This window comes from Melanostigma gelatinosum (genome assembly GCF_949748355.1).
Source record: "Melanostigma gelatinosum genome assembly, chromosome: 16".
In the NCBI taxonomy this organism is placed as follows: Eukaryota; Metazoa; Chordata; class Actinopteri; order Perciformes; family Zoarcidae; genus Melanostigma; species Melanostigma gelatinosum.
The window spans coordinates 21,131,228-21,275,406 of NC_136649.1; the positions used below are offsets into that span (position 1 = coordinate 21,131,228).

At 41.9% G+C, this 144,179-nt stretch overlaps 1 protein-coding gene across 2 annotated transcripts; it reads right to left on the reverse strand.

Annotated features, from left to right (window-relative positions):
• Nucleotides 1-47,581: 47,581 nt before the first annotated feature.
• Nucleotides 47,582-95,542, reverse strand: prkd1 (protein kinase D1; the record flags this gene model as incomplete). 2 transcript variants are annotated; one of them, XM_079286902.1, is made up of 21 exons in its annotated part: nucleotides 47,582-47,812; nucleotides 50,434-50,519; nucleotides 54,252-54,358; nucleotides 54,619-54,779; nucleotides 57,227-57,325; nucleotides 57,860-58,021; nucleotides 58,549-58,655; nucleotides 59,047-59,119; nucleotides 68,643-68,695; nucleotides 70,826-70,937; nucleotides 71,697-71,864; nucleotides 72,609-72,686; nucleotides 74,092-74,215; nucleotides 74,297-74,486; nucleotides 74,684-74,761; nucleotides 75,790-76,000; nucleotides 76,394-76,417; nucleotides 77,222-77,391; nucleotides 77,513-77,644; nucleotides 83,380-83,518; nucleotides 95,294-95,542. In XM_079286902.1, the coding sequence occupies 21 exons, from the start codon at nucleotides 95,540-95,542 to the stop codon at nucleotides 47,582-47,584; spliced, it is 2,754 nt and encodes a 917-aa protein (XP_079143028.1). The 2 variants fall into 2 exon arrangements, with proteins under 2 accessions (XP_079143028.1, XP_079143029.1); XM_079286903.1 differs by lacking the exon at nucleotides 76,394-76,417 and having other exon boundaries at nucleotides 95,294-95,398.
• Nucleotides 95,543-144,179: the final 48,637 nt, after the last annotated feature.

Genomic DNA, 144,179 nt, shown 5'->3' on the forward strand with positions numbered 1-144,179 from the left:
AAAGTTACTTCTCATTTTTCTATGCATTTTCCTACAAAAGTCCAGCAAAATGTGTCAGTTTCAGCTCGCTGCATGAATTTGAATCTTTTCACAATTGAATCTTCTTAGGTTTAGACAACAAAAGTACTTCGTTAGGTTTAGACAACAAAAGTACTGAGTTAGGTTTAGACAACAAAAGTACTTCGTTAGGTTGAGACAACAAAAGTACTGAGTTAGGTTTAGACAACTAAAGTACTTAATTAGGTTTAGACAACAAAAGTACTTAGGTTGAGACAACAAAACTACTTAATTAGGTTTTGACAACAAAAGTACTTAGTTAGGTTGAGACAACAACACGACTTAATTAGGTTTAGACTGCAAACGTACTTAGTTAGGTTCAGACAACAAAAGTACTTAGTTAGGTTTAGACAACAATACTACTCAGTTACATTTATGAAAAGATTGTTGTTTTGGTTAAAATAACTACGTAAGTTATGTGACGAACAAATAAACGTTGACTTTTTGTTCCACACGGGGAAAGAACAGCAGTTTGGCGGCTAGATAACATTCGTTTTTGTAATTATAGCTACGAATGCTGGATGAGACCAGCCTGCCCAAAGTGTAGTTGTTTTGTTGCGTAAACCTAAATGTGCCCAACCAAGATGGACCCTGAACCTAAGTAAGATCGTTACATTCTTCCTAAGCCTGACGATCGTTTTGCTGCTTTAAACTTAACTCTGCATAGCTATTTTATGATAGTTTTGCGGAACATAACTTAGAAGTTGTTGTTGCACAAACATAACTTTTCTTTCGTGACGTAATGTCGTCCTGAAAAAGAAGTGACACGAAAAAACAACCCCACACACAACCCATAGATTGCATTTCATGATTATTATGAGACTGAGTTGGCCATTTGGTCGATGCTCCTCTGAGGTCTGATACTGGGAGTCTGTATGAGACGCATGTGTTGAAGTACAAGTACCTTGAATTAGTTTAAGTAAATGTACTTAGTTACATTCCAGCACTGCTGGTAAAAAAAGAGCTGCAGAAATAAAACCCACTTCGTAACAAACTGTTGTTTTTCTTTCAGCTTACATGCAAAAGACACACGACAGTCAAATCAAACGGGAGGAAATACACCTCCACCTTTGCTGTTGCCTAGCAACAGAGATGGCGACGTGCACGTGTACCTGACCCGCAGGTGTTGAAGAGGACGAGACTCGTGCGGCGGCGTCGCCACAGTTTATCTCCCGCTGAATATGTAACTTTGTTTGTTTTTTCTTTGTTTTCATTTTCTCTGTTGTGTGTTTACCGACGATGTCGTCGACGGCGACGCTGCTCATTTCGTCCGACCTGCTCATCCCTTTGTTTTTATGCTTCAGCTAAAGAGGTACTCCACTGTCTCTCACACACACACACACACACACACGCGCGTATGAAGCCCTGCTGTGATGTATATATGAGGCCTCAGTCAGGGCCGGGGGTTAATAGCCGAGCTGTCAGTTTGACGTGCATACCTGTGTGTGTGTGTGTGTGTGTGTGTGTGTGTGTGTGTGTGTGTGTTAATAATAGCTTGCTAGCTGTCATTGCAGATGAAGGGTGTGTGTAAGGAAAGCTTTAAATGCTCCTCATCAACCGGTCGACACACAAAATGACAGATCGCGTGTGTTAGCATTCGTTAGCCTTTCCTATGAAGAGCTTACATGAACATATATGTGTTTGTGTGTGTGTGTGTGTGTCGTGCTGAGCAGAAAAGCAGACCTTGTCAAACTACTTATCATGCAGCATGAATGGCCCGACTCTCTCTCTCTCCCTCTCTCTCTCGGCGCTATTATAAAAGCAAGAGCTGAAATATTATTATTATGCTGTTATTAAGCTGCACCTACATGTCAAGTTTGAATCATTAGCTTCTCCCTCAGAAAAAACACAGAAGAGTCGATTCACACAAAACACCTGAAATTACGCTTTTCATCACAAACACATAATTTGTCTCTGAACAAATGTTCCCCTTCTTTTAATTCTTAAACTGAACCTGACAGTTTTAACACATGAAGGTTGCTTCCTCCTCCCAGCCTTTATTCCTTCCTTTACTACCTTCTTTCTCTTTTTACTGATGTGAACACAGAGCAGGCTGAAAAACACATTTTAAAAGGTGAAAGATGGACTCTTCAGGGTGTTTTATTTTGTATGTGTAATTGAGACCATTCATGATAAATGACGGTAAAAGTTTAATTCAAAGGGTTTTAAAAACGTTCAAAATTACCAAACTCGACGTCCGGATGACAAAAGCCGGGCAAATCTGTTGATCACTGGGAACAGAGTCATATATACATATATATATATACATATATACATATATATATATATATATACATATATACATATATATATATATATATGTATATATATATATATATATATATATATATATATAGCAGAAACAGCGTCATGTGACTTAAATATTCCCTAAGTCAGAATTCATTCCATGATCTATTCAGCTCATCAACTCTTTATTAAGACAAAACACCTCAAGCTAACGTAAACAAACTTGTTCGTTGAGGAAGTTTTCTAGAATTCTTTCTGTTTCTAAACCGGTTCTAAACATGGCTAATGATGGGTTTACATGCACACTCGTGTCCTGGTTTTGAGTCTCATCTTGTTCTTGCTATCGGACAAAAGTGGTACAATCAAATACTTGAAGGTGCACATTCTTGGTTGATGACTTTGTAACGTGAGTTTACCTCAAGATCGCTGAAAGATTAAATAGTTACTGCTGTGGTCTCATCCAGCATTCATAGCAATACCTACGAAAGCTCATGCGCTGTAACAGGAAGGATAAAATGAGAAGCCAATGTTCATTTATTTGTTACGTAACTTGCGTACTTTAGAAAAGACAAACGATGATCTTGTTCCTGTCCTGTTCTGTATTCATGTAACGAGACACGTGTGGCCGGACTTTCGTTCAAACTTTCGTACAAAACGCACGAAAAACGAGGAGTAACTTTTCTATAGATATCATACGAGCCGTTGTATGAGGAAACGTTGATTATTTAGCCGCTTGATCAAAATGTCAAGCTCATGGATCGGTACCTGAAGTTGGGCCACCATCACCGAACACTTTGGGTCAGAACTCGCCGTGGACGTTCAAGCCACCTTCAGACCAAAATTGGCGCAAAAAAAGATCAACATTTCTTGGGCAGACATTGAGAGAACATTGCTGCTCTCCAGGAGGATTAAGACCGCTCCATGAACACAAGTCATGACTCAAGTGTCCTTCCGCTGAGGGTCCAGGCATGCAGGTCTGAAAGGGATTCAGCATTTTTGCATTCCTCCGTGGATAAACCACAAACTCGTGACCCTCCACCAGGACTAGCTACTGTTTCCCTGTCAGAACATTTGAGCAGCAGCTCGTCTAAAAACCCTCCGACTCCTCCCGCGGAGCCCCGTGGAGCCCCGGAGCAGCCGGTGTCAAAGTAAGCCGTCAGCCGGATGAATGGCCTGCAGCCTTTTGTTCTCCGCAGCTATTAAGAAAGACCACGCTGAAATATTATTATTCTGCTGCTCCGAAATATGTCAGATTAAATCGTTACCTTCGCTGAGCCGCACACAAAAGGCACAAACACTGAAGCACTTTACGGGCCCCAGTCCAGGATGTTTTTTGGAGTTTTCTGAAATATTATTATAAAACCATTGTTAAACTGCTCGGCAACATGACAGCTTAAATCATCACCTTCAGTGGCGGAAAAATGAAAGGCGCACATGTGCTGCCGAGATTTAAGTGAAACAGCGGAGTAATTTGGGCTTTTTTATTTTATTTTTTTTTGAATCGCCACCAACAGCAGGTTGCGCGACTGCATAACCCGAGCGAACCCGCCGTCGCCACACACCAGCCTGTCTGCCCATGAATAATAACAGTTCAGGCTTTTAATGTGTCAGAGAAGGAACAGGACAAGGCCTCCGTCTCTTCAGTCACAATGAAAACGCATTTGAAAGCATCCAGCACGTGGAACTATTGAAACAGGATGTTGGCGATGAAAAAAGGGAATTCTTTGACAATTGAAGAGAGAGAGAGAGAGAAACACAGTCTGGTTACTGGCTTTGTTCAAATTAGATAACAAAAAAGTGGATTAAACAATCATCTGAAGTTGGTTAAACCTACAGCAGCTAACTTAACCGGGTACCTCAAACTAACTAGTTCATACGAAGCATCGCCTGAATGTCCAGACTGTGGGAACACTTTCTCTCCTTTCAGATGGTCTCATCAAGCTTTCGTAGCTATACGACGAAAAGTAATGCGCCGCAAGTCTTAGATATCCTACAACATTTGTTTTCATATGTTATCCACGTAATCTGAACGAAGACGTATAAAGACCTGTAAATCACACACAGGGTGGAGGGGAGACCGATTCCCTGAGTTAAAGAAGAAGAGTGGGTTCTAGATGAAACCCTAGGAATATAAAAGGGCTCTCGTTGGATCCCCGTGGTTGGGTTCTAGATGAAACCCTAGGAATATAAAAGGGTTCTCGGTGGATCCCCCTGGGCGGGTTTTAGATGAAACCCTAGGAATATAAAAGGGTTCTCGTGGATCCCCCTGGGCGGGTTCTAGATGAAACCCTAGGAATATAAAAGGGTTCTCGTGGATCCCCCTGGGCGGGTTCTAGATGAAACCCTAGGAATATAAAAGGGTTCTCGGTGGATCCCCCTGGGCGGGTTTTAGATGAAACCCTAGGAATATAAAAGGGTTCTCGTGGATCCCCCTGGGCGGGTTCTAGATGAAACCATAGGAATATAAAAGGGTTCTCGGAGGATCCCCGTGGGTGGGTTCTAGATGAAACCCTAGGAATATAAAAGGGTTCTCGGTGGATCCCCCTGGGCGGGTTCTAGATGAAACCCTAGGAATATAAAAGGGTTCTCGGTGAATCCCCCTGGGCGGGTTCTAGATGAAACCCTAGGAATATAAAAGGGTTCTCGGAGGATCTCCCTGGGTGGGATCTGGACTAAACCCTTGGAATATAAAATGGTTCTTGGTCAAAACACCTGAGTGGGATCTAGATGAAACCCATGGGATATAAAATAGATATTGCTTGAAGCACGTGTGGGTTCTAGATGAAACCATTGGAATATAAATGGATTCTCAGCAGAACCTTATCTGGTTCTAGTCAGAACCTTTATTTGGTGATACAATGGATGCAAACACTTGGACACACAGGAGATTTCAGAACGTTGTTGGGATGTTTTACAACCTTTTTTGCTCTTTAGTTGGACGCTCAGCTCTCCTTCATGTTTCTGGGCCCATAAGTGAGTCGTAGGTAAACTTCATATTACCTTTGGCTGAACTATTCCTTTGAAGCTTGTATTTTGCACTCTCAGTGTTCTTGGTTGTGTTTCCAGCAGCACGTTTCTTTTGACATGAATAAATCTGGAACAAAAGAAAACGGTTCATGTGATTACTCGCTCAGTGTGCCGACTCAGCAAGACGCTCGGGAATGAGTTTGAATGCAGTTCGGAGCAGAACGGCTCAGAGTTTCCTGCAGACACGTCCGCAGTGACACTCGCACAGAGAACACGGGACATTACCACAGTTGGCACATGCTGCATTTTCCAATACAGCTGTCTCTGTGTGAGCCAAGTTCTCTAGTGGGAGCCGTGTGTCCAACTGGCCGCTCAACAATAAACTCATCGCCCGTCAATCAGCCAATCACTAACAAATGTCACCTTGTTTTCTGCTGCACACGCTCAGTACCTCTCTTCTTCTGGGGGCTTCTCACTGTCACTTTGCGCTTTTCAAACTGCCAGAAAGCAGCAATAGCAAGCTTTGTTCTTGAAATGAACTATACTGGTGTTTATTTGTGGACCGTCATCCAAAGATGACTGAAGCTTCTTAGATTGACAAACTCATTTTCTTTCTCCGTTACCTTCCAGCGGTTTGGTTCGGTACAGTGTGACAATCGACGGGCAGACACTGAGAAGTTAGAACAGCGCTGGAGGTGTGATGTGAAAGAGAGAAAACATTTTCCTTTCCATTAAGAAGATAATTATCTATTGCCAAATAGCCTTACAACCTCAGCAACTGTCAAAACAGGAGGACACAATAGCACATAAATGTGAAGTAAATACGTAACTCATGAGTAAATATAAATAAATAATAAAATAATGTATTGATTCAAATCAGTACTGGAGGAAGTATTTAGACCCTTTACTTAAATATAAGTACTAATATCACACTGTAAACGTACTTAAAGTACAGTCAAAGTAGTAGACAAATGGTATGATGTCACAATAACCCAGAGCAACACCTTTACGATGTTTGTTATTATTACTTTATTACTAAGACAATAACACTATTAACATTATTACTCACAGATTAACATATCACATCTGAAGCCAGCTGATTGTATTGTTTTTACACGAAAAACGATTCTCAAATTATTTTCTTAAAATCAATTAATGACTTGTACATTTTATGTTTAGTCTGCGAAAATTACATTTGTAAAGTAACTGAAACTGTGAGACAAATGTAGTCGTTTGAAATGTGAAATATGATTGTACAATTTGAATACAGTACTTGAGTAAATCTCCGTCGTTGCTTTCCCCGACTCATACCGATAGATGTGTACGGGTCCCGTCAGATTACACGAACAATTGAATATTGCAGCTGTTTTACTCATGAAACTGGACTGGGATGCATCAGTAAAACTCAAGAGATGTCGTAAACAGCAAAGACTTCAGTAAAACATCTGTAGCGCTGTCCAACATATCAACGTATGTCTTTGATGCGTAATTAATGTTATCTCTCATTTAATGTCAAACAACAGTTACACAACTAAAACTTTGGAAAACACAATCGAACTAATCTCCTGACATTTACCTCGTCTCTCCTCACTGATGCTGCCTCAGAATTATCTGATGTGTTAAACCGTAAAAACTTTCCCCCTCCAACTCCTCCGGCGGTGAAAACGTGAGAAACGGTGAACATCATAGCAGCGAAGCTGTCAGCAGACTTAATTAATCACACTGATTTGGTGCAGCAGAAGTACAGCGATTTGAAAGATTGCGGTGCGTTCGAGGAGTCTTCAAGAGGAAGTTTCAGATGGTGAAAGTGCAGATCTATTTAATTCTTTCTCTCTTTCAAATGCGGGAGAGAGCCGTGCTCACATTCGTGATCACATTTACATTTTACACTTCAATCATTTCAACTGATGGAGTTATAAAAAGGGGGTCAACAGCAGGAGGAATTCTCAGACCAACATTAGCGGTAAAGAAAGGTTTGTTCGTCGATCAGAAAGAGGAGGGAGATACTAAACAAGTCCAGATTAAGAGAAGATCAGCTTGGGGTCAAAAGTCAAAGAAGCTAGGCGAAGAGGAGGAAGACCATGGATGGATGACTGAAAGAACCTACCGGTCCAGAGCCCCAAAATGTCAGGGGCCCTCATGGCTTTCAGCTATACAAACCTAATAGGAACATGTACCAACGAGGAAGAGACACGAAATGACCACGAAGAAACACAGAATGATGACAACGAGACACGAAACAACCAACTGGAAAGAGACACTAGGAGACTCGGCTATGAAAAGGGGAAAAACAACCACAAAGAGACACAAAGCAAACACAAATAGATAAAAGAAATGACTACATAAAAGACCAAAATGACAAAGAGTTAAAAGAGACGGGTTACGATGACAAAGAGAAACAAAACAACACAAAAAGAGGTCAAACTACTACAAAGGTTTTGTCTCTTGATCCTGTTTTGAAGCCACGTTTCCTCTAAGAACAGCTCCCGTGATTTCTTATTGTTCGTGAATTTTCCTCCGAAATCACGTGTCAATTTCCTCTCGTTAGATTAATACAGTCTATTTCAAAATGATCGGACGTGGTGCTACTTATGTGTGGAAATTATAGGTGACAAAATAAATCAACGTTGACAAGAACAGCAGAGTCCTGGGAGTCCCGATTGGTCTACGGAAGTATGTGACATCATGTTAAAGACAGCGTTGGTCATCCTGTGAACACAGAGAGATCACGTGGACTTTTCAAATCATCCGGCCTGAGAACCGAACCCAGCGTTGAGCTCTGTTACAGTAACAGCTAGCAGCACTCGCTAGAAGACACTACGTCTAAAGAAAGTCTCAGAGTCCTCAGCACTGACAGCAGCTTGTTTACTTTCTTTAAGCCATCAATAATTCAAATAAAATGAGATACAATATATGAATATGCTGCCGCACTTCAGTTTCATTTTGAATATTTGTAACACAGTATTTATACACTGTGGTAGTACTACTTCTGCTGAAGATAAAAAAACAACATATTTGAGTACTTCTTCTCGGACAGCTTGTGAAACAGTCTCCCAGTCTGACCATGAGCTGAACCAGCAGCCTCACTGGTGCCCTGAAGATGTGTGTGTGTGTGTGTGTGTGTGTGTGTGTGTGTGTGTGTGTGTGTGTGTGTGTGTGTGTGTGTGTGTGTGTGTGTGTGTGTGTGTGTGCGTGTGTGTGTGTGTGTGTTTAAGGCCCACACACACACACTGTGGTCCTGAACACCTGCTGCCCTCTAGAGGCCGATGACTGACGGGTCACAAACCTCCGTTTAACACCTGAGGACTCAAACCGACGGCCTGGCCGTCGTTTGTTTACACACAATCATTTCATGAAGTAAAGTCGATTGTTTTCATTTTGTTTTATTTGTGTTTTTTCATCAGCTGACTGAAGCTCTGACATCAGCTGGAACAACGATTTCATTTGTCGGCTCCAAAAGAAATCTGAGCAGAAAATGTTTGTCATGAAGTTTTATTGTTGACATGTTTACACCGCAGAGCAAAATCATACACGAGTATTATTTATTCATGTTTTTAAGAGCTTCTATTCACCTTTTAGACTCTTATGGAGTATTTATAGAGTATTATATAACATTTGTATGCTAACTAATGATAATTAAAGTGAAGAAACACTAAGACAACAACTATAAAGTTGAAATAAATCTGTTTAAAATTCCTTTTTAAACTAAAAAACTAAAACAAATGAGATGAAGAGGAGCAAAGTGGAGGAGGAGAGCATGAAAAGGACGATGTGAGGAAGATGGAGAGGAGAGATAGGAAGGATGGGAGAGGAGAAGGTGGCAAAGGCAGCATGATGGAGAGATGAAAGAAGGAGGTGACAGAGAAGGAATAGAGAGAGGTGAAGATAAAGTGGGCGGAGGAGAAGCAAGAGGGAGAAGAAGAAGAAGTGAGGATTCACGGAGGATTGGGAGTAAGAGGAGGGCAAAGTAGGAAATAAGGTGGAGAGGGGTTAAGGGGTGAGTAGATGAGGAGGTAGAGGAGGAAATATTACAATGATGGGGAGTGATTTCAAAGGAGGAGAGGATGAGGTGCAAATTGAGGAGGAGTAAGGAAGAAAGGAAAGGAGCAACATGAAGGAAAGGAAGAAGTGAGGAATCAGTTCTTCTCCTCTCTCTATCTCCATTCTTCCTCTACCTTGCCCCCTCTCTCTCCTCCTCCCTTCTCCCTCTCTTCCCCTCACTTCCATGCATCCACTCTCTCTCTCTCTATCACTTTCCCCTCCCTTGTTTCCTCCCCCTCTTTTCATGCCGGTCTCTCTTTTTGTCTCCCCCTCTCTCCTCCTCTCCCCTCTCTCCTGTTTCCCTCCATCTCTACCTCTCTCTCCCCATCCATCTCCTCCCTTGTTTCCTCTATCTCTCCCCCTGTCTGTCTGTCTCTCCCCCCCTCTGTCCCCCCCGTGTCCCCCTCTCAGTCGGGGTCCTGTATTGTCCCGGTCCCGGCTCTCTGTGGGAACAGCTCCTCTGTTTGTTGGCCAATAGGTCCAATTCAGCCGGGGCCTTTTTAGAAAGACCAGCACCACAAAAGCCAACGGGAAGTGAGCCCCCCACCCCTCATCCCCCCTGCTGCCGATCAACGTCTCCCCCCCCCCCACACCACCACCTCCCCCACTGAGGCCCTCTAAGTTTGTTTAAGAGATTGAGGGTCCAAAGAAAGAGACAGAAAGAGAGAAGGACGAGAGAAAGCGTCCGCCCATTAAGGTAATTATATAGAGCCAGTGTTCCCGTGAGGGCCCTTAATTGATGTTAATGTTTGTCTAATTGGGGGGGGGGGGGGATTGGGGGGAGGAGGAGGGGGGTGAGGCAGAAAGAAGGAGGTGAAGGTCCTCCTCAAAAGGTCCTTCTTCCTCACAGGACAAGGAGCACTTTTCAGTCCTCCCTCCTCCTCTCTTCTTCTCTTCTCTCTGTCGTTCACACCTTCCCACAATGGCTGTCACCTCCAGCTTTCTCACATTACCTTTTTCTTAACCCCCCCCCACCTCTCCTCCCCCGTCCTCACCCCCTCTGGGCAACAGAGCGAGCTCTCACAGATCACCGAGGCCTCAAACCGCCGGATTAAAGTGCATCAACACGACTAAACAAGAAGAAACTTAAGCAAACAAGTAAAGGCTCAGTCCACCCAAAGTACAGGAAACATGGGGGGAAGTACTGTACTGTAGTACAAGTAATACCACACTGTACAATACTCTGTTACAGTAAAAGTACTCATACCACACAGTAAAACTCCTTTGTTCCAGTAAAATGTTCCTTCAGTAACAGTATGTGACTACAACCAGTAAAATGTAGTTAAAGTATTCAAACTGTGAGTACTATTCTATCATTAGAGGGTTTTTACACGTGTTTCAATGTAAAGCAGGATTTTACTGTTTGTTCTGTATCAAGTTCTTTGGTTGCGTTTCTTAATTTTATAAGAACACGACATGAAGTAGAGAAAAGTCTGAGTAACTAAGAATAACTTCATAACTTCATATCTCTGTTGAGCCCTGAAAACTGAACTGAAGAAAAACTCATCTTCCTAAAATCATTTCACCTTTTTACTCACAATAATCCACAAGAACACAGTTCATGTTGGGACTACTTTCTATCAAAACCAGAATAAACCGGACCAGAATGAACAGGACCAGAATGAACAGGACCAGAATGAACCGAACCAGAATGAACCGGACCAGAATGAACCGGACCAGAATAAACAGGACCAGATTGAACCGAACCAGAATGAACCAGACCAGAATGAACCGGACCATAATAAACAGGACCAGAGTAAACAGGACCAGAATGAACCAGACCAGATTGAACTGAACCAGAATGAACCGGACCAGAATAAACAGGACCAGAATGAACCAGACCAGATTGAACCGAACCAGAATGAACCGGACCAGAATAAACAGGACCAGAATGAACAGGACCAGAATTAACCGGACCAGATTGAACCGAACCAGATTGAACCGGACCAGATTGAACCGGACCAGAATAAACAGGACCAGAATGAACCAGACCAGATTGAACCGAACCAGAATGAACCGGACCAGAATGAACCGGACCAGAATAAACCGAACCAGAATGAACCGAACCAGAATGAACCGAACCAGAATGAACCAAACCAGAATGAACCGGACAAGATTGAACCGGACAAGAATGAACCAAACCAGAATGAACCGGACAAGATTGAACCGGACCAGAATGAACCAAACCAGAATGAACCGGACAAGATTGAACCAAACCAGAATAAACAGGACCAGAATAAACAGGACCAGAATGAACAGGACCAGAATGAACCAGACCAGAATGAACCAGACCAGAATGAACAGGACCAGAATGAACCGGACCAGAATAAACAGGACCAGAATGAACAGGACCAGAATAAACCGCGCTAATTATACAAATTTACAATTCTTATGAAGGCGCTAAAGTTCGGAGTCTTTGCTGAATCTAACGTGGGACACTCGTACAAGAAAAAGTAAGAGAAAATTAAGCTGAGAACATCAAACTGTTCCTGCATGAGGTCCAACGTCTGGCGAATCAATGGCGAGCAGGTAGAGCTGTTGATGACGTTTCTATCATCCGATACGAAGAGTCATTTACACAAAGAGGCCCAAGAAGATGTCTAAATGGAGAGAGAACAAGATTTGGGAACTTCTGAATCTTTTATTGGATGTTTCTGGCCATGATTCTCTGGACGTTTGATTAATCCAGAAACAAACCAGTTGTAATTTTGTTGCCAGATGGATTTAAAGATACATATTCGAGGAAAATAAACGGCAGCAGAAAATAACTGAAGGAGGTGAAATCTGAACACGGATGTTTTTGTGACAGAAACAGAAGCTTTGTGTTCAACGTCTTCTATCGAGTGAGCTGGAGCCAAAGAACAGACTTTAAGCAGAACCACGAAGCTCAGTTTCCTCTTTGAATAATCCTCCAACCAACTTGCTGTCACCAGAAGGTCAGAGGTCATGCAATATGTATGTTTCTAATCAAATGAAATGAACCACATTCATGTTAAATTCTATATTTACAGAACCAGTTCATAGATTAGTTGTTCTGGGATGAAAATGAGACAAATGATGATATTATTTTCGTATGACTCTCTGTGTCATCATGTGTCTGTGAGTCAGATTCTATTTCCTCTCGACCTTTCTAATCTTTCATGATCTTCTTTCTGCAGGTCAACGATAAACACGGTCGCCGGAGCCAAATATTAATCCGAACAAATTTAGGAACAATCACGACAACAAACAAACAAACAAAGGAAAAGTGAGTTGATCCAGATGAACCGGAGCTAACTGACAGCAGCCATTGTGCCGCTCTGACACAGACTGACAGCGATTGTTGGTTTGAGTAGGCCTCTGATGACGATGACGATGATGACGATGAAGGTGATGGCGGAGGGTGAAAGCCACTGTCAGCCTCCACCGTTCTCCGCTGTCACCGCCGCCGCTAACCGCAACCGCCGCCGGCCTCGTGCTAATTACCGCTACATCTGTCTTTCTGTTCTTCTTCTTCTTCCCTTCGTTCGCTCCGTTGTCTGCGAACAAATAGTTCACGCCACCTCCCCTCCTCCGTCTCTCCTCTTTCTACTCCTCCTGACACCTCCCTATAGCGTCTCCTCGCAGCTGGAGGCAAGTGACAGCGCCGCTCTATTATGGATTTGTATTTGCATGTAGCGAGGGGTGTGCGTTTTTGGTATTAAACACTGGTGCAGTTCTTAATCTCTCCTTCCCACATCCTCTCTCTGTATATATTTGTGTATGCTAATGAGGGATTTTTCTGTGCTGCCATCCATAATGGAGCTGCTGGATAATAACCCTGCAAAAACAAGCTCAGCCGCAAAACCAACAAACCAATTATCTCCGCTCTTGTTTTTCCAAGCCCACTGTAATTACTGGAAAAAAATAGAAGAGAAGAAGAAGAAGTTCAGCGTGTTTTCACCGTGAAAGAGAGTGAGACAAAAGCTGGGATGACCCAACACAAATCATGCTAAATAATCAGGTTTGATTTCACTTTTTCAATCTAAACTCTACTCTTCTTCTTCTGCTCAAATGTACCCATCATTCCCATGGAGGGGGCTCGACAGACAGACAGACAGGCAAAGAGAGAGACAGACAGACAGACAGACAGACAGACAGACAGACAGACAGACAGACAGACAGAGAGATAGATAGACAGAGGGACAGAGACAGAGAGACAGAGAGACAGAGAGACAGACAGACAGAGAGACAGACAGACAGAGAGACAGACAGACAGACAGGTAGAGAGAGAGACAGACAGACGGACATACAGACGGAGAGACAGACAGACAGACAGACAGACAGACGGAGAGACAGACAGACAGACAGACAGACAGACAGAGAGAGAGACAGACAGACAGACAGACAGACAGACAGACGGAGAGACAGACAGAGCGATAGATAGACAGAGAGACAGACAGACAGACAGACAGACAGACAGACAGACAGAGAGACAGACAGACAGACAGACAGACAGACAGACAGACGGAGAGACAGACAGAGAGATAGATAGACAGAGGGACAGAGACAGACAGACAGACAGACAGACAGACAGACAGACAGACAGAGAGAGAGACAGACAGACAGACAGACAGACAGACAGACAGACGAGACGGCCATTAAAAAGAGAAAAAGAAAAGATGACAGCTCGACAAATAACCTTCCTCGCTTTCTGCCCACAAAGTCGACCAAAGACATTAAAAAAAAAAAAAAAAAAGCCTCGAAACTATGTCCCGCGGCCAAATGAGACACCTGTCCAAACCTCTAAAGACCTTTTGTGTCTTTCACAGATTCTTTGCGCTGCTTTCTAATTGGCTGGCCGGCCTGTGTGTTAGCGTGCATGGCATGCCCGGCTGCCGGGGAAGGTAAAACAGGCGAGGCGGGGGAGCTGAATAGAGATGTGATTGTGTTGCTGTCAAGCGCTCCCACATGAACTCCCCCCTTTTTCTTTCTCCACCCGGACAGAGAGGAGAAGTGTGAAGGGAGAGGAGGAGGAGGAGGAGGAGGAGGAGGGATGAAGAAGAAGAGGGGTGAGAGAGAGAGAGAGAGAGAGAGAGAGAGAGAGAGAGAGAGAGAGAGAGAGAGTGAAAGAGACACACTTCATTTGTCATCCAGCGGCCTGATTGGAGTGGCAAAGCCAATTCACATCTCGAGTGGAGTTCCCATCACACAAACCCCCTATACCAAACCTCCACTCCTCCTCCATCACCCCCCCCCTCTCTCCTCCCGCGCCTCACCCCCTGTATCCTGCCAATCAAGCGCAGCCTGTACAAGCTGCCGGTGTTTCGAGCTGAGAGCTTCATCATCATGGATTATGGGAGTGGTAATGACTCTCTCTCAGGGGCTGTAATAGCTGCAGCTAATGGACAAAGGTTGGGGGGGGGGTCATGGGGAAGGATGGATGGATGGGTGGATGGGGGGGGCTGCTGCGTCACGGCCAGGAGCTGTTAACTTTTTTTCTTCGGGTGATTTTTTTCGTTCAGCTCAAAATGTCTCAGATTGTCCAGAAATACATAAATACATTATTTTTTTTTTTGTTGAAGTCTGACAACCAGCAGACGTGTTTCTGGAGCGTCTTAGAATCACTACGCAGAAGGTGAAGGTGCAGAGAGACTATTTATATCACTCGCTGCTGCAGAAGAACAAATTATTAGGTTTTGTAGTTTTCTGAAGTTTAGACATTTTGAAATGCAGGAAAAAAAGCTTTTACTTCCTCACATGCAAGATTTATTTTAAATATAAGTAACTGGGGACGTGTTTATGAAAGTATTTTATGAGCTTTCTTACCTGGTGCGACATAAACCATGAGATTTTCAGAAATACACAGATTGGCTGGAGGAGGAATCTCTCTTCAGTTAGTTTACTTTGTAAATAAAATGTCTTCAGTGGAGAAGCAACACATTGATTTTAATATTTACGAAGAGGCAACTAAAGAGAACATTGTGAACGGCTGATGTAGTCCATTCAATTCTCTCTGTTTTATATTTGAATGTAAAATATTCTGTGTCGTAGTGTAGTGTAAGTGTAAAATAGCACCAGATGGAAATACTCCAGTCGAAGTAGCTCAAAACAGAATCATGTTGTTAATTTTGCAGGAATATCTTATTAAATATGCATACTTATACACAATTTACAAAAAAAACAGGAATATATATTTATTTATAGTCAAAGACAAAAATATATATCAGCAAAACAATTGTACAATGTGTGCAAGTGCAACATCAGTTTAATATGCATGTTATATCATAGTTAAATGATATTGTGATTATGTATAACAATGCACAAGTCAACATAATTAATTAGCATAATCATGAGTAATAAAAACACGAGATAAAAACTAAAAAACATAAATAAATGAGGCAGTTCAATGACTTTGAAGAGCCTTTATTTTTAAGATTGAAATGAAAGAAGTCGGTCCGTCTCTCACTACTGTCTGACTTCCTGTCTGCGGCTCATTGGTTCCTAATGAAGACGTCAGTCTTGAACATTTATTCGAATGAAAAGTTTCATCAGTAATTCTCTGTAGTTTTTACCAAACAAACAGCAGGAAACAGAGACTTTGTTGAGGACTACTTTCAGCGGCGGATGAATCCACATTTGGTGCTCTGGTGAGTATTTGAATGTGTGATGATGATGATGATGATGATGGTGAAGGAACAACGGTGGGTTTGGAGGTTTGAGGTTCTCAGAGAAGTTTAACCTCCGGAGCAGATTATTATTTTAACACCACAAATTAAATTCTCTGACTTTCGCCATCTGACTTTCGACCCTCTTTCAGATTCTTTTCCTCCGTCCGGCTCGGCCTCCGGAGGGGATTTACTTCCACTGTCTTTTGGGGCTTTTCTGTCTCCCTCTTCTGTCTCTCTCTCTTCTTTTTTAATATTCTCCGTCACCTTCTCTGCTCTCTGTTTTCACTCTGAAATGATGCTGTCAGTCCCGTGAATGCAGGTTGTGTGGATGTACGATGAGTCATCCGTGCAGGTTTGTTTTTCTGCAGGGCCGTCTTGGCTGCTGGCTCTGCACATAATCTGCTAAATAGTTCTTGCTGTTGTTGTTGTTGTTGTGTCTGCTGTGTTGTTTGTGTGGGTGGAGGTGTGAGTCTCTGCAGAGGTTACAAACTGTTTCAGATTTTTTGTCTTTTGTTGGTCGTGAAATATACTAAAAGACCGGCTTCTTTTCTCCAAAACATGAAAGAAAACGCGTTTGGAGCGTTTGTTCCTCATATTTTAGACTTCAAAGAGATTTCCTGAAGAAATAATTCCTCCTAAACTTCTTCACGGTGGTGGAGGAAGTATTCAGATCTTTAACTGAAGTAAAAATGCCAATAAAGCAACGTAAACAATGCAGAAGTACAGAGGTAGTATTTGCTAAATAAACTTAAAGTATCAAAAGTAAAAGAGTAAAATATTATTATATATTTTGTTGTAAACTGAAGCATTGTGATACTGCTGTAGCTGCTCCAGGTGGAGATACTTTTAACTACTTTATCTACAATTCGATAGTTTAATCCAGTGGTTCCCAAACTAGGGGTCGGGCCCCTCCAGAGGGTCAGAGATGAAATAAAGTGATTTGATTAAAGGGAGAGAAGAACAACAAAATAAGTTTTGACACATATTTCAACTTTGCTTCTTCTTTTTAAATAACTTCAATTGTTCTTTAAATTAAACCATTTGAAGAGTTTAGAGGGGAAATACTATTTTGGTGAAACTGTTCGAATCAAAAAGGTTATGAACCACTGTGTTAATGTAAAATAATGCTTTTTATATATAATCATCAAAGCTTTTGTGCTAAATCTTAGTCTAAAAAAGGTGTCAAAGAATTGTAGCAAAATAGATAGAAAAATATTGTAGAGTAAAAAGTACAATATTTACCTCTGAGATGTAGTACAGTAAAAAGTACAATATTTAGGACTTAGTTACATTCCACTACTGGCTGCTTAAAACCGTCTACTTTCTTTATTGTCGTCCAAATAAAATAAAATTTAACGAATGATGTTTCATGACAACATAGAACGTATGACTTATTGCTGTTTTTCTGACAGAATTACATGATTCAAAACACAATATGTTTCGGTTTTATATGCGTACTGAAGGTAAATATGATTAAATTATAAAGCAAAAATTATACAGTGTGAATACATTCCACTACTACTGCTACTCTGTTAAGATTAATAAATAAAATACAGTAATAAAATAAACCACTTTAAATATGACAGTTCTGTCAGAAAGTGTTCCCTCTCTTTTATAGTAAAAGCATCGGTTCTGTGTCAGTTTGGTGTGTTTAGTTGATGCCTCTGCCCTTGAGCAAGACACTGAATCCTCTGCAGCTCCTGGATGCCGTTCTCTAGCTGACCCCTGACCTTTGACAGAGGACAATCTTCACCAGTGAATTAAGGTTCCAGTGGTACTTTAGGAGGTTGTGATAGTGACATAAGGTTCTAGTGGTACTTTATGAGGTTGTGATGGTGACATAAGGTTCTAGTGGTACTTTATGAGGTTGTGATAGTGACATAAGGTTCTAGTGGTGCTTTAGGGGGTTGTGATGGTGACATTAGGTTCTAGTGGTACTTTATGAGGTTGTGATGGTGACATAAGGTTCTAGTGGTACTTTATGAGGTTGTGATGTGAGATAAGGTTCTAGTGGTACTTTAGGAGGTTGTGATAGTGACATAAGGTTCTAGTGGTGCTTTAGGGGGTTGTGATGGTGACATTAGGTTCTAGTGGTACTTTATGAGGTTGTGATGGTGACATAAGGTTCTAGTGGTGCTTTAGGGGGTTGTGATGGTGAATTAAGGTTCTAGTGGTACTTTAGGGGGTTGTGATAGTGACACAGGTTCTAGTGGTACTTTATGAGGTTGTGATGGTGACATAAGGTGCTCGTGGTGCTTTAGGGGGTTGTGATGGTGAATTAAGGTTCTAGTGGTACTTTAGGGGGTTGTGATAGTGACGTAGGTTCTAGTGGTACTTTAGGAGGTTGTGACAGTGACATTAGGTTCTAGTGGTACTTTATGAGGTTGTGATGGTGACATAAGGTTCCAGTGGTACTTTAGGGGGTTGTGATAGTGACATAGGTTCTAGTGGTACTTTATGAGGTTGTGATGGTGACATAAGGTGCTCGTGGTGCTTTAGGGGGTTGTGATGGTGAATTAAGGTTCTAGTGGTACTTTAGGAGGTTGTGATAGTGACATTAGGTTCTAGTGGTACTTTATGAGGTTGTGATGGTGACATAAGGTTCTAGTGGTACTTTAGGGGGTTGTGATGGTAAATTAAGGTTCTAGTGGTACTTTATGAGGTTGTGATGGTGACATAAGGTGCTCGTGGTGCTTTAGGGGGTTGTGATGGTGAATTAAGGTTCTAGTGGTACTTTAGGGGGTTGTGATAGTGACGTAGGTTCTAGTGGTACTTTAGGAGGTTGTGACAGTGACATTAGGTTCTAGTGATACTTTATGAGGTTGTGATGGTGACATAAGGTTCCAGTGGTACTTTAGGGGGTTGTGATAGTGACATAAGGTTCTAGTGGTGCTTTAGGGGGTTGTGATGGTGAATTAAGGTTCTAGTGGTACTTTAGGGGGTTGTGATAGTGACGTAGGTTCTAGTGGTACTTTAGGAGGTTGTGACAGTGACATTAGGTTCTAGTGGTACTTTATGAGGTTGTGATGGTGACATAAGGTTCCAGTGGTACTTTAGGGGGTTGTGATAGTGACATAAGGTTCTAGTGGTGCTTTAGGGGGTTGTGATAGTGACATAAGGTTCTAGTGGTGCTTTAGGGGGTTGTGATGGTGAATTAAGGTTCTAGTGGTACTTTAGGGGGTTGTGATAGTGACATAGGTTCTAGTGGTACTTTATGAGGTTGTGATGGTGACATAAGGTGCTCGTGGTGCTTTAGGGGGTTGTGATGGTGAATTAAGGTTCTAGTGAATATGTGTCACTGGGAAGATACAAGTCCAGACTGCTCCCTGTCTCCTGTGGTGTTCCGCAAGGGTCGGTCCTCGGCCCCATCCTCTTCATTATTTACATGCTCCCCCTCGGTCGTGTCATCAGCAGACATAGGATGTCTTTCCACTGTTATGCTGATGATACACAGCTCTACATCAAAACTGCCCCAAGCCCCTCTGCAGCCATGTCATGTCTCACCTCCTGTCTTGGGGAGATAAAGGCGTGGATGAGCAACAACTTTCTCCAGTTAAACAGCAGCAAAACCGAAGCCCTCCTTGTTGGCACTCCACACCAGGTTCAGTCATCCTCCATAACTCATCTCACCTTCGACGGTCAGGTCATCCCCCTCGCCTCCACAGTCACAAATCTGGGAGTTAGGTTTGACCCACACCTGTCCTTTAATGACCATATAAAACACCTGTGCAAAACCTCGTTTTATCATCTCAAAAACATCTCCAAACTCCGCCACACTTTAACCCTGTCAGATGCAGAGAAGCTCGTCCACGCCTTTATATCCTCAAGACTGGACTACTGCAACGCACTATTCACTGGGATCACTGCCAAGAACATCCAGAAGCTGCAATACATCCAAAACAGCGCTGCCAGGATCCTGATGAGCGGGAGTTGAACCTGTGACCCTGCGGTGTCGCTGCCTTGCTCGGCCCACACAACAGGAAGTCTCAGTGCTGGTGTTAAAGCCTTCAGAGGTGCACAATATATTTAAAATGTTTCTATCAAAGCGTGTGATCCTCCTTAACAGGCCTGCTGGCAGTCTGGACCCGGCTGAAGGTCTGTGGACCTGCAGACACCGGCTTGTGTTCCTCTTCAAATACCTGAGACCAAACAGGGGTCTCGACCTCACGACCCCCCCCCCCTCCTCCTCACTGTTATTCTTACTCTCCGTCGGACTCATCTGTTCAAAAGGGAGATATTTGTATCTGAAAGTTGGAGTTCATGGTTTAAATCTACATTTTTTATGAGATAAAAAAGGAAAAAGTCAAATTAAACTATAAACTTTTATCTTTGGAGGTTCAGTTTTCCTTCAGTATGTAAAAGTTTCCTTCTTCCTTTCTTTTCCTATTTGTAGTATTCCTTTATTCCTTACTTCCTTCATTTGAATCTCTGCTTCCTTTCTATTTCTTGTGCATCTTTCCTCCCTCGCTCCTATTTCTTTTTGATTTTCTTTCCTTTGCTCCTTCCCATTTCTTGTCCATATTTCCTTCGTTGCATCCTTTTTTCTTTCTCGCCTTCCTTCCTTCCTATTTCTTGTTTATGTATCCTTCCTTCCTATTTATTGTCCATGTATCCTTCCTTCCTATTTATTGTCCATGTATCCTTCCTTCCTATTTCTTGTCCATCTTTCCCTCCTTCCTTCTTTCATTTACAACTTTTCAAATTTTTCCAGAACTTCAATTCTTTTCCTTCCTTTCTTGCCTTTTCTTTTCATCACTAAGCTTCCTTCCGTCTTTTCTGACTTTGCTTCCTATCTTCTTTCTTGTTCATTTGTTGTCCTTTTCCTTATATATTTTCCTTCCCTTCTTCTTTAACTGACCCAAAGAGAGGAATGATGAATGAAGTCTCTGATCACTGATTCTCACTTTAACCTTTAACTTCTTCTTTGTTTTTGTGAAGCTGAACAAGGCAATAAAAAAAAGGAAACCAACATTTCCCTTGTTCCCTCCTCCTCCTCTTCATCCCTCCTTCCTTCCTTCCTCACTGTTTCCCTCCCATTCGGAGAACTCAACTCCTCGGCGTCTGTAATCACTTTACTACTGTTTTTGTTCGCGGTAAGTGGACTAAATATTTGGATGCTCAAAAGCAAAGCAGAATAATTCAACGTGTGATTTGTGGCAGCTGGCTCGGAGTCTCTGGGCTTCGTCTCCTCAGAATGAAAACAGCCAGCGAGCCGCCGTAAACAAAAGCAACTTGTTATGTTGCAAACCCCTCGCTGTGCTTTGCTGTGTGTGGGAAACAACTAATTTTCTTGATGGCGTACTGTAATCATGGCGAAGCTTTACCACGCGCTGTGCTGAGTACTGCAGCGCTTATTAATACACAGAGAGAGAGAGAGAGAGCGAGAGAGAGAGAGAGAGAGAGAGAGTCCAGAGCTGTTATTATTGTAAACACTTTAAAGTGTGAAGAGGGAGAGAACAATACAGGAAACTGGATTATTGTAATTATTAGTTGAGTCTGGGCCGGCTGGAGCACCTGAACCTGTTTTCTGACGCCCACCAAGGAGATTCACATCTGGATTTAAGAATAACAACAACAATGAAAATAACCACAGTACTGTGAGGAAGGACGGAGGGAAGGAAGCAAATATGGACAATAATTCAGAAGGAAAAAAGGAAAGAAGATGGGAGGGAGGGAAGGAAAGAAAGAAAGGCAAAAGAGAAAGAGGGACAAGAAATAGACAAGAATATAACTTTTGTTGACATGACTTTGACTGAAGTGATTGTTTGTTTGAAGCTCGAACTTCTTTTCTTTCACTTTTCCATCCTCCCCCTCGCCTTCCTGTCTCTCTCTCTTTCTCTCTCTAACTGTGTCATCCTCCCGCCCCCCCCCCCCTTCCTCCTCGTCCGTCTTCTCTGGACAGATTCCTCCTCCAGAGGAACAAAAGCTGCTCTCCACATCACTTAGTCCTGACCTGCACCTGTGTGACGGCCGAGAGACCTTCACACAGAGAGAGAGAGGGGGGGGGGGGGGTCAGGAGTCAGGGTCGGGGGTCGGAGGTCAAGAGGAAGTCCTTTTCTGCTGACGGAGAGCCACTTATCATTCTCATCTAATGGAGCAGCCATCTGTCAATCAGGAAGAGAGGGGAGGGGCCAACAGGTATCGCCGCTGTCCCCCGGGGGCCCGGCTCTCTAGAAATATAGCTCAGGGGTCCGAGGCGGGTCGTGGGATTGTTTACGGTGTCCCTCTGCACTGTTTGTCGTCTTCTTTTATCGAGTTGTGACGACGTCCTGCTGCCAATCATTAAGGTCTGAGACGATTCTGGTCAAATAGTGGAACGAACAAACCGTCACAAGAGTTCGATTTTTCTCATCAACACTAAAAAACTAAAAGATCTTCAGTATTATATCAAAATCAAAAAAACTGAAAAATATTCACAGTTGAGAAGCTTGAACTGCTCAATTTTGCAAATGATTTATTGTCGTTTTTATTTTCACGTTCCGTCCATTTTCATTTTAAAAACATTTTACATATTTTTCATGTAAAATGAAAAAAGTAAGATGAGAAGATGTGTATTACCAGTTCACATCTCCTCATTACACAAATACATAACATTGTATTCGATACATGCTATCTTTTATCCCAATATTGAAACTTCTACACCATTTCATATCTTAGATTCAAATTTCAGCCTTGTGTGATCTTTTCATACATATTTAACGAGTGTTGTTGGAAGGAACTGCATCTCTCTCATTGTGCACATTCATTTCTGCAAGTCAAACTATACGTGTCAATGTCTGCTCGTTACATGAATACAGTCTTTCAAAATAAACGTCTGCCTTCACAGGAAACTACTTAGTCAGGTTCAGACGACAAAACTACTTAGTTAGGTTCAGACGACAAAACTACTTAGTTAGGTTCAGACAACAAAACTACGTAGTTAGGTTCAGACAACAAAACTACGTAGTTAGGTTCAGACAACAAAACTACTTAGTTAGGTTCAGACAACAAAACTACGTAGTTAGGTTCAGACAACAAAACTACTTAGTTCGGGTCAAGAAAAGATCGTTAGGGTCAAGAAAAGATCGTTGTTTGGGTTAAAATAACTACAGAAGTTCCGTAACAAATGAATCAATGTTGACTTCACGTTTCACACGGGGAACGAACAGCCGTCTCCTGAAAGGGAGACCTTTTTTAAATTAGTTTACCCCTCCACCTCCCCTTGTGGTGGGTTTCATGTTGTTTATACTTCATACTTAGATATGAATTGATTTTGTGAGATATCTACGAATTACAGCGCATTATTTTATTTTATTAACTGTGTATGAGAACAGACTGGATAGTTTACAGCGGGAAGAAGAAGCTTTTTGCTTGTGACACTTCAGGGACTCTGTAGGAATCACCTCCCCTTTGCTTCACTGTCACATGATCTCCTCCATGTTTCCATTAACTGAAACTTCTGTTGTGTAAAATGACCAACGGTTCAAACACCTGAGAAGTCTCCGAACATCCTGGGCTATCTGTTGATCCACCAGCCACACATTTTAAATCCAGCGATCCTTCAATTATCTAGAAACACGATCTGTTTGTCACCTGGGCTCACTCCGCCTCGGCTGCCTGATACCAAACATTCCCACTGTGGGACAGACCTGCACGGGACTCCCTGTGGACCTCCTCCTCATCCACCTCAGTACTCCTCTGTATCATTCTCCTGGTGGTTTAGAAGCAGATTTTTGGTTTATTTCACGTCTGCTTGCTCGTCATCCAGATGCTTCTCTGCAGCAAGAGTCCTTCTAGTAAGAATAAATGATGAAGAACATGCAGCTCTGGTAGAAAGCAGACAGAGTCTCTCTGGAGGCATCTAATGATCAAATTGGTGATTTAATGACAGGCTGGTTGGTTCTGGGAGAACCCTCTCTCCGTGTTTCTCAGACCTTCGTGTCGTCTGCAGGGATTAGGAGAGCCAGAAGGGGGGGTATGACTGCGGTAGCATGGCCCGCCAAACCACAGCTGGTCCCTGGGGAGAGTGGTGAGGCAGTCACCCGGAGGAACAGGTGGAGCATGGGAAGACTGACATACAGGTAATGAATAAACTGTAACCTTCCCTTGTTGAACATGTTCCTTCATCACCATCATCATCATCAATACACTTTGTAGTTTATTCTGAAAAATCCACCAAATATGGATTAATCCGCTGCTGCAAATAGTCCCCAATAAAATGCACTATTTCTTCCTGTTTGTTTGATAAAAACAGATTAGAGAGAAACTGTCTCCAGTGTGAGAACACAAAACTAATTGTCAAACAGAAACAGGCTCATTTCAAACATACGTTACATCATTCAGTTATTTTAGGTGATAATTAAGAAATGAAATTGTTTTAAAGACGAACGTTAGGTCTCCTGGGATCAGAAGTGTGATTAAATCTTCTTCTGTGGTGTTCGGGGGGCAGTCTGCTGTATTTACACCACAGTGGAAATGAAATTATCTCTGCTGGAGCCGAGCTTTGATTGAGAGAAGAAGAAGAAATAAAAATAAAACTGAATGATGAGTATTTTGAGGACGAGCTGATCTAAATACTCTCGTCTTCAGGTTTGTGATGTGCGAAAAGATAACAACACAGTTCTTTCATTTCCCGCACGTCAATCATCGTCCTTTTTATTTGACGATTAGTTAAGAGAAGAAAAACACTGTGATTCTGCGGCGGGGATCTCCAAGTGAGCGAGCGAGATCTGATTGCGGCGCCGCTCGGCCTCCTCGCCGTCGACGGCCCTCGTCGGCTGAATGCCAGTAATGATTTTCCTGATTTGATACGAGCAGGAATGAAGCGAGCCATCTTGATTAATGCTGATTTGAGCGGATGGATGGAGCCCCCCCCCCCCCCCCCTCAAAACCACCATCACCACCAGCAATCCCCTCCCAAGGAGACGACAGCCTGCAGGAATATTCTTACACATCGACGGCCTCCACTCAGCTAATGGCTGCTTGAAAGATGAGGATTGTGGGATATCTGACCTCCTCGGCAAGACAGAAGTCTGGAACCTGAATGCACCTCCAGCCTGTTTAGATCCAAACATCAGGAAACAAGAAGGAAGGGATGGAACCTGAATGCACCGCCGGCCTGTTCAGATACAAACATCAGGAAACAAGAAGGAAGTCCTCTGAGTCGATTAATCGCTTCAATCAATAATCTCTTTTTGCTCCAGAAGCTCTGATTCTGATAATTTCTCACTTCTTGTACATTTTTACCACAAGAACGTATTTTCATTATTACATCCAGTTAAAGGCAACTCTCACAGAATTAAACAACAAACTGTTTTATTTTGCATTTACTTCACCATTTAGTGTACTCTGTATATTGAATGTCTTTATTTTGTTCATATCTTGCATCTTAATATTAAAAGAGAAGAAAGCTGTCAACCGTTTATTTATATATTGATTGAAGTAAATAATAATTTGTTGCAGGCGTGAAAGATGAATTACGAAAGACAGAATAAAAAGCAGTTGTTGGGAGATACTTTATCTCTTCCATCAATGTATCCGGTCTATCTATAAATCTGTGATATTTATTGAAAGGAATATGATGAAGCGTAGCGATGGATCTGTCCTCCATCTGTAATCTGCAGAATATGCTGCAATAAAATAAAGTTTATTTGATGAGTGCATGCACAAGGACTTCACTTTGCATCCTGTTTGTGTTTCCTGGACTGAAACTAGAGATTTAGTCATTCAGGGCAGAAATAAATAAAAAAAGTATTGTATAAGTGTCGTACTACAAACTGTAACTCTCTTCCTCTTTATAAGATACAGATTCCCGTGAACGTCTCGGTCACATTGCATCAAATCAACAGCAGTGTTGTTGGTGTTCGTCACGTCGTTCGGCATCCGACGCTCAGCCTGAACCTCCGTCAGCTGTCGGGCGGCGCCAAACAAAGGCCTTCATTTCTGATGAAGTCTGCTTCACCCAGCGGTGCTTGAATCAAAGTGCAAATCAGGAGAACCCCCGAGAGGCTGCAGGGCCGACAGGAAAAGACATGTGATCAGGAGAAGAAATCAGAGGGAGAACGAGTTCATCCTCCTGATGAGCAGCAGCTCAAAATACCTTTTCAACACCTCCGTCGGTGTTACGAGACAAACGCAACAATACATGTGAAATACCTCGTATTAGAAAAGCTGCTGCTGGCAGATCAGACGGTGAAGGCGTCTCGCTTCCTCCCAAAAAGTCTGAATCCATCAGACGCTGATTCATGATACTGTTGAAGACAGAAAGTATGTTTAATAAAAAGCATTTCATCCTCTGTGCACAGCATGTGGTCTGTTTGGCCTTTAACTAAATAATTAGAATCGTGGCCTGAAGATCAGCATTATTAACCCTGAATGTTAACTTTAGTTTCATTTACAGAAGAACTGAGAGGCATTTTAATCTCTGACCACATGATGGTCCTTTTGCTGCAGCATGCACCATAGTCACAATAAAAATGTACCGGAACGTTGTACTGGAGTAAATGTACTTAAGTTACTTTCCAGCATTGATCAAACAAGAACTTTATGAACAGACAGCAAACCATCCAAATAAATACATATATTAACAGGCACAAACTATTAAGCCAAGATATACTTATGATACTAATAATGTCAAATGAAGCTTTACAGCTCAACAAACAGAACATGAACTTTTAACACTGAACTAACAACACGTCTGCTTTTCATGCTTCTTTGTTAATTAGGGAACACGAATATCTTTCACACATTAAAACTGAATTATTGATGCATTGAACTCATTGATAATCAGTTTAATACCAAAATGTTTGTGTCAAGTGCTCCCAGTGTTGTTACCTACAGGTGAAGGTGAAGACTGTCAAACAGCAGACGGGAGAAACCAACCGAGAATATAAGCGGGGGAGCCGGACCGTACTAAGTGGGGGTGAAGTTTAGAGGTTTGTTGTTGTCAAGATCGGTGGCCACTATATTAAAGGGACTGAACCAGTCTCCTCTCTATGAAGCAGTCTCAGTGTAGTCCTGATCCTCTATCAGACCTCCATCACTAAAGAGACCATCAGAGAGAAGATGGTCTGTTTATTCTTAATGCTCGTCATCGGAGCCACCGGTCGGATTCTGGTGAAACCACATGAATTCATGCAGGTTCACCAGAAACTCCTTCAGCTCAGACTCCAGCAGAGACCGGTCCACCATGGACAGACCCAGATCCTCCAGCAGAGACCGGTCCACCGTGGACAGACCCGGATCCTCCAGCAGAGACCGGTCCACCGTGGACAGACCCGGATCCTCCAGCAGAGACCGGTCCACCGTGGACAGACCCAGATCCTCCAGCAGAGACCGGTCCACGTTTTCCAGCTGATCCAAGAGTTTAGCTGAAGAAGTAGGACTCTTGCAGACCTTCGTCGAGGATGTTTCCCAGAGTGTATAAAATATTAAATGTATGCGTTCCGTTATGCAGATCTGCTCCAAAATTGTATGTGTTCTTCCGTTGCCCATGTTTCATGAAAATCTGGCATGTAGGTCAGTCGTCCTGCTAACGATCAAACAAACTGACCTGAAAACCAGAGCAGGATGAGACTAACATGATCTATAACTGGTAGTTTGTTGTCTTATAGGAAAATATGTTAATTTTGTTGTTAAACTAGCAGACAAAAAAGAAACTCAGTATACCGTGAATCTATAAGTTAACGTCAATATGATTAAAAAAAAGATTTTAATTCAGTTGTCATTGATCCCTGACCTCCTCTGTATATCGGCAGAGACTGAATCAAAGCTGTAAAGTGAATATTGTGTAGAAATACATCTTCACCACTTATCGTCACATAGAAAATGTATTAAATTCATATGTGATGATGTTTACATGCTTTAAAGATAATGAAAGCAGCAGTCAGCGTAATTACTGTTTCATTTCCAACAACTATTTTCTTAATTGAGTTGAAACGGAGACTGGTAGAGTGTTGTTTTTCTGCAGACACTTATCATATCTACATTAGCTTTTTTGAAATTACTTCAACAGCATTTTCAATTAAAGCCGAGAAACACTGAAACATTCTGACTTCAGCTGACATCCAGTTTACCCACAGAAATCATCAACTCATCATCTCGTCCTCGGAAAGCATCTTAACGAACTTCAACAAAGAAAATAAATATGCTAAAAGCAGCAATATTGACACACAATATAATGCTGAATTTTTAGTTTTTGTTGTTTTGTTCAAATGTGTTTGTTTGTTTTCTCATGATGACTTCTTTCATATATTGTGAAACTGCTGTATAATATACATTTTACTTGTAATATTGAACATAAATTTATCAGAAGTTACCAAAAACGTAAAAATATAATGATGAAATCCAGGTCCTAAAATTGTTGCAGTAAATATGGTCTGAAAGCTTTAAACTTAAACTTAAAACATCTGTTAGCTACGAGCTAACAGCTCTGAAAGCTTGAGGCTAATAATTCTGTTAGCTCAGAGCTAACAGCTATGAAAACTTGACTAGTGGTTTTGTTAGCTGAGGGCTAATGGCTCCATTACCTCAGGGCTAATGGCTCTATTAGCTTATTGCTAACAGCTCTGAAAGCTAAGGGCTAATGGTTTATACATAATTATAGAGATGTAAACAGTAGGTGAAAGCAAGAAGATAAAGTGACGATATGAATAACGTTTGTGTTTAAGCTGCTGAAATGTGCTTCACATTCAGTGTAGCAGCTGTTAGCTCAGTTTAGTGTTCTCATAGCTACTCCGTTAGCTCAAGGCTAACATTATAAAAAATGTGATGGCTTCACCTTCATGGTGAGAAAGAAGTCCTGACAACTCGGTATAAAACACACGTCTGGTGAAAGCTTCATGTTCTACCTCCTCAGGTTCACCCGGTGTGATGCTGTCACTGCCGTCACGCACACTCCCACACACATGCACTAACACTGAGCGTCTATAGTGGTCCACGTCCACCAAGAGTAAGGAGTGTCGTGGACGTGACAGCTCTGGTGTACAGATGAGTGCTGTGAGAAGATTTGTGTGGAGCCATCGATTTTCACTTCTTCAGCGAAAAACTTCAGTGAAACTATGGAAGTAAAGAAAGGCCGTGATATGTTCAACTGATGAAGTAATACTACTAAATTCACAGTATTGAAATAATTAACGTTTTCTCCACTGGGAAGGAGGACGGTATCATGTCTTCTCCATGCTAAAGGTACCTAGTAGTGTACTACATTGTGTTTTGTCCACTGGAAGGGAACACTACAGAACATGACATCATGTTTTCTCCAATAGAAGGGAATGCTAGTGGGTACTGCATCACATTTGTCAACTGAAAAGGCACCCGAGATGGCAGTTTATTGCGTTTTATCCACTCGAAGAGAACACTGGAGGAAACTAGAGGAACTGAATATTGTTTTCTTGATCATAAACAGACTCATTTGTGTACTACATTGTGTTTTCACTGGAAGGACACGATAGAATGCACTGCATCACGTTTTCTCCAATAGACAGGAATGAAAGAGGATATTGCGTCATGTTTTCCCCATTTTAAAGGGATCCTTTAGTGCACTGCATCACATTTTCCACTGACAAGGCAGCCTAGAAGGCACTGCATCATGTTTTCGCCACTAGAAGGGAATGCGTCTTCTCAATTTCAAAAGGACTCCTTAGTTCACTGTATTCTGTTTTCTCCACTGGAAGGGCACCATAGAATCAAGGTTGTCATTGTGCAACACATGGATGCACAATGTGTTAACCCATTTGTAACACATGACAAACAAGACAAAACGAAAGTAGTACATTCCTGGAGGGCTTTTTTTTAAATTTGCATCACAAGGAACGTAAACAGCAGCAAGGAAAACAATTCTCTGGGTAGAATGCATCAGGTTTTTTGTACATTGGGGGCACCGTAGAGGACAACATGTTTTATCTACCATTAGGACATCCAAAAGAGTCCACAAGTTCCTTTATTCATTACAAAGAAATGCACAGAACTTGTGGTTAGTGTAGTGTGTCAGGACTGTTGATATTTGTACCTGCAGGTTAATATCTATCTTGAGTTCTGTTTAAAGTGATGAACACGAGTGTATTCAATGTATTTTTTGTAGCCATGTTCAAAACCTAATCCCCAAAAAAAGATCCTTCACCCAATGAAACCAAGTTGGATATGAAAGTAATTCACGGGGAAAAAGGTTATATTAGCTTTCTAATTTAGCAGCTAGCATCTGTGATTGGTTGGGGACTGGAGTCACCATGAGAGACGGAGAGACAAAGAGTGGTTTAATTCCCTCAGTGACGGCCCGAGCTGCATGCGAAACCAATCTGAGAGCCATTATCTTCTTCCTCCCTCATCAAATTGGAAGCAGGTCTGATTTGGCCTTAATCGAGCTAATCTCCCCCGCTGCTTCTGCACAAAAACTGGCTGCAGCTCAAATCATTTCCCTGCCTGAGGAAGAATATTGGTCATTTTCTTTTAGCACCAGGACTCTTATTAAGAGCCATCTCTAATTGTCTCTCTGTCTCACTGAGGGGTTCATGGGAGGAGGAGGAGGAAGGACCGGGCGTCGGCACGTGATTGCAGTTACCTAGGCGACGGTCGGTCCGGCGGTGCCCCCGGATCACGGCCGGGTGGGGCGATGGAGAGCAGAGGGAGAAGCTGAAATTGCATTCCATTAGTGCTAATACAGAGACGTTAAGAGTCTTGTCTGGAGCGCGGGGCCGCTAACGATCACGGTCACTAATTCATCCAATCAGCTCGCGAGCAGGCTCTTCATGAAGTCATGACGACCTCGCCGCCTCTCCTCGCCGGCTATTACCGAGTGATTGACAAGCAGCCGGGTCTTTGTTTTAAACGGAGCGAGAGAGGAGAGAAAAATAGGCCAAGAGTAGAAACATCAGCGTCGCTCGGAGAGAACGAACCAACCCGACAGCTCTTTGTGTTAAAGGACCACACCGCCGACGTCTCACAACCTTTTTGTTACAAATCACTTGTATTCCTGTTGCTCATGTTCACAAGTTATACTGTCATCAGTGTTCAGATTGGTTCAACTTGCAGAGAGTGAACCTCTATTTATCCAGAGCGAAATCGTTGTGCAGCAGTTGCACTACAAAGTCAGATCAAGTTGATGGATTATAGATTGCAAATAAAACAAAATGCAGATCAGTTATCCATAAACAGCATAACCAGGAATGTAAACATGTTAACAGTACGTGTCATGAATGTTCCAGAGGAAAGTTCAATATGTCATGCTTTTGTCCAAAGTGTTTGATTTATTCATTCTGCAGATGAGCATCCTCTGTGTTGTAATTTACCTGTGAACATGTTTATCTCCATATATATATTTATATGAATTACACACCTACAAATTGACAATTAGGAATAAGAAGATAATGAGCCACATTTAAAATAAATACAAATTGTTATTCATTCTGTAATAAATAGCCTAAAAACATCATCACATGTCTCGGACCAACAATGTAACAAGGATGAGGATGAGGATGTTTATTGTCATTGTATAAAAACATACAATGTAATATTGACTGTTTTATTCTTTTCTTTTATCAATATTCAATGTTTTCTTCATTTAAACATAACATAACTGTTAACTCATCAGACTGTAGTCATGAATGGATTTAGTGGAAATAATTAATGATAATTAAAGAAAAAAGGGAGTTTGAATGACAAATATCTGTCTGTTTACATTTCTGGCATTGTGAACATTTTTTGCACCTTCTTGCAGGTCTTTATCTTTAAATATATGTTGTATTATTATTATAATTTCCAACATATATTTGGAGTCTTTCCTACTTTCTACTGCGACTGCTGCACAACAATTACCATCAGAATAAATAAAGTTGCATATTATCTCAAGTATCAGTCGTGAAACATAACAGGGCATCTTAGCTACACATTATTCTCTAGTCACATCAGAGACAAACTCCTTCAGCTACTCATCTACAGCTACAAAACAGGATGTAAGTGATGAAGACAGGATGTAAGAGATGAAGACAGGACGTAGGTGATGAAAGTAGGATGTAAGAGATGAAGACAGGATGTAAGAGATGAAGACAGGACATAAGAGATGAAGACAGGACATAAGTGATGAAGACAGGACGTAAGAGATGAAGACAGGACGTAAGAGATGAAGACAGGACAAAAGAGATGAAGACAGGACATAAGAGATGAAGACAGGATGTAAGAGATGAAGACAGGACGTAAGAGATGAAGAGATGACCTAAGAGATGAAGACAGGACCTAAGAGATGAAGACAGGACATAAGAGATGAAGACAGGATGTAAGAGATGAAGACAGGATGTAAGAGATGAAGACAGGACATAAGAGATGAAGACAGGACATAAGAGATGAAGACAGGATGTAAGATATGAAGACAGGATGTAAGAGATGAAGACAGGATGTAAGAGAAGAAGACAGGATGTAAGAGAAGAAGACAGGTCGTAAGAGATGAAGACACGATGTAGGTGATGAAGACAGGACGTAAGAGATGAAGACAGGATGTAAGAGATGAAGACAGGATGTAAGAGATGAAGACAGGATGTAAGAGATGAAGACAGGACGTAGGTGATGAAGACAGGACGTAGGTGATGAAAGTAGGATGTAAGAGATGAAGACAGGATGCAAGAGATGAAGACAGGATGTAAGAGATGAAGACAGGATGTAAGAGATGAAGACAGGATGTAAGAGATGAAGACAGGATGTAAGAGATGAAGACAGGACGTAGGTGATGAAGACAGGACGTAGGTGATGAAAGTAGGATGTAAGAGATGAAGACAGGATATAAGAGATGAAGACAGGATGCAAGAGATGAAGACAGGATGTAAGAGATGAAGACAGGATGTAGAAGATGAAGACAGGACGTAGGTGATGAAGACAGGACGTAGGTGATGAAAGTAGGATGTAAGAGATGAAGACAGGATGCAAGAGATGAAGACAGGATGTAAGAGATGAAGACAGGATGTAAGAGATGAAGACAGGATGGAGGAGATGAGTACAGGACGTAGGAGATGAAGACAGGATGTAAGAGATGAAGACACACGTCTGTGAAGAATTGATCAGAAACTTATTGTGGTTGAACACAATAAATACAGTAAAAGCAATAAACACAATGAATATGTTTTTGTGTTCTGGAAACAGAAAAGTGAGACACCACTCGACTTCAACGTGTTACATCTTGTCTTGTTCTCAGTTATCATCTCTCTCCTGTGTTCACATCATCATCATTGTCTTCTTCGTCTTCCTGCAGCGGTCGCTAACATTTCATCTCATCTTCGATCTGACAACAAACACAAGCTCTGTGATGAAGGACAACAAACGAGTGGACGGGCGATGATTGTGAGTCTGGATTCATTTGTTTCTACTCGTCTGTGTCATCAACATGTGAGTAAGGGGGGGGGGCATGTTGTCTCGTCTCATTATTGTTTCCTAACAGACAACTAAATCATCTCGACGTGGGAAAACTGTGTGTGTGTGTGTGTGTGTGTCGTCATCGGGTGATGCTGATGCTGCCAACAGGCTGAGTGAAGGAGTTACTACGGCAACAAACCCATCATCCCTCTCTGTCTGCCAGAGAGAGAGAGAGAGTGAGAGAGAGAGAGAGAGAGAGAGAAAGAGGGAGAGAGACAGTGAGACAAAGAGAGAGAGAGACGTGGAAGACGACGGGAGGATGAAGAGGAGGGAGGGATGAAGACAAAGAGACGGAGGAAGAAAGATATATTGTGTGAGACGGCGTCAGGAAATTAAAAAGAGACGAAGAGAGGGAACAATACTGTGTTGTTTTTCTTCCCTTTTCTTGCAAAGAAAAGATAAGAATACATATTTAAAAGCAGTTTTCTTTCATTCCTTGTATGAGTTAATATGAAAAATATATACATGAACATATATATATATATATATATATATATATATAATTGTATGTATTTGTTGTTGAAGAATTCAACCGTGTTGCAGATCATAGTGTGTCTTATATGTAGAGAGTGAAGGTGTGGAACTAAGTTTGCATCTTAAAATTTTACAAACTTTACTGTTGTTTTTTATGTTATTAAAATATTCTCACCTCAGAAAACCTGTTGTTTTGCAGAATGTTTACGTTTTAAAGCTACCAGGAACTTTTATCTTGTGTTGGTTGTGTCGCCCCCTGTGGACTAAAGTGGTAGTGTCTCTAAGCACCAGTCTTCCTTTAGAAAACCTCTCATTTTACTGCAGCAGGGTCTGACAGTCTGCCCCTCTCAGTCCTGGTTCTGGTTCTCCTGTGCCTCCCTTCCCTCTAGCGGGTCCAGCAATACGTCCTGGGTCTCCTGCAGAGAGGAGAAGCTCTGCTCTTACAGGAGGAGGAGGAGGAGGAGGAGGAGGAGGAGACGCTGCTGCTGCTGCTGCCGGGAGCTGAGCTCTCCTCCTCCCTCCGGAGCTCCGGATCTGGGTCTGTCCATAGTGGACCGGTCTCTGCTGGAGGATCTGGGTCTGTCCGGTGGATCGGTCTCTGCTAGAGGATCTGGGTCTGTCCGGTGGATCGGTCTCTGCTGGAGGATCTGGGTCTGTCCGGTGGATCGGTCTCTGCTGGAGGATCTGGGTCTGTCCGGTGGATCGGTCTCTGCTGGAGGATCTGGGTCTGTCCACAGTGGACCGGTCTCTGTTAGAGGATCTGGGTCTGTCCACAGTGAATCCGACCCGGTGGCTCCGATGACGAGCAATAAGAATAACTTTGTAGAAATAGACCATCTTCTCTCTTATGGTCTCTTTACTGATGGAGGTCTGATAGAGGATCAGGACTAAACTGAGACTGGTTCATATAGAGGATCAGGACAACACTGACTACACTGTTCATAACCAGGAAAAAGTTCCTCACTGTCAATTTAAAGTATTTTTTCTTTTCGTATTCAAACCCACACGTTACCCATGATACCGTAGTCTGCGCGGACATGTAGAGACATTTACATCTTTTGAAATTTAAAACCCGGACGAATTTGATCACTTTTTCATTTCTCTGGTTTCGGTGACGAGATGAAACAGGAAACAAGTGCTCAAATTCACATTTTTTTTAAAATATGATATTACACCAGCAGACTAAACACTGCACACCTCAGAGAGTTTTGTTGATTTGATTAATTGCAAATTTGTTTGTAAGTACAATATGGCCAAATGGGACGTTGGTCCTGGATTATTCAATAACAACGTGTTGTTTAATCAATTTAACAAACTGTAATTAATAATAAATAGTGCTGGGCAAGTTAAGGCGTTATTATCTCGTTAACGCATGAATTAATTAATGCCGACAATTATTTTATAACGCAGTTTTTTTTAAATGATTAAGTGGACATTTTTAACACAAGAACCAGCCGGCAAATCGGCCGGCAGCGAGCGGTGAACAGCTGTTTGTGTGTCTCTTCCGTCTCTTCCGTCTCTTCCTGTTTCCTTCACCTACATTCCCCTGGGTCCTAAGTCCCTCCATGTACAGCTTCTTATCACCCTCTATGTACCAACATACATTTATAACAAATACCACACATCAGCGTTGCATATGTGTCTGACCAAAATACCCAAAAAAGAAAAAAATAAATGATTAATTTAAATAATTTTTTTAGAGTTTTTAAAGTGTTTTGTTTGTAATATGTATAATAAGCATATCATTTAGTTATCGCTACTGACAATTTAACAAACATAAAAACTTGCTGTAGATATGTTTGCAGTTTTCAAGGTGTATATTTCAAATTGCATCTCTTACACACATGAAGATAAAGTTGTGAACACCGGCTGAATATCTATTATCAGAATCATTATAAATGTATTATAACTGCTACTGTGTGAAGGGAATACTGCTGTTAAAAAGAACCTGATTCGTTTAAAGTGTTTGCAAACCAAATGTTATTGCACTTGTGTTCACATAGCAGTACTTTTAAAATAAAAGTGCGCAATACACTACTTTTGAATTCATTGTTGAATTTTGCGCATAACAATGAGATTAATCGCGATTAAAAATTGTGATCGTTGCCCAGCACTAATAATAAAGTATTATTTCAGAACAGGGACTATTTGCGGCGGTGGATGAATCCATATTTGGTGCTCTAGTGAGTATTTGTATGAAGGATTAAGTCAAAATAAACTACAGTGTGATGATGATGATGATGATGATGAAGGAACAACAGTGAGGCTCATTGATGAGTTTTAATGGATACTTGTTAGTAGAAACATTCACCGCAGGTTTAAGTCTCCACTTAAAGAAAAATAAATATTATCATCACTAGATGTACTTTAATATTCTGTATATTTATATTCACTGTATCTAAATGTCCAATCAAAACCTTTCTGATTTCTTTTAAATCTGTGAGTGAAAGGCGGAAGAAGAGAGATTAAACGATAAAAGAGTGATGAATAAATCAATACAGCAACAAGGATGAAGAAACAGAGAAGGGGATTGAAAAGAGAGAGAGAGTGAGAGAGAGAGAGAGTGAGCGAGAGAGTGAGCGAGAGAGATAGAGAGAGAAAAAAAACGGGGGAGAGCGAGAGACATATGGCGGCTGGTGGTTTGCAGACTTTTGTGCCTCGCGGCGTCGAGCTGACAGCTAAGACGAGAACACATCATGTAAAAATAGAAATAAAAGGTAGAGACAATAGAAGCTGAAACATACATCTGTGTGAAATCTATACTCCGCTCTGTCACGTCACATATGAACAATCAAATATATTAAATACAAGGAAAAACAGAAATGAAATAGAAAATAGAATGAAAAATGAACGTAAAAGTGTGCAGCAGCAGAAGAGAGATGAATGCATGATTAATGAATGTGATGTCATGTTTATGTGTATAAATACAGAGTGAAACGTGATCTCTGAATAAATCACAGATTAAACAGGATTAACTAAATATCACAGCAGGAACAGATAAATAAAGCAAAGCTCACAGAAAGCATCGCATCTTTCATCTTCTTTTGATTTTATATCCAATAATATTTCAAAAGCAAAATGTCTTAAATGTAAATTTAAAAAGAATAGGAGCCAAAACTGAGAAAATAGTAAAAGAAAATGTTTAAATCGAAGAAAAACTTTTTTATTTAAAAATTGAAGGATCATCTTTTTTGTGTTGTTAGAGTGACAGAGATACAGACAATAAATAAAGATACAAATAAAGTAATGAAATATAAATAACACAAGAGTGCAGACATTTAAAATAATAATAATAATCTGCAAACTAGTTTAGCTTTAAATGTTGTGGTGTGACATTCATTTTTGTTGTGTCCTTTATTAATAATGAACATTAAAGAAATAAATTACACAAAGAAATAGAACTGAACAAACAAACACACAACTAAATAAAGAAATAACCAGAATCAATTGTATTCTGTTGTGATTAAATGTGTATTTAACTGAACAGGATCATGTTTCTGCTCTTGTTCTTTCTTTCTTTTGTATTTGTATATCTGCTTGTTCACTATTTGCATGAAATGAAATAAAGCCCTTTACTCCTGACGATGATATTCAAACATTAAAGCAATAATAAAGTATGAAAGGACACCTTTGCTGGACGAGCAGATGAAGCAGCAGAGACGCGTCTAACCTGAAGGTTCTCATGCGAGCAGCTTGAATTCCCCGTAGAGCGTCTTTGTAGCTGCTACACAAGAACTGATGAGGTGTTATATGGAGGCTGCTTTATGGTTTGGTTGTTGCCTCAGCAGGCGGACGCTTAACGAGAGTCTCAACACAAAGAATGTGTGTTTTATTCTTCCTCTTCCTCCAATTCCTCCTCCTCTGCCTCAGCGGAACAGACCGAAGCTTCTTTCTGCAGAACGTGAAGAAACGAGACAGAGAAGACTCGAAAAGTCAAAATAAAGAACGTGAACTATAGAAAAATTTACGAAAAACAGAATAAGTCTGCTGAAATAAAATACAAAAATCATCAAAATGAAACGTCAAATGTAGTAATACGTGACAATGATTTACGTATATACAGTATATATATATATTTACATTGATTATATTTGTTTTAAATTGTTTTCAACCACAGTAATATCTCAGTAAATGTTATTCTAACACCGTTAAAATAACATTATTTTACTTTTTTAATATATTATACTATTTTATTGGGCCGAGACTCATCAAATGTAAACATTTAAAATCTAAATGTATATAAATTATCTCATAAAACACAGAATGTTTTAATGTTTAAATGTAGAATTTTAACATTTAAACATTAAAATGGAACATAATTAAATGAGAAATTGTTCATTTTAACATTATTATAACACATATATTATTATTATTGTTATTATCATGATTTTATAAGAACATGATCACAATTGTTTGTTTTATCATTTTTGCTGCTTGTTTTTATGACATAACAGTTTATTTGTTACTTTTTCTCATTGTTTTTGTTGTCATTATTTGTTTTCATTATAAATCATAAATAAGCACTGTAAGCTTTTGCAGTATTATTGTCAAAAGTAGTTGTAATAAATTTGATAGATTGTCGAATGCAAATTAGAAATGTATTAGTTTGTTCAATACATGTATTTCATAAAAAATGTAAAGCATAAACAAAAATATATTGTACTATATAATGTACCGATCCAATTCATGTGTCAAATGTTGTGTAAGAATTAACATTTTGTATTTATTCAACACAAATGTTTCTCTAATATATCTTGTGCTTTATCATTCCGGCCTATTTATAGTTGACACAATAAATATTATTAATGTCAAACACAAGTATTAATGCAAAGACATTTACTCCAAAACCAGCAAACACTTTTTTATTCACATTGAGCAAAGAGTCAAATAAACGAACTGAAACATACACAATGCATTTATACGGGTTATACTATTCATGTATTTATTTCAGATAACTAATAAAGTGAATATTAATCAAAGTGTGTTTTTATTGAACAGTATTTAGAGATGTTACACTGAACGACAACGACTCGGTTCAGTTTCTGCAGCTGCTCATTTACACACATGTGACAGCTTTCACAGTGTGTGTGTGTGTGTGTGCGTGAGTGTGTGTGTGTGTGTGTGTGTGTGTGTGTGTTTGTACTGCAGCGGTGTGAGGACATGGAGCTTTGGGGGGGTGCGACATGTGTTTTGCTGCAGAGAAACAAACTCCACAAACTGTTTGTGTGTCTTTTGCACTTTACTTAAAATTCTAGACGATTCTTCTTCTGTGGTGGTTTGTCGTATTTCGTATTCGCGATACGGAAATAAAAAATCAGGAAGATTTCAGCCTCCAAGCTGCAGAACGAAGACGCTCCTTTTTTCTTCAATGGCTCACACTGAGTCTCTAAAATAATTCAGATTTTTGTCTTAAACCCGCCTCTCTCTCTCTCGCTCTCTCTCTGTCTCTCTCTCTCCCTCTCTCTCTCTCTCTCTCTCTGTCTCTCTCCCTCTCTCTCTCTCTCTCTCTCTCTGTCTCTCTCCCTCTCTCTCTCTCTCTCTCTGTCTCTCTCCCTCTGTCTCTCTCCCTCTGTCTCTCTCCCTCTCTCTCTCCCTCTCTCTCTCTCCCTCTCTCTCTCTCTCCCTCTGTCTCTCTCCCTCTCTCTCTCCCTCTGTCTCTCTCCCTCTGTCTCTGTGTTTTTTTAATTGGCATATAGGGAGGCTTGTTTGTTTTTGTTGTCTGCTGTTTCTTAAATGTGTGTGTTCGTGTTCATGTGGCCCCCGGTGTCCCAACAAGCACTGCGGTAGGTGTTGGGAGGCGCTTTCGGCGGCAAAAACACACACACACACGAGGAAATACAGCAGACGAAAATGGATGACAAAGACGGAGATACACACAGGGACAGAAACGCACAAAGACAACAAATCCACAAAGACTCATACCATGGGAAATCACACACAAGTACACACACACACACACACACGACCCGTTAAAACACACCAAACCTTAAAAGCACAGATCCTCATAGAGAAGCACACACACACACACACACACACACACACACACACACACTCAGATGGTTGCTTCTCATTGGGCGCCATCTTGTGGTGACATCGACTTCAGAGCCGACAGAAACCTCCTGATGTTTATTCTCTTTAAAATGATCAAGTTAGTGAGTTCATTCTTTTAAATTAAAGTGCAGTTTATCAAATTATGAACAAAACATGTTCAAACTGTTGCAGTATTATATATAATTTGTATGATAACAGTAATAGAGTGATATGAGCACATGTTATTGTTGTCTCACTGTCAAAATAAAAGAATAAAACACAAGTTACAACTGATAATTAATAATTAATGTTGGAATATTGTTATTGTAAATAGTTTGTTACGAATTATGTTATATAATTATTTAATGATATAGTATATCATATATATTATTTATTATTACAGAAACATTATATATACTATTAGATATTATAATAGAATGTTTAACTATGATAACAAAATCAAATCCTTTCTTATTATTATTATTAATTTCTTGATTGTTTGTTTTTATTTTTCTCTTTTCTGTGCGATAAATATATATTTTTAAAGTTTATTTACAAAAAAGACGATAAAAATTATCAGTTTGAACATTAATGAAATAATTGTGAAAAGAAATGTCAACTTTAAAGATGTGATAATACCAACAGTAGTACTACCTGTAGTTCTACTCGTACCTTTGCTGTAATCTACCTCATCGTGTAAAAATGAAAGTGGACATTTAAACTCGATTTTCCTGTCAGGAGCCATTCTCACTCGCTGTTGTTGAGTCTTTACACACCCCCCCCCCCTCCCCTCCACTTCCCCTCCCCTCCTGAACCAGAGGCCTTTTCTTCGTCACCCCTCATCATCATCATCGTCATCAACATCACCATCAACCAGCAACATGAAGGGAAACGAGGAGCGCTAAACGCTCCACTTACATGGAGCTCCTCCGGGGATTCTTCAGGGTAGAGGGTTAGCGTAGCTTAGCATAAAGAGTACATCTATCACACTACTACAAGAGTATGAATTCAACGTGCTTTACTTGCTATTGTATGTGTTTTTATGTATCATTGGTGATAATAGTACTTCTCAAAACTTCCACATTTTTCTAACTGTATTTATTTTTTCTACATTTTTTATGATTTAAATACCTTGAACTTGTTTACTCTTCTTGTGTACCCTGTTTTTAAATACCTGTGTGTTTTTAAACACTAATATTGATTTGCTTCTCTTATGACGTTCTTTGAGCTGCATTTTTATGTGATGAAAGATGCTTTATAATTTAAGCTCATTATTATCTTATTATCTGATTTACCTGTTCCCCTGGTCCTTTTTTATCAAATGCATGTTGATTGCTGATCTGTACACTTTGGAAACAAATGGAGGCGAGTAAGAACACCACAACTCTCCAAAGAGTACGGTGACTGTGTTGTAATCGAATTTATCGAAAAGCTGCGACAGAAAATCTTATGCTATTTAAAATATCAGTAAGTCAGTCAGTGTTGACTTTTTATAATATTTAATCAAGAACACCATTTTCCAAGAGCTTTGAGTGCCTAAAGAAAAGCATATGAATGTGAGACTTTAGCTCTCGACTCATTCAAATTAAACTTTTAAATCTTCACTGTTGAACGTAAATACTTCTGTCTTACCTCTGTAGATGTTTATTGTGGCGTCAGGAGAAAAAGTACTATTTGATCTTCGATGATGTGTTCTAGTTTAATATTCACAGTGTTTAAGTGCAGCAGATGTGTCTTGCACTCCTTGGAGGTGGTTCATTAAATAAACTGTCACTCACACGAGGCTTGTTGTTCTCTAGATGAGAAATTGGAAAAAACCAGAGCGCCGCGCCTAAAGGTTCAACATTTGAGAATGAATCAAAAAAATGTCGACAGCAGGCCGACGGCTAGCAGCTAACAGTGCTAACAGTGAAACAACGGACAAAAGTGCTGACGGAGCTCACAGTGTTGACCTGAGGGGCAACCGGAGCGCCACTCAGCGAGGCATCGATTCAACATTATGATTCAATTTGACCAACGTAGTCATCTTTATATTTACCCGTTGGTTTGTAGACTCCCATTTCGAAGCCTCCAGTTCAGTGTTTTGCCATCGCCATCTTGTGAAGTGACCATATTTGGACTGAGGAGTTTAGTAGAGACACCGTATACGTCTCTGGTAAGAGACCTGTCAATCACTGTGTAGCCCCGCCCTAAAGCATTCCCTGCTTTATGGTCTGTTTGATTGTAAATGGTAACAAATGGGAACAAATCAAGAGAGAAGTAGAGTCATTTTCTCATAGACTTCTATACAACCAGAGGAGGCGCCCCCTGATGGACACTAGAGAGAATGCAGCTTTAAGACGCATTCTAAACCGAAGGTTGAAGTTTGTGTGGTACAAACTGATTATACTGTACAGAAATTAAAATAATCCACATTAATTAATTATCACAGTATCATGTTATTAAAGTAGTACTTTGTAAATCAAACAAAAAAGCCACTGAACAACATCTCCAAGTTGATTTTAAAATATCTTTATTTAAACATGATTCAGAAAAAAATACATCTTCAAAGTTCCTGCAGGTAGCAAACACTTGCGTGAGCTCTTCAGGCAGGTTTTTTCAGAGGAGTGAAGCCACGTCAGAAACATTCGACCATTCAGTGACGTGGACACACGGGACAGCGGCTCTGAGCCTCAAGCTAAACACATTCAGAGGGACAATACTGAGCTGAAACGCACAGCAATCTGTCCATCCGTCACGTTTACATCCTGCCAACACACTCACCCAGAGTCTGTGTGCTAAATATCACAGTATCAAACCTGTGACCTTTCACAGTCAGCAGGCCAGGCTACAGTCCTAATAAAACAAAACAACTAAATCTTGACGAATGTCCACTGCAGGTGGAACTTGAATCAGAAGATCGTCTGAAAGTATCAAAACCAAAACTATCGACTCAAATAGAAGTACTAGAGAAGTACATGTACTTACTTAGAGGAATAATTTGGCTGGTTGTGTAAATGTTTAATGCCCTTTCTTGCTGAGAATCAGATGAATTGATCCGTACAGCTCTCGTATCGGTATTTTAAATAGGCAGCATGGTTAGCTTAGCTTAGCACAAAGACTGAAAGCAGGGGGAACAGCTAGCCTGGCTTTGTTCAATGATTGTGGGGAAATAAATCGCTCATCAAAATAAAGTATAGGATCGTGTAAAATCATCTGTGGGGGACTATTTATTGGCTGGGAGTAGTGATTTGCGATCTTTTGTAGCTTTCTGTCGTCGTCCCTGGTGTGAACAATCTTATCAAAGAAGCCTTTTGATGGTTAACTCTGATGTCTCTGGTATTAAAAAATAAGAGAGGTTAACTTTTGTACATTAAATTACTTTAAATAGAACATTCTTTGCTGCCGAATTGGTTTGTTAGTTATACAACAGCTTTGCCTCCTTCAGGCTCCTTATATTTACAAATCTCGCCACATTATAAATACAAATTTATAAATATATATGTATGACATCAAACATTCGCAGAGTAGTGTATGGTATTTGATTAAGTATTTTTATAAATATACAATACAATGAGGTGTATCAGCTGACCGAGTCTTACTGTCAATGTGAGTTTCCTGCGTCCCCCGAGTCTCAAGTTTGGACTCCAGAGTTCAACTTGCAAAGTTCGAAACCTCCAAGAACTCTGATTTGGCGTTCTCGGTTTTGAGAAAGGCTCATATTCTCTGGGAACATGACAAATACTGTTACCTGGTCACCCTTTCATAGTACTTCCTGTACACACCTGCAGTAGCAGATTGTAGCTGAATGGATGAGCTCATCTCCAGCTTCTTTACGATAACACACACACACACACACACACACACACACCAGTGTTGCACCGTCTGTGCACACAATTACAAAAACAAGTATTTCAACAAATGCTTTAAGTCACCTCTTTACAGAGAAACACAAGAGACAGGTGACGTTCCTGTTCCAGGTGAAGCTGAAGACAGAAGCACTGATCAGCGAGAGAGAGAGAGAGAGAGAGAGAGAGAGAGAGAGAGACAGAGAGAGAGAGGCACGAAGAAGACAAGGCCATGGAGGCTTCAGAGAAACAGCCCTTATTTTTCAGATCTATGGCAATATAATAACAACATAATAACCCTGATACATGCTGTTCTCCTTTGTCTCTGTATGGGAGGAGTTCAAGATGTGGCAGTTCAACCTTGCCTTGCTTATCGGTAAACAGAAGTCTTGTCGAGCCTGACGGGAGGCCTTTTCTGAACCGTCGCTATCCACAGAGCGGCACAAAGGCCAATAAACTGTAATCTTTTTTAAATTAATTTGCGGTGATCATTACAGCCGCCCACCGTGTGCTCTGGTGGAAAAAGATTGTAGGAGGAACATGAAAAAAAAATGTAATTTTGAATGCTCAAGTGCCAAAGTATCAAGTGATTTGGAGGAAAAAAAGGGTTGAAGTCATGTTTTATGAAGTGCAGAAATTTTAAAAAACCCTTTTCAAATGTTCTCAGTTTTTACTGCATGAAAGCCAGAAATGCATCAAGCCAGATGGCAAGATTGATTCCAGCATAGCGGGCTGAATTTCCCAGTGCTTACAAAACTCATTTTCTACGTTTACATTGAAACAAAGTGATGAAGTGTTCTTGAGAAAATACGCTGTTTACATACTAGACTTACTGAGCATCTTTATTTTTGCTTCTATTCGTGTACTGGTTGTTTATACCTCTTTTATTATTATTTATTCTGTCTTTGTGCTGCTGCAAACTCCAAAAGGATCTGGCTCATCTTCCGTCCACACAACTTCATTTTACAAATATCTCTGTCCGCACTAGAGAGCAAAAACTAACGTCAACGATACGTGAAACACCAGAGAAGATTCTGAGTAAACGTAATGAGATTGTACTCTGGCGGTATTCAAACAATAGTAACTAATTATACAATACCTATTCATTAAATATCTTTCTGGTCCACGAGGTGCTATGAGGCAAAACTGAAATGTGACTCTTATGTGTCGACGGACGACGAGTTGAGTTTCTGCTTAGCGTCACTTTACAGTCCCGCTAGCACCGCTGGATCGTGGTCATTACACAAAGCAAGAACAGATGTGTTTCCCAATGCTCTCTTCTTACACATCCATGAGGTTTAGTGATGTTCTCATGTCGTTAACGTGTAGGACAACAGCTAGTTCCCTTCGCCAAGGAGGTTATGCTTTCAGCTCGGTTTGTCTGTACGCGCATTATGTTTCACTTTTATTAACATTGTGAGATCGGGTATTTGTGATGCTTTCATGTGGTGTTTATTGGAAACAAGTTTGCCGATGTTTGTTGGTTAGAAACTGAGAGCACTTTGTTTAACTTTGCCACCAAATAGAAGTGAAAAAATTACTTTTCAGACTTCAGTTCTTTTGTTCCAGACGGACTTTATCGTGATCAGATATTAGATAAGTTTAAAAGCAGTTGCTGTCTGCCCAACATTAGCTAACATTTTTTAAATAGTGATAAAGGAGAGTTGGCAGTAGGGCTGAAACTAATAATTATTATCATTATCGATTAATCTGTCAATTGGATTTTAGGTTAATTGAATAATAAACTTCCCAAAGGGAACATAATCCAAAAGACTAACTGGGCTAAGTATTGAGAAAAAAGATGAGTTAGATCATGACTTGAATTTGTATCCCATTCAAAGAGAACAGCTGTGTATTTGGGCTATTGGTACAGTAAATGTGATAAGAAACTAACAACATTCACTCTGCTAACAATAGACGCTACGTAGCCTTTAGCTGAACCTTCAGTCCAACTGAAAACTACAAACACACTATGCTGCATGTTATTTTTTGAAAACATAAAAGTGTTCCCCCTTTAAAAAAAAAAAAACGATGTTTGTAAGAGTTTTCCTTAATAGAGAAAGACTTCAGACTGCGTGACAAACGAACATTTTGTTGTTACACCACAGTTGGCCACACCCACTGAAAGGGGAGCTCTGCTACCGTCGCCTCCCTTTGGTCCAGACAGAAATACATGAATTTAAAGATTAAAAGAAAAAATAATCCTTGGAAATGCAAAAAAACATCTAAACATTCCCGTCAGTACCAGTTAAACGTGGCAACAGTGTTCGGACAACTTTACCCAGAATACTGACAAACTAAAATATCTATGTATCTTGCAGTTTTTTGGTATTTGTTGGCACAGATTTTTGAGCAATTGAGGATTTTCATTCCAAAATGCAATGTATCCATTTTTTAGAAAACAAAAGGTACCTGAAACGTAGAGTACATCATCTTAGTGAATTGTTTTTTTCGTGAATAACTACATCACTTTGGATATCTTGTTTTGGAATGAAACCCCCTATTTTTCATTGACGGATAACATGAGGAACTACATTTGTTAACTTTCCTTAGTAGAGTTTCAGTTCTATAAAGAGAAGACATTCATAGCTTTCAATAACTACATCACATACAAAGAAAACAGTCCTGAACTATTTGTCAGGGCTGAAACGGACACTGACGACGCTTTTCTTAATTTTTGTGTTTTTTGTAACTCAAAATTATTTTTACTGTTGATAAATGTAAAAATGATTTACTTGATTAAGCATTTTAAATGTATTCTACACAAGGTCAAATCCAGTGGACGATTTTAGTGGGGATGCGATACTCTTCGCATGTCCCTGCCATCCCCAACATATGTTGGTCTGCTTGACTCATTCATCTTCATCTGATTGAGGTTTGAGCAAGTTAGAATCTATGGCCCCCGACCATCACTCTGAAATATCAGTAAGTGACAATCTATGACACGACAAACAATTAACAAATCGCCTGCTGGTCAAACATAAAAGAAGATTCAACGAGAGGCACAAACTTCGGTGGGAAGTTTTGTGTCTTCCGAGCGTAAATGAAAGCTGCTTCCTCATAGCGTCTTTTTTCTGATTGTCTGAAACAAGAAGTGCTGCGTTTAGTCTCTTTCACCAATAACGTGTCAAGGCTGAAAACTATGGAAGTGCATTGCATTCACCAAAGAAGAAATATTTGCTGTGACTCAGCATTTCATTATTAGGAGATGTGTTTACTCATCCTAAAGACCGATATCTGTGTTATGGATCCTTGTTTTGTTATTACAAGGTCATCTTCTAGTTTTGAGCGTTGCGATTATAAAATATAGATCTTTATAATTTTTTATCTTTATAATTACAAGGTATGCTGATTTTACCTGTTTCCTTGATTATCTTCTGTAGGGTCTTAGAATCATAAGAAAATAATTACGAAAACCTGACCTCATACTAACAAAACAAGGATCTCATAGTAAAGAGAAAAGATAATTAAATAATTATGCTCACGAAACTGAGATCTAAAATGAATTATAAGCTCGTTATTAAGCAACAAGGACTTCGTAATTCCAAAAAGAAATAGTTGAGATCCTTCCCTCGTAATTTCAAAACAAGAATCTCATAACCACAAGATAAAAATGAATGATCTTAATGTCCTAACAGACATTAAGGCTTTCAGCTAAAGTTAACTTGCACTGATCTTCATCTTATAATAATGAGACAAAGACCAAAGTAAGTGAGATTTTTTTTCTTGTAGTGAATGCAATGTGAGTCCTTAATATCTCTCTAATGACGGATGTTTTTCAGTCAATGAAGAAAATTTTTCATTTGTTTTCAAATGTTTTGTTGGTTAGTTTAGTAAAAGTGTTGGAGTATCTTTAAAATGTCTCCTCATTTGTTTTAATTTGTACTTTTCTTTAATTTTGCAACAGTTGCTGGTTCTCGTGTTGGAGCCCCGTCCTCAGAGTTCACTGACCCTCTCGCTGAGGGTCTCCAGCTCCTCCTCGTGCTCCTGGTAACACTCCACCGGCTGACTGCCGTCGCTGCGGGGGCCGTTGGCGAGGTGCGTGGGGTAGTCGAGGCCGCTGAGCTGGGCGTGGTGATGCCAACGCAGGTCGTCGCTCTCGTGGGTGATGTAGCGCTTGTTCATCCGGGACTCCAGGTTCCTCAGGTCCAGCCACATCTGGTAGTCCTGGTGGAGAAAGCAAGCGCGCCCTAAAACATACTGGTCCCAGAATTGTTGTCATATTTAGGGCTGGTTGAGGTTTATAGTTAGGGCTGGTTGAGGTTTATAATTAGGGCTGGTTCAGGTTCATAGTTAGGGCTGGTTGAGGTTTATAGTTAGGGCTGGTTGAGGTTTATAGTTAGGGCTGGTTGAGGTTTATAGTTAGGGCTGGTTGAGGTTTATAATTAGGGCTGGTTGAGGTTTATAATTAGGGCTGGTTGAGGTTTATAGTTAGGGCTGGCTCAGGTTTATAGTTAGGGCTGGCTCAGGTTTATAGTTAGGGCTGGCTCAGCTTTTATAGTTAGGACTGGTTGAGGTTTATAGTTAGGGCTGGTTGAGGTTAATAGTTAGGGCTGGTTGAGGTTTATAGTTAGGGCTGGTTGAGGTTTATAGTTAGGGCTGGTTGAGGTTTTATAATTAGGGCTGGTTGAGGTTTATAGTTAGGGCTGGCTCAGGTTTATAGTTAGGGCTGGCTCAGGTTTATAGTTAGGGCTGATTCAGGTTTATAGTTAGGGCTGGTTGAGGTTTATAGTTAGGGCTGGCTCAGCTTTTATAGTTAGGGCTGGCTCAGCTTTTATAGTTAGGACTGGTTGAGGTTTATAGTTAGGGCTGGTTGAGGTTTATAGTTAGGGCTGGTTGAGGTTTATAATTAGGGCTGGTTGAGGTTTATAATTAGGGCTGGTTGAGGTTTATAATTAGGGCTGGCTCAGGTTTATAGTTAGGGCTGGTTGAGGTTTATAGTTAGGGCTGGCTCAGGTTTATAGTTAGGGCTGGTTCAGGTTTATAGTTAGGGCTGGTTGAGGTTTATAGTTAGGGCTGGTTGAGGTTTATAGTTAGGGCTGGTTGAGGTTTATAATTAGGGCTGGTTCAGGTTTATAATTAGGGCTGGTTCAGGTTTATAGTTAGGGCTGGTTGAGGTTTATAGTTAGGGCTGGTTGAGGTTTATAGTTAGGGCTGGCTCAGGTTTATAGTTAGGGCTGGTTGAGGTTTATAGTTAGGGCTGGTTGAGGTTTATAATTAGGGCTGGTTCAGGTTTATAATTAGGGCTGGTTCAGGTTTATAGTTAGGGCTGGTTGAGGTTTATAGTTAGGGCTGGTTGAGGTTTATAGTTAGGGCTGGTTGAGGTTTATAGTTAGGGCTGGTTGAGGTTTATAGTTAGGGCTGGTTGAGGTTTATAGTTAGGGCTGGTTGAGGTTTATAGTTAGGGCTGGTTGAGGTTTATAATTAGGGCTGGTTGAGGTTTATAATTAGGGCTGGTTGAGGTTTATAGTTAGGGCTGGCTCAGGTTTATAGTTAGGGCTGGCTCAGGTTTATAGTTAGGGCTGGCTCAGCTTTTATAGTTAGGACTGGTTGAGGTTTATAGTTAGGGCTGGTTGAGGTTAATAGTTAGGGCTGGTTGAGGTTTATAGTTAGGGCTGGTTGAGGTTTATAGTTAGGGCTGGTTGAGGTTTTATAATTAGGGCTGGTTGAGGTTTATAGTTAGGGCTGGCTCAGGTTTATAGTTAGGGCTGGCTCAGGTTTATAGTTAGGGCTGATTCAGGTTTATAGTTAGGGCTGGTTGAGGTTTATAGTTAGGGCTGGCTCAGCTTTTATAGTTAGGGCTGGCTCAGCTTTTATAGTTAGGACTGGTTGAGGTTTATAGTTAGGGCTGGTTGAGGTTTATAGTTAGGGCTGGTTGAGGTTTATAATTAGGGCTGGTTGAGGTTTATAATTAGGGCTGGTTGAGGTTTATAATTAGGGCTGGCTCAGGTTTATAGTTAGGGCTGGTTGAGGTTTATAGTTAGGGCTGGCTCAGGTTTATAGTTAGGGCTGGTTCAGGTTTATAGTTAGGGCTGGTTGAGGTTTATAGTTAGGGCTGGTTGAGGTTTATAGTTAGGGCTGGTTGAGGTTTATAATTAGGGCTGGTTCAGGTTTATAATTAGGGCTGGTTCAGGTTTATAGTTAGGGCTGGTTGAGGTTTATAGTTAGGGCTGGTTGAGGTTTATAGTTAGGGCTGGCTCAGGTTTATAGTTAGGGCTGGTTGAGGTTTATAGTTAGGGCTGGTTGAGGTTTATAATTAGGGCTGGTTCAGGTTTATAATTAGGGCTGGTTGAGGTTTATAGTTAGGGCTGGTTGAGGTTTATAGTTAGGGCTGGTTGAGGTTTATAGTTAGGGCTGGTTGAGGTTTATAATTAGGGCTGGTTGAGGTTTATAGTTAGGGCTGGTTGAGGTTTATAGTTAGGGCTGGCTCAGGTTTATAGTTAGGGCTGGTTGAGGTTTATAGTTAGGGCTGGCTCAGGTTTATAGTTAGGGCTGGTTGAGGTTTATAGTTAGGGCTGGCTCAGGTTTATAGTTAGGGCTGGTTGAGGTTTATAGTTAGGGCTGGCTCAGGTTTTAACATTAGGGTTAGTCTGTAATCTAGTCATTACACTTCTCTTTATTTGTTAAAAAGTTGGTTACTTCTTTTAATTTAGCCCCAGCTTCGTCATCCAGTCTTTGGTTGTGAAGTGTGACTGTTTGAAGGAAGGTGGGAGACATTTACGACTCTATCACGCTGATTTAACATTTAAATAAATTCAAAAACAATGATGATGCAGAATAAATGTTACCTGTAGCCAGGGGTGACTGAGGGTCTTGTCCACACTGTATCTCTTCCTCATCTTTACTTGCAGCAGGTTGTTAATGAGGTCAATCGCTGGAAAGATGGAAAGAAAGAACAAGGAAACAAGGAAACAAAAAAAAAGATGAGCGAGAAATGTTGAGGTAAAGCGAGTGTCCAACAGAGGGAGGGATGCAGAAGGGGAGGAGGATGTAGCCCCCCCCCCCCCCCCCTGTGGTGAGGGGCCACTCGGGGCTAATGAGCAAAGCTAACATGATGTTAACATTTCTTCAGGGGTCAGCAGTCTGAACAGCTCGAGGACCCCGGGGCCCCTCAGGGTTACAGAGGCCTCCATCGCTTGGCATTATGCACATGAATGGAGCAGCACATGAATACCCCCCGAATCTGTCCGTCTCACTCTCTTTCCAGGAACGGCCTGGACTCTGGCTGCTTTTCAAGGCTTTTTTTAACCCCTCCTACATTCCTCTTTCTCAGCGGAGTCACATGACCCCGTCGTTAATCCACACTGTTTGTTTTCCTCTAATAGTGGGGCCGAACGATGGCGATGTCCATCCATCCAACACCAGCTCTGAGAAACATATCTACAATTCTCAGACAGGTTTACTCGCAATGATGAACATTTTCTTACTGCAAGTTTTGTCCCATTTTGTCAAGTGTCAAGTTATTCTTGACAATTTTGTTTGAGCAGAGCATGATTGGATGTTCAATGCCTCATGCTGCACATGAAACTGACTGTTCTAACAGAGATAATAACAGTATCAGACACCAAATGTATTATTTAAATGTAAAATAGTTTGAATGAAATTGATCAAACAAACGTTGAATTAGTGTTCAGCTGATATTCCAATCTAATCTTCCAACCAGCTGACAAACTCCCATTCTGAAAAGTAAAGTCGATGCTTCATGTGTTAAAGCTGCATTCTCTCTCGTGACCATCAGGGGGCGAGTCCTCTGGTTGTATAGAAGTCTATGAGAAAATGACTCTACTTCTCTCTTGATTTATTACCTCAGTAAACATTGTAAACATGAGTTTATGGTCTCAATCTCTAGTTTCACTAGAGTCTTCTTCAATACAGCATGATGTTCATTTAGTACATTATGGTCCATTTAGAGTCAAACTGACCATAAAGCAGGGGATGCTTTAGGGCGGGGCTACACGGTGATTGACAGGTCTCTGCCAGAGACGTATACGGTGTCTCTATGTTACTCCTCCTCAGTCCATATATGGTCACTTCCTGTTCACTGGTTGCAAAAACCAAGATGGTGACGGCTACACTCCACAAATCAATATGTCCACTTCTACGCTTCCAACCCATCCTCATGCAGCGGGTCGTATGATATAATAAGAAAAGGCTATTCTTCATTTTTCGTGCATTTTTGTGTCAATTTACGCTCGTTACATGAATACAGTCTTTTCAAAATAAGTTCCCATCTTCACAGCAAACAATGAAAGTTACTAGAGTAATGAAGTTTGGTGACAAACAAATCCTGGAGATCTCTGTTCGTTCCTCATGTGAAACGAGAAGTTAACGTTTTCCTAAACCTAACGTCGTAGTTATTGTTGCCTAAATACAGTTGTTTCTGGTGCGTACGGAATTTTGTTTTGTAAAGACTGTATTCATGTAAAAAGCTTAAAGGGACACGTGTTGCTGGACTTTCGTAGGAAAACGCACAGAAAATGAGGAGTAACTTTTTCATCAGATATCGGGGGATGTTTGTCGCTTTCAGTTGTCAGTCTGGTTGAACCATTGAACAGCGTTTTGTTCTCCATGTACCAACCTAAATAACTATTATAACTATAAGAATCTACTAAAGAGACGTTCTACAAGATAAAAGCCTCAAAGACATTCAGTCATGCAACATCTTTTTGTGAAAGAAGTTGCATGATGTTCAATTCATGTTTAACAAAACAATATAACTTCTTCATTCAAGTGTCACCATTATTAAACTTGAATCGTGTTTGTGGGCAGACGAATAAATGAGTTACAGAATCCATTTAAAGTGTATTCCCTTAAAGTGATCTTTGAAAAATGCAGATTAGTTGACGTACTAAGAGTTTTTCGTCTCTGACATTTAATACTCCTGACATAAAAATAACTTTGTACAAGGTTTATTTTGAAGTCGCTGTGGCGGGATGAGGAGGCGGAGGGGAGCTTTGAGAGCCCTTCGGGCATCCGGGCCGAGCAGCGAGTGAGTCAGGCTGATTTATCCGTCTCGTAGTCAACAGGACGACTCCAGCCAACACAGACGGCGGACGCATTTAGAGACAATGACGACAACAACATGAGTCACACAGCAGGAAAGAGACTGACTTCAAGTGCCGGAGATATTATACTGCAGCAGGGAGGAATAATGAACTCACCAAAAATAACCACTGAGTCACATACGAAAGGTGAAACAGAGCATTCATCTTTGATCGTGGTTTTATAGGGGATGTTCTGAGTAGTTATATTTGTCGGTAGAGGAAGTTCTGATATGCGGTTTCAGTACAAAATGACCCTCGGCAGTGTTTTACAGAAATATGACTCGTTGAATCATCAGTAAAGGCATTTAGTAAGTTTTCATGAGTATCCTGGTTTTTAATCAGAATACACTGTTTACAAGAGAAACCTGGTCCTTCTAATCCTTGTTTACATGCCTGAACCTCATTATGTAGAGGATGAGTAACCACTGATAGTTGAGAATAAACTCAAAATATAGGGGTCTACAGGGGGTCCGACACCCCTTGATTGACACTTCAGACCCCTGAAAGCCTCAATTGCAAAATTGTTTGGGGGGGTCTTTAAAATCATTAGACAGTTCGTCACTTGCAATTGTGACTAAAATTACTTTTTAAACTAATGCTCAGGAGTTTAAAATATTCAAACTGCAAAACATTGAGTCAGTATGTATGAATAGTGAGTGGGAGAGACAACTTTGAAATGTGGTCCAGTGCCTTTTGTGAGAACCTGGATTAAAGCAGGACATTAATGATGCCGATTTGTAAAAAGTCTGAAGTCATGCTTTGTTAGGTCTGTCGGCCAGACGTCAAGCAAATCATTTTTAAAATGCTTGTTTTTTTTAATGGAGTTTGGATCGATCAATGCTCGGCTTTGCTAACGTTGTAGCAGCTCCATCAACACGCAAATTAACGTCATATGGGCGTAAATATGGCAGCCTTGTTTATACACATACATTTATACACATGGTGTCTCTACTAACACTAGCGTAGAGCTGTTGGCAAACAGCTACAGCTACAATCATTTCTGATTCTGATTCGACAACGTCAGGATGCAGTGATGACAGGAGGAGAATCTCAATGCTGATAGGCTTTCGTGACACAGTTGAACTCAAGCGGATCCACGAATGAGCAGAATTTAGAATTATTCACGACACGATTTCTTGTCTATTCGCGTCCATTTGCAGCCATTCGCGTCAATGCATTGACTTTGTCTCAATTGCCTCGTGTAAAAAAATTGCGAATGTGTGTGCAAAGTGTGTACAGCCAGTTGACTTGGCTTGCATCCATGGAATCCATGGAAGCATTTACTGACTAACTAATATGTAACTTAAGTTGATGAAGCACCTGCAAACAAGGAAGAGGATGATCATGAACCTGAAGAAGGTGTTTACATGACCCAGTATCCAGATTATCCAGGGCTTTTAAGTTTACAGGTTTACAACTCGAGATTTCCTGTTCACGACTGGACGAGGAGCAAAAAGAACCGCTGTAGAGTTGGAGGTCGACCTTTGTAAAACTCTGATCTGAACTGGATCAGACTTCAGATCCACTCAGCAGCTGTGTTTGCGGTCCTCTGTGTTACGTACCTTCCTGGGAAACTTTCTTCCAGGGATGAGGAGGGTACATGAAGGCAGCGTTCTGGATCTGATCGTTGATATCTTCATCTTCATTGAAAGGGAACGTCCCACTCAGACTGCAGAACATAAAATACAGAAATCATATTACAGAGTTAACCTGTAATTCAGTTTATGGAATGGCCATGATTTAAACTTAGATAAAATAGTTTGCTTATATGTTTTATGTTGTAGTGTTTGCTGGTCGACTTTTGCTGAGGACCACGAGAAAAGTTAAAAGTAAAGGAAGGAGAAAATGAGGAGGATAAAACCAGGTGAGAAAATAAAAAGGAAGAATAACAAGAGACCAACAATATCATCCTTCAGGTGAACCTCCTACCTGACGTAGATGATGACCCCCACCGACCACATGTCCAGAGAGCGGTTGTAGCCTTTGTTCCTCAGGACCTCGGGAGCGAGATACGCCGGCGTGCCGACCACCGAACGCCTGAAAGACTTCTCGCCGATGATCCGAGCGAAGCCGAAGTCACACAGCTTCACCTGAAACACGACGTGGACGGAGGTCTGTTACACAAAACCTTTAGCATGACGTGACGGTTTGTTTTATTGGTGACACAACTCAAATTCAGTCAGACCCCCGGTGCTGGTTGAGTTTAAGTTTCTCCAGCTGCCAACTCAAGGTCCGTTCTTCCCCCCGCCAACATAGTCTCAAAAGTGGCGTGGAGTGAGGCGTCTGGACATTGGAGTGCGCTAGCTAGCTAATTCTTAATTCAGTACGTGATCAGTTAGTCGGTGGGCGATGTTTTCAGCGTAAGTAACAAAACTTGCTGGCTGTAAACGATAAATGTCAGTTGGGTATTGTGAATGACGAAAGGTAGACAGTTCAACATATCCTCGTTCAACGGCTCGTATGATATCTTATGAAAAAGTTACTCCTCATTTTTCGAGCATTTTCCAACAAAAGTCCAGCAATCCAGCAGTCCAAATGTGTCAATTTTCCGCTCGTTATGTGAATAGCTTCTTCACAGGAAACTACTTAGTTAGGTTCGGGGAAAGGTTGAACAACCAAATACACAAATTCTCATGTCAATGTCCATGACGATGATGTCGAGGTAAGTCATTATTTCGTCTTCATTATATATTCAAAATATCTGAGTCAATAATTGAGTGAGTGATGACATAAAAAGTTCACTGACGTTTCAGTGTTTTGACCATAAAATGACTCTTTTCAATGATTGATGAAATGATTGTTTTCTCAATATTATTTTGACAAAAGCAGCCCAACGTAATCAGAAGTAGCCCAGTTGAGTGGAAACCAGTCCAATCTGGCAACACTGTGACTCAGCTAGCTAGCTAGCTCCCACGCTAACAGTTACTCCGTCTGTATTTGTTTGTTTCCTGATGTACGGAGTAGCAGGCTCTGAGACACAGGAAGTAAAGTGTGTGAGCCCAACAGCCTGATGCATCATTACGGCCATCAGCTAACAGTCTGACACTGATTCCTGGAGAGGAGACTGAAGAGTGCAGAAAGCTGCTAATAGTTGCACTGAAAGCTAATGGACTGTCTGAGTCTGGTGTCCTGGTCCACCTCTTTGCTTTATAATGTGTGTATCTACTCTACAGTAGATGGAAGACACAACAGACATAGATCTGTGTGTTTGTGTTTGGTCTTTTCTTAGCGTGACCAAACGAGGACGTTCATGCGCGCACACACGTGTGTGTGTGTTTACGCATGATTTACACACCAACGGACAAATCAGTGTTAAATTCAGATGCATGGTGGACTGTTTATGTTTGCATATTGGTTTAAGTAATAATGAGTGGGACAGAACATAATACACGCCTATGTAAGCACCAAAAACAAGTACTTTGTGTAAAGGGCTGCGGTCCAGGGTCGTTAGAGGAGTCTCCATTCCAGCCAGAGGGCTCCACCCACTCACTCAGGAGAGCATTGGGATCAGGTGTGGGATGAGACACACCTGGAGCTGATCTCGTTAGGGAGATGAACAAATGTGAAGCTGATCAGGGAGAACTTGCGGAGAGCATGCTGCAGGAGGAGCAGGGTCGCTCCTCCCTCGGGTCTCGAGGGATAGAGAGAGTCGAGACCAGTAAGTCGGCTATGGCGGCCCGGCTGAAATAGTTTATATTTTCTAGTTTTGTGACAGAGATCTGGACTGAGCTAGGGTTTTCTGTTTTCTGTTACTATTTTCTGTGTCCTCCGTACAATCCTGTTACAATTATTCATTTAAATTGAAACATGAAACCTTGTTTCTGTGCTGCATTCACTTAACATTTATGGAATATAAGTTAATTATGTTAATCTTAATATGTAGTGATTCATATCTGATTCCATAAACATATACAGTAGCCATATTTTACTTTAACTGTCGAGCAAATATAAAGCAAACTTCAAATATCCCAGTTCCATAGTCTTCTTCAGGGTTTTCTTACTTGTGTTTTTGTATCGTTCTTTTCAGAGTTTTGAATCTTTTAAATTTGTGTCACAATGTCAGCCGATCCTCGCTCCACATCTTCCTTGCCTGTTTTCTTCTCTCCTGTCATGTACGACATGTACACGTCGTTCCACATCTCTGATTCTTCGCTCTTGGTTGAATCGTATTCCCGGCATGCATCACATAATTTACAAAGATATTCCAGACTTAATTTGTCAATATGGGAAAACAAAACATTTCAGGGAATACTTACACTGTTTCGACTTCATTACCGTTAAAATTAAACACACCAAGTCAGACTTTTTTCATACGATTAAAAATATATATATTCTGTCAAAAAATATTACACTGAGAAGTTGTGTATTCTGTGTGATGCTTTAAAGGAAAACGCAAACAAAAAACACAAAACTTTGCATGATTTTATCAGAACGTGAATAATTATCATAATAAATATATATATATATAACAGAAACTCACATCAAAAAGACTCAAAAAATTCAGTTAATATAATATACACACACACACACACAGTACCTGTGGAAATGCGTCTGCAGAAGCCAGCAGCACGTTTTCAGGTTTCAGATCACAATGGACGATGTTCTTGAAGTGGAGGTGACGCAGAGCCACCAGGATCTGATGGTGACAGATAATAATAATAACAATGATAATAATAGTAGTAGTAATACTATTAATAATAATTCATGTTTCGTCAAAGCAATCAGAGAAAACATGCTGAAGGTGGCGTGAGAGAAAAAGTCAGGGAGTCCAGATGTGACCAGGTGTTCTCTCTACTACGAGTTTCCTGGTTTAAGATGATGAACGCCACCAACACCACCACATGAAGAAGAGGGTCTTCTCTTATTGGTCCACTACTTCAGATCCTATTACAGTGTTAAAGCATCCAAAGAAGCATTCAAGACAGATTGGAAATCCAGAAGAGGAGGTTTGAGACTCTAACCAGATGTTTAAAAGGTTTGAATGCATCCGTCTCTCCAAGACACGAAACTAAACTGATAAATATCAGAAGTTCTTCTTCTTCTGGTGTTTCTGTCAGTTACCAAACAGCTTCAGGTGCATCACCACCTTCATTTATAGCCGACAAAAGCTTCAATTCAAGCGTCTTAAATGTTACTAGAAGTGACGAAGAGGAAGTGGAAACCGCGTTACCTGCGTGACCATGAACTTGGTGATCCTCTCGGGGAGTCGTCCCTTCTCACTGGACAGGATCATCTCCAGCATGTCTCCGTGGAGCTTCTCCATGACGACAAACACCCTCTCCGGGGTCTCAAACATGCAGTCCAGGTTGACCACGCCCGGGTGGTGCAAACTCTGGAGGAAATCTGTATTTGTATTCGAACTTTTTTGTCATTTTCTGACAGAATATATTCGCTCAACATCGGAAAACAACGGAATGTCTTACTGTGTTTGTTTTGTTAGTCTTGTGTTTGTTGTGTTATAAATTGGCTACAACTGAATTTCGTCGTGCGCCACTGAATGATTTATGGAAACATATCAGCCCTGTGCCATAAACGCATTTATTCTGATGACTCCTAATAGTTGCAACAGCTTTAAATCATATATTTGGATATCTGAATAAAATAATGATTCAAATTTAAGTACATTTTAGAAAGCCAACGTCTCCAGTAGATCAGAGCAGACAGTGTTTTGTGTGCAGGTGCGTGCGTGTGTGTGTTTGCAGTAGCAGCTTCTGCAGGTTGAGCAGCGCTGGATTATTACAGGATGTCACACCCCAACGGTGTTGACACGGTAATGAAGTCGTTCACGGCAGGAAGTCTCACTCACAGCCAACAGGCTCCGCTGTGAGTGTGTGAGTGTGTGTGTGTGTGTGTGTGTACCTGCAGGATGGCCACCTCGTTGCGCAGCTGACTCTCCTGTTTGGTGGGGAAGCGGAGTTTGTCGATGATCTTGATGGCGACGTCTCGGCCGGACTTTCTGTGTTTACCTGCATGAAAACACACAAAAATGTATTATTATTGTTATTATTATAAAATATCATTATTATTATTTGTTCACTAAGTCAAGGTTTGTTTGGACGGTTTGATTTGAGTCGAACCGCTGCGTCTCTAGAAGCAAGCATTGATTTATTTTACTTTTATGTATTTGCAATTTATTTTGTAAGAAAAAAGAAATTTAATAGTTTTAATTAAAATATTAGAATTTCAATTTCAAATGAAAAAATATCAAAATAGACTATTATTCTCCAAATATTAAGATTTTTAATGTCAAAATATCCTAAAATCTTAAACTTCATGACTTTTTCTCAAAATACTTCCACTTTATTGTTTAAATCTTTTATCCTACTGCAGGTTTAGATGTTATTTTGTACGTTTTACCTCCATAGACGATGCCAAACTGTCCTGAACCAAGAACCTCGTCTGGAAAGATCTGATACACCGAGTTGATGTCCTGGAAAACAGAAGAACAAGTCTGAGCAAAAGTTCACATCAATCATTCCAAATGAAGCTCGAGCGTAAATTCAGTCAGTTTCCATGTTTTTATTAATAAATGTATCAATGAGTCTGTGAGTGCTGTGTGAACCTTCAGCACATAGAGAGGAATGAACGTGTAGAGTTTGGTGAATGTAAGAGCTGCTGAAGTGGAGATTTATCATCAGAGTCTGAGAACAAACTCATTGAGAGGAAACGTCTTAAAGAGACGTTCAGTTACATTACAGACATTTAGAGACTCTACAGGTGAATAGGGTCAAAACATGAACTCATAGATATCACCATGAAGCTTCACCACTTCATCACTCACATTAACATGAGTATTTATTGTATTACAAGTTTTCTGTAATGTTATGTTTAAATATAGAAATGAGGCATTATGTGGTGGGAACTTTTGCTGAATTTAGTAGAAATCTACAGACGTAAACAGACAAAGTAGTAAAATAAATGTTTTCTTTCTGAAAGAAGATGAGTTATGGAAGAAAAATAGGCCAAAATCTCAAAATGTATTAGTGCATGCGAAACTATATCGTTGCCTGTAAAGTAACAAAAGTAAAGCTATCAAGCAGAACAACAATAATATAGTTATCTGATTATAATCCGATGGATTAATGGACGATAACTTTGATATTGCAGCTGCTTTGTATGTTTTGTATCACATTTTATTTGATATTTTTCTTTCATAATCTGTAAATTACAGCACAATGTTTTCATGTAAGATCTAAGAAAGCAGAAGAAATGCAAACCCTCTAACAGTGCTTGAGTAAATGTACTTAGTTACTTTCCACCAGTGGAGCCGAGCTTTTTAAAAGTTGTAAAAGCTGTGAAGTTTCCTGTGAGAGCTGCTCCAGCTGGAGTGGAGGAGGGCGAGGCCGTGTGACAGAAAGTGGGTTCAATGAAAAAAAGTGAAACTCGCATCAATTCATCACCAGGAGAAGTTGTTCAGAGAAGCCCACTGAGTGTAACTACGGGTGGAGTTGTTGAGAGAAGCCCACTGAGTGTAACTACGGGTGGAGTTGTTGAGAGAAGCCCACTGAGTGTAACTACGGGTGGAGTTGTTGAGAGAAGCCCACTGAGTGTAACTAGGTGGAGTTGTTGAGAGAAGCCCACTGAGTGTAACTACGGGTGGAGTTGTTGAGAGAAGCCCACTGAGTGTAACTACGGGTGGAGTTGTTCAGAGAAGCCCAGTGAGTGTAACTAGGTGGAGTTGTTCAGAGAAGCCCAGTGAGTGTAACTAGGTGGAGTTGTTCAGAGAAGCCAACTGAGTGTAACTAGGTGGAGTTGTTCAGAGAAGCCCACTGAGTGTAACTACGGGTGGAGTTGTTCAGAGAAGCCCACTGAGTGTAACTACGGGTGGAGTTGTTCAGAGAAGCCCACTGAGTGTAACTACGGGTGGAGTTGTTCAGAGAAGCCCACTGAGTGTAACTACGGGTGGAGTTGTTGAGAGAAGCCCACTGAGTGTAACTACGGGTGGAGTTGTTGAGAGAAGCCCACTGAGTGTAACTACGGGTGGAGTTGTTGAGAGAAGCCCACTGAGTGTAACTACGGGTGGAGTTGTTGAGAGAAGCCCACTGAGTGTAACTACGGGTGGAGTTGTTGAGAGAAGCCCACTGAGTGTAACTAGGTGGAGTTGTTGAGAGAAGCCCACTGAGTGTAACTACGGGTGGAGTTGTTGAGAGAAGCCCACTGAGTGTAACTACGGGTGGAGTTGTTCAGAGAAGCCCAGTGAGTGTAACTAGGTGGAGTTGTTCAGAGAAGCCCAGTGAGTGTAACTAGGTGGAGTTGTTCAGAGAAGCCAACTGAGTGTAACTAGGTGGAGTTGTTCAGAGAAGCCCACTGAGTGTAACTACGGGTGGAGTTGTTCAGAGAAGCCCACTGAGTGTAACTACGGGTGGAGTTGTTCAGAGAAGCCCACTGAGTGTAACTACGGGTGGAGTTGTTCAGAGAAGCCCACTGAGTGTAACTACGGGTGGAGTTGTTCAGAGAAGCCCACTGAGTGTAACTACGGGTGGAGTTGTTGAGAGAAGCCCACTGAGTGTAACTACGGGTGGAGTTGTTGAGAGAAGCCCACTGAGTGTAACTAGGTGGAGTTGTTGAGAGAAGCCCACTGAGTGTAACTAGGTGGAGTTGTTGAGAGAAGCCAACTGAGTGTAACTAGGTGGAGTTGTTGAGAGAAGCCCACTGAGTGTAACTACAGGTGGAGTTGTTGAGAGAAGCCCACTGAGTGTAACTAGGTGGAGTTGTTGAGAGAAGCCCACTGAGTGTAACTAGGTGGAGTTGTTGAGAGAAGCCCACTGAGTGTAACTACGGGTGGAGTTGTTGAGAGAAGCCCACTGAGTGTAACTAGGTGGAGTTGTTGAGAGAAGCCCACTGAATGTAACTAGGTGGAGTTGTTGAGAGAAGCCCACTGAGTATAACTACGGGTGGAGTTGTTCAGAGAAGCCCACTGAGTGTAACTAGGTGGAGTTGTTGAGAGACGCCCACTGAGTGTAACTACAGGTGGAGTTGTTGAGAGAAGCCCACTGAGTGTAACTAGGTGGAGTTGTTGAGAGAAGCCAACTGAGTGTAACTAGGTGGAGTTGTTGAGAGAAGCCCACTGAGTGTAACTAGGTGGAGTTGTTGAGAGAAGCCCACTGAGTGTAACTAGGTGGAGTTGTTGAGAGAAGCCCACTGAGTGTAACTACGGGTGGAGTTGTTGAGAGAAGCCCACTGAGTGTAACTACGGGTGGAGTTGTTGAGAGAAGCCCACTGAGTGTAACTACGGGTGGAGTTGTTCAGAGAAGCCCACTGAGTGTGTCAGGATCCCTGTCTGACCCACTGTGTGGTTACCTCTGTTTCCCCTCCAATCTCCTCTCCTCATGTGTCTGTCATTCCCCTGTGTGTGTTTTGTTATGCCATGTGCTTGGTGTTTTCTCGGACCTGCCTCCAGACTCCTCCCACTGCTACCGCGCTGATGGATGCCAGCTGCGGACAATCTGGCTCGTTACCCGGCAGCATATAAGCCCTGGTCCTGCAGGCTTGGGGCGTCAGTCTGTATTGTCTTCTGCCTCGGTAGCGTCGCTGTGTCGTGAGTAAACTCCACGGTATCTTCCTGTGCTAATCTCTCTCCTCTCTGCTACGGGTGGAAAGTACTGGGCGATCTACGAACTCTCCGGTGTCGAGCCACGGGACATCACACCGTCGATCTGTCAACTCTTCAGTGTCGAGCCACGGGACATCACACCGTCGAGCTACCAGCCCCCGGTGTCGAGCCACGGGACTCACACCAGCCACCCACCTGTCTACCAAATAAACCTGTTTCATTGGACTTTGTCTCCTGTGGTCTGCATTTGGGTCCTACCCGTGAACTCCCGTGACAGAACAGACTGACCATAAAATGGACGCAGCGACCACAGGAGCAGCTACGCTGGCCGGACATAGCACGCAGCTGGAGGCACACCAGCAGATGCTCATGGAGATGCGTCAAGCCCTGCAATCCATGGCAGGTGAGGTCTCTGAGGTTGGCCGCATCTTGCAGGGACTGGTTCGGACAGGCCAGCTTCAGCCGGCTCCAGCCCCGGACCCATCACCTGCACTCCCCTCTCCAGTCCTCGCCCCGCCGGTTCGGGAGTCCCCCGTGCCACCTCCGGAGCCCTATGACGGAACGCTGGGGAGATGCCGGGGCTTCCTGTTTCAATGCGGGCAGGTGTTTGACCGACAGCCCCAGATTTTCGCCTCAGACAGGTCCAGGGTTTCTTACGTGGTCGGCTTACTGCGGGGAAGGGCTTTGGACTGGGCCACGAACACACTGAGCATCGACCAGCCTAATCTTGTAGATTATGTCGACTTTGTGGAGGATCTGAGGAGGGTTTTCGACCACCCAGTGGACTCCGAGGATGCAGCTCAACGCCTCCTCCGCTTGCGACAGGGTCAGGCGAGTGTAGCAGAACACGCAGTGGACTTCCGCATTCTCGCCGCCGAGTCCGGGTGGGGAGAGACGGCGCTCAGGGGAGTTTTCCTTCACGGACTATCCGAAGCCATGAAGGATGAACTGGCAACCTGTAATAAGGCCGGTTCGTTGGAGGAGCTGATTAAGCTCTCGATCGGGCTGGATAATCGGATGCGGCAGAGGCGACGTGAGAGGAACTACAGGTCCCTAGGGGCATCACCCGTGACATCGCCCTCTTCCAGCTTCCGCCTGCGTGCTCCGGCGTCAGCCTATCCGGAGGAGCGGAGAGGGCCTCAGGCTTGGGATTCGGTCCCCTTTTCCACGCCGGAGGGGGAGCCTATGCAGCTCGGGCGTGCCCACCTTTCGCCACGGGAGAGAGATAGGCGGATCAGAGCGGGCGAGTGCCTGTACTGTGGCCGCCTGGGACATTCCCTTTCCTCCTGTCCGGTTCGGTCAAACGGGGGCGCTCGCCAGTAAGGGTTGGGATACTGGTGAGCGGACCCGAGCCTTCTCGAGACTCCCTACCAAGACTGTTGTTGCCGGCATCTCTCTCGCTGCACTCTCGCTCTCTCTCTCTCTCGGCTCTGGTGGACTCTGGAGCAGAACAGAATTTCATGGACACGGAGTTTATCGCCAGAGTCCAGATTCCCTTGGAGAGACTAGAGCGTCCGCTAGTGGTCAATGCCCTAGACGGCAGCTTCCTAGCTCAAGTCACTCACCGGACCCAGCCGCTGCAGCTCATCCTGTCCGGTAATCACAGAGAGAGACTTCAGTTTTACGTTTTTCCTTCTCCGCAGAACCCCCTAGTTCTGGGCCACCCTTGGCTCACCACCCATAACCCTCGGATTGACTGGGCGGCAGGGAGGATTGCCGCATGGAGCCCCGACTGTCATGCTAACTGCCTAAGATCGGCGCAACCCCCTGGAGGACCTCCCCAGGATTATCACGAGGCTTTGCCAGATCTCGCCTCCGTGCCCACCGCCTACCATGACATCGGGGAGGTGTTTAGCAAGAGCCGGGCCCTCTCCTTACCACCTCACCGTCCCTACGACTGCGCTATTGACCTCCACCCGGGCGCTCCGCTCCCTTCCAGTCGGTTATATAACCTGTCTAGGCCGGAGAAGGCATCCATGGAGGAATACATCTCACAGTCTTTGAGGGCTGGAATCATCCGCCCGTCCTCATCACCACTCGGAGCTGGATTCTTCTTTGTCTCTAAGAAGGATAAGAGCCTCCGGCCCTGCATCGACTATCGGGGTCTGAACAGCATCACTACCCGGAACAAGTACCCTCTGCCACTGATTAATTCTGCGTTTGAACCCTTGTCTGGAGCCACAATCTTCACCAAGCTCGACCTTCGCAATGCATACCACCTGGTGCGGATCCGAGCAGGAGATGAGTGGAAGACGGGGTTCAACACCCCCCTCGGTCACTTCGAGTACTTGGTCATGCCGTTTGGACTATCCAATGCCCCAGCAGTTTTCCAGGCGTTGGTAAACGACGTACTCCGGGACTTCCTGAACCGTTTTGTGTTCGTGTACATTGATGATATCCTCATCTACTCTGCGGACCTTCTGGAGCATCAGCGCCACGTTCGGTTGGTCCTCCAGCGCCTACTGGAGAACAAACTGTTTGTGAAGGCGGAGAAATGTGAGTTCCATGTGACCTCAGTTCAGTTCCTGGGATTCATCATTGAGAGGGGTCAAGTAAGAACGGATCCAGAAAAGGTCAAGGCGGTAACTGAGTGGCCGACTCCCTCCTCCCGGAAACAGCTCCAACAGTTTCTGGGGTTTGCCAACTTCTACCGTCGATTCATCAGGAACTACAGTAACCTCGCAGCCCCGCTCACTGGGCTCACCTCTTCCAAGACCATATTTGTATGGACACCGGAGGCCGGTCGGGCATTCAAGCTCCTCAAGGAACGGTTCTCCTCCGCCCCCATCCTGATTCAGCCCGACGACACCCGTCAGTTCGTTGTTGAGGTGGACGCCTCTGACACAGGTGTGGGGGCCATCCTGTCTCAACAGTCGGACTCGGACTCGAAGTTGCGCCCTTGCGCCTACTATTCCCGCCGGTTGAACCCAGCAGAGAGGAACTACGATGTGGGAAACCGGGAACTGCTGGCAATTAAGCTGGCTCTCGAGGAGTGGAGACACTGGCTAGAGGGGGCTGTTCATCCGTTCGTGGTCTGGACAGACCATAGGAACCTCGAGTACATTCGGACGGCCAAGCGGTTAAACTCTCGCCAGGCTCGGTGGTCATTATTCTTCGGACGGTTTGACTTCACCATCTCCTACCGCCCAGGCCACAAGAATACCAAGCCTGATGCTCTCTCTCGCCAGTTCTCTCCCGAGGGTCGCTCCTCCAGTCCTGGGCCCATCCTCCCTACAACCTGTGTGGCAGCCGCTCTCACCTGGGAGATCGAATCAGTGGTGCAGGACGCTCTCCGAACCCAGCCAGATCCCGGAGGCGGGCCTCCCGGCCGCCTCTTTGTTCCCCTGTCCGCACGCTCCCAAGTGCTCCAGTGGGCGCACACCTCTCGGTTCTCCTGTCACCCTGGCGTCAGACGCACCATTGATCTGCTTCGGAGAACCTTTTGGTGGACATCGCTGGAGGCCGATACTAGAGCCTTTGTCCTCGCCTGCTCAACCTGTGCCCGCAATAAGGCGTCACACCGACCTCCCGCCGGCTTGCTGCAACCCCTCCCAGCGCCTCATCGTCCCTGGTCCCATATTGCCCTGGACTTCGTCACAGGCCTGCCACCCTCTCATGGAAACACGGTCATCGTTACGGTGGTTGACCGCTTCTCCAAGGCGGCTCACTTCCTCGCTCTGCCCAAGCTTCCCTCAGCTCAGGAGGCGGCGGATATCATGGTCAGCCAGGTGTTCCGTCTGCATGGGATCCCGGTGGACATTGTGTCGGACCGAGGCCCGCAGTTCATATCCCAGGTCTGGAGAGCCTTCGGCCGGGCCCTCGGCGCAACCATCAGTCTGTCCTCGGGGTTCCACCCCCAGTCCAACGGGCAGACGGAGAGGCTTAATCAGGAGCTCGAGGCCTCCCTCCGCTGCGTGGCAGCATCGAATCCCTCCAGCTGGAGTACTCACCTGCCTTGGGTGGAATATGCCCACAACTCCCATACATCATCGGCTACGGGCCACACTCCATTCGAGGCCTCCCTGGGTTACCAGCCACCTCTGTTCCCCGCCCAGGAGGTGGAGATAGCTGTTCCCTCGGTGCAGCGCCACCTTCGTCGCTGTAGGAAGGTGTGGAGGGAGACCCGGGCCGCCCTTCTCCGCACGGCGGAACAGAATAAGCGTTTTGCGGATCGCCGCCGCATCCCTGCTCCACATTACCAAGTCGGTCAAATGGTGTGGCTCTCCGCCAGGGACATCCCATTACGGACCGAATCCCGGAAGTTGTCTCCCCGGTTCATCGGTCCGTTTGAGGTCCAGGCAATTATCAACCCGTCCGCAGTTCGTCTGAAGCTTCCCTCATCCATGAGGATCCACCCGACGTTCCACGTGTCGCTGATCAAACCGGTGTCCACCTGTGCCCTGTGCCCTCCGGCCAGACCCCCACCACCCGCCCGACTCATCGACGGCGGTCCAGCGCATACGGTCAACAGACTGTTGGATGTTCGCCCTCGGGGTCGGGGTTTCCAATACCTCGTGGACTGGGAGGGTTACGGTCCTGAGGAACGCTCATGGGTGCCCCGGTCTAGGATCCTCGACCCCACTCTAGTGCGGGATTTTCATCGACGGCACCCGGACAAGACTGGCAGACCGCCTGGAGGCTCCCGTTGAGGGGGGGGTACTGTCAGGATCCCTGTCTGACCCACTGTGTGGTTACCTCTGTTTCCCCTCCAATCTCCTCTCCTCATGTGTCTGTCATTCCCCTGTGTGTGTTTTGTTATGCCATGTGCTTGGTGTTTTCTCGGACCTGCCTCCAGACTCCTCCCACTGCTACCGCGCTGATGGATGCCAGCTGCGGACAATCTGGCTCGTTACCCGGCAGCATATAAGCCCTGGTCCTGCAGGCTTGGGGCGTCAGTCTGTATTGTCTTCTGCCTCGGTAGCGTCGCTGTGTCGTGAGTAAACTCCACGGTATCTTCCTGTGCTAATCTCTCTCCTCTCTGCTACGGGTGGAAAGTACTGGGCGATCTACGAACTCTCCGGTGTCGAGCCACGGGACATCACACCGTCGATCTGTCAACTCTTCAGTGTCGAGCCACGGGACATCACACCGTCGAGCTACCAGCCCCCGGTGTCGAGCCACGGGACTCACACCAGCCACCCACCTGTCTACCAAATAAACCTGTTTCATTGGACTTTGTCTCCTGTGGTCTGCATTTGGGTCCTACCCGTGAACTCCCGTGACAGAGTGTAACTACGGGTGGAGTTGTTCAGAGAAGCCAACTGAGTGTAACTACGGGTGGAGTTGTTCAGAGAAGCCCACTGAGTGTAACTAGGTGGAGTTGTTGAGAGAAGCCAACTGAGTGTAACTAGGTGGAGTTGTTGAGAGAAGCCCACTGAGTGTAACTAGGTGGAGTTGTTGAGAGAAGCCCACTGAGTGTAACTAGGTGGAGTTGTTGAGAGAAGCCCACTGAGTGTAACTAGGTGGAGTTGTTCAGAGAAGCCCACTGAGTGTAACTAGGTGGAGTTGTTCAGAGAAGCCCACTGAGTGTAACTAACCGGCGTCACTGATCTGCCACAGCTTTGACACCAAAACTGCAAAATATTTTCTCCTTGTCTGCAATCACGTCTCTCTTTTCTCCCCCGTCAGCTGACAGCTTAATATCACACCTCGAGCAAAGAGGACAGAAATACAATATTATAACCCCCCCCCCCTTTCCCTGAAGCCTCGCTGCCTAATTACCATCCTCTGTCACCATGGAAACCATTTGGCTGAGTGAGTAATCACAGTAATCTCCATTTGAAGGTGCTTGAAGACGCGCTCACCTTGGAGATGGACGGGGGAAAAAAAGGTGAGGCGCTATTTTCTGCATGGAAATTGGGACTCCGTGTTCTCTGCGGTTACATCTGCATGAATAGAGTTTGCAGATATTTTTCAGCCTCGTGTGAAAAAAATAATCTTTATGATGTTAATGCACAGGAGCGTTTGATGCTCAACTCGGTGGCAGGTCCTCCGAGTCTTCAAATGCAAATGCATGAAGAGGGATCAGAGGATGTAAACAGGATGTAGTTTGCAGTTGAAGGAAGACGGAGACCTTCATCTTGCATCTGAAGCTCATGACAGAAAGTTAATGAGCCAAAAAGGCTCTACAAATAAAGATTGATTGATTGATTGATTCAGACCCCTGTCACAAACGTCAGCGATGTACGGCTCAGAAAATGTTCTATGTGCTGAATGATGATGCCCATGATGTATCCCTGCGTAAAAACACCACTACATCTTTGTGTGTGTGTGTGTGTGTGTGTGTGTGTGTGTGTGTGTGTGTGTGTGTGTGTGCGTGTGTGTGCGTGTGTGTGCGTGTGTGTGCGTGTGTGTGCGTGTGTGTGCGTGTGCGTGCGTGTGCGTGTGTGTGTTTTCTCACCACATTCTCCTGGATCTGGCAGTTGGAGACAGAAATACTGATGGAAATTTCCTCTGTTGATGAGACACAAACACGATCAGAGTTAAAACTGAAGAGAAACAATCAGCATCTTCATTAAGGGAAATAATAAAAACATGAATAATCGTTGATGTTAATCACTCTAAAAGACACACATGTTATTTAAGACCTTCTGTTATTAAGCTGTGCACTTTCTCTAAGAAGTATATCTACTGAATAATAGATGTTCTAAATCTGAAGCCTGCAGCCTTCCGGCGGTTGAGACACGGTATTATTTGTATTTTCCCCACAGGTGAACACACAGAGTCGGAGAAGGCACTGAGACCAAAAGTGAAGTGTTAGTCATGATCAGTTTGACGTCAGTGGAGGTCTGAAATATCTCTGATGGGTTTTTGTGTGGGTGTCGACGGCCCTGAGGGGATCTGATGGTCTGCGGGAGAATTCAGCATGAACATTAATACCTGAGCTGCAAATGTGTCCTTCCGCAGGCGAGATACTAATGCTGTAATAACATTTACATTTTGTCCAATTTTATATAGATTTTCTGAACGTCAGAACATCCTGTGTTCTTATTAAAGTGAGTAAGAAGACAAAGCGGTGACTCTAACCTCTTAACATGCAGCATTCCCGTAAGCCAGCTGCTGGAAGAATCAGGTTATTCCACAATGTCATATTTAAGATGTATCCTTCAACACACATTTCCCCGAAATTCAACCTGACATATTGTTGCACATTAAAAATAAATTAGATTTAGTTGTGAAACTTCCTGGCCAGCTTTTAGGACACAGTTAAGGATTTATCTAATTTCATCTTGAACCTTAGCAAGAGGCTTCGCTGGTTGTACATATCTACTTGTTCGAGATTTGTATTTTCTGCTGTTTTTGTTTGTGTTCTGTTTTTGTGTCTTTGTTTGTCGTTTGCGTGTTCTGGTTTTGATGAGTAATATTGTCATGGTTTTATTTGTTTCAATAGGAAAGGACTCTGAATAAGCCTCTCAGGCTTCTTTCATGTCCTGCACTGTAAAAAAAACCTAATACTTTTTATTCAATTGTATGTATTTTGTACATCTTTAACCCTTTTGGTTTGTCACGTCTTACTCATAAATATAGCATTGAATTCATAGCAAATTTATTGATTGTGATTATTGGTAAATTTTACATACATGAATGCAAAATTAACAAGATACAATTTCACTAGAATCTCAAACTTATAAACACTAAAAATGTAGTTTGTATTATATGAATAACATATATTTTTATTATTATTCATCCCAATAATAAAAATATAAAATGAATTAATTCAATGTTTTGATTTCTATGAATTCATTTTTTTATGCCATTATGTTGAGTACATGTCTGCAATCTTTTTATTTTTGAATTCTTTTAAAAAAGACATAAGCATGTACTGGTTATATAGTTTCAGTTTTTGAAACTCACACTAACATTGAAAATCATACGAATTATAGTCTTATTTTTATTCTCTGTCTGTATTTCTTATTTTATCTATTTGTTAAATTTGTTATGGAGATATAATTTCACTATACGTTGTGCTGGGACAATAAAACTTGATTTGATTAAAAAATGTGGGATCTTCAGAACAATGTTAAATAAAGTTCTGTGACTATGAACAAAGTTTGGCTGCACAAGTTTTCACTGACTGAGACTGAAAGTTGGTTGTCAAACAGAAATAGGAAATTGTTATTGTCAATGTCCTATAGTATAAAAAGACACAGGAACATTTCCAAACAGCAGGTACCGTTTTTAAGGCAGTAAATGGGTCTGAAGTCTTTAAAACCATTAGCTATATAGAGCTGGGTGTCGTCTGCATAGCGATCACCATGAACATCATCCTCACCAATGATGAACCATACAAAGACGTACAAAAGTAGTGGATCCAGAATTGAGCCTTGTGGCACGCCATAGACATGCTCATTCTTATTTTGACTGAAATGACAAGTTTTGAATTGAGACAATAAAGTTGTGTGACACATGGACGAAAACTAGTTGAAAGTTCAGCCTGACCTATCGAAATTAAGTGGGATCCACAAAGTAGGTCAAAGCTATTTGCTATTGACCAATACCACATATTAAAGTTTTAAATAACCAAGTTTAAAGACAAATCCTTCTGCTAATACCAACATGGTTACAGGTTTTAAACTGTCTTACTGTGTCCACTGCGGTGAGAGCTGTGGGAAATTCCTGTAGAGACGGCCGGCATCAGAGCATGCTGGATGGCCATCTCCCACATACGAGCCACATCCTGTCCAACTCCGCTGACCTGAAAGCCAATAAACACCGTCAGTATAAAGTATTAGTCATGTAAAGTAAGCACATTTACTCAAGTACTGCGCATTGGTACAATTTTGAGATATTTGTACGATACTAATTTTCATTTTATTCTAGCCTACTTTACGCAACATCTCAGAGGTAAATGTCGTGCGTTTTATTCTACTATGTTTATCTGGCAGCTGTAGTTACTAGTTACCTTTCAGATTAAGATTTTACATAAAAAAATATATGTATATATATTTAGCCAGGGAAATTAAAGTTGTTAAATTGGTCAGTGTAGTTCAAACCGTTGTAATACCTCAGATATCTATGGGTTATTGACGAGACTTTTACTCTCCAAATTTACCAGATGGTTTGATTTAAATAAAAAAAAGATCAATGTATCCAATAAATCACTAAAAATAGAAAATAAAAGAATTAAGAGATGTGTTTCAGGCCTTGAGAATTTTTTTCTTTCTTTCCTTTACCAATAATAATCTCACGAGCCATCAGATTTATTCTGGGACCCTTTGGAGGGGCATGACCCCTAGGTCGGGAACCACTGGAGCAAACATTGGTACATGTTTTTCATTTTTGAGGTTTTAAGTACATATTGATTATAGTACCTCTGTACTTTTACTGACTTTTACTCATAATGGAATACTTATGTATGCTTTTGGTACTTTTACTTGAGTAAAAGATCTAAATAGATCTAAACCACACATCAAAGCTTTACTACATAAAAATAAGCCGAGCGTCATATATTCACCAGAATGCTGCTGCTGCTCACAGAGGACTCAGCTCTCTGCAGGTGTTCTCCGATGTAGTAAACCAGCGACGCGGTGGTGATCTCAAAGCAGTGAGGATTGGCTCCATCGGGAAGCACAGACAAAGTCTGAGCCGGTTCCAGACATAAGATCTCCGACAGAGGGATTTCCTGCAGAGAGACGAGGGACAGAGCATGAAGTGATCATTGCACTCTTTACTTAAACTTGTTACCGGTGCATTTGTGTATCACTACAGTGCGTCTGTAGCTTCAAAAGTACTATGATATACCCCGAAATACATCCCTGCAAACACAAAAGCATCGCTGTAAAGTGTGTGATGATTTTAACAAAAGGACATGATCCCTCAGTAGCTTCCCACCCGCCAGCACTGACAAATATCAGTTCTGCTCTTTGATGGATCCTCATCCTCACAAACTCATCTTGTGTAAAAGTGAAGCCAATTGTTTTGAAAATACCAACAAGAGAGCTTAAATCTAACTTCAACCATAATCAGAATCAGCTGACCAAGTGTGTGAACACACATGTAAGGAATTTGACTCAAGGACATTTTGTCAGCGGCAGTGTGTCATGTTTTTTTGGTGAAGCCAAAATCAGGATGTGAAAATATTTCCCTCATTTCCTGGGTGTACCAATTTGAGGACAGACTCAACGGAGATGTGAGAGGATTTGTGCATTGATTGAACTAAAAGGATGCTGGGAGTTTCGTTATAGACATCTGCTCAACAAGCAGTTTAAACAGAAAGCATAACGATACTGATGCCTTAAGAGAAAGACAAACAGAAAAAGGAGGACAATTTAAAATACGATTAAAACTCCAAAAACACCAGAATTGTCCTTTAACATACTTTCATGTAAATCAGTGGTGAGGGAGGCGGTGACGGAGCTCTTCTTACCTTGTAGTATTTACTTCCTGTGTCGTTCTGAAACAGCGTGATGCATTTACTCTCCAGCCGCCAGTAATGTCTCTTCCTCTGAAGCATAGAGAGGAAGAGGAGGAAGAAATGAGAAGTCAGATGAGACAGCAGGCGAGGAGAGAGACAGAGAGGGTGAGAGGAAAAAGGGAAAAAAGGATGTCCAGAGGAAAGTGAACAGAGAGAAGGGGAAGAGAAACGCTGACGTCATTTAACAGAATCACAAAAAACTTGTTTCAACTTTCACACAGAGCTGAAAGATGCAGAGCAGCAACACCTCATCTGACTGAAAACAATACATATTTTATTACACTTTTGTTTAAAAAAACCTCCGGGAACGTCTGGGTAGAAGTCTGCAAAAATCTAAATAATACTTTACTGTTTAATGTGTTGTTTCTAATTAATTTATCCATTTTCATTGCACAGAGGTAATCAGCATGTTTATGTTTATTTATAACAAAAGATCTCGTCCTGTTTGACATGACAACAAAAACCAACAACATAAATACATAAAATCAGTGGAGGGCAGATTGTGAACGTAATTATGTTTACAGACTATGTAATCACCTATATTTATGCTCAATATTTAAACTGAATAATACGAATGATCTTTAAAGATCATTCGATGATATTTAATCAACTCCTCAACAGCCAATCAAACAGTGTGAGCAGCAGCAGTTCAGTTCTAGTAGTGAAATTTCTGCAGTGATGTCAGTGAACACAGATGAACTCAGTCCGGGACACTCTGTCCTGGCCCCTCATGGATGAACAGTTTGGGGCCTCCACGACTCGTCACACTGAACACTCAGGACTCCCTCCCTGAAAGTTTCATTTCATTCTTATAAGTCCCAAATACTTATATGGTTTGTATGATATCTTATGAAAAGTTAGTTGTAATTTTCCATGCGTTTTTCCAGCAACATGTGTCAATTTCAACTCGTTACATGAATACAGTCTTTAAAAAAAAAACTTTCTTCTTCACAGGAAACAACTTAGTTATGTTTAGTCATCAAAACTACTTATATAAGTTTAGGAAAAGATTGAGGTTTGGGTTAAAATAACCATGGAAGTGCTGTTACTGAATTATGTAAATTCTGTAACAAATAAATCAACGTTCACTTCAGACCAGCCGGTCTCACTCACTTTGAAAACTTTATTAAAATTAAATTGTTTGTCAAATTTCTACCACAATCTGCTCATAAATACTTTCCATACAACAACTTTGCCAGTTAATTATTGTTATTTAGCATTTTCTTGCTGTTTATTCATGGTTCACTCTTCGTAAACTGGCAGACAATAATAACTGTTATTTAAATAGTTTTAAGTTGAAGACATCTAGTTTTAAAAAATGTTCTTGAATTAACAATTCAAGTCATGGATACACTAAATTATTAAAAGGTAGTGAAGACAGATAAACAAACAAAGTAACAAGCAGACAGGTAGACGTATAAACAGGTAGATGTACCAGAGTGTCCTTGCTGGTGTAGTGGACCATCCAGCCCTCCTTCATCACGTTGCTCGTCTTCCTCTTTGTGTGTTTGACAGACTGAACGACTCGCATGAGAGGGATGTTGTTACTGGTGGACGGGCTGCAGGGGGTGGGACAAAAGTCAATCTCACACATCAGTGTGTGTGTTTCTGTGTGTGTGTATGTGTGTGTGTTTCTGTACCTGATGGCCGGGTTGGACTCGTCCAGGTCGGGGTCATGCAGGTCGCAGAGGTCGCTTGGCCCCGCCTCCAGCATGAGACCCCCCTCTGATGTCAGCGCTTCGTCTATGTCGTCGCCACCTTGATCGACATCGTGGTCGTCAAGGCAACCCTCCACCATGACGTCTGACTCCGCCCCCGGGCTCAGGAGCTCTACGAAACAAACACACACACACCTGGATGTGTAGTTTCATGTTTCTACCGTTGTGAGGACCAGATGTTGTAGACCATCAAAGTGAGGACATGAAGACTTGGTCGTAGCATTAAGGTTTGTTTATGTAGTTATGCTGTAGTTCTTCGTATATAAAGTATCGCTACCATCAGGTGTGTGTGTGTCTGTTGAAACTTGCCTCCATTTTTGGAAACTTCTCCCAGGCAGTTGTTTGGCACTTTGGGAGCACATCGTTTATGACAGTTAAATTTACAATCTGAGGGAGAAACAAGGAAGGAGAGCAGCCATTAGGTTCCAGAAGGTTACAGTCCGACATTTGTTGGACAAAATGCCATTTATTCAGAAACCAGGAAATAATGCAATGTTTTTAAACCAACAGGAAAGATTTGCAGTGGAAGGACAAACATGCAATTTAAATGTATTTTGAAAGGATGTTTTGACACACCGTTCTGACATGTTGAAAACTAACGCTTGGTGCGCCGATCTCTGATGCCAAGGACCACTGACTAAGTATTTGATGATTTGTCTTAACAACTAGCAGTCAGATATCCATGATATCCCCTGTTCACATTCCTGCTCCCCAGAGGAAAAACCCTCCAGAAAAACTTTACTTTCTTAACTCACGGCAGCGGATAAATTGGCACTGGGAGACATACGGGCCATGATTATCCGCACAGAGGGGACAATAAAGTTAAATGCCCAAGAAGCAGGAACAGGAACGGCCCGCAGAGTGGTAGCTCCACTCTACTGCTGAGACAAAGACATAGCAGTCTATATTTGTGGATATAAGAAGTGGACGTAGTCGTCGTTACGTCACCACTTTTGAAGCCTTAAGTTTGGCGTTTCGCCGATGCCATCTTGGATTGCGGCCAACACCGTCTTAGATTTTGGCAACCAGTGAACAGGTAACCATATTAGGACTGAGGAGGTGTGATGTAGAGATGCCATATACGTCTCTGGTAGAGACCTGCCAATCACTGTGTAGCCCCGCCCTGAAGCACACCCTGCTTTATGGTCTATTTGACTCTAAATGAACCATAATTTACTAAATTAATACAACCAGAGGAGTCGCCCCCTGATGGACATTAGAGAGAATGCAGGTTTAAGACATGAAGCTTTGACTTCACTTTAAAGAACTGGATGTTGCCGCCTGGACGAAGATAAATTACCAGATGGTGTTTCTTTTGTCAAAATATTTTTATATTGCAACTGTTACGCTCACTGCAGCGTTTACCTGACCAGGGATTATTTAAACAAATGTATAAAAGTTTTAAAGATACTCACCTTTACACTGCAGGCCCTGTCTGAAGAGGCCTTTCAGCAGCTTCTTGCAGTGCTGGCAGACGGTGGGTCGGGTATACGAGTGGATCAGGAAGGTGTGAGGAACTTTGACCTTTGACAGAAAGATCTTGTCGAGTTCGATGGGACGGCCGATGTACGACTGGGAGCTGGAGCGCCGCTCTCGACCGGGGAAGTAATCTAATTGGTTCTTCTGCTGGAGACAAAGATCAGGAGACCAGTGTGGAGGAGTGGTCATGACTTGTTGGGACATGTTCAACCAAAAAAATACATTTAGAGGAGTAGATTTATTCACAGGCAACTTGGCTTATTTGCTTTGATGCTGAGAAAATGTTCCAGATGAAAAAAAGATGTTCTTGATTTGACACGATTTATAACTAACTCTTCTTAGCCTTTAAACCCACAGGTGTCCTCCAACCAAAAGTTTAAATCAAAAATCTGTGTTATTTCAGGACATTGAAGCATGTTTATGCTAAAAACAGTGATAGTCAAATAGAGAGATGGGTGATGCAGTTAGTTTGAACATTATTGGAGGGAATAAATTATTATTCTGGGGATTATTATTCTGGATGAAAGTGGTGAAACTTACCTCCATGCTGGGACTGACCGGAGACTAGACAATCAAAGAGAACAAAAGAAAGATATTTAGAGTGGGGTTTTAATGTTCTCATCAAAAATTGACAGATGTTATTTTACTTTTCAGTGAACAGTCAGCTGATTTCAGCATCTCAAAGCTAGAATTGTTGTTCTTTAACAAACGATTATAAGATTCCCTTTTTTTGTTATTTGTGTGACCCATCTGACTGCAAGTCAAACATCATTGAGCCACATCTGGCAGTGATATGAGGAGCAGAACTGACTCCTGATTGGTCCTCTGCCAGAACACAACCAAGTCTAGCTGTAGTAAGAAAGTCTGTATATATCTGTGTGATTCATATACCTTTCAAAATACCAAAAACACAAAAGTTGGCCAGTTAGTCCTCATTTTTAAAGTGAAACACACAGTTTGAAAATACAAAGACGAAAACGTGAATCTCTCTTTTTGTTCCTCTATAGTAAGCATCCAAACAGATGTAGGCCAGAACAAAGCAAGTCTGATTGAGCATGAACGTATTTACTGGACAGATCGATCTATAATGTGAGGGCTCAACCCTGAAATACAAGAACAATGCTGTTTTCTATACTCTGCACGGTACTTGGACTTTAGCCTGGGATCTGTTAGCTTTAGCCTCCATCTTGTAGCGTGCATCAATCATCATCAAGTACATAATTAAGAACTTGTTAGCTTGGACTAGAGACTCAGACTGCTGGCTACTTGTATCAGGTGTTGGTTCTTGGACTTCTAAACGAGACGAGTCTTTCAAAACTAAAGAAATAAATCATAGAGACATGTTCAGGATGTATATAATCCACTGACCAGTAAAGCATCGTCGGTGTAGAAGGGGGGTGAGGGCTCAGCTGAGAGGGGGCGACCCAGGTTTACCAGCCCCCCCGTTAGGGAGACGTTGGACGAGCGCCGCCGCCTCACTCCACTGCAGTTGTTGGGGATCTTAAAGGCACAACGCTTGTGATAGTTCAGACCGCAGCCTGATCAGAAACAGACAATAGCAGATTCATTTGTCGATACATAAATCAACAAAAATGTGAGAACAGATTTTTTTTTAAATCTTCTTTAGAGCCTCATGAGCTTCATCAGTAGGTTTAGTACCTTCACATTTGAGTCCCTGACGAACGAGTCCCCACAGCATCTCTCCACAGTGATCGCAGAAGGCCGGAGCTCGGTACGAGTGGACGAACAGACAGTGTGGACGGATCTGGAAGTCCTCCACTGTGGCTGAAGCTGCAAAAAAAGATGTTTGGATACAAATAATTTCAACAACCAGTGAGCCGGTTCTTTGTGTCAGGAAAGAAGGCCGATTGAACCAAGCAATCATTTCTCTAATCAGTTAGGTTAAATATTTAAAACAGATTGAAAGTCTTGAAAATTTGAATGTTCTGAGCTTTTGAAATGGATTTGTATGATAAAGTTGAGGTATTTAAAGTTGAGTTCTACTCATGAGAAGAAGTTGAAGTGGCAGTTAAAAGTGGAAGTGCTGAATTCATTTAGAGTTTTATTTGAGATGTTAGCATCGAAAAGGAGTCACTTGAAAGTGTCACTTGAAAAAGCATTAATGGAGTTGAAGTATGAACTGAAAAGAAAGTTTCAACTGTCAGTTGAAGTGTAAACATGACGCGTAGGCACTGAAATGATTTGACATGTCAGTTGATGTGTAACAGGTGAAAGGAGTTGAAGTGGGAATTAAGGTAACGTTATGACAGGATAGGACGTGTCATTGTGAACACTGAAAGGATTCAAAACATCAGTTCAAATGTACAAACTGACAGATAGTGTCCGGATGTGTAAGCAGTGAAAAGAGTTGAAGGATCAGCTGAAGTAAAATGTATAAATGCACAAATGTGTTTGCAGTATATAGTTACACATTGTTATGTACTCAGGTCTTATAAATCTCAGTCTTAATGGCACTTATATGAGCTGAGGTTATATAAGTGTTATTCCACTAGTCAATTAATTGATCAATCAACAGTTTATCAGAAACATCGGGGACGGAGAACCGCTTTCACACATTTGTTTTCAGTTTTGAGATTCATTTGCGAACACATGCTGAAATCAATATTCCATGAAAATTTATTTTTGCCAACATTAAAAACAAAGCGAACAAAAAGTTAACAGCAGAACAACAGTGCAGTAATGTTCACTTCCAAGTATAATGAATAATATAATGTATTATTCTAAAGGGAGTTTTCTTTTCCACATTTTCTAAATTATTTTCTTTTAAATCGGCTGGAAGTCGAGCAGCTGCTGATCTGGTCCGACTGGGCCGGCGGCCATAACAGCCATCTGAGCCCAAACATCCTCCAGCTGTTTTCACAAAAACTCAGTGGGGGGGCACTCCGGCAGCAACCAGAACTCCCGCTGACGAACCCACAACACCAGAGAGGGAATCGACCGGCCGGCCTGAGGGGTTACACAGTGAACGCCGATATCTCAATTTTACTGAAAAAAGTTTACAAGTTTTCACCAAGTTAAACGAGAAATAAAGACGAACCAATGACAAGCAATGGAGTCACATTTCGGTTTTAATGAAGGACAAAACATCTGGTTTAAAGAATACACTGGTTTGATGAGTTTTACAGCAGTTTGTGATAAATACTTTCCTGATTCATGAACAGCTGCTCTTTTTTAGTAGAGTAGAGTTTCAAATTGCGACTTGGTGACAGATGACGGTTTATCATAATTTAAGTTTGTGATGGGTTTTACATGAAAAATGCAGCATTTTGTTATTCTTTTTGTGAAACAGGGCTCGTCAGCTGGGCATTGTTTGAATTATCATATATTAGTGCCCCTGAGATACTTTAGTTTCTGCACTGTTATCTAAATTATTCAATTCTTTTAACTTTCTGTTGGTTTCTTTTCAAAAATCCCCCCATAAATTTGGAAAGAAAATCCAAATTTGCCAAATATTAAATGTTATTTGAAGGCCCATTGTGCACCTGTACAGCATCTTCACTTCACATATATCTTCACTTGTTGTCCCTGATTAGACCTCTTCTGTGGGGGGCGGGGTGTTTCATTATTTCGAAAAGATTGTATTCATGTAACGAGCAGGTGAATGCAGAAAAAACGAGGAGTAACGTTTTCGTAAGACGTCATTGCAAACCGTTGATGAGATGAGGATATGTTAACAGTGAGACTCATTGGTGTGTTTCAATGAAGATATCAGGCTGTGAAACACACACTATACTTGGTTGGTGGCTGGTTTGAGTCTGAAAAATGTTGAAAATGTGTCACCAGAGTTTCTTTAACTAGCCGGAGACGGAGAGAGAGAGAGCGAGATGAGGGGCGGGAGATAAACAGAACGGAGACAAAGAGTAATGAATGGGTTGTTAGCGGGTATTTGGTAAATGTTTTGGAGGTATGAGAGGCTCTCAGCGGGCGCAGATGGACCCACTGTTTGTTTGGTTGGCCAGCGGGCTTGGCAAGGCATGATGGGTAGTTTGGGATATCGTTTTTCTTCTCTCTCCCTCTCTGTATGTATTTCTGAAATCTCTCTCGCCTTTCACACACACACACACACACACACACACACACACACACACACTCGCCCTGTGCTGTGGTCCTCCAGTAGAATACAGCTCTGATTAGACATTCTGCAGCAGGAAATTACCTCCATTTATTCAAATTATTGTTTACGCCTTTTGTTTGGAGGGCCAACATACGTTTGGAAGTCTGAACAAGCTCCCAAACTGTTATTATATGCTTCAGAAAATGACGTGTGTGTGTGTGTGTCTGTGTGTGTGTGTTTTCTCTGTGATGGAATTAAATGCGTTAAGGAGCGTGGTGGCTTGTTAACCCACAACCACAAAACAAACACTGCGGGTGGAGAAACTAAACCAGCAGCGATGATAACAATGATAACAACATTCATGTTTTAGCTGTTCAGCTCAATAACTCTGTGAAGAAGAAGGTTTGGGTTAAAATAAGGGAATGTAACTTACGTAGCCTGTTGAATGTAAAATGAATCAATGTTAACTTCTAGTGTCACATGGGATCTTTTTTTATTTGCCTAAAATTTAATTGTAGTGTTTGTCTTCATAACAAACTTTAATGAAATCAATAAATCAAAGGGAAGGTACAGTGGAGCTCTGAAATCCCATCATCCTCTGGGTTCTTTGTGGATTGTAAACAACTTTAATTTTAGCTGATTAAAAGAAAACTGGAGGAAACAACACAGTTTATTAACTAGCTCTGGTTAAAATCACAGCCAATAAAAACCTGTCTGGATGAGTGTTTGGGGAATTATCAGGATGTTTTTTTTGTGACCAATCAGCTCTTTTGGCTGGAGCTCCTTGTTACACCGTACAAAGTCAATTTCCTGTTTGTTTCCTCCACACTTGGAGCTGTCGCCGGGACTGACAGAGAGCTGTTAACAAAAGTGTTTTTTACTAAGTGTCAGAGGAGGAAGGAGGTGGAGGGGGGGGGGGGTGAGGAAGAGGAAGAGGGAAATAATCCAGAGGTATTAAGTACTCCTTTTAGTGTTTCAAACTCGGCGCTGTACACTAACTAATACTTTAATTTCATTCAGTGTTCAAAATTCCTTTGCCACTTCATATTCTTTCAGTAATTGAGTTTCAACTGCCACTTCAACTCCTTTTAGTATTTCAATTTGATCTGAAACTTGAAGGTCGACTAATCAGCCGTTAGCAGTAAGCAGGGAGTTGGGTTATCACCGTCAACTAATGAGGGTTATTTTGGATTTGTCGGGTTGTATGTATACTTGCGTGTTCTGTGAGGTAACATTTCTATTTTTGTCAATGGAGTTTGTGTCTTTAAAGAGAGAGCTATAGGCAGCTGTGGATGGCAGCAACAGAATACTATTTTAGAAACTTTAAAAAGAAGTCTGTATTGGTGTATTAGTGTACGATATATTTACAATATTTTCACCCACTTTATTATGCTGTCAAACAGCCGTTACTGACGGAAAGTAATAAAACGTTATATCGCTCTAATCAAAGTCATAAGACTCCATTGACGAAAATCCTGCTTTGCAATGTTGTATATATTACAAATGTTGTATATTTATATATATTTAGGAACGTCATCATGCATAAAGCTGTAAAGTCAAGTGAGAAAATGATTTTTAGAAGGGAAAATAAGATTTTGACTGAAACATACGTATTTGGAGCAACATTTTAATGTTTAGATTTTAAAACATCACCACTGTAAAGCTATGACATACAAATCTAAAAAATAATCATAAGAATAACCCTTTAAATATTTTTTACTTGATCATCGTCTTTTAGTGCTTTAAATTTCTTCCAGTTTTTTAACTCCAGCCATTACTTCCTTAAAAGCATCTATCAGAAGAAGATCAAGCGCTTACTTTTCTCCTGTGGAAGCCAGCACTGGAACATTATCCAGAATATTTAGCAGATACAATTCATTCAACTTTTTGAGAAAAATGCTTTGTTATAATATGAACAATGGGAACAAATTTAAACAAAACCAAAGTTGTAAAAACCTAAATAGAGAAATAGATCGTTGAAATCCAAAAATGCAAACACATTCATTAAAATGAACAGCAAATGCAAATGTACACGCGCACACACACACTGTACTGGGTGTTGACAGAGAAGCAGGAAATTGGGAAGCAGCAGCTGTCGGGCCGTTAGCGTAATGTAGCTTGAACACCTGAGTCCTGAGCTGGACGGCAGCCAGACAGACGAGTCTGGCAGACGGCAGCAATCACGAGATCGAAAATCACTTTTATTCACATCTGGATTCTTTTAGTTGTTCATCGTCCTGTCAAAAAAGTTTACCAAAATAGTTTTTACATGTCGACGAAACTAACTAACGAGAGTCGATACCTGCAAGAGGCTTTCTTTGGTTTGGAACTACTTTTACCCAGAACCCTGTCTTGGGTCGTTATTTTCACACATTGCACTCATTCTTAATATCACATTCTTGAATCATTACATTTTTTACATTACAGTCATGTAGCAGACGCTTTTATCGAAAGCGACTTACAATTCAGATTCTATCACACCGTAGGCACAGCGACAGGAGCAATTTTGGGGCTAAGTATCTTGCTCAAGGACACATCGACATGCGACTAGTGGAGCCTGAGCCGGGGATCGAACCGCCGATCCTCTGATTGAAGGACGGCCCTGCTATCCACTTAGCCACAGTCGCCCCCACAGTATATACTTATTATTCCTCATTACACAAATTACTACATTAACTTTGTAATTAGTAAATGACAACAAATATTTCTTTTATTTTTTATTTGAAATGGTATCCCTTTATTTTACTTCTACACTATTTTATGTCTTAGATTCTATTTGATTTATTTTATTTACTGACGGATTTTATTTTTACTGCAAACAATGGTGTTTCTGTAATTGTTGTGCATATGACAATATATAATTTGATTGTCTGTGTACATAATGACATACTACTTCATAGGAGTCAAAATTCAATGTCTTGAAGCTCACAGCCATTGACGGTCAAAAACAGGTGAGATTTTAAAACACATCTGAAGTCATTCTCCAAACTTTAATTGTTTAACTTGTTCCTCACTAAGACGAGTATAAGAACACTGACACACACATACATTCACACTTAACTAAAAGTGGACCTCCACACTCTGTTCCTGGTAATTTAGAGAAAAATAAATAGAAAATATACTTTTACGGTCTTAAACGTTTATGTGCTGATATGTGTTTATCTAAACTTATTTTAAGCCCATCCATGATGTTTTTCCTAAGCCTAACTGAGTTTTTTTGTTTCTTAAACTTAACTGCGGCCATTTTTACGGTAACAAGGTGACATAAAATGACACAGGGAATGTTCTTAAAATGATTTGCTATTTATATGCCTTCTTCTGATCAGGATTCGGTTGTTTTGGTCCCCACCAGAGTACAATTACTGCGTTCACAACTGGCCGAACAAACTCCAATAATGACCTGACATTGTAGCCCCTCCCATCTGTGATGTCACCATCCAGCCTCTCCTACCTGACAGCACGGCCTCCACCAGGTCGCCCTCCTGGATCTGGGAGGCCGAGCGCAGCAGCTGCAGCACGTTGTCTGACGTCTGGTCATGACGAAACAGCAGAATCTTCTCATACATCCCGTAGAAAACACACTCTGGAATCTGACGAAGAGACAGAGGAAAAAGATTTTCAAGCAGCAGCCAGAGAAAAATATAGTGTCAGTTCTTCGAACATCTACAGGTAGAGACAAAGCTTCCTGCTGTAGCCTCAAAGACACATTTTTTATTTAGGGGTAATAATGTCACACTTTTATTGTTCTTATGACAAGTGATTTCTGTTCCTTTTTGTTAAACGTGAAAAATGTTGATGACAATAAAGCAAATCTAAATTGAAGAGAGAGAAAGACAAGGAAAAAAAACAATGAGCTTTGATGTCCATCAGCAGATGAATAAATCATTCAAATTATCATCAGGACAGAATAAATGAATACACTAATGTTGTAAATTTAACAGAGAGTAAACTCTGTCAAACCGATGCACCGCGTTCATGTCATCAACTTCAGATAATTAAATGAAAACTCATGACAGCGATGATCCAATCAAATTAATTAAATGATAGCCTGACAGTTTTATTCTATGTTTTGTAAATTAATTATATTGACAGGATTTAATACAACTTAGAAATTGATATCTATAATTTTATACTGCAAGTGGAGTTTTGATGCTTTTTTCTGCCATAGATATTGTCAAAATTGGTATCATGTGTTAAAGCTGACAGCCACTGATCTCCATGACAGACGAAACATGAGGTGAAACTGAGGTCATAATCTAAACTCCAACTGTTCAAATTGGTCCTCACAAAGACACAAGTATGAGAGTACACACACACACATACATTCCTACCTTTCCAACAGTGGACCCACAAAATACTCCAACCAAGTGGGGACTTTTGTTTCTGCTCATTTCGAAAAAAACTAAAATAGATTGAAAATGTACTTTAAAGGTATTTTCATAGAATATTACTGCAACTGTGGAGTGAAAACCACAGGAAGTTAAAGGTGCAGTTTGCTGTTATGTTGTGGATCGATGAGGAGTCGCTGAAATGAGCAACACATCGACCAACTGGAGAGCACCGCTGAGACTCCTATCGACCATGCACACACACACACACACATACACACACACACACACACACACACACTTTAACTAAAGAAACACCACATACACGACATCAGTGAACCATTAAACACACAAGAAGAATATCCTTCATTACTAATGAAATGATTATAAATTGACCAAATATCCCAACGGCTGTACTAGAAATAATAAAAAAAATCGTTGAAATGTGTGATGTTGCACATATATGGTTCCCAACCTCTGGCCAGCGGACCAATACCGGTACTCACAAAGTTTACTACCAGACCAATGAACAGTAAATATGAAACTTATTAGTATATTTGTTTGTGGTGACTACCTTGAGCAGCCAACAGCAATACATTGATTAATTCAGTTTAGTCCAGTGGTTCCAAACCTAAGGGTCGGGCCCCTCAAAAGAGTCACGAGATGATTAATGAGAGGAAAGACAAAAATAAAAGTTCTGATTAGGGCTGTCGCATTAACGGTAATATTGCCACAACCGCTATGTTCACTTTTTAATTATTATTTCTACCCATCACATCCTACATTTAGTCTACAAGTGCAAAACAACAATGGAAGATAAAGACTGCTATTTAAACGTGCTCCTAAAGCACTGGACAAAAAAATAACTCATTATACTACAATATTATAAAAAAATACAACTTATTCAGCTTTGGATGTTTTTGTTCATGACCAATGTTTGTTTGCTTTATAAAATACTGCGCGGTTTAGCTTCCCCACCCCTTAAAGCATTTATTGTACCAGCTCATTGTGAAATGATACAAACAATGGGAGACTGTAATAAAAAGAGATTCTCGACAGAAGTTGCTCAAACAGCTTTTTCAACGTGGCATTAGAGCTACAGCTAGCTAGCTACCCTGGTAGGTGCTAACTAAATGTTGCACCAGTTTGTGGAGCTTCTCAACTCCAGAAACGTTGGAGCTAATTTAGGATACATTTTTTTGTAAAACTTGCAATATTCAAAATATACATTTCCCTCCTCATAAAATCTGTGAAAAGTGAATTTTTTGATAAAATAGCATTAAAAAATTGTAAAAACTGTGGGACACGGTAAGCGAGGTAAACTGGTCGAAAGCATACTGAAGAGGATTTTTCTGTTGTTTGTATACTAAATACTATAGATGCTGCATTCTGGGATATGATGAGGGACAGGACGGAGAAAGGAGCATGACCAGGAGAGAAAAGGAGGCAGAAAAGGCTGTCAAACATGACGAAGAGGAGACTCTTCACTTGCCTCACTCATTAGGCCTTCACCTCTCTCTCTCTCTCTCTCGCTCTCTCTCTCTCTGCCTCTCAATGAGATCCTCAACAATACACTTCATAGATGCATCTTCATGTGTGTGTGTGTGTGTGTGTTTGGTGTCACCATAGCAGCAGTATTACTCTTGTTGTCATGGCAGCAAGAACTCAAGGCTGATTCCTCTCCTCCATCTCTCTCCATTTAATTCAGTTCAATACTTTCCGCACTGAATGTACTGTAGCATTTATTAAGCCGCAGCTCCCCGACTGCCCGCAAGGCATTGTGGGTATTGGAGTCATGGAAGCCAGAGGCTCAGCTGATTGTGACAACTTGTCACTCACTAGATGTCTCAAACAAAAATGATGTTTCCGATCAGAGCATGAAGTGAATTATGTATTGATAGCTCTGTCATATAGACATCCGAAGTCCTGATGTCACTTCCTGTCTTCCCTCAGTTCCACTAGCTTCTGTGAGCCAATAGAATCTCTTATCGAGGGTTTATTTAATTGGTCTTTTCGACTGGCTGGCTATGTAGGACGATGGTGTCCACATTTTTTGATGGATATTTATGTATTTTAATATAAATAATATATATTAATATATATATTAAAAACAAATATATATATATATATATATAAATATATATATATTCTGTGTAAAGTGAATTTAGTGATAAAATAGCATTTGAAAATTTTGTGAACATAGATTGCGTCGTTCCAGCGCTTTGCATTGTGTTAATTAGTTACTAATTTCCGTATCCATGTACGTTTAACTATTGCTAAGCAAGTGACAAACTGAAGCGATCGCTGACGCATTACAACAATCTGAAAGGACGCAGTAAACTCGTTATCCAGGCGTCGAGGGGACACACTCTATTTATTCCCTTGATAATGTAATAATTGTGAGCAACACATCTGTGATGATCGTCAGAACGAGAGCGAGGTACCATGGTCGGGGCATTTCATTAGGCTGCAGAAAAGATGACGTTAAATGAGGGTTAACACCATGAAACCGTTTTTTTACTAAACATTACTGATGCTTTAAAGCAACAGATTCATTTATGAATTCTTTGACAGACATTTGTGGACAGATTGAGTGTAAAAGACAGAATTAAAGACCACTAACTGACCTTTTCTCTCTCTCTCTCTCTGCAGGAAAAGCACTGGTGTAATCAATAACATTGACTTAGATTATCCAGTTCCAGGTCGCTGCTTTTGTTGTGAGCGCTGGCTCACTGGGACACGTGTTGGAACCATGTCATCGTTAATGTTATTAGCTCCACCTGTGCTTGTCCTGCCTACTGTGAACAAACAAAAAAGGTTTATTGACTGTAGGTCTAATGTGTGAAACAGGCTTCAGAAACACTGATTATATCAACAGCATGAACTCCGGTAAACGCTCTGGAACACGTCGTGACTGCAGCTGGATAAAAACAAGAAGAAGAAGATTCCCCAAATGTGGGTTTTTGTCTGACTTTAAAGAAAAGAAACAGAATCATTTGACTTCAACGTGGAAATCATCCAAGCAGGAGAAGATGTACCGGTCCTCGCTTAGAACACCTAATGGACCAGGACATGAATCACCATGACGACAGGACATGCTGCGTGATAGAAGTGTGTGTGTGTGTGATCATTATTTAGTGACATCACCAGTGATGGCAGCAGATCGTTTTATATCTGTGTTTAAATGTGTGTGCATGAATAAAGATGTAAGCTCTCTGCGTTCATAGATTAATAAAATATTGACATGAGACAGAGTTTGAAGTATTTCCACTTCATACTTCTTTATATACGTTGTACTTTTTACTGCATTTATCTGGTATCTGTAGTGACTGATTACACCACACAAACACTGGACTTTCACCCTGTAGACCATGTGAAACCAAGTCAACATTGACTGAATGTAGTTTTGTTACATTATTTTTTTACCTAAAGTTACTGTGAGGAACTTTAAACTGGTCCTGATCCAGTCTCAGTGTAGTCCTGATCCTCTATCAGACCTCCATCAGTAAAGAGACAATCAGAGAGAAGATGGTCTGTTTCTATAGTTATTCTTAATGCTCGTCATCGGAGCCACCGGGTCGGATTCTGGTGAAACCAGATGACATCATGCAGGTTCACCAGAAACTCCTTCAGCTCAGACTCCAGCAGAGACCGGTCCACCATGGACAGACCCAGATCCTCCAGCAGAGACCGGTCCACCGTGGACAGACCCAGATCCTCCAGCAGAGACCGGTCCACCGCGGACAGACCCCGATCCTCCAGCAGAGACCGGTCCACCGTGGACAGACCCGGATCCTCCAGCAGAGACCGGTCCACCGTGGACAGACCCAGATCCTCCAGCAGAGACCGGTCCACCGTGGACAGACCCAGATCCTCCAGCAGAGACCGGTCTACCGTGGACAGACCCAGACCCGGAGGGAGGAGGAGAGGTCAGCTCCCGGCAGCAGCGTCTCCTCCTCCTCCTCCTCCAGGAGCAGAGCTTCTCCTCTCTGGGAGCCGACACCAACACCACGCTGCTGGAGACCCAGGACGTATTGCTGGAGCCGCTGGAGGGAAGGGAGGCACGGGAGAACCAGAACCAGGACTGAGACTACCACTTTAGTCCACAGGGACCAACAGAATCAACACTAAATAAGCTCCTACTCGTAACTTTAAGTAACGACAGTTACATCACAAACAAACTTATTTTTACCAAACCATGTTTTGGTTAACATTTCTGGTCGAAAGGGGAATCACCTACTTTTAAACATCATGAAAGAGAAAATGTAAGATATTTAAACGAGTCACACCCTGCATGTTTCATACAGCTGCATGAAAACTAGAATATCTGTGAAATATTATTTTTCATTAGCCATATAAACAGCCCGGCACTGGAATTAAAAGGACTGGTTTAGGAGGAATCTTGTCTTTTTCCGGAATAAGTGGAACAATCCTGATTATTTGGTGCATGAAAGCAAAGTCAGTGCAAATGTGTTTTTCATGGTTTCTGGTCAAAGAAGACAATATATATCAGTCTGTTTTTGTTAGATAATTTCACCGTTTGAGTCTCAACATGTTGACAAGAAGGACACAAATATAGAATATCAGCAGGTTTTTAGGAAAGAAGTGAGAAAAGAGACAAGAGACGAAGAGAAAGATGAATAAAGAGACATGAATGGATGAAAAAAGTGAGGATATGAAAGAGAGAGAACAATGAAACACACACACATCTGTTCTCTTCTGCTTCATTCAGTGTGTGTGTGTGTCTCATAATGGCCGTCAGAAGGACACTTCACAGCCGCAATCATCATCGGTTGCCAGGCAACAAGGAAGAAACCGCTACCGACAGAAACACAGCACACACGGCTTTATTATTACTGTTACAGAGTGGCAGGTGTGTGTGTGTGTGTGTGTGTGTGTGTGTGTGTGTGTGTGTGTGTGTGTGTGTGTCTGTGAGAGGAAACGGGTTCAGTGACACCACAGTGTTGGGCAGTGTGTGGGTCATTACTGGGAACAAAAGTGCTTATTTTTTCCTCCGCAGAGCTGAATCTCAGCCGCCGTGTGTTTTCTCTTACAGAGGTTTCTTTCATCAGAGCTCTTTTTCACCTGATTTGGGGTTTAATCTCACTCTCTTTTGATGAAGAAATGTAGATTCGTATGAAGGGGCTTCGACACCTAACACACACACAATCAACAGATTTCAGCAGATGTATTTACTCGACGTTTGGCTTTTTGAAATCATGCTAAATACACAAATCTGCTGTCATAGAATCATGAGGTTGGGCCGTTTGCTTTCACACCCAAAAAACAAACCACAAGGGAGTCTGCAGGCCGAGACCTGATCCGTTGTTTGGTCTGCAACAGGGTTTTCACACCTGGTCCCCAGCAGAACTGGAATAACCTGGCAAACAGACCTGAGTTCATTTTAACCGACCCAAACAAGACCGAAATACGTTTGAGTCAAATTCTAGTCGAAGATTCTTTGCACACCTGAAAGTCCAAACCAAGGATTTATGTAAATGCATCGTATCCTCATACAACGGTTCGAGGGATATCTTATTAAGAGTTCCTCATTTTTTGTGCTTTTTCCTTCTAAAGTCCATCAACACGTGTTGATTTCCTCTCGTTACACAAATACAGTCCTTTCAAAATAAACTTCCGTCTTCACAGGAAACTCAGTTAATTCTACGCAACAAAACTACTGATTTAAGTTCAGGAAAAGATCTTGGTTTGGGTTCAAATAACTACAGACGTGCTGTTACTGAAGTACACACGTTACGAGACAAATAAATGAACGTTGACTTCTCGTTTCACACGAGGAAAGATCTCTGTTTGTAGGGTCCATTGACCTCCTCGCTCCCTCCTGTATGTGCTTTCGTGGTTTTTATACTTCCTCGTTCATGATCACGTGGATCATGGGGAACATATCTAAGAATTGCAGCGCATTCTTTTTCTTTGGTATTGCTATGAATGCTGGATGAGACCAAATTGGTTAATTTGCTCTGTAACTGCTGGATGTCTAAATAATCAATCTCTGAACCCATCGTCTATCGGTCTGATGACAGATTGGGGGTGAAGGACTTTTGTTTTCAGTGAGCGGCTCGTTGTTTACCGTTTTATTAGCGACTGGAGATGTGAGACTGAAGATGTGAGACTGGAGATGTGAGACTGGAGATGTTAGACTGAAGATGTGAGACTGAAGATGTGAGACTGGAGATGTCAGACTGGAGATGTGAGACTGAAGATGTGAGACTGAAGATGTGAGACTGGAGATGTCAGACTGGAGATGTGAGACTGGAGATGTGAGACTGGAGATGTGAGACTGGAGATGTGAGACTGGAGATGTGAGATTGAAGATGTGAGACTGGAGATGTGAGACTGGAGATGTGAGACTGGAGATGTCAGACTGGAGATGTTAGACTGGAGATGTAAGACTGGAGATGTTAGACTGAAGATGTGAGACTGGAGATGTGAGACTGGAGATGTGAGACTGGAGATGTGAGACTGGAGATGTTAGACTGGAGATGTTAGACTGGAGATGTGAGACTGGAGATGTTAGACTGGAGATGTTAGACTGGAGATGTGAGACTGGAGATGTTAGACTGGAGATGTCAGACTGGAGATGTGAGACTGGAGATGTTAGACTGGAGATGTTAGACTGGAGATGTGAGACTGGAGATGTGAGACTGGAGATGTGAGACTGGAGATGTGAGACTGAAGATGTGAGACTGGAGATGTAAGACTGGAGATGTTAGACTGAAGATGTGAGACTGGAGATGTTAGACTGAAGATGTGAGACTGGAAATGTGAGACTGAAGATGTGAGACTGGAGATGGAGTTGAGACCAGATTGAAACCAGTTTTCAAGCTAATTTTAAACTAATTAAAAGATGAATCATCGTCAGACAATAGCCGGCAGGTTCCCATATTACATTCAAGCCAATGTGTTCCTCCTCTTTTGCTCTCTACACGGATTGTTGACCTGCAGTCAACCAAAGCCTGCTTCAACTTGGACTACAAACAGAAACTCGAACGCTTCCAATACCAAAATCTCTTCTTGTTGCCTCCAGATTCTGCTTGTATTGATTAAGAAATAAGCAACTGTTTGCTATCAAGTTCACCATATAAACTTAACAGCTGAAGATATGTTCAGTAAACACGATATAATTCACATTGAGAGTCCACAAATTGGCCAAAAACACACAAACAGCATCGATCAAATAGCAGAGGTCTGTGAAGACTGAACTCTGAGGTCACCCACAAACCTTCACCATCACCATCAATCTGACAGAACAGCCAATGAGCACGCAGCTCAAGAACCTAAACTCTTCATTCCCTGCTCTGATTGGGTCTTAGATCTGCCAATCTAATATGTAGACAAAGAGAAACTTGGATTTATTATTTTACAGTCTGAGTTTCTGAAAACCTTTTCAGAACATTTATAAAAATCAATTTCCAGCACACCTGTTTTCACACACACACCTCTTGTTAATCAGTTAATTTTGTGCTATTTGAAAGTGTTAAGTGTCGCATGTTGCGAGCGACGTCCCACAGGTTTCGGTGTGTGAACAGGTGTCGTGTTGACCTGCTGTACTTTATATTCTCTTCAACCTGCTAATAAACAACAACACGTGTGAGTGTGCGTGTGCGTGTGTGTCGCACAGTGTCATGCCGTTAGGGTCCTGGCTCTCAGGTTTCAGGTGTGTGCTGTGTTCAGCTGTGAAAGTCTCACTGTGGGGAAATGAGGTGATTTTCACCTGAAATGAGACGATTAGTGAATCTGAACAGAGATAATGGACACGTCACATTGTGACTGTGTGTGTGTGTGTGGGGGGGGGGGGTGTTTGACTGTGGAAATGTCTACCAATGTCCAAATATGTGCATATCTTTGATCTGCATTGTAAAACTCTGCTTTGTCACATTTCCATTTGGTATGAATCCCTGAGAGGTTTCTAAAGACACACGACTCAGGATACCATCACAACCCTGGTTCAATGCTTCCCCAACAGATCCAAATCCTGTCATAGTCCAAACCGTCAGGATACCATCAACAATCCTGAACTCTACAGCATCATATGTTAAGTACATTTGTTTTTTTCCAATGTAAATCACAATAGAATCAGCTAATTAAGACTAACTGTCAGTGCAACGTGTAACAGTTCAACGTGTAACGTGAACAGAAAATATTGTAGATTTTGGTCACTTTTGGTGCCGAGAGAGAAATCACATTCATAACGACATCACGAGAGAAAAACAAGCTCACATTCACAAAGTCACTGGACATCTATCACATTCATAAGCACACTGACACTGTCTGTGTGTGTGAGTGTGTGTGTGCGTGTAGTTTAATTGTGAATGCTTGGCAACAGCCTCGGTTCATACAGCAAAAGCCAGAAAAACAGACAAACCCCTGCAGAGAGAGCGAGCGACCAAAGGCAGAATTCATCTTGTTTCCAACGAGAAAGCGACTGAGCCCTGAGAATGAGTCACCACGCTGACTAACACTGGAGCCTCAAGTACTTTACACATGGAGGGAAACGCTGCTAAACACACTGCGAAATGTTGCGTGCTTTGCAAATACATCTCCAGTCTCCTATCGGTTGAAACTCCGTCCGTCACAGAGGACAGATCTAAATATCTAACCATGTTTTAGAGCAGGGGTTCTTAACCTTTTTGACCTCGGGGCCCAACTTTTTAAGTCTAAAGTATCCCGGGGCCCATTCAAATATTAACACTATGAGTTTAACTAATTGATCTCACTCTTGGTTTGATTTGTATTCAATAACTATATTGTTACCTGTTCACCTCCACCCCTATTTTGGAGGAAAACCGCCTAAAATGACATACCCAAATTAAAATGGCTGTAGCTTCTGAACCGCTCTGACTATATGCATCAAAAGTGTCAGAACACCTGCAGGTCATACAGAAACAGAGCAGTGGGCCTTTGGAGTCAGTAAAAATAAAAAAGTATCTTTCAGTATAAATAACTGTCTGTGGCTGTATCTGTACAGGTAAAGGACAGTATAGGGCTGTAACTACACTATCAGTGAACAACTGCCTCACATGTGAAGAAGATTGGACAAAGTATGACCATTCTACAGTGTTTCTTCCATGAAGAGATCCAGGCGGAGCTCTAAAAGGATATTTGGAGACCCAAATGGACACATGGTAACCAAATGATATTCTGACACACTAAAGGTGTTTCTCCCTTTATATTTTGACATTATATTATTTTCCTTTTATTTTTAGCCTTTGCAAATTGCAAAAACTACGTATATATGGTCGAAGACGTGGTGTGTGAGTAGCGGACTTGCTGTGCGTAATGGCTGCGACCGAGCGCACGATCGAGTATGCGGGTAGCTCAGTTACGCAAGGTTATACGTTGGTTTACGGCTTGTAGAAGAGGAAGATAAGGTTTGTACTATAAGTACTAGCATTTTCTGAAGCCACTAGCTCCATGGTAACATCCGCTAGCACCTAGTCGGGTCTGTAATGTGTCTTTTTCCATCGAAATGCTGCAAGATCCGACTTGCAGCGGTTATGGCGACTTTGGTCAGTGTGTGTTTGGGCTCCTTTTGTGAAACACGAGCGTAACTAGTAGCTAGCCTTGCTAACTAGTAGCTAGTCTTTGCCAACTCGTAGCTAGCCTTGCTAGCTAGTAGCTAGTCTTGCTAACTAGTAGCTAGTCTTGTTAACTAGTAGCTAGCCTTGCTAACTAGTAGCTTGTCTTGCTAGCTCTACTCGCAAGAAGCCAGGCATGCAGACAAAAGTGCAACATTTCCCAGCACATTTAAAAGAACATAAGGTGACATTCTGTTGTTGTTGTTGTTGTTGATGTTATTGTAAATTATGTCTCAAACAAAAGGTGTCAAATCCATTATTGTTCAAATTTGCCGGATCGTCACTGATATTGAGATGGAAAAAAACGCAAAGTTAACATTTAGTTCCTGAGGTTAGTTTCTAGGACTGTTTTTATTTTTGAAACAGCCCAAAGAATTTATGATCATTTTATGTTTAAATTCCATTTTTCTTTTCCAAAACAGGAAACAGTGACATACCAAATTGATTAAGGCAGATAGCAGAAAGCGTGGTGTACAGGGGGAGCGTTGGGTCACATGAGGGTCCAGCAGGTCACAAAGATCAATGTTGAATCGACCGATACGAGTGTTTCTATAGACCTGTGGCACTGCACACCATCCACACGGTATTGAATATTCCTACCTCACACACACACGCACACACATACATGTGGCCCTCTGTCCATGCATGTGTGGAAATGGTTGACAGCAGCAGACGTTTTCTTAACAGGGACCGTTTGCATTATCAGATTTGACCCGATCAGACACCAAGTCTGAAAATATGTCTCTTTCTAGTCCTTTTCAGTCGTTTTGTAGTCGTTTTGATGTCATTTTGAGTCTCTTTGTTGTCATTTTGAGTGTCTTTGTACTCATTTTGAATCTTTCTGTAGTCGTCTGAGTCTCTTTGTAGTTTTTTTTATTCTCTTTGTAGGGGTTTAGGTCTACCTGTGCTCATTTTGAGTCTCTTTGCGGCCTTTTTGAGACTCTTTGTGGTTGTTTTAAATCTCTGTAGTTGTTTGAGTCCGTTTGTTGTCGTTTTGCATCTCTCTGTAATGGTTTTGAGCCACTTTGTACTTGTTTGAGATTCTTTGTGGTTATTTTAAGTCCCTTTAAGCATGTTAATTCAGCATGATTCACAAACTGTTATGCAAGTTTTATTGCTCTATATTTATTTTGTATCTTTGGCTACACTGAACCCATTCTTGACTGTGTTTGTGTATGTTTCTTTTTCCTGTAGAACTTTGAAGGTATGACAATATTTTTTGGCATATTGGGACCAAACAAAACATAAAATCTAATTCATTTTAAGTATGGATTTATCTGTTGTATTGTTTACAAAAAAGACAGATTCTGCCTTTAATGCATCACTGGAAGCTTCATGACAGCCCTTTAACTTTTGCTACTTTAACTTTTGTCACATTCTTACAACTTCTGCAGGAGTTAGAGGGTCTGTGGAGGACTCGGTCTACTCTCTTGGTTACCTTCTGGTCCACGATGGAGCACGCGACTTCCCGGACCTGACTGAGGCTGAGCTCTGCGGCATCCAGCAGCACCGGCTCCCGGCTCAGACCGATCTGAATGTGGAAGGAGATCACATCGCCACCTCCTCCACCACCACCACCACCTCCTCCTCCTCCTCCTCCTCCTCCCCCGGTGCCGGTGGTGGTGTTGTTTGTCCCCCCTGTGAACGGGAGCGGGCTGGGCGCACGGATCAGCGGAGGCGCACTCATGTGAGCCTTTTCCCCGGTGGTCTCCAACGCTGCCAGGAAACAATTAGGAAGTCACGATGATGATAAATGACCGCACGCGGTGATTGATTAGGGAAATCAGCGGCGGAGAGGGAACCGACGGGATCCAGGTGGAGCAGCCAGAGCAGGGGGATTTAAAGCCGGAGAGGTGCGGTGATGCTCGAACGCACGGAACTCCTCAAAGCGTCAGAAAAAAAAAGAGAAAAAAACGACTGATGAACTACAACAGAAGTACGAGGAAAAGTGCAGACGAGGCGCGAGAACACAAACAGAGACAGGACGTGAAGACAGAGGGAGTAAGAGGAGCCATAATGACTACATGACTGGACCTGAGAACAGCGTGGAAACCGGTGATGCGGGTGACAGAGCCATGGACGTCAACAGAGGCTGGAGAGGAGGAGGAGGAGGGGGAAGAGGAGGAGAGGAGAGAGGGAAGCCTCCTGGACTGATGGGTGATGGATGGAGAGATGTGCAGAGGAAGAGTTGGTTTCATTTGCACAACTGAATTTGCACTACTTCCTTCCTCCCTCCCTGCCTTCCTTATTCATCCATCCTTCCTTCCTCCCTCCTTCCCTGCCATCCATCCATTCATCCTTCCCTCCCTGCCATCCATCCATTCATCCTTCCCTCCCTTCCATCCATTCATCCTCCCTCCCTCCCTGCCTTCCTTCCATGCATCCTTCCTTCATCCCTGCTTTCCTTCCATCCATCCTTCCTTCATCCCTCCCTGCCTTCATCCATACATTCATCCATCTTTCCTTCCTCCCTCCCTGCCATCCATCCATTCATCCTTCCTTCCTCCCTCCCTCCCTCCCTGCCATCCATCCATTCATCCTTCCTTCCTCCCTCCCTCCCTCCCTCCCTGCCATCCATCCATTCATCCTTCCTTCCTCCCTCCCTCCCTCCCTCCCTGCCATCCATCCATTCATTCATTCATCCTTCCTTCCTCCCTCCCTGCCTTCCATCCATCCTTCCTCCCTCCCTGCCATCCATCCATCCAATCTTCCTTCCTTCCTCCCTCCCTGCCATCCATCCATCCATCCATCCCTCCTTCCTTCCTTCCTCCCTCCCTGCCTTCCTTCCATACATACATACATCTGTCTTTGTTGGTTGCTAGGAGACACACATAGATATAAAGACACACTCAGCCCTCCCACGCTTCAACCTTGCCTCCATTTACTTCCTTTTATTACCAAGGATGATGCCACAATTGTGGCATATTATGTGTGTGTGTGTGTGAGTATATCTTGTCAGGGCAGCAGGTCAGTGTATGACAAACTAATAATATAACAACTAAATATAGTAATTATGATTATGAATTTGTTGATAACTCATTGTTTCCCATAATATTAATAAATTACAATAATAATAACAGGTTAGTGTCATAAAGTCACATGCTGTAAACATCTGTAATCAAACCTTCATCTCTTTGAGCTGAAATGTTCACGCTGTGAATTATAAATAATTAATAATTCATATTCATGTCATGACCGTGATGTTCAGCTGTAATCCCATCAGAAGAAGTGCTGACATCCAATAATCTTCATCCTTTATCATCCATCCATCATTCATTCTACCTTCCTTCCTTTCTTCCATCATTCATCCGTCCATCCTTCCTTTCTACCTTCCTTTTATCCATCATCATCCAACCAATGAGCTAGTTTTGATCTGATAATGCTTCCAATGCAGTCGTGGAGGTGTGAAGTAGTTCTTTGTAGAGCAGGTCAGTGAAGGCATCGTATCAGCAGGAGTCAGTCAGAGTGGGAGTCTGGATTTCCTGAAGGAAGACTGATGAACAGATGAGTCACAGAGATTCCTCCACACAGCAACAGCTGACTGATGTTACACACACACGTACACCTCCATCAACAACTCCTCAAACATGTAACTCCAGGTTCCATGTAAATAATGTGGAGTTTAAGTAGTTAAAGTTATTTGATTATGAAGAAAATATTGTGTTTATGGCTAAAAGAAGCAATTTAAAAGATAAAAAAGGAAGTAAACATTTGACTTTATTATTCAAATTGTGTTTTGTACAAAACCAGTCACACGAGCATTCACACCAGTGACATTTTTGTTGGAGTCACAGCTCCTGGAACAGTACGTTCAGCTAAAGCGATTGCAGGTCAGACAATAAGGAAACCTGTTGCCATGGAGATCCGTGTAACAACACAGGGTGGTTGTGTGCGTGTGTGTGTGTGTGAGAGAGATCCTGTGAGGGCTGCACTTCATTCAAACGTCTCTCTGTAACTCTCCTCCAACAACAGCAGCAGCATCCGTCTGATTGGACCGTTTCAGGTCAGGTGATCGCCCACCGAGAGAAAGAACCAATCAGACGACGGATCAGTCGAATTAGACAGAATATGAGTTGATACAAAAAACTGCAAAAAGAAACACTATGATCATGAATACAGAACATATATTATTACAATCATCCTTTTTAAATATTCGTGGTCACATGGAGGGAATGTTTGAATGTCCACATACAAACAACCAATCAAACATTTGATCAATTAAAACAAACGTGATTTAAACTAATCAACACAGACCAGCTTAAAACACCAATACAACAATTTAACTGCAATTCAACAACACAATCAGTCAATACACCAGTTAATCAATGAATCAATAAGAATAGCAGCATCTCAGTCTTTCCCACAATGCAGCAGCAGTTACTTTTTTACTCAGCACTCTGAACCGTCTCCACTGAAGCATGTTGTGTGACTTTAACGGACACAGTTTGATCTCTCGCTCCATCTGTGGATCCACAACTCTGCAGGACCCGAAAAAACCAACAGGACCAGAGTGCTGCTCCTGTGTGAAAAACATGTCGACTGAGAGTCACAGACTGAGGGGACGCTGAGGAGACACTGAGGACACACCAAGAGGACATCGAGGAGACGCTGAGGAGACGCTGAGGAGACACTGAGGACACACCAAGAGGATGCTGAGGAGACACTGAGGACACACCAAGAGGACATCGAGGGGACGCTGAGGAGACACCAAGAAGACATCAAGGGGACGCTGAAGAGACGCTGAGGAGACACTAAGGGGATGCTGAGGACACACCAAGAAGACATCGAGGGGACACTGAGTTGACACCAAAGGGATGCTGAGGAGACACCAAGAACACATCGAGGGGACGCTGAGGAGACACTGAAGACACACTGAGGAGACACCAAGAAGACATCAAGGGGATGCTGAAGAGATGCTGAGGAGACACTGAGGACACACCAAGAAGACATTGAGGGGACGCTGAGTTGACACCAAAGGGACACTGAGGAGACACCGAAGGGATGCTGAGGAGACAGAGAGGGGACACTGCGAGGGACACTGAGGAGACACCGAAGGGATGCTGAGAGGACACCGAAGGGACATTGAGGAGACACCGAAGGGACATTGAGGCGACACCGAAGGGACATTGAGGCGACACCGAAGGGACACTGAGGAGACACCGATCTGTGGAAAGGGGTTCATCTTTCTGGTACGCTTTGAGTATTTAAACGTGTTCTAGAAAAAAAAAAAAAACGAATGGAGTTTTTTTGTGTGTTGTTAAATTCAGAAGAAAATGTGTGGAGTCTGGTTTGGTTTTTAGGGAGTAAGGTGATAAAGGAGGTGACCGGAGGAATACTCGTAGTGGAGTATTTTCACAGTGTACAATTAGTACTTTTACTGCAGTAAAGGAATTGAGTACTTTTTGTTTCACATTCAGATTTGTTTGTTATCAAGTTTATTTTTTGGGGCAGAACACAATGCAAAAACACATTTAACAACAAACAAACAGAGAATACCTTCAAAAACACAAAGTAACACCAAGTTGTACAATCTGTTAAATAAATCATCTGATTAAAAAACCTGTTATTTAAATGTATGACTTTTCACATGAGAGTGACTCCTCTCTCTCTCTACACTGAGCACGCTCAGACACCTCAAACCACACACACGGTTACTCCAAGTTATTCACGCGCCATTATGGCAACAAGAACACACACTGTTCATTCACACACACACACTTACAAACACCGCTCTGACAGATTTGACACCCACCACCCGTCGTTACATTTTGCAGCCCCCTCCTCCCTCCAGGGTGCTATCCCCGTCACCATGGGGTGTGCGAGATATCGGCAAAGTGCTAAAAAGCCGCCGTCACATTCCCAGTAAACTTGGTGTCGTTGTTGAATGTTTGTTGTGCAAATGTTTTGAGGGGAAATTTGCCGACGGCGGTGCGCAGCGAGGTACAACAGTAGTCAAGAGGGCAGCCGGGAGCGGGAGGGGCTGCTCCACACCGGAGGAAACCCAAAGAAATGTGTGACAGTCTGCGGGTCATAAGCCAAGCCCACCGCATGTTACGGTTTGTCTTAATTACTTTCACGTTTTCTGAAACTGTACCTCGCTTTCACAAAATGTTAAAAACACAAACACATTACTGAGACGCCATGTGTGATTGTTACTTTCAGAGAAAGAAAAATAACACGATCGTCACTCTGCTTCTGCTGACGAGGGATTCCCTTGATAACCGTGTTCCACTTCTACAAGTCTGCTCCACTTCTAGTCTGTTCCACCTCAACAACTCTGATTTACCTCTACAAGTCTATTCTACATCTACAAGTCTTTTCTACCTCTACAAGTCTGTTCCACTTCTACAACTCTGTTCCACTTCTAGTCTGTTCCACTTCAACAACACTGCTCTACCTCTACAAGTCGATTCTACATCTACAAGTCTATTCTACATACACAAGTCTATTCTACCTCTACAAGTCTGTTCCACTTGTAGTCTGTTCCACCTCAACAACTCTGATCTACCTATACAAGTCTGTTCCACTTCTACAAGTCTGTTCCACTTGTAGTCTGTTCCACTTCAACAACTCTGATCTACCTCTACAAGTCTGATCTACCTCTACAAGTCTATTCTACAAGTCTGTTCCACTTGTAGTCTGTTCCATCTCAACAACTCTGATCTACCTCTACAAGTCTATTCTACCTCTACAAGTCTGTTCCACTTGTAGTCTGTTCCACCTCAACAACTCTGATCTACCTCTACAAGTCTATTCTACCTCAACAAGTCTGTTCCACTTCTACAAGTCTGTTCCACTTGTAGTCTGTTCCACCTCAACAACTGATCTACCTCTACAAGTCTATTCTACCTCAACAAGTCTGTTCCACTTCTACAAGTCTGGTCCACTTGTAGTCTGTTCCACCTCAACAACTCTGATCTACCTCTACAAGTCTATTCTACAAGTCTGTTCCTCTTCCACAACTCTGTTTCATCTTCCCAAGTCTGCTCAAAATAGAGTCACAAGATGGATTGATCTGTTTTCAGTAACACTGAGCGAAACTTATATGGATTTCGTTTTTCTTCTAATTTCCACAAAATTAGGAGCACCTATCAGTTCCTTTGCAATCAATGAAAGTGTAATTATGTTCTGATTGATTGAAGGATCCCTGACTTCAACACGGCCACACTTTTTGGTAGTTGAGATCTTTCTCACACCTGTCTGACGTGTGAACTTTCAACATCTCTGATGTAAGGCTGCTGGGTGAAATGTTCAAATAACTGACATGTGTGATGGGAAAAAAAATGTAAAATTAAAAAATATATATATATATATATATTGTATTTTGCCTTTCAATGAACCCGGAAGCTTCCCAATAAACGTCTTCCCTCCGTGCTTCAATACAAACCAACCACATACAACAATCAAATCCATAAGATGCAGTAGCATTAAATAATAGAGGACTCTCTTCTGCTGCAGCAGCAGGAGCCTTTAATCTCCTCCTTCTCAGGACCAGGTGCACCTCGTTGAGCGATGCAGCACACCTGGGCACAGCTAAAAGAGGAGCAACAGCACTGAATAAATGGTTTGTCTCCATCACACACACACAGAAGTACAAAAGTTCAGCGTGACAAATAATCACCGTACCATTTATTCATTGAATTAAAGAGTACTTGGCACTTCAAATGAGGAAGACGAGTGGTACGTACCAGGTCTGTGTGTTTAAGTAAAACACTAGACACAGATTAAAGTCAGTCCATTACATACCTGAGCAACATGTCCTTTGGTTTAAGTTCAGGTTCTCAGACAAACCATCATGGTTGGTCCTCAGGTAAGTAGATAAACTCAGTAAAATAAGTACGGAAAACATGTCACATGGTGTGGCATAATTTCTTTTATGTTCTTTTGTTGTAAATTGTTTACAACTAAATGTTGTTGTGCATCCCTGTGTTGCATAATGTTTGTATGATATCTTGTGAAAAGTTACTCATTTTTCGTGCGTTTTCCTAAAAAAGTCCAGCAACTCGAGTTGACTTTAGCACGTTACATGAATACAGTCTCTGCAAAATAAACTTCCTCCTTTAAGGAATCAACTCAGTGAGGTTTTCGGCAACAAAACTCCTTAGTTAGGTTCAATGTTTTGAGTTAAAATACCTACAGAAGTTCTGTTACTGAAGTACGCAAGTTACGTGACAAATAAATCAACTTTTTCTTCTGGTTTTACACGGGGAACGAACAGCGGTCTGCTGGAGGATATATTGCTTATTGTTGGACTCATCCACCTCTGCTCACTCTTTTTCCATCATTTTAGGTACAGCTGCATTGATTAACCTTTTCATAATTCTTTACTTTCTGTGGTGTTTGTGTTGTGTTATCTGCTGACATTTCCTTTTCCTTTCAGATGATTTGTGCTTCTGTACTACTCCACTCCTCCCGTCTCTCTAACCAGGTTACTGCAGAAATGTCTTGAATTAGATTATCAGAAATATTTCCCCCCCAAGATTCTCCAGTTGATTTAAAGATGATTACTTTACATCCTGTTTCTTTGTCTCTCCTGGTTAATGACGCTGTGGTAAGTGTGTATATCCTCTGATATTGAGATTTTCCATCACTTTGCTACTTTCCTTCTGGGCGTTTCTGAACTATTTCACAAATATGCACATATTTGAATTAAATCCGACACATTGTATACATGACAATGTTTTCTTTTTGCCGTTTTAATTACCCCGAACAGAAGCAGGGATCGTGTTGTGATAATTCAATCATGTTTTCTCCGAAAGGCAGCAACAAAAACACGTCCTGAAATTCCTGAATTACAGCAAACACAATCTCCATCCGTAACCCAGAGGGCACGCAAACACACACACACACACACACACACACACACACACACACACACACACACACACACACACACACACACACACACACACACACACACACACACACACACACACACACACACACACACACACACACACACACACACTGGATTGTGAATATCAGGGTGCCATTGACGCCCTGCTCCTCCATACTGGAGCTGTTTCCCCGGTGAGTTGTATGTAAATATTGAGGAGCGTCGGCGCCTGCAGCCGCGAGGAGCTGTCAGCTTTCATGTTTCATTTCCTTTTGACATATGTCGATGAACGAGGGGATGGAAGTGGCGCTTTGCAAAAAAAGGTGACAAGTCTTTGCAAGTGATTTCTTCTCGTTGTGTTGAAACCTGTTTAAGTGGCTTTAGGAGAGACGAGTGTTTTTGGTTTGTGTTGTTTCTGAGGTAACGGTGTAACAGAAGCAGCAGGCCTGTGGTTTAAAACCCCAACACGACAACACAGACGTCATTTAATGCTAAAAGCAGCAGCATATGCATCGATCGTTCAAACATAGTCATTCCTGCTTTCTTTGACTGTAAATTCAATATTTATTGTTTTTTTACTGTTCTTTGGACAAAATAAGCATATTATCACGATGTTCACTGTTTTCTGACATTTTATGGATGAAACACTTTTTTGATTAAAAGAGAAAATGAAAACAGCGCTGTGATGAGAAAATGTAAATTATGCGCTCAATACAAAGAGTAAATGTGTAAATATGCTAAGAGCTGCTACAATTGTTTTAAAGGGACAAATTAAAAACAGAAATTATGTATTCCATTTAAATTAAGGGAGTAAGAAATTAACACTGCTGCATGTTTTTGTATCTCGATGACAGGAAACTGAAATATTGTCTTAAACTGATTATCATGAGTCGAGCTTCATTTTGACCAGATTATTGGCATAACCAAAATAACCAAAAGGCTGAAGGTTACAAAGATATTCAAAGTTGAAGAAAAACTGCTAATAATCATTTTAACAAAGCTGGAAGTTTAAATTGTTGTCTTCTCGATGCATAACTTCAATGTATGAAACATTTCTCCAGATGTTACTATGTGTTGTAAACAGAAGTTGGATCATCTGCGTGCCGTCACCTTTTACAGCGGGGATGTGACGCTGCGGCCGACAGCGCGGAGAGGCAACATTCTCACAGATGATTAAATTAAGACTGTTTGGTAATTTATTCCAAAGTGTTGCAGTGGGAACATATGTTGTGTTTCTCCCAAGGAGATCTTTTGTTACTGACTCGTTAATATACTTTAAAAATAACACGCGAGGATGAACATGCGAGAAAGACTTAACGAGTGGAAGCTTCAGTCGAGAAACGTCAGATCAGAAAACGACTTCTGGCTTCAAATACAAAGATTTCACTTTCTATTGTTTAATTTGGGTTTGTGAAGTCGTAATACCTTCCCATGTTTTTTTTATCATGAAACAAACATCATAACGCTGTAATTACATACACACATAACATAAACACTTTGACCAGAAGACTTCTGTTTGTGTCCTGGTTCAATGACGTATGTCAGGTTGTTAGTTTTGTTTCACTTTTGTTGTCATTTGATGTTTTATTACTAAACCTAACCAAGTAGTTGTGTAGTGTTTTTTGTTTTGTTTTCAATTTACGAAGTTAACCACGTGTTTCAAACTGTTTCAAACTGTTTCAACTTTGTCAAAGTGTGTCAAACGGTTTCACAGTGTGTCAAACTGTTTCAAACGGTTTCAAACTGTTTCAAGTGTTTCAAAGTGTGTCAAACTGTTTCAAACTGTTTCAAACTGTTTCAACTTTTAAAATGTTTGAAGTTGTTGGAAAATATTTTACTCTTTCAAACAGATTGAAACAGTTTTAAGACAGTAAAGATCTATTCTCTTTCCAGTAAATATACAAATACAACTTATTGAACAGATATTCTCAGATATCTATGAATGAAACTAAATATGATTTCACAAAATACAGAGCTTTATATAATATTTCAATTTTTAGTTATTTTGTTATTATGGAGACACAATCAGCACCTTTACTGTGTTTCAATAATTTTATTGGTGAAAACCCAGAATATCTCTGTACTTTATCTTTAGTTGTCTGTGATGGAGCTGATTTTTCTTCTTCACACTCTGAGAACACAGGAAATGAAATGACACAACACTGACAGCGGTGCATGAAGTTTCACATAAACACGTCAACATTAACAAAACAGAGCTGCTGTCAGAGCCAGAGGCTTCAGAGTAACGTATGATTCATATATATGTTCACATCCTGCTGTGAATCAGTTATCAACCCACAAACAACCACGTATACGTTCAACGTAAATAAACAAAGCCCACAGGCTTTATTTCAAATTAAAATCAAACCTTGTGACAAAATGACAAAATAACATACTTTTTCCATGATGTACTTGTCCTGTTGTGTTTGTAGATGTGTTGAATTGTGCTTTAATGAATATTTAACATTTTCACTCAACAGTAACAATAGAGAACAAACAGCAGCTTTAATCAGCCGCTTATGAATGTGAGAGTGATTGTGTTTTTTTAAGAGGCAGACCTCCCGCAGGACACACACACCCACACACACACACACACACACAGTGCACACCACTGTTAAAATAATTGAGGGAAACCATGATGGAGAAAAAAAACATTTAGTTTCCATCAAAACATTTCACAAACACATGATTTCTGAATTTGTTTGTGTGTGTGTGTGTGTGTGTGTGTGTGTATCTTAAACACATAAATGCATGAAGTACCTTGCATGCATTTATTTCTACAACACTCAATATTTAGGGCCCGAGGAGTGGAGGACCTATTGTTATTCTAATGTTTATTATTGTGCGTGTTTCGTCGCAAAAAAGGAGGTGCTTGGGATACTGGAAAACGTTTTGAAATTTTGCACGCAAGCCAGAATTTGGAAAAATTGCAGTCTGATTGGGATGTCCAGCGTATGAAATATTGGCTCGATAGCGCCACCTATTGAGTAGCCCCAACATTGGGTTTCACCTAGCTGTATAAAATTTGGTAGTTATGTGGAACGTGATGGGACGTACAAAAAATCCTCTTGGAATTTTTCACTAAACCAAACAGGAAGTCGGCCATTTTGAATTTTATGATGTTTTTGGACCATTTCAAGGAGCCCTACTTTAACGAACTCCTCAGAGATTTAACCCGATTGACTTCAGATTCGGTCAGTATGCTTTTAAGACCTTGGCAGTGAAAAGTTACTCAAAAATCAAAAGTTATCGAACTATGTATCCGTGGCGTGGCGGCAAAAAAAACACCATTCGCCATGACAAAGGAAGTTGTTGTAACTCGGCCGTACATTGTCTAATCTGCTCTAAATTTCTCATATGTCACAACATCCTAACCCTGAACACATCTATATGACAATTTAGAATCATAGCAATAGCGCCACCTAGTGGCAACTGGAAGTTGTAAGTTTTGTACTTTGACATCCTGCTCGTCACAGATTAATTAGATCCCTCTCAAATATTGTCAGAAAAGTCTTAAGACCTTGATCATGCATCATTGTGAAGATTGTAAGAAGTTGTTCAAGGGCGGCGACGTGGCAGCTTGGCGAATTTTGATCCTTCACCATGAATGAATAAACTGATGTAACTCGACTCCACATCATCAGATCTTTACCAGATTTCACATGTTTGATTAGACTCCAGGCCTGAAGACATCTGCAGGCCAATTTTGAATCATAGTCATAGCGCTACCTACTGAACAGTAAGTTAAAGTCTTTATACTTTTTCTTGTTTCTCTTCGTAGGTAAATCAGATCAACATCAAGTTAGTTCCACACAAATGTAAGAAGTTCATAATGCCAGTTCATGAAGCTTTTGATGTTTTGTCGAACAATGCTTGAAACATGAGCAAACTTGGCACACAAATTGTATTCGTTCATAGTGGCAAATTGGCTCAGTAGCGCCCCCTACTAAATTTCAACGAAACAGCCCTCGCAATACGTTTCACATAAATCCATGAAATTTGGTAGGCTCATAACTCACATTTGGACTTAAAAAAGTCTCTTGGAACCATGCTCTAAACCCAACCGGAAGTCAGCCATTTCATTTTGTATGAATTTCTAGTGTAATTTTTGCATTTCCAGGCGCTCTACTTTAACGAACTCCTCCTAGGGAAATAATCAGTAGACTTAAAAAAAAGTGCATGTTAAAAACGCACACACACACACACACACGTTGTTATACACTTATTACTGCATGTTTTCCTGCTTGCCAGCTTGTGTGTGTGTTTTCATGCCAGATGCCCCTCAGTGCCCAAAATGCCCATGTTGTCCTGTGTGTGTATGTGTGTGTATGTATGTGTGTGTGTGTGTGTGTGTGTGTAGACAATCAGTCTTCGGGCCAACACACACAGTAATAGAGTCCACCGGGACACGAGCAAGTCTACAGTTGCCAGATGTAAATTGACCTGTGTTTGTGTGTGTGGAGGGGGGGTTGTCCATAGAGAGCCATAATAACTGTTATCTCTCCCACGGGCCCTTATCATGTCACACACACACACACGCATACACATTCATCCAGAGTAACACAGCAGCAGCAGTGATAATTAGAGAGCTTTTAACCGTCTTCAGGTCAGATATGAGTCATTGAAGCAGACAGATAATACAAAAATAAAATAAAGTAAATCCAGTTGCAAAGATCCACAAAATATCTGATTTATTTACATATTTTCTTGTCAGTTCAGTCGATTCGATCAATAGTTTAATTCTTATTAAACACCTTCATATAAATACAGAATATGAATGTAAATATTAAATCCTAAAACATACCTGTATACAGTGTGTGTATACAGATGTTTTACTTTTGTAAATGTAGAAATACCACAGTGTAGAAATACTGTTCAAATAAGTGTTAATATTAAAATATACTTAAAGTATCAAAAGTAAGTATTAACTATGTAAAATGGCCCATTTCACAGTTTATTTCATCATTGTATTATATATAATACAATATTACAGTTTAATACAGTAATTCTACAGCAGCATACTGCTAAATCACAGTATTATTCTGGCATATAGCTACTGTGAAGTCACAGTATACAGCTGTCATTTGACAATAATTCACTGTGAAAGTAATGCAACTAAAAGCCAGTAATTTACTGTAAATTTACAGTCATATAATTTATGTTGCCATTTCTTATTATCTACAGAAGTAGAAGTATAACGCATTATATGGAAATACTCTCAAGTAAAGTACAGCTGTCTTAAAATCGTACTTAGCTACTTGAGTAAATGTATTTAGTTATTTTCCACCGCTGTTTACGTTTTTGTCAAAACATATGTTTTTTAACAAGTTAATAAAAACACATGTGACTTTTACTTTGGCGATGTGGAAGAAACACTTCCTGCGACCGCTCGTAAAAGTTTTAAATACTTTATATGAATTTTAGCTCATCGGTTTCTGAAGAATCAGAATAAAAAGCTCATCTGACCTGAGAGACGACTTCCTGCTCCTCATGACACACCATCTTAAATCCTGTGTGTGTGTGTGTGTGTGTGCGCGTGCGTGTAAATGTGTGTTTAATTGCAGTAGCTCTGTTCTGTCCACGGCTGCAGGTTGTTGGTTAATTGGTGCTGGAGGCTCAGCTTGTTAACTCTGCTCTCATCTGCCTCCCAAACAGCCTCACACCAATTACTACCCCCCCCCCCCTGTTTGTGTGTCTCTCATGTTTTTTTTTTGTCATATTCAAATTAGTTTTACTGCCACGACTATAATTAAGAACAGTACAGCCAAAGTAGGTTATGTTTACATTAGTTAGTGTAATAATTCAGAATATCAGGAAAAAAAGAATACACTTATATAGATAATTAAAAAATATAGTTAAATGCTACTTAATATTCCATCACTATGTGATGGAATATTTGGAATGGAATATTACTTTCCAGCAACATAAAACACTGTGGCACTAAAATGAAGTAAAATAAAACACTCAGCCTGAGAGACAAAACACAGATAAAAATAACTCTTTTCATCCTCAATGGTAATTACACAATGATACAACTGGGCTTCTTTACCCCTGAGTTTTCCTTTTCAGGCTACACACACTCCTAACTAATTTGTGGAAGTTGTTACATTCTGCAGACTCTACTCTGGGTTCATCTTTACCTCTGCATGTTTATCGGGAAATAATAATTGAATTTGGTGTCAATATGTTATTTAATTTTCACTTTATCTCTCTCTCTCTCTCCTCCCTCTCTCCCGTCTTGCTGTTGTTTATCAGATTTCCACAGTGCTCTTGAATGCACCATCACGGCCACTCAGAAAACCCATCGAACATATTCGATATAATTATATATCAAACGGTTGTTGTTGACCAATAAGAGATGAGTGTGAGCGCCTCTGAGGCCCCGCACTGTTTGTGACCACCAACACAGACACCTGCCGCCTGTCAGCCAATCACAAGCCAGCATTATCATGGTCCAACTGAGGAGTAAGTTAATGTCCCAACTCACTTTAGTTTTCATGTTTTATGATTCAGCAGTGAGAGGTGAGATGATGTTGCTGAATTGTAAAATACATATTTGTCATATTTCAGTGTTCTGAACACTTTTATTCAGTTGTTTTGGTCTCAAGATCTCCATTTTTACAAAATCCTGAAAATCAGTGAAGAAGCAGCTCTTTCTAAGAAGAAATGTTTTTTGTTTTGTTTTTTTTCTGACCAGAGAGCTTCTTTCGAAATGTTTTCTTCGTGCTTCTTGTTGTCCTGATTTTCCTGCAGGATCTCTGACGATGTTTTAGAGGTCGGAGGAAAAGTGTGACAACACACCAGCAGGACGAACAAAACTGTCACACCGTCGCACAAACACACACTTTCTGTGTGTGTGTGTGTGTGTTTCACAGCCCCCCCCCCCCCGACCCCCTCCTCTCTCACTCAGAGTAATGGTGCTCTTCAGTCTGTCGTCATATTGAGAGTCCATTAACATCTCTCTCTGTTGTTTTTGTCGAGTTTTTCTTCGTCTCTCTATTTGATGATGATGCTTAAATGTTTCTCCTCTCTCCGTGACCTTCTGTCTCCTCCTCATTTCATCATTACAGTTACATTAAAAATATTTTATTATATTCATACACATACACAGCACATTCAATATAAAGGTAGTCATTAATTGAATTTGGCAAAGTCACCACAAGGCAGTGAGAAAAACTGTTCACATACAAAGACTTCAGCACCGGACAGCGCCTATTGATTAATGCAACGTATTCTCATATGATATCTTATGAAAAAGTTAATAACAATCTAATGACGCTCCTTACATGCATACAGTTTTTAGCAGACTGCAGGTCTGAAAAGTGAAATCAATGCTTCATGTCTTAAAGCTGAATCCTCTTTAATGTCCATCAGGAAGCGACTCCTCCATCCTTCAGTTTATCACAAACATTAAACACATAAATGAACACTTCATCCTTAACTTCATCACTAACAGTCAACATCAACACATAAAGGAACACTTCAACCTTCAGTTTATCTGTCGCGGGAGTTCACGGGTAGGACCCAAATGCAAGACCACAGGAGACAGAGTCCGATGTAACAGGGTTTATTTAGAAGGTGCGTGAAGGTGTGGAGCCCGTGGTCCGAAACCGGAGGGCAGGTGGATTGCCGGTGTGAGTCCCGTGGCTCGACACCGGAGAGCTGGTAGCTCGACACCGGAGAGCTGGTAGCTCGACGGTGTGATGTCCCGTGGCTCGACACCGGAGAGTACGTAGATCGACCAGTACTCTACACCCGTAGCAGAGAGGAGAGAGCTTAGAACAGGAAGATACAATGGGGTTCAACTCACGGACCGGCGGCGGCTACCGAGGCAGAAGACAATACGGACTGACAACCCAGGCCTGCAAGACCAGGGCTGATATGCTGCCGGGTAACGAGCCAGATAGTCCGCAGCTGTGCATCCATCAGGGCGGTGGCAGTGGGAGGAGTCTGGAGGCAGGTCCGAGAAAACACCAAGCACATGGCATAACAAAACAAACAGGGGAACGACAGACACATGAGGAGAGGAGATTGGGGGGGAAACAGAGGTTAACACACAATGGGTCAGACAGGGATCCTGACATTATCACAAACATTAAACACAGAAAGGAACACTTCAAAGTTCAGTTTATCACAAACATTAAACACATAAATGAACACTTCATCCTTCAGTTTATCACAAACATTAAACACATAACTGAACACTTCATCCTTCAGTTTATCACAAACATTAAACACATAAAGGAACACTTCATCCTTCAGTTTATCACAAACATTCATCAACAACACATAAAGGAACACTTCATCCTTCAGTTTATCACAAACATTCATCAACAACACATAAAGGAACACTTCATCCTTCAGTTTATCACTAACATTAAACATCAACACATAAAGGAACACTTCATCCTTCAGTTTATCACAAACATTCAACATCTGGAGATTCGTTGTTATGTTTCTTCCAAATATCTTTTAGTATGTTTCCATCATAAAGTTGTATGGGGACGGCCTGTGTGGAGAAAAAGTCCTCCCCCAAGGAGCGTGGAGCAGGCCAGCACACGTGGTACTGATAGCTTTTCAGCAACACGGCGCTAAAAACGTTACCGAAACTGGTTCACCGTCAGAAAGGATTTTAATCCTGCTGTTACAATTACAGTTATGCAATGGTGTACATTAATCTTTGAAATATTAAACAATGAACCCCCCCCTTGGAAAAAACCTCTCCCCGTCCCAGGACAATACGTCTTCCCAGGACTTCTAAGTAACGAGAGGAAAAACTCTTGACTATCCCCTCCCTTATATTCATTCGCGACTCCTCCCCTTTTATCTATCTCCATTTTTATTGGCTGCCTACGCTCACTCCTCAGTAAACGCCTGTCTCTGCATCTCGCTCTGCCTGCAACAAACACATTCAAATCCTGTCAGTTATGACTTACTCCCTTGTATAATCCTACAACACTTTATGTTTTTCTTAATTATGCATTCCCAAAACCCTTATGATTATGACTAATTATGAACCTTAATTATGAATTATTAAACACTATTATATCTACTAATCACCCCTGTTTTGCTCAAATTTCTTACAATTCCCCCCTAACCCACAGTTCACTGTGAGTTAGTTACGCGAATGTAGTAAGTTACTCAAATGTACTTAAATGTTGTTAGTTTACACAAATATCGTTAGTTACTCAAATGTCCCTGGAGACCTCCCCCCTACTCAATCCAGGAAGAGGCTCCCTATCTATCTAAACAGAGGCAAACAATTCATGCATACAGATAACATTTCAAGTATTTCTGTTCAGTCCGTTTCAAAATTGAGTCCGTAAAAAGAAGACAAAGAAGAAAATTTAATCCGTAAAAAAGGGAAAAATTGAGTCCGTAAAAGGAAGACAAAAAAGGAAAATTTGATCCGTAAAAAAGGGAGAAATTGAGTCCGTAAAAGGAAGACAAAAAAAGAAAATTTAAAAAGGGAAAGATAGAATCCGTAACAAAGGAAAAGATCGACTGCGTTGAAAATCACTGCCTTCCATGTCTTGGGGCTGGCAGGATCAGGATACAGCCTGTAGGCTAGAGAACACATACTGAGAAGCCTTGACTGTTCTTTTACACCTGTCAAACTTACATTTCTTAATCTTTACACCCTAAAATCCCATTATAACCCATTAAACAAAAATAAAATCTCAAATTACTCATCCAGAACAATCAGTCTATTTCCCTAATTTCCAATATCTCACCGGATGTGTTAGAAGTCCATCTGGGCCTTTATCAGGTCCTTCAGGATCTCCGAGAGGATGGTCAGGAACCGCTTGTGAAGTTCCGCTATGGCACCGCTGGTGGCCTCATCTAGACTGTGGCCATCAGAAGCTCCAATTCTCCCTCATCCTCGACACATAACTGGTTGCCCTGGACTGGTGTCTGGCTCATCATTGAAGCAATAAACCCCTGTAGAAGTCCACGGATGCAAGGGAACCCACATCCACAGACGACTAGGAGGCCTACGACGACAACACACAGAGTAATTACGATTGACAAAATTGTATGTTTCCACTTGCCAAACATACTCTCCAACCAGTCGGTGAATGGATCAGCGGCACCAGAGTTCTCCGCTAGCTCTTGGCTGAGTGCTGTCAGTCCCTCCAGAGCCCTGGTCACCGATCCATCAGGAGCTGTGTTATTTGGAATGAAAGTACAGCAAGCAGTCCCAAACATCTGACAAACGCCACCTTTCTCTGCTAATATCATATCTAATGCCATTCTGTTCTGCAAGGTCATTAAACTAGTCTTCGCCAGCTGTGCATGCAGTCCTGATATGGCATCTCTGGTGAAGTTTACAAAACGCTGTTGGTTGTAGTAAATGTAGTTGATCCAATCGACATTTTTATTAATCGTTACCCACCAGAAAAATGCAGATTCAAAACCGGCAGCTATCTGATTTCTGGCTTTGAATTCATCCGGCACCCCCCTTGGCACTCCTATGCCATCTATGTATACTTGGTCATCGAAGGCTCCCTTCGGCCTACCAGCATCTCTTTTGGATCTTCTGTTAGCATGTGGGTGTGGAGAGATGAGTTCTTTATATGTTACATCATTGACAGGCAAGATATAGAATGGTAATATAAGTTGCACCAATGCACATCTGCCTGTCCAATCTTTAGGCAGGATTGGATATATGGTTCCTCCTCCACACCACCACCATAAATCAGCTCTGGGTGCTGTCTGTCTTAACACACTGTTATATAGATAGTCGCTAGCATTGTGACTGTTGCTACAATTTGCTTCAATAATACTGCCTACATTGGGCCCCATAGCTGTATCTGAGGCTATACAATCAAATGGACCCTCTGAAACCTTGAACAGAGGTGGGGTATTATATTCTACAGGCGGGTAATCCCAGTGCAGCCCCTGACAAGTGTGATGGAGGGGCAAGGTGTCATCAGTAAACAGAGTTAAAATACAACTAAATTCAGGGCTTAGGGGTCTAAATCTTGAAGGAACTGGTGTTGCTAGGGGTCTAGGCCCTGAACACACAATGCAATCTGTACTTCTCTGACTTGAAGCCGTATACTGTACCCACCGGAGCCATAAATTCCCATCTGCCATCGCAGTTTCCACCCCCGGTACCTCATTCTCTGCATCAGTCGTATGTCGAACCTGGTCATCCATGATCTTTTTGGCAGGCTTAACAATGACCCTAATAAGCCCTTGTGGAGCAGGACTATCAGTAGTTGCCTTTCCCTGTACTACGTAAAGTCCTCCGTCAGTCAATTTTGGGTCTGTTAAGGTAAGTCTTAAAGGATTACATCTACCCACCCCTTTTCTACACATGTGATAAGAAGCTGGGGCATTTAACATCTTTAGTCGGTCTTTAAGACCTGGGTTGGGGTCTTTTCCTAAACCCCCGCCAGCTGTGTTCATCGTTGCCCATCCCCAATCTTCACAATCACAGTTATGATACGATAACAGCTTACCATACTTATTTGTGGCGGGCCCACACTCGTCAGTTATGATGCACAAGGTCTTGGACATCCAACCGTAGGTGTGTTCATACCTGGGACAGGAAACGACTTCACAGAAGTCGAACTGGACCGTTGATGTTGTACCTTCTTTGAACGTAAGAGTGAGAGTTACATTTTCATAGGTGAGTGTCGTCGGAGAAGCCTCTCTACGTGGTCTGAGATCGGTTTGATTAGTTACTGAAGCTAAATTTCGAATCCTGATGTAGTCATGCATGTGTTCTGGCTCCTGTCTGTGGTTAATTCCCCACACTAAGAGGGAAACTACTGAAATCAGGACGAAAGTAATTACAGTCTTCCATAACCTACTGAAGCTAGAGTCTCCCAATGGAAGGCCTCGCTTAAACTGTGGGGGAAACGTCATTGTCAGTACTGTCTAAACCCTCTTTTGAGGTGTCTTTAACTTCAAATTTTGCCTGTCTGACGTTCAATCCTGTCTCTGCGAGTGTCTCACTCGTTACCTTTGCTGCTGCACAGTGTGTGAGGTGGTGCCAAGTAGCTCCAGGTTTACCTTTCACCTTTACTGCATGTGAGGTTGCCAATACTACCTCCCATGGACCGGTCCACCTTGGTTCACTCCACTTGCGTTTGTGGACTTTTATCCACACCAGACTGCCTGGTGACACGACAGGAGGCGGCTTCCTTTCGTCAGCTGCTGCTTCTGCGTTTGTCACCTGAGAAAACAAAACTCGGCTCATGTTAGTTAGCGCTCTTGTGTATTCCTCAATTTCTAAAGTTAGCAAGTCTAGGCTAGGTCCATGGCTACTGGTCCGTGGTGGGCCAGACATAGGCCTCCCTGTGAGTAGCTCATGTGGTGTTAAGTGTGTACTATTGTGTTCTGTATTTCTCATGGACATTAGTGCCAAAGGCAAGGCGTCTGGCCATTTGATAGATGTGGTGTGACAGATTTTAGCAATTTTCCTTTTTAAAGTTTGATTAGCTCTCTCCACTATTCCCTGAGATACTGGATGATAAACTGATCCAAACCTATGTTGGATTCCTAGACACTTTTCTACTGCTGCTAAGTGTACATTAGTAAAATGAGAGCCATTGTCTGAATGTATAACTCTCGGGAGACCATATCTCGGAACAAGTTCATTCCTGAGCCACTTTACCACTGTTGCACCATCTTCATTTCGGCAAGGTATTGCTTCAACCCATCGGGAAAACCGATCTATCATTACCAACATGTATCGCAACCCTCTCACTCTGTTGTCTGCTCCCATGTCTGTATAATCAATACAAATTTCCTGGAAAGGAGCTCGTGGTACAGGATAGCTCCCCATTGGGCACTTATACACTGGTTTGTTATTGTACCCATTACAAGTTGCACAGTTTGTTACAAAGTTTTCTACCATCTCTTTAGAATATGGATGCCACCAATGTTTCTCCAACGCTGCACATGTTCGCTTTTTCGACTCGTGAGATGGACCATGTGCTTCAATCATTAGTAAGTGTACCAGCTCGGCAGGAGCAACCATTCGTCCATCATGGGACCTCCACAATCCTTCCCTGCAGGTTGCTCCATGAGCTAACCACTGGGAATGCTCATATGCACCAGCTTTTTTCTGCAACAAAACAAGGTCACTTTCATCGGGGGCTTGCTGTGGCTCGTTTACACTTATTACCAACATTTGTGTGTCATTACCAATGTACCCTCCAGCTCTCTTAGCTGCAAGGTCAGCTGCGTTGTTACCCCTTGCTTCTTGATCGTCCTCCCTCGAGTGACCCCTGCACTTTATCACAGAAATTTGTGCTGGCAGCATTACAGCATCCAACAGATTCTTCAGCGCCTCATGGTGTTTGACTGGGGCTCCTGAACTCGTCAAAAACCCTCTTCTCAGCCATTGCGGTCCATCCAAGTGTACTGCACCATGAGCGTATGCAGAATCCGTGTAGATGTTTACTCTTCTGTCCTTGGCCAAAGTAAGGGCTCGAGTTAGCCCTATCACTTCTGCCAGTTGAGCTGAAGCAGGTTGAGGAATGATTGCTGCTTCTGCCTCCACCAATGTTCCATCAGGTAGTTGCTCCACTACCGCGTATGAAGCCACATTACCTGTTGGTCCTCGGTAACAACAGCCGTCACAAAAAAGTGTCATCTCTGCATCTGGATCTTTTTCTCCTTCCAAGTCTGATCTTAACTTGGTCTCCTTTCCAGCCATTTCTGCACAGTCGTGGGTGCCTTCATCATTTGGCAATCCAGTTGCCATATTTACTCCCTGTGAGGTGAAGGATAAGTGGGGCTGTGTCAATGTGTCTGATACCCTAGCTCCTCTTGTAGCTGTTAGAGTAAAGGCTTGAGTCTCTAGATAGGCGACTACGCCATGCTGTGTGTGTATTTTCAATGGGTGGCACATAACTATATATGCTGTCTTTTGGACAGCCCTGACTATTGCTGCCAAATGTCTGGTGCAACCTACCTGTCCTAGCTCTATGGGGTCTAATTTAGAACTATGGTAAGTCAAAACTGCTCTTCCCTCTCTCCTCATCTGATATAAGACTGCGTTTACTACCCCCTGCTTTTCTCCTATATCTAAATGGAAGTCAGATCCATAATCTGGGACTGCTAATGCGGCTGCCTGAGTCAGACACTGCTTGGTCTTGATGAATGCTTCCTCTCCTTCAATTGTCCAGATCAATTCTGCCTTCAGGTTTCGGTTACCCACTTTAGTCAGCATGTCACGCAGAGGCTGAGTGAGGTTGACATAGTCTGGCACATAGCTTCGGCTGTAACCAGTCAATCCCAGAAATCCAAGCATTTCTTGGACAATTTTGGGTTTGGGGTAGGTCAATGCCGCTGATTTCTGTTCAGGTGAAATCTTTTTCTTGTTTCCTGAGAGTACTCTTCCCAGGAATGTCACCTGTCTTCTCCCAATTTGAGTCTTCTGTTTTTTGATCTTGTAGCCGCGCTCTGCTACTCTCCTCAGCACAGCTCCAGTTGCTGCCAGGCAACTTTCTGCTGATGGCGCTGCCAACAGTAGATCGTCAACATACTGTATTAGGGTCACTCCTTCTGGCAGTTTCAAATTCTTCAAATCGTCTTTCAATGCTGCATTGAATATGCCGGGGCTGTCTTTGAACCCTTGAGGCATTCGGTTGTAAGTATATCTGTGTCCCTGAAATGTGAATGCAAACATCTCTTGACTGGCAGGATCAAGTGGCAGACAAAAGAATGCGTTTGCCAGATCCAGTACTGTGAAATACTGGTGTTGTGGGCTTATGTTCTGTAGTGCCACATATGGGTTGGGCACTGCAATTCCTTTCGTCTTTGTGGCTTGATTTACTTCTCTTAAATCATGTACCATCCTCCAACCTTTTCCTCCAGCTTTGGGAACTGGCAATATGGGCGTGTTCCAATGAGATTCTGCTGATCTCAACACTCCTGCTTCAAGCAGGCCATGAATGGTGGCTGTTATCCCTTCCACAGCTTCTTTGCGAAGACGATACTGTGGTTTCCACACCGATGGCTGTCCAGATTTCTTTTCTATGGTTACCAAATGGTGTGGAGTGCAGCCGACATCATAGTCGCCTTTTGCCCACAGATGTTCTGGCATTTCATTCAACAAGTCTTCTGCTGCGGGGTGGTCAGTCAACTCACGGCCGTGATGTCTTTCCAATTCCTGCCTCTCCGATACTCCATTCTCCCTGCTGCAATGTGCTATTTTCCAGATTGTCTTGTCTGGACTGTGATGAAGTAGCGGTGAGGCAGTGGAACACCAGTCTGTTATTTCCTGGGCTCTCTTCATCATCGGTCCTAGTGAGCGGGCCTCCTGTCCTGCTGCTATGGCTAACGTGACATGGGGTTCACTCTCATGGTGCAGTTCATACCATTGTGCTTGAGTTTCAGTGAGTTCACAGTGTGCTGCAACTCCTTCTGCACCCACAAAGATGTCTGTGATCCTGATCATCTCTTGCACTCCTTCTCGTTCTTCCTCCCATGCGTCAGCATATTCTTCGTCAGGTGTCCTCAAGTAATTATAGGTGCAATGGAATGGGTCAATAGGGGAACCATATGCTCCCTGGCTGTTGATCCATGGCTTCCAGTCTTGGTATGTTTTGTTGACGCACGGCTGTTCTCTCTCTCCTGCCACCAGCCTGGTCCAAAACACTTCAGTCTTTTCTTCTGCTTGTTCAGAATTCGTCATGAAGAGAATTCTTCCCCCATGTGTCTGCCATGGAGTCAGTGGTTGACCTTTGAACGTAATTCTAAGTCCGTCTGCTGAACATTGTATTTCAGCTCCAACCTTTGTCATCAAATCTCTTCCCATTAAGTTGACAGGGCATTTGGGTGAGTACAGGAATTGATGAAGCAAACATTGTCTTCCTAGTGTAGTTTCCAATGGTGTTGTGAATCTCTGCACCTCTGTTTTTCCCGAATATCCAACCGTTCTCATCGTTTTATCCGAGAGTGGGGGTGTTTTCCCATTTAGGTTTCGTAAGCATGAGGCTGCGGCACCAGAGTCAACCATCATCTCTGTGTCAACTCCGGCAACGCTACAGGTCACCATTGGTTCTGTCTGAGCCCTGTAAACCACCCATGCTTCTGGATCTTCTGGGCCTCCTCAGTACTCACTCTGTTGGTGAGCCTCCTCCCATTGTCCTTGTGACCTCATGGGCATCTGTTGGCGGTGAGGTCCCATGATGGGAGGTGCAGGTGGTCCTGGTCTTGGGTACTGCTGCCGCTGGGGTGAGAATGGAGCCTGTCGTGGTGACGCACTGATCTGCATTCCTCCTCCCATTTGCCTTGGGCAGTCTCGGGCCCAATGGCCCCATCTCCCACAGGTGTAGCATTCACCAAACCTGTCAGGGTTTTCTCTGTTTCCTGGTTGGCTATATCCGCCTGCTTGGTAAGCTCTGCCTCTTCCATATTCTCTGCCTCTGTCGGATGCACGTGCACGTCCTCTGCCTCTATAGGGCGGAGGCTGGTAGTACTCCACCATGGGGGCTGGCTCTGCTGGAGTTGGTGGCTGCTGGGCTTCTGCTGCTATCATCTGTTTCTTGGCCTGAAGTTTTCTAGTGAGTTCTCTGTCAGCCTCTGCTAATTGAAGTTTCAACAGTCGCTGCGTCATTTTCTTTATGTCATCTTCTCCACTTGTCTCCTCCGCTAGATGCCTTTGGGTGTAGTGAGTAAGGTGTTCTCTCCACATGGCATCAGTCATGTTACTCAATCCCACTACTCCACGCAGTGCTGTTCGTACTGTTGGGGGCAGGCCCTGCTGTACAGTGTGCCGCCATACAACAGTGGTGGCCTCATCGCTGTCATGTCTCCCTCCTGTGGCCATAAACCACTCTACTTCAGCTCTTTTCAGATACTGATGTGTCTCTTCCTCTGCTTTTATCTTCAGTCCAGAAAGAGAGTTCATATTGGGTTTTGTGGCCCAGATGCCCCTCATTGCTGACCAGAAAACTCCTCGGAAGTTGTCAAATGAGGTTTCATCCCCCCTATTGGTCGTTCCTGTACTTACTTCCAAAATATTCAGTTGGGCTGTTCCTTCTGTTCGGATTATCATGGCACGGATGTCTCCCAATGCCAATTTATCAGCTGCTGTGAGTTTTTCAAAGACACGGATCCACGGATTGGCTCCACCGGCCAGCGGTGGCAACGCCTTTTCCAGTGCGTCCATGTCTCGATGTCCCCATGGCACAAACTCAGCTTGTCCGTTGGATTTTACCAGCAGGGGGTACTGTTGGGTATGGGCTAATGGTGTCATCTCACCTCTTACAGGATAGATATGATCTCCATAGCGCTCTGGTTGTCTCCTGTTCCTAATGGATCGTCTGGCAGGTGAGCGACCTCCATCTTCTCCTTCTGCTCTCTTTCTTCTGTCCTCATCAGTGTCTTCATCGCCACTGGCGATTGCTGTCCGTCTGTTCTCAGGGGTGAGGAACAAGTAACCTTTTGCTTTATACTCACCCATCCTCAGATTCCCTTCCTTTTCCTCTTCACTTTTTTCCTGTCTTCCTTTCTTGTCTGATGTCAATTCTTGATGGTTTCTAAACCACTCTTGTTCCCAGATAAGTTGTTTGTCATGACGTTGTTCCCGGGGCAACATCTCTGGAGCTTGGATATCACCGAAGGGCCCTGAGGTCTCTCCTTCAGCTCTGCCACTCTTTGCCCCTTGCTGGTCATGGCAACTCTCTGGAGTACTTACCGTCACTCCTGTACTGTCAGTCTGTGAGCTGATGTCTTCAAGCTCGTTCCTAGACCTGCGTCCCTCTTCACTCTCCTCTTCCATATCCAATGTTCCCCCTTTGACTCTGTAGACAGGTGCTTGGATTGAGGGATAGATTGTTCTCTTCACTTTCACATATGGCGGGGGAGGTGAGGAAAGCTCAGTCTGTCCATGTGCTTCTGTCAGCACTGACGGGTATACTGCTGTGTTGCCAGGGGTGTCAGGTCTGGGAGTGGTGGATTTGAAGCCAGTCTCCTTCAGGACCTCAGGTAGTCCTACTGCATCTGGAAGGGTGTTCGGGTCGACCGCTTTCCAGTACGTGAGCAGACGCTTGGTATCTGCACACCTCTTTTCTTCCATATTGCGGGCCCTGCTCCTACCTAATTTGTTCAGGCGACCGGCTCCCACATGATCTGCAACAGCGTTGTTCCTAGCCTTCGCAGCTTCTCTCCACACTTTGCATCTGTGTTCAGCCGTGGGTGCCGTCACCGTTGGAAACCACCCGTTCCTCTGCCACTTCTTCAGATATTTTCTCATCCTCTCCCATTCCTTTCCCCTCTCTTTGGGCACCGTTTGGTCCTCCATCCTTTCTCTGGCTCTTCCCAACATTTCCTGAGCAGTTAAGACGGCCATTCTATCTCCTAGGTGAGCTCAACGTTCACTCACCCGTCGTAGCACCGTCCGCGTCAAAGTCGATTCTTCGGAACTGTGTAAATTAGTGAATGTACCAAAATTAGTCAAGACGGGATACGTGAAGAAATTTTTGAACCAAAATTGAACCTAGAACTCTTAAACAAATGCAACACCTAAATCAGAATCAAAATCAGATCCTAATTCGAATTCAAAAGGTTTAAAATCAAATTTACGCTTAAATTAAAAAATCAATAATCAATCAAAAATCAATAATTAATCAATAAAATCAATTAAGATTAAGATTCCAAATCAAATGTAAAATCGAAATTAAAATGAAATTAAAAGTTAATAATTAATCAATTACTAATAGCAATAAAAAAATCAATTAAGATTACGATTCCAAATCAAATTTAAATGGTTTAAAATCGAAATTAAAAATGAAATTAAAAGTTAATAATTACTAAAAGCAATAAAAAATTATCAATATCAAAATTCAAATAGTTCAAAATCAGAATTAAAATTAAATAAAAAATGAATAATTAATCAATTAAAAAAGCAATTAAAATTATCAATATCAAAATCTAAATTCAATAACTGTATTCAAAACATTCAAACAGCAAAGCCAATGTAAGTCAAACTACAATTACAATCCACACTGCAATCATTGACACCTCAGCAACACCACACAGCACAATAATAATCACATTTACTACTGAATCACTATTAAGTTAAAGAATTGAAGGAGCACAACTGAAACCATTAATCTTTGTTAAAATGCTGAATTAAAACCAAAGTCAACAACTAAAGTTATAATGCTTAATTAAAACTAAAGTCAGGATGTAAGCACAAAGGTCATAGACAATGAATTTCTAAGACTGTTTTGTGTAATTTATCTAGGAAGCCACTGGGTGGCATAAAACTATGCTGTGGTTGTCTCTCTAAGCCACCAGATGTCAGCCTTTTTAGTACTAATGTAATGACAGATTCAAAACACTAGGTTTAATATTATTATTATCATTAACTAGCAGTTACTCCTCCTGGTCACTAGTTGGTGGAGTTGCTTTCTGGCGTTTTCTTCTTCTACGGTTTATCTACCTTCCTGTTTACATTCAGCCTTTGCCAGCAAATATACTACGTAAATGCTAACGGAATATGCTAACGGAATGCTAACAGCAAAAACGGAGCTTCTAACGCACACACAAGTTTCACCAAAATCCCACACTTTATTTCCACTCATACGCCTTCTGTCTCCTCTCACACTCCAGCAGTTATTTTCTTTACAAGCATTTTTATTTTTCATACACAGTACAATAAACCCGGAGCTACGTCGTAGCCAACGTTAGCTCCTCACACAGCTACCACAGGTCATGCAACGGTATTCATCATGTTAAACGTATTTCCACGCTGCTAAAACACAGACTAGTCACACGTATTATTGGACTTATTTATTCATCAGTTTAAACGTATTTCCACGCTGCTAAAACACAGACTAGTCACACGTATTCTTGGACTTATTGTCCGGTTTTTTCCCTTAAACCTCCGGTTAACCGGCTTTTTGCTTCTCCAGACCCGGGTTCACTGTTACGTATATGAAACGCGAGTTATTCACTGCCAACGCCAAAACCACTCACCCAGTCCGCCTAGTACCGCCAAAAGCCGTTATTCTACGTATTCTGAATCATCCACACGACCCTCTGATTATACATTCACAGCCAAAACAAGCGAGTGTGTCTTTCCTGAAGTCTGCGCCTCAGAAGCTAACTCCCGCTAGCCTAGCTACGCTACACAGCGTACGCTTTCAAGACCCGACAATTCATGCACGAGACCCGCAAAGGGTTGCAAGCCAAAGCCGGAATGCCACGAAATCTCAGTCCGCCAAGTTACATACCTGCTTTTGAACAGTTGTCAGCACAAACCCAGCCATGCACCCCAGAGCCGGAAGATCTCAGAGCGATGCAAAGCTAGTCCGCTCTAGCTAATCAACTGCTTGGTACCAATGTGATGATTTAATTACTTACACAGCGCTGTCCGTCTTTAATTAATTCTTAGGATCCTTTTACTCTTGACTTGTCCCTTTAATGCATGCTACAAATATACTCTCATTGCAAACTGCAGCTAGCTCAGCTCAAAGCCTGCTCACACACGCGCCTTTTTTTTTTTCCACACCCCTCTGCCTCACAGAACAAAGGCACGTTAGCAGGGCAAACACCGGCCGGCCACATCTCCAAATAAATTGTCCTATAACTACCTAGACAGACTTCGTTAGGTGCTGTTCTTACCTTGTATTGGCGCCTTGGAGATGTAGGTGGCCGATGCCGTCCAGCATCCGTGTCTCGTCCCGCAAGCTACCTCCTGGCTGGCTCGCCAAATTTGTGGAGAAAAAGTCCTCCCCCAAGGAGCGTGGAGCAGGCCAGCACACGTGGTACTGATAGCTTTTCAGCAACACGGCGCTAAAAACGTTACCGAAACTGGTTCACCGTCAGAAAGGATTTTAATCCTGCTGTTACAATTACAGTTATGCAATGGTGTACATTAATCTTTGAAATATTAAACAATGAACCCCCCCCTTGGAAAAAACCTCTCCCCGTCCCAGGACAATACGTCTTCCCAGGACTTCTAAGTAACGAGAGGAAAAACTCTTGACTATCCCCTCCCTTATATTCATTCGCGACTCCTCCCCTTTTATCTATCTCCATTTTTATTGGCTGCCTACGCTCACTCCTCAGTAAACGCCTGTCTCTGCATCTCGCTCTGCCTGCAACAAACACATTCAAATCCTGTCAGTTATGACTTACTCCCTTGTATAATCCTACAACACTTTATGTTTTTCTTAATTATGCATTCCCAAAACCCTTATGATTATGACTAATTATGAACCTTAATTATGAATTATTAAACACTATTATATCTACTAATCACCCCTGTTTTGCTCAAATTTCTTACACCTGCCGCCATGAACACTGAAATTGAGTATTAGATCTTTAAATATGACATCTATCTCTGTCCTCTTAATATGTCTTCTGTTTATCGATATCTCTACATGTTTACATGTTATATCTCACTATTTAGTAAAGATACATCCTCTCTGTCTCTCTCTCTCGCTCTTATTATCCTGCTGGTTGAGAGTCTGTGTGGGCAGATTACACCCTTTTCAATGAAACCCTCTTCTCAATAGGAAGGTACAGCTGTGTGTGTGAGTGTGTGTGTGTGTGTGTGTGTGTGTGTGTGTGTGTGTGTGTGTGTGTGTGTGTGTATATATGCGTGTAGAGGCCCATTAGTAAGCACTTGATTGACAGACTGAAGGACGGTGTGTGCTGCCGCTCGGCTTCATTAGCACAGGTGTTGGAGTGTGTATGTGAGTATTAGACTGTGTGTGTTTGTGGGTGTGTGTGTGTGTGTGTGTGTGTGTGTGTGTGTGTGTCGTTTCAGCAAATACCCAGAAACAGCACGTTAGCCCTCTAGTGGCTGGAGGTAGTACGACGCTTATTTATTCATCAAGTTGGACGGTTTGACAAAAGAAAAGATCTAAATCGATGGAGCAGAACCAGAGATAGTCTTTTTTTTTTATCCACACATTCGTCACCTACATAACCCACAATGCAACCAAACCAGCTGTTTGGTTGATTGTGGTGTATTTCTAGCAGCTAATTTGTCCTGCGGAACAGATGAGCAGCAGCTACAGAGGTCTCATTTCTTTCTAACTCCACACCTCCAGATTTATTGTTTTCCTCAGACTTCACACAGCTGCTCTCTGCAGACACTAAAGGCTTTCTACTACTTTTAGAACTCCCCAACAGCTGGACACACGCGCTGATGTGGCAAATCAGGAGTTCACATTTAACCAAGTGGTTACAATTCTAATTATGCAGGCTCTTATTATACAGCGTTCACAGCTGAACCTATGAAAATGAATGAGCTTTATTCGTAGATATCGTATGTAATCCACGTAAACATGAACCAGGAAGTACAACGACAGCAAAAACCCTCACAGGGTCAAACAAAAACTGGTCTTTCCTCCAGAGAGTTTGTGCCCCACGTGAAACGATAAATTGTTAGTTGTTGGAATTTGTGACCTGTTTTCCTGTTACATTCTTTATGCACGTATTTAACGTAGTTTGCACACTTATTTAAAGCCCAACCATGATGATTGTTGCCTAAACATAACCGCAACCAATGTGATGTTAAATGGAACGCGAAAAGCCTGAAATACGTAATAATGACACAAATGTTTGAAATGTCTTAATATCTATACGACTTCCAGTGGGCAGCCGAACCAGGCGACAACCTCTGGTTGTGAAGAGTGAAGTCAAAGCTTCATGTGTTAAAGCTGCATTCTCTCTAATGTCCACCAGGGGGCGACTCCTCTGGTTGTGTAGAAGTCTATGAGAAAATGACTCTACTTCTCTCTTGATTTATTACCTCAGTAAACATTATAAACATGAGTTTATGGTCTCAATCTCTAGTTTCAAGTCTTCTTCAATACAGCATGATGTTCATTTAGTACATTATGGTCCATTTAGAGTCACACAGACCATAAAGCAGGGGATGCTTTAGGGCGGGGCTACACAGTGATTGACAGGTCTCTGCTGAATTTGTCCAAATTCAGATCCACAGCTCTCTGGCTGGTTTCATTCTCAGCCGTCTCTCACACTCACTACTCATCTTTTTGAATACATGTTTTGCAGTCTGACTAATTAAAAGGCTTTCAGGGGGTCTGAAGTGTCTCTTAACAGGTCTCGGACTTCCTGTAGACCCCCGTATTTCACACACTGACAATGGAGTTTTGATATATCACATATGGTCAGATTTTAAGATATCCCCTGACGTCATGGTGGTGTGGTCTTATGAATAAATTGTTTATATTTTATATTCGCAGCAACATGTATTATCGTAGCTCACTTTATTAAATACAAACACATTCAGTGAGAGATTCAGGAGTTTGAGTCGTCACAGAAAGAAAACAAAAGAAACATTTTTGTTTGCAGACTTGTGACACCCAGCGTGAACACACACCGACTCACTCTAATTGTTTCCCCCACCGCTATGTGTTGTGTGTAGTGTGTTGTTGTCGGTGTGTGTTTCCAGCTGCCCTGTGAGAGAAGGTGTTCGCAGCAGCTCCCAGCGGGCTCCACACATACAGCTACTGAAGCCTTGTTAGAGCTTATAATGAGCCATAAAAGTGCTCAACTGTACCTAACATGCACGTGAATATTACCTGTCAGCACACACACACACAGTGCTCTCCCACAGGAACAAATAAAGCCATATTGTTCCCGGTCTGATTGCTCTGATAATTAATGTAGCATACGAGGACAAAAACACACTGAGACCAATTACACCCGATAGAGTGGAAGAGATGGAAATAAAAGAGAAGACAGGATGAAATAAAGGAGTTAATACTTCAGTATGAGCAATAACACCACCGTGTCAAAATATTTGTTGCAAATTATATTTTGTATTAATTTATCGGAATCTGCAAAGTGACTAATTTAAATGTAGGGAAGTAAAAAGTACGATATTACCCTCTTAGATGTGGTGAAGTAGAAGTAGTAAGTAGCATACAATGGAAACAAAGGTGCATCAAGACTCTACTTCATTAAGTATTAGGTGAGATCGGGTTTTCAGGTACGACCATATGACTGAGTGAAATGTGTGCCAAGCAAGGACGTTGGAGTATGCTACGTTAATGAGGAGGCTGGACCAGAAGAATGAGTCATAGGCCAAGGAGGAGCTTATCGGATCTCAGCCAATCACTGAGCTGTTATGAGACTTTGCAGAGACTTTGAGACACGAAAGGAGAGTGGAACTTTGAAGAGCTTTAGACCTCTTGTTTCCTGCCGGACAGCTAACTGGAACACTGTCGGGTAGAACACATTTGGTCTCTGTTTCATGGAACATTAGATTATTAATAGTGTGATTCGGTTTGTAACTGTTTTTGCGTTTGTTGGACAATAAAGCCTTTTGATTTGAACTTGAACCAGCTGTTTTGCTTCGGAGAGAAGCACATGGCTGCAGGGGGAGGGGAGGGCGGCTTCTCTCTGTTCAAAGGTTATGGCCCTAACAGACTACAGTCATGATTACAGCTCTGTGGAGCTAAACTTTGGGTTAAACGCTAACATTAGCATGCTAACGTGCTCAGAATGACATTGCTAACATGCTGATGTTTAGCAGGTACAATGTTAGTTTAGCGTTTTAGCTGACAAAAGCAATAAACACAGTTTATTTTATTTTATTCACGTATCCATCCAAGATATTTTTATTTTTTCGACTGGGAATGTGTGAGTTCAACATGTTCTGGTTGATGGAAAATGAAGCGACTGAACTGAATCATTTCAGGATTTTTTAAATGCTTCAGTAAAAATAAAAAGCAGTAAACACAAAGTCCAGCTGAGGCTGGTGTGACTGTCTTTAGTTCGGCAGGTGTTTGGAAATACACATTGATATGTTGACCTGATGATGGTGATAGATGAAAAGTCCGAAGTTAAAACAGTTCCTCCTCAGGGGAACATGAACAATGAACGATATTTCATCACAATCCACCAACAGTCAGATGGTAGATATTTGTTAAAGACATTTTTTCAATTAAAGCCAACAATGTCGACCAGGAAATAGAAAGGAATTTTTAATTTAAAAAAAACCTGACGGATTAGCAAATAATGAAAATAACTGTTAAATGCAACCATAATGTAGGAAAAGAACAAAATGTTCCATATCAGCATTTCCATGTTATGTTGTTGTGTAACCTGCGCAGGTAATTAGTAATTAGTTTCTACATCTTGTTTTGCAGATTTATGTTTTTCTTTCCTTCTCATAAGTCATTAAGAATATGAGATAGATGGGAGTCAGAGGGGACTATCTCTCTCTCTCTCTCTCTCTCTCTGTCTCTCTCTGTCTCTGTCTCTCTCTCTCTCTATCTTCCTCCCTCTCACCGGTGGTTACATTGGGACTTCAGGAGTGCCATCCAGGTGTAATTAAAAGCAGCAGAGCCCCTTTCACCTCACAGCCTGGAAACATGTGGCAACTTGTTAATTTACCTCCGTCCTCCTCCCCCGTCCTCCCTCGTCCTCCCCCGTCCTCCCCCGTCCTCCCCCTCTCAGCCTCCCTGTGGAGAGGAGACAGATGGGCTGGGAGTCACCTGAGGCAGCAGGTGGAGGACGGAGACTTTTATAAAGACAAAATTTTGTTTTCATACATGAACTGGTATGATGTCACATTATCTATCTATCTATCTGTCTATCTATCCATCTATCTATCTATCTATCTATCTATCCATCTATCCGTCTATCTATCTATCTATCCATCTATCTATCTATCTATCCATCTATCCGTCTATCTATCTATCTATCCATCTATCTATCTATCTATCCATCTATCCGTCTATCTATCCATCTATCCGTCTATCTATCGATCTGTCCATCCATCTATCCATCTATCCGTCTATCTATCTATCCATCCATCCATCCATCCATCGAGGTTAATAGTATGCTTATGTATTTGTTAACTAAAACACTTATAGATACTTATAGTTGAGCCACTTATAGTTACGTTTACGGAACCAAAAACAAAAGGTTTTGTCTTTAATCAACAGTAAAACATGATTCACAATATGAATAAAATGGCTCAGATCATTCAAGCAACAGATATTTAAAGTATAGAGCTGCATATTATCTGCATTATATTGATTTAGTTTGTTGCATGCTATACCTGAGAGGCAGCGTAAGAGCTTGAACAAAAGTAGTCGGGATAAAAACAGGAAGACGAGAAAATCTGTAAAGCATTAAATTATTACTTTCCACCTACACAAGCAACACTACTGAAGAGGTCACAGCAGCGAACAAAGGTTCCTGAGAGCTTCCGTTAATCAGAGATGAAGAAACAGTTTAAAGACCTCTTTGAAAACAGAAATATTCCGTGAATGAGTCCATTCAATTGTTCATTGTCCTTGTACCATCACATCTTCACTGTGCGTCTCCCAGAGGTAAACACAGGTTAAATACATTTCACTGAGCTTATTAACAAGCACGGCGTTACCCAGAATCCCCTGCACCAGCTTAAGTATCGCTCATGTAGTTGTTGATTGAAAGTTAAATTTCCCCTTCATGTAAAACACACGTCTGGTTTTACTGTGACAGTTAATGTCAGAGTGAAGGATGTAGAACTATAACATAACAAGGTTTCGACTACAAGACAATCAATTTGAATGTTTTCTACATTAAATATGACATCTTACTACAGATGTTCATAAAATGGGTATAATTGTGTCACACACATATTCAGGTTAAATAATTAACTCTCTGTGACGTCAAATAGATTATTTGATTCTATATAAAAAGTGTTCATCAGGAGAGGAGAGTGTGTTTATTTCAAAGTACAAAATGATGTCATTAGCTCAGAGACCTAGTATATATAAAGCAATTAGGACAACTGGTTGGTCAAGTTGTCCTAATTGTCCTAGTTGACCTAGTTGACCTGGTTGTTTTAGTTGTCCTAGTTATCCACACTGTTCTAGTTGTTCTAGTTGTCCTAATTGTCCTAGTTGTCCTAGTTGTCCTATTTGTCCTAGTTGTGCTAGTTGTCCTAGTTGTCCACATTGTTCTAGTTGTCCTAAATGTCCACATTGCTTTACTTGTCCTAGTTGTTTTAGTTGTCCTAGTTGTCCACATTGTTCTAGTTGTCCTAGTAGTCCACATTGTTCTAGTTGTCCTAGTTGTCCACATTGTCCTAGTTGCCCTAGTTGTCCTAGTTGTACTAGTTGTCCACATTGTTCTCGTTGTCCTAGTTGTCCCCATTGTTGTAGTTGTCCTAGTTGTCCCCATTGTCCTAGTTGTCCCCATTGTCCTAGTTGTCCGAGTTGTCCACATTGTCCTAGTTGCCCTAGTTGTCCTAGTTGTACTAGTTGTCCACATTGTCCTAGTTGTCCACATTGTTCTAGTTGTACTAGTTGTCCACATTGTTCTCGTTGTCCTAGTTGTCCCCATTGTTGTAGTTGTCCTAGTTGTCCCCATTGTCCTAGTTGTCCACATTGTTCTAGTTGTCCTTGTAGTTCTAGTTGTTGGTTGTGTTGTTATTGTGTCTGTTGTTGCTGACGTTGTTCTTGTTGTTCTTCATTTTGTGCTTTTGGTTTTAAATGTTGTTGTCATACTTTCATTGTTTCGTGCCTTTGTCTTTTCCTCTTTTATTTTTAGTTTGGTTAAAGTCTGATGTTTGTCTGAAGAGTTTTTCTCTGAGTTGCATGCAATACGTATGAACTCCACTCTGTTGAGCTCTTTATTGTTCGTTTAGATGAAGGTCAATGGCAGCACAGCGTTGTGTTTATTTAGTCATGGATCTATTTACGTGCGTTTCGTCACTCGTAAGCTGACTTCCACATGAAGCTGTGATTCACCGATCTGGATGAACGTGTCCGTGTGAATGAGTGCGTTATCTAAACTGTCAAAACTCACTCTGGTATTGTCTGACCTCTGCACAAACACACACACACACACACACACGCGCACACACACACACACACACTCGTCCTCTCGGCTTTGTCAACGGGAGTGTGTGCATGCACTTCCCTTGTTACCGTGACAACAGCACTGTGTTCTGATGGTGGTTTTTAGGCTGTTTTATTAAGTCTCTTATGATCGTGTTTTTACAACGTCTTAGTGCATATTTCTGTTTTTAGGGAGTGTCCACCAACACGGTCAAACATGGAGACCAGTCACTTAAAGGAACAGGCTTTAGCATTGAGCGGGATGTATTGGCAGTAGCTACAAGTTGTCCTAGTTGTTCTAGTTGTCCTAGTTGTCCTAGTTGTTCTAGTTGTCCTAGTTGTCCTAGTTGTTCCAGTTGTCATTGTTGTTTTAGTTGTCGTTTTGTTCTAGTTGCTCTAGTCGGTCGAGTTATTTTTGTATATATTGTTGTTTACATTGTTATAAATAGATAGTGTCAGTAACTGAATATTGTATGTGCATGCCCACATGTCTACCGACAGCAGGCAGCATTTAAAGAGACAGTGACAGTTAAATATGAACTGAAAACATCTTGTTGTTTTAACATCTAAAACTAGTGGACAGTATTCAGTATAGGGACACAAACTTGATTTGTACAGTGTTCTCAACAGCTTGACTCATAATGTTTTACAGTGTGTATGTGTGTGTATGTGTGTGTGTGTGTGTGTGTGTGTGTGTGTGTGTGTGTGTGTGTGTGTGTGTGTATGTGTGTGTGTGTGTGTGTGTATGTGTGTGTATGTGTGTGTGTGTGTGTATGTGTGTGCGTGTGTGTGTGTGCGTGTGTGTGTGTGTGTGTGTGTGTTTTAGCTGTTGAATCTCTCTCTCTCTGTGTCAGTAGTTATTATAAATACACTGACATGTTGGCTGGTTAATTAAGGTGTATAATTCTTGTTGTTCAGTGCCGTCACATAAAGAGAGATGATAATAGACGCTGTGTGCGTGTGTGTGTGTGTGTGTGTGTGTGTGTGTGTGTGTGTGTGAGTGTGTGTGTGTGGATAATAATTGGATGAAGGTTGGTGCTGTGTAATAATTGGACGTCTGAACTAAAAACACGGTGACAGCAGCAGCCTGCAGGCTCCGTTGTGTTTGTTGTAAACGTAAAGAGAACAAACAGCAGCGGTGTTTACTCCTACTGACTGTAAACACACCACACGAACCACACGAGGACGAGCAACGAGACATTGTCTCCCTGCTCTGTCTCGCTGTCTCCCTCCTCTCTGTCTCTCTCTGTCTCTCTCTTTATCTCTCTGTCTCTCTGTCTCTCCCTCTCTCTCTGTCTCTCTCTTTGTCTCTCTGTCTCTCTCTTTGTCTCTCCCTCTCTCGCTGTCTCTCTCTTTGTCTCTCTGTCTCTCTGTCTTTCTGTCTCTCAGACACCAGATCACCGTCTGCCTTCTGCAGACAGAAGAAATCACACACATTACATTCCTGCTGTAACATTTGTATTCAAATATCAGAAACATTCCTTATTGTGAAATAAAATGCATCCAAACATATCCACACATTTGCATATGAACTCTAAACGTATTTATGTATTCACATGTCTGATTTCTACATGTAACAAACACTATAACAATACCAGTCAGAATGTTTGTATACAAAGTTCAACGTGTGTTTTCTGCACATTTATTTGCATAAATAGTTTCTCTATTCCAAAAGATTTGAATTCAATTGTGAATTTTGTGTCTCTAAATTTGTATTAAAATGTTCCAATGCTATTACTATTAACGGTTATTGTACAAAGAAAATGCTCTACAGTAGGATCTTATTTGAAGAAAAAGACATTGTGTGCAGTTCATACTTTGTTTGTTCATGTAGTCTCTTTTACAAATGTAATCATTGAATCTCTTAAATTCTTCTTTATTATTAACGTTGCATCATAATTCTGTATATTACTCTATTTGAAGTGTAAACATCATTCCGTTGTAGGTTTTATCTGCCTCTATTGTTTTCACTTGTTTTATTAAATATACATATTAAGTGAATATGTATAATAAACGGATACATTGTATCATGTTGAAATGTTTACAATCTAAAGTTTTTAAAAAACATTAAAACACATGAAATTAATAATATTGTTTCACATTATTTAATGCTTCTAACAAAAGATGTTATTGTTAATATAAAAATAACAGACTTGTAATAATATAAATTCATATACATGTCCCTGCAGGGTTCCATGAACGCATCTCATTCTCTGTTCTCTGCTGCCATCTACTGCTGTTACTGCAGGACACACACACACACACTCACAGACACACGCACATGCACGCACACACAGACCATGTGGGTTTTTGCTTATTGTTGTCGGTCATTTCTTCCAGATTACAAACAAACAAGCAGCACACACACACACACACACACACACACACACACACACACACACACACACACACACACACACAGATTTGGATTCTTCTGTTCAGGTTTCCAGATTTCTTCCTCAATACAATGGAAGTGTCAGGCCTTTCAGCTGTGGTGCTTTCAAGACAAATCAAGTTTGAATGGCAGTCAACAGCAACAGGAACTCTCCGTTAAACGAACAGTTCTCACAGGAACTCACGTTCAGAAACCTGCTTCACAAACGGTGTGCTGGTGTTTATTTCCTGGAGAGACGAAACCAAATCAGACTACTTTGTCGACATATCTGCTCTGTTAATCACGTGTTCTCCTTTGAGAAATAAATCACAAACCAAAATGGAGAAATGTAAGATATTTCCCGTAGTTCTGCATGAATTCGATGTGTTCTTTGATATCAATAACACACGTCTCCTCCTGCACGATAATCAACATGAGTAAAGAATCACAAAGAGGGTTTTTTAACGCAAAATTACCGAACGTAACAATTTACACTTCTTAGTCGGTAACGCTGTAACGTCACAATTTACATCTGTCCGTCGGTGAATCGTTGCATCGTTACATGAATAAAGTATTTTCTAAAAGAAACTTGAGTCTTCACATAAATCAAATTCGTGAGATTTAAGAAAAGATGAGAGTAACATTCTTCACCATCCCCGATGACGTGTTTGCTGCACATCAACGGTCCAGCCTCCGTCAATGCTGATTACTTTTTCACATTTTGTTTTTTTTGCTTTACATTTTGACGTCGGTCTGTCAATGTTAGACACAGAAACATTCTGTTCTCTCTCCAGAACAGCTTTTTTCTTGCAGCCGCGTGGTTTCCAGCTGCCACCGCGTGCCGTCCATGTGATGATGTGCCTCTCGTTCCACGCGGTCAGAGGTGGGAATTGAATTGACGGCTCTCGTAGGGGGCGGGGGGCGAGTTTCCCCACTATCCTTTTTTTCCAGCTGTGATTACTCCGTCACCGCGTCATACCTATGATTATGTCTGCTGTCACTGAGGGGAATGAGTGTGTGACAGGTCAGTGAGTACCAGAGGGAACCTGCTCAGTAATGTGACTAACACACTGAGCATCGCAGAGCAGTGCAGCTTGACAACATTAATAACAGCTTCGTCAGCCAGGAGACAAATTAGCTGCCTCGGTGTCGCAGCCTCCTGGAGACGCAGAGAAACCTCGTATGTCCACCTGAGAATAACGAGCCGGAAAAATGCGAACGATTCATGGTGAAAAAAACAAGATGGCAAGATAATAACAATGTGTGGATGCATGTTTGGCAGGTTTATTTGTGGTCTGTTAAAAGATCAATCAGTCAACGAGGGATTGAGCTACGAGGAGCTTTTGGTGCCACTGTTTGTTATTGAATAAATGAATATGTTCCTGTACATTAAGGTTCCTCAAATAGGCTAATTGTAAAGCTCTCGTCAATTTATTTGATAATTTCAGATAAGTTGTGTCTAATAAACACAATGCAACTGTTATGCAACTGTTGTGTCTAATAAACACAATGCAACCCGTCCACTGTTTGTCTGCATTTGTATTGTTTTTCAGAGGAGAGCAATTATGAAAACAGGAGGCCACAGCCTCCTGTGATTGGTCCAAAAGTCTGATCAAAATAAGTAACTCGAGAGGCTGTTTGGTTCGCGGGATGTTTTACACATAATTTGGGTTTCGCATCAAACTGAAAAGTCCGGAACCAAGCGAGGTGTTGAAGGGTCCTGATGAGATTTAGATGTGTTGGTGGCAACAACAAACACAACGTTTTGCGTGTTTCATTTTTCAATAATTTGTTCCATTGCCTTTGTTTACGTCTCACAAACCACAAGTGCTTTTATTTTGAAATTGACAGAAAAGTGAAAACAGTTCAGTCACGTTAAAAAAACGGAAGAAGAGGAAGTAATAAAACAGAACGGGTGTTTAGAGAACAAGGTTTTAAACTGCATTCATGTGTCTCATTGTCTAAATATTCAATGTATCCTCAAACAACAGTTGCTCCTCATTTTTCATTCGTTTTCCTACTGAAGTCCAGCAACACGTGTCCATTTCAGCTCGTTAGATGAATAAAGTCTTTTAAAAGAAGCTTCTGTCGTTATAGGAAATTACTTAGTTTCAGGAAAAGATGGTGGCTTGAGTACAAGCTCATTGTTTTTAGTACAAACGCTGGATGACGTTTTCTGCTGAGTTTGATCTTCTGTTTGTTTAATTTCTGTTTAGCTCTCACATTGGTTGATGATGTGAATGTGAATCTGTGCATCTTTGTGGTCATTTTGCGTGTCATTCTTTCCTAGTTTTGTGTGTTATTGTGGTAGTTTGTGTTCCTTTGAAGTTTCTTCATAACCTTTTGGCTCTTTGGTGAAGTTTGCATGTCTCGACAGTCATTTTGCAGGTCTTTCTGTCGTTTTGTGTCTTAATGTGTCGTGTACGTCTCTTGCTAGTTATTCTGTCTATCTGCATTTGTAACTTTGTGGTAGTTTGTGTCTCTGTGTAGCTCATGACTTGGATTCAAGTTACAAATTGGATGACGTCAGATGTATGTGCCAAAATCGTAAAGAAGTGGAACTCGACTTGGACTTCAACTTGTGACTCCACTTGGACTTTGACCCTTTTGACTTGATTATAGAACCCGCTGGGCCCCGGGGCCTTTTAGGCCCATTCAGGGATCCCACATCTGCACATGTATACACCAAATCTAGCATCAACAACACCACATCAGAATCAGCTGTACTGGCCGAGTGTGTGAACACACACAAGGAAGATTACGCCGAACAAATATAGATAAAGAAAACAGAGAGGGCTGTTGATGCACGCAATTATGTGAAAATATAAGTGTATGGAGATAAAAATAGATCCAAAAAGCACATAAATAAAATGTCCATGTGTAAGACAAGTGTTTCTGTAAATTGCCCACAATATAAACTGCAAAGGACTAAATATTGAATGGCGATATATGTTCGGTATACAAGTGTATACCTCTTTATACAGTGTGTATAGGATACGATATTGTGCATTTTAACTGTAAATATATGATCAATAATGGAAGTAAATGGATGTTTTAGTGAACGTTTGGTCCTTAAGTTCACCTTTACCGCATTAAAGACACTTTACACCTCAGATGTAAGTCATGTTCCGATGAAATGTCGAATGCAAAGCTGACGAGGCGTTTACCTTGTAGTAATACTACATGCACATGTACTACATGTACACACAAATGCTCTTGTTTTTGCAGCTAAATCTGCTTTTAGTTACCAAATTTCAGCTCATTTTCAGTTGAGCAACATTCGATCGTTGCGGGTACAAACGTTTCTCCTGCATCTTCACAAATGTTGACGAGAGTCGAATGAATCAGCGTTCTGCTCTTCTCCCCTTCTGTCTGTTTAAGGAGGAATAAGAACATCTGGGGTGTTTTCTTCACGTTTAAAAGTTCCTGCCGTGTGTTTGACAGGTTTCTGTAATTCACTTTTTTGTTGTTTTTTTTAACCAGAAACGTGTCAGTAAATAGAGACAAAAGAGAAAAAAGGAACTTGGATGGAGAGACGGGTGAATAGATGGATGGATGCAGTTGCCACGGCGCCCTGCTCTGAACCCTCTTTTGTACCAAAATTAGGGAGAGCATGAAAAGACAGAAAGAGAGAAAGTGGCTGCTCTCTCCTTCTGCTTCTTGTCGTGCGGTTTAATTTCCCCCAGCGCCGGTGCTTCAGCCGAAATCTAATTTGAGTGAAAAATGGCAATCCAGCTGTTCGGTTGACAGAGCCCAACCAAAACAAGGTTTTCTTTCAGCGCAAAAACATGCGGCGGCCATCTTCATCTGCACATCAATGGCTGCTGAGCGGCGGCTGAGCGCCGCGCAAGGGTAGTAATTACAAGGTTGTGTGCGTGTACTTTTAGTGTGTGTGTGTTGCAGTGGAGGTGCTTTGCAGCTCTGCTCCTCCTCCTCCCTCCTTAATATGACGCGTGAACGAATACACAGAGAGAATGAAGGTATTGAGGCTGCAATGATTGCGATGAGAGGGAGGGGAAATTATTTGGTTTCTGCTCTCTGTCTCTGTCTCTCTGTCTCTCTGTCTCTGTCTGTCTCTCTCTCTCTCTCTGTCTCTCTGTCTCTCTCGCTCTCTCTCTCTCTCTCCTCGTTTGCTTTGTGTCGTCAGGCCGGATGAGATGAACTGGGAGTTAAATACCCCCCCACACCTCCCTTCTCCTCCTTCCCAAATCTATTATGCAAACAGAAGTGGTTAATTGTCCACATATTTGCATGCAGCGGGTAAATTAATTATACAAGGGCTCCGTCGCTTAGCAACTGTCCAGGGTGAGAGAGAGAGATAGGGGTGAGGGAGGGGAGAAGGGGGGAGTGAAGGGGTGAGGTTGGTGATTGGAAGGTCAACGATGACATCAAGGTACCACTGAGCGCGCTCAGAAGACAAACGGTGAGATCTATATGAAGCCAGAGAGAAGATGAAGAAGAAGAGGAAGAGGAAGAAGAAGAACAAGAAGAACAAGAGGAGGGAGAAGAAGATGAGAAAGTATAAATAGTCATAAACAAACAGGAAGCTGCGGATTGTTGAAGTAAACAACAACAAAAACTTGTTTTCAGAATCAGAACCGTTTATTGCCAAGTACGTTACACATACAAGGAAGTTGACTCTGTGATTGGTGCGTAACAATAAACACAAGGTTGAGGATTTGAGTTCATTCTTGACTTCTGGAACAAACCTCCTCGAGTTTAAAATGTTCTAAACATAAAGGTCCAGCAGCATTTAGGGGGATTTAATATTCATAACTATGTTTTTATTAGTGTGCTATCAGCTGAAACCAAAAATTGTTTTTGCTGGCCTTTTATATCTACATGTATGTGGGTCCTCTTCGCTGAACTACGAATCCTGCTATGAGGATGTCATGACCCGCCCCACTCCGCCTCTGATTGGCTCATCCTCGTTGCATTCGTTGGTTTCATTGGTTCGGTTTATGCACAAGTGAGAGAGGCAGAGTCCGCGATGATGCACCGCCATGTTTCTACAGTAGCCCAGAGTGGACAAATCAAACACTGCCTCGAGGGACATGCAGTTTTTCCGACAGACTTCAAACACGGGAGACGTTTCACTTGGTGGCAAAATCCTCCTGTCACGAATAATCACGATGAACGAGAGAAACAGCAGGCGGCAACCTTCAGTTCTTTAAAGTGAAGCCAAAGCTTCATGTGTTAAAGCTGCATTCTCTCTAATGTCCACCAGGGGGCGACTCCTCTGGTTGTATAGAAGTCTATGAGAAAATGACTACTTCTCTCTTGATATTATATGTAAATGCAAATGTTTACCTTTCTGGCTATTTACAACTGTCAATAGATTTGTTTGAAAGTTACAAAGGGAGGTAGAAGTTTGTTTGCTAGCTGAAGTCTGTATTGGTTCACAATAAAGGTCATGTTTGAAACCACAGACTGTTTATAAGAAGTGGACGTAGTCGTCATGACGTCACTCGTTGGTTTGTGGAGGTTTCGAAGCCTCAAATTTGGCAATTTGTTCGTCGCTATCTTGGCTTCTTTCACAACCAGTGAACAGGAAGTGACCACATCTGGACTGAGGAGGAGTGACGTAGAGACGCCGTATACGTCTCTGGTGTCGACCTGTCAATCACTGTGTAGCCCCGCCCTAAAGCATCCCCTGCTTTATGGTCTGTGTGACTCTAAATGGACCATAATGTACTAAATGAACATCATGCTGTATTGAAGAAGACTTGAAACTAGAGATTGAGACATAAACTCATGTTTACAATGTTTACTGAGGTAATAAATCAAGAGAGAAGTAGAGTCATTTTCTCATAGACTTCTATACAACCAGAGGAGTCGCCCCCTGGTGGACACTAGAGAGAATGCAGCTTCAACACATGAAGCTTTGACTTCACTTTAAAGAAGCGGACGTTGCCGTCTGGTGAGCACTTTTACAAATTTAAGATTTACTCGTACATGAGTTGCTACAGTGGATGCACAACACCAACTTCTGTACAAGTTCTTGGCCTTCTTGGCTTTTATATAAAAGGTTGGAAGAAGACGTTTCCTGACTCATCACAAACACCTGACAGGTAGGAAGCTCTCGGTCTCCTCACATCCTCTTTATGTGTTTTCCAGATGAGCAGCTCAAACTGCGTCTCTGCAGGTCTGCCAGGTTTATGAGCCTCATCACCGTTAATGCCGTCAGTCTCCTGCCGCCTCTAATTGGCTCCGCGCCCCAATTAGCTCCGGCTGTTAGCACCTGCAGCTCCCCCGAAAAGATTAACGGCGGCGAGTTCAAGACCCGACAATTAATCATTATTAGGGGAGGAAATGACGGCGGGCATAGTGGGACTTTAGTTTGAGGTGTAAATTTTTTTTGTCATTGTCAGGAACGTTTCAGGTGTCAACGAGTGTTGAAATGTGAGCCATTTAGCAGTGTGAAATATGAATTATGGAGACAGAGTTGCAATCATTTGGCTGGTGACAAAGAAGCACTTAGTGTTGAATTTGACAGAGAACCAGCGGCTGTGTGAACGACGGCGCAGTGGTTTGAGAGGTGAACACATCTGATCAGGCACGGTTTATTAAATTCATATTGTCTGACGGATTAACCAGAGGAATCAGTAAAAAAAATACTCAAGCTTTTTAAAGTTGTGATACGGCCTTTAGCAGTCGGTTCAACAAACGTCAGTGGCGCCGGATGAATTCACTTATGATGATCGTTGTCATATAATCTTTAGTTAGTTTAGTTTGTGTTCACTGAACAGAATATTAAACTTAAAATGATTTGTAATATTAAATATAATTTGTTCAACAAATAGGTTGAGACGCCCATTAATATTGAAGGTGTAGTTTTGTTGTCGCTGTATTTCTTTATTTTTCTTTTTTTTCTTTATCTTTTTCTTTGTTTGTTAATTTATTTGTTCATTATTTAATTCATTTTGTTATTTTATTCCTTCGTTTTTGTCCTGTAAAATTTTGTCAGAAAATAACTTCCATTCTGTCTTATTTTAAAGTATTATATGAGTATAATATCTTGCATGTCTTTTAGATCATTTGGATGTAAATATAACTGCTAATGGGGTAGATCCAAGGTGATGCTGATAATAACATTTTTGGTGTTTATTCACGTGAAACGCTCCAGACGGAGAGGAGGCGGAGCTACGACCTCCACGTAGATACTCACGTCACGATGTTTCATCAGTCATGGCCGAAAAAAACGTGGAAGTCTGCTACATCAGAAAAACAAAAGAGTTCACAACATCATCCGGAGACATTTCACCAGCTAGCGTACTCACAGCTCTATGGACCCTGAAATAAACACAAAGTTAAATTCAAAATTCGGATCAAAAGCATGCATCCACACAAACACCTGACAGGTATCTCTCCGCCTCCTCACATCCTCGTCATGTGTTTTCCAGATGAGCAGCTGATTGGCTCTAACACCTCTTTAGTTTCACGAGGAGAAGAATTGGTTGTTGAAAGTGTGTTTTACTGTAAATGTTTCCAGCGTTTGGTTCCGTGAGGCCTGGAGGTGTAAAGACTTGATTGTTGTTGTTGACGCTGCGTTCTGGTGAACATGTTGTTGTTGTTGAGTCGGCTCATCTTCACAAAGCGTTCAACCGTCTGATTCAGATGAATGATTTATACTGCGGCCGGGACGTCAGGAGAGAGAAGTCAGGTTAGCCTCACTTCAACGGCTTCAACACACACACACACACACACACACACACACACACACACACACACACACACACACACACACACACACACACACACACACACACACACACACACATTAGAGAGAGTTGTAACTGTATAAACAGAAGCTGAACCATATTTCGTTTTCTCATCTTCAGAATCCAGAGCTTCCTTGTGTGGCTTACATCAAATTTGAACAAATACATATAAATAAATAAATAATCTGACTTAAGAAAACACTGACACAGTTCATTCTCATGAAGATGTTTTTCTCTTTCTGTTGTCAGACAAAAAAACTCACTGAGAGCTGAAAAACAAACACATCCTCGCACACACACACACACACACTCACACACATACACACTTAAATACACACACACGCACACACACGTACTAACCTGGAACATTTACTGTTTCAGTGTTGACCAACAAGCTGCTGCAGAGACTCGACTCAAGAAACACAGAGACGTCTCTTCTCCGCCCTCGTTCACCGACATGTCAAACAGCATTAACATCAGTGTGTGTGTGTGTGTGTGTGTGTGTGTGTGTGTGTGTGTGTAGGTGTGTGTAGGTGTGTGTAAGTGTGTGTCATAGCTACATGAATTCAGGCCTTAGTCAGAACTGAAACACCAACAGAATAAATCTTCTTCTTCTTCTTCATCTACTACGTCCTGTCTTCATCTCTTACGTCCTGTCTTCATATTCTACGTCCTGTCTTCATCTCCTCCATCCTGTCTTCATCTCTTACATCCTGTCTTCATCTCCTACGTCCTGTCTTCGTCTACGTCCTGTCTTCATCTCTTACGTCCTGTGTTCATCTACGTCCTGTCTTCATCGCCTACGTCCTGTCTTCATCTACGTCCTGTCTTCATCTCTTACGTCCTGTGTTCATCTACGTCCTGTCTTCATCTCTTACGTCCTGTCTTCATCTATGTACTGTCTTCATCGCCTACATCCTGTCTTCATCTACGTCCTGTCTTCATCGCTTACGTCCTGTCTTCATCTCTTACATCCTGTCTTCATCTCCTACGTCCTGTCTTCGTCTACGTCCTGTCTTCATCTCTTACGTCCTGTGTTCATCTACGTCCTGTCTTCATCTCTTACGTCCTGTCTTCATCTATGTACTGTCTTCATCGCCTACATCCTGTCTTCATCTACGTCCTGTCTTCATCGCTTACGTCCTGTCTTCATCTCTTACATCCTGTCTTCATCTCCTACGTCCTGTCTTCGTCTACGTCCTGTCTTCATCTCTTACGTCCTGTCTTCATCTACGTCCTGTCTTCATCACCTACGTCCTGTCTTCATCTCTTACGTCCTGTCTTCATCTACGTCCTGTCTTCAGCTCTTACGTCCTGTCTTCATCTACGTACTGTCTTCATCGCCTACGTCCTGTCTTCATCTACGTCCTGTCTTCATCTACGTCCTGTCTTCATCTACGTCCTGTCTTCATCTCCTATGTCCTGTCTTCATCTACATCCTGTCTTCATCTCCTACGTCCTGTCTTCATCTCTTAAATCCTGTCTTCATCTCATACGTCCTGTCTTCATCTACGTCCTGTCTTCATCGCCTACATCCTGTCTTCATCTACGTCCTGTCTTCATCTCTTACGTCCTGTCTTCATCTACGTCCTGTCTTCATCTCTTACGTCCTGTCTTCATCTACATCCTGTCTTCATCTCATACGTCCTGTCTTCATCTACGTCCTGTCTTCATCTCTTATGTCCTGTCTTCATCTACGTCCTGTCTTCATCTCTTACATCCTGTCTTCATCTACGTCCTGTCTTCATCTCTTACGTCCTGTCTTCATCTACATCCTGTCTTCATCTCATACGTCCTGTCTTCATCTCTGGCCTGTCTTCATCTCTTACGTCCTGTCTTCATCTACATCCTGTCTTCATCGCCTACGTCCTGTCTTCATCTACGTCCTGTCTTCACCTCTTATGTCCTGTATTCATCTACGTCCTGTCTTCATCTCTTACGTCCTGTCTTCATCTCTGGCCTGTCTTCATCTCTTACGTCCTGTCTTCATCTACATCCTGTCTTCATCGCCTACGTCCTGTCTTCATCTCTTATGTCCTGTCTTCATCTACGTCCTGTCTTCATCTCTTACGTCCTGTCTTCATCTACGTCCTGTCTTCATCTCTTACATCCTGTCTTCATCTCTTACGTCCTGTCTTCATCTTCTACATCCTGTCTTCATCTCCTCCATCCTGTCTTCATCTCTTACATCCTGTCTTCATCTCTTACGTCCTGTCTTCATCTACGTCCTGTCTTCATCTCTTACATCCTGTCTTCATCTCTTACGTCCTGTCTTCATCTCCTACATCCTGTCTTCATCTCCTCCATCCTGTCTTCATCTCTTACATCCTGTCTTCATCTCCTCCATCCTGTCTTCATCTCTTACATCCTGTCTTCATCTCTTACGTCCTGTCTTCATCTACGTCCTGTCTTCATCTCTTACATCCTGTCTTCATCTCTTACGTCCTGTCTTCATCTCCTACATCCTGTCTTCATCTCCTCCATCCTGTCTTCATCTCTTACATCCTGTCTTCATCTCCTCCATCCTGTCTTCATCTCTTACATCCTGTCTTCATCTCTTACGTCCTGTCTTCATCTACGTCCTGTCTTCATCTCTTACATCCTGTCTTCATCTCTTACGTCCTGTCTTCATCTCCTACATCCTGTCTTCATCTCCTCCATCCTGTCTTCATCTCTTACATCCTGTCTTCATCTCCTCCATCCTGTCTTCATCTCTTACGTCCTGTCTTCATCTCTTACATCCTGTCTTCATCTCTTACATCCTGTCTTCATCTCTTACATCCTGTCTTCCTCTCCTACATCCTGTCTTCATATTCTACATCCTGTCTTCATCTACGTCCTGTCTTCATCTTCATGGTCTTCGTGGTTGAGTTGCATTGTGGGTAATCTAAGTGAAGAATGTGTGGAATGATATCTTTGGTTCTGCTGCATTGATTTTGTTCTTGAGTCGAATAATTAAGGGGAGAGTTCACACTGTGGGTGGGCTAACACCATGAGACTGATCACACACACACACTCGCACACACACACACACCCACACACACACACACACACTCTCTCTCTCAGGGTCATGGGACAGTGTGTTAATCTCTCTGTGTTGTTTTTCTCTCCGCAGTTGAACCTGCCAGGACCTCTGACCCACTAACACGTTGAGTAAAGTCTGTACTGTGTGTGTGGGTGTGTGTGTGTGTGCGTGGGTGTGTGCGTGTGTGTGTGGGTGTGTGCGTGTGTGTGTGTGTGTGGCCACACTAACTACACAACTCTCTACAAACAACCACTCTCTGATGCCCTCAGGCTTTAATTCAATCTGTAAACTCGCCTGTATGTTTGTGTATCAGCAAAACATCACACACACACACACACACACACACTTACACACACACACACACACCTCCTCCCTCCTCCTCTTTAACTCCCCCATCTATTACCTCTCTTCCTCATCATCTTTTTCTTCCTTCCCTTGCATTCTCACCTTCCTTCCTTCCTTCTACACCCTTTTCTTCTGTCCTTCCTCCATCCTTCACTCTCCTCTCTCTCTCCATACCTTTCCTACCTCCTCAGTCTTTCCTTCCCTGCTTCCTCTCGTCCTTTGCTCCCCT